General features: G+C 48.5%; 4 protein-coding genes across 5 annotated transcripts in view; 2 read left to right on the top strand and 2 right to left on the bottom strand.

Annotated features, from left to right (window-relative positions):
- Nucleotides 1-28132, bottom strand: part of PLEKHG4 (pleckstrin homology and RhoGEF domain containing G4) — a 52470-nt gene extending 24338 nt beyond the window's left edge. Inside the window, 3 exon segments of the mRNA XM_067470918.1 lie at nucleotides 1419-3228; nucleotides 4680-4877; nucleotides 28041-28132. Coding sequence (XP_067327019.1) covers nucleotides 1419-3228; nucleotides 4680-4877; nucleotides 28041-28055 — 2023 coding nt within the window. The 5' untranslated portion in view covers nucleotides 28056-28132.
- A 15095-nt stretch (nucleotides 28133-43227) lies between these two features.
- Nucleotides 43228-97722, top strand: FHOD1 (formin homology 2 domain containing 1). Of its 2 annotated transcripts, XM_067470892.1 has the most exons (24): nucleotides 43228-43486; nucleotides 61942-62048; nucleotides 63113-63177; nucleotides 72118-72185; nucleotides 73677-73782; nucleotides 74071-74165; nucleotides 74400-74511; nucleotides 76145-76239; nucleotides 76336-76479; nucleotides 78853-79049; nucleotides 79145-79276; nucleotides 79637-79660; nucleotides 81448-81504; nucleotides 84175-84290; nucleotides 85998-86782; nucleotides 88208-88360; nucleotides 88495-88677; nucleotides 88798-88917; nucleotides 90834-90995; nucleotides 91333-91523; nucleotides 92087-92279; nucleotides 93919-94081; nucleotides 94260-94472; nucleotides 97071-97722. In XM_067470892.1, exons 1-24 carry the CDS (start codon nucleotides 43268-43270, stop codon nucleotides 97151-97153), a joined length of 3783 nt encoding a protein of 1260 aa, XP_067326993.1. In that variant the 5' UTR covers nucleotides 43228-43267; the 3' UTR covers nucleotides 97154-97722. The 2 variants fall into 2 exon arrangements, with proteins under 2 accessions (XP_067326993.1, XP_067326994.1); XM_067470893.1 differs by lacking the exons at nucleotides 79637-79660; nucleotides 81448-81504 and having other exon boundaries at nucleotides 43229-43486.
- Nucleotides 97723-117027: 19305 nt separating this feature from the next.
- HSD11B2 (hydroxysteroid 11-beta dehydrogenase 2) lies at nucleotides 117028-134343 on the top strand. Its single transcript, XM_060788220.2, has 5 exons — nucleotides 117028-117232; nucleotides 129349-129561; nucleotides 132250-132435; nucleotides 132579-132716; nucleotides 133669-134343. The coding sequence occupies exons 1-5, from the start codon at nucleotides 117028-117030 to the stop codon at nucleotides 134019-134021; spliced, it is 1095 nt and encodes a 364-aa protein (XP_060644203.2). The 3' UTR covers nucleotides 134022-134343.
- A 1397-nt stretch (nucleotides 134344-135740) lies between these two features.
- Nucleotides 135741-143248, bottom strand: part of ATP6V0D1 (ATPase H+ transporting V0 subunit d1) — a 22392-nt gene continuing 14884 nt past the window's right edge. Inside the window, exons 3-8 of the mRNA XM_060788034.2 lie at nucleotides 139388-139566; nucleotides 139069-139148; nucleotides 138407-138484; nucleotides 138116-138292; nucleotides 137922-137999; nucleotides 135741-136635 (exon numbers count right to left, since the gene is read on the bottom strand). Coding sequence (XP_060644017.1) covers nucleotides 136474-136635; nucleotides 137922-137999; nucleotides 138116-138292; nucleotides 138407-138484; nucleotides 139069-139148; nucleotides 139388-139566 — 754 coding nt within the window. The 3' untranslated portion in view covers nucleotides 135741-136473. The remainder of the gene's footprint in view (nucleotides 136636-137921; nucleotides 138000-138115; nucleotides 138293-138406; nucleotides 138485-139068; nucleotides 139149-139387; nucleotides 139567-143248) is intronic.

Here is a 143248-nt window from a genome sequence, read left to right as displayed (position 1 = left end):
AAAGGGCGCTGGAAACCTTGTGTGGGAACTTGTGAAGCAACAAGCTCTAATAAGGAAACTGAGAAGAGGGGGAGATGGGCAGGAAAGGTGTATAAAAGGAAGTGGGCGTGGGAAAAAGTCCGTAGTGCCTTTCTTTGCTGCGGAGATACAAGCAATACATCAATTTCAAAGCAAAACCGGCTTGTGAGTGGTTATTTAATATTGCTAGATAGATCCTACAGTCTGACACTGGGTTCTTATGCAGACTTCTCTTGTCCACAGCTGCATGGTAAATAATAATAATAGACTCCTGCCGTGGGAAGAAGGCATGTAGCCAGGGGGGGGGGGTAGCTTGAGGGGCTTCAGTTCCCCCCCCCCCCCCCGAAATTCTCAGGGTGGTCCATGAGAAGTCCTTACTGGTACATTATTTAAACTGTTATGTTTACTCATATCATGATTTGATCACCTTGCTCAATATGCACGGAGGGAGTATTGGGGTAACGATACAAAAGGTTTGCTAGGGTGGGTCCTCAGCCCCTCCCCTTGAATCAAAGTCAGCCTCCCCCCCCCCCCCAAATAAAAATCCTGGCTATGGGCCTGGCCTACCGTAGACCATGCAACTGTGGACAAGAGGTCTCCACAGGGACCCCCAAACGCCGCAGCATTGCCCAGGCACGAATCAGGGGACACCAAAGGCACGGCAGGTGGACTCAACCAGAGCACCTGATGGACCAACTTGGACACAGACTATTATTGTAGAACACAGCAATGCTGGACCGCTCCCACAACAAAGAAGCCATTCTAATCCACAGGGAGCCCGTGGGAATTTCCACAGACAGGAGGAAACCGTGGAAATGAACACAATCTGGCGGCCAGTATTTGAAATACTCTAAAATCAGGACCGTACATAAGGAATCACACTCACAAACAGGAGAAGTCCAGAACTCAAACAACCAAGTGCCAGTTAACACTTCCCAAGCAGAGGGTGCCTCCAGGCAACAAAGGACAGGCTACCTCTATGCAGAGACCCTCACGAATTGACTTTGCAGCTTCCTGGCTACTGAATACTATTCAAGCTTGCTAATTGCAACATCCACACTTGCTTCAAATAGACATGGGTTATTTCTCCCACCCTGGACATTATTCCACAGAGGGTGCCTCCAGGCAACAGAGGCCAAGCCACTTCTATGCAGGCACCCTCACTGACTGACTTTGCAAACTTATCACTTATCGTGGGTGGTCCTGGAACGTAATACCGGCGATAAGTGAGGGGACACTGTAAATGGGCTGCTCCTGGCCCACCACAGGACCCTTGGAGAGGAAGCCAAGGAAACTCAGACCCCCCCCCCCCCCCCCCCCCCACACACACTGTATATATATAAAGGCACACAAACACAACCCCACCCTGCGGCCCAAACGCCTGCCCTGAGGGGCCCTACCTGTGGCCTGGTCCTCCTGGGCAACTCCTGGGGGCTCCTCCACTGCCATCGGTGGTGCCGAGGGGGCCGGGAGGGGGCTGGACCCCAGAAGGGGCCTCAAGCCCAGCTCCTCTTTGGAAGAAATAGCTGCGAGGAAGGCCTCTCTCTGGCCTTGCAAAGTGTCTGGTAGGAAGGCCTCTGTTTTGTTGGAGAGGCTGGAACAGTCCAGAGGGTGTGCCGGGGCCCCTTCCGCACTGAGGAGGCCTGAGAAGCCCAGCGGTTCTGTGCCCGGCAAAGTGGGGCAGCCGCTCTCTGGTTGCGTTGGTTCAGAGGGGCTAAATAGAAGGGCGCTGCGGTCATGGGGCGTTTGGCCATCCTCCTCCGCCTGTTCCTGCTCCTTCGTGCTGGCCCGCAGAGTCGGAGGAGGGTCTCTAGGGCTGTGCTGCTCTCGCAGGCCTTGCTTGGCCCCCTCTCCGGCCCCACAGCGTGGCCCCTCCAACCGGTCAGCTTCCCTCTTTTTCTCCTCCTCCATCTGTTCCAGATGAGGAACCAACTGGCAGGTCACCGCAGGCGGAGGCTCTTCGGCAAGGAGACCAGGTTCCAGCGTCCCATCCGGGTCGCCTTCTGGTAGGAACGACTTCATTGTGGGCGAGGGGCTTGAGTTGGCGTAACCAGAATTGTCATCGTTGTCCTCCTCCTCCTGGCAGCAGAGGTCAACAATTTGATGGTCTTCATGAGCCCCCCCACAAGGCTCCTCTACCAGGACCCCATCACTCAAAGGGCCCCCCCTCCCTCCCTGCTGATCCTCGGTGTCCCACCCTCTGACACAGCGTGCTCCCGGAGACCAGCCATTGTCCAGCACCTCGGTGGCCCTTCCCTCGCCTCGAGGGGGGATCTCGGTCGCGGGCAGCGTACCCTCGGACTCTTCCGCCTCCTGGAAGCGGCACATGGCAAACCGCCAGTCGAGCTCGTGCCCCGAGGGAAGGGTCTCCCCCTCCGTGGAGGGCAGAGGGGTGGGGGGCTCCCTCAGGGGCAACATGTCGCTTCCCGTTCCACCTTCATTCACCCAAGAGATCCTGGCATTGCCGGTCTGCGCCTCGGAGATCCTCAGCTGCCCGCTTGCCATTGGCAGCAGGTCCACGCTGACTCCATTGCTCAAGGAAGTGGTGCCGTCTGGACAAGACAGGGGCCAATCCCGGGCATCGGTTTCAGCACAGCGGCAAGTGAGAGGGGCTGGCTGGGCCCCGGATACTTCTGCCGACCAGGAGACCTCGGTCAATGCGGTGTATTCCCCTCCCGGGTCCTTCTCCTTGCCTGGAGTTGCTCTCCTCAAAGGCCCCACCGATGTGGGTAGGACCTCCTCCTCTTCGGGCGTCCCTGCCCCACGGAAGTCCCGGGATCCATTCCGAGACCACTCTTCTGAAAAGTCGGGTGAAGAAGGCCTCTCGGCCATGGCGGGGGCCTCGCCGGGGACGAACTCTGGCCGCACAATGCGGTCCCAAGGTAGCCGGACGGCCCCGCCCTCAGTGGCCAGGAGGCAGCTGCCCAACGCCGGCCCCCTCCGCTCCCGGTTGAGGCCCTCCAGCCATCCCGGGGTGAAGATGGACGTGTAGCACTCCTCCGGGACCACCAGCTCCTCCAGGTGCCGCCCGTCGGCCGAGAGGCACTTGACCACGATCCGTGGGGGGGACGTCGGGGAAGGGACCGCCTGCAGGTAGAAGTCCCCGGGCCTCAGCGCCCGCCGGTCAAGGGCACCCAGCTGGACGACCACCTTCTCCCCCAGGCAGAGCGGCCAACCCTCGTGGCGGAAGAGCCGGCCGCAGAATGGGGCCTGCAAGGTGAGAGAGAGAGAGAGAGAGAGAGGAACGGGTGAGATCTCGCACCAACCGACTGAACGACCTGAGAGGGGAGCGGTGATTGTCGCCGCCATCTGCGAGAATGAGCCATTGGGCCCGGCCTGTGGGAGGGGAGGGTGGAGTGGCCCGTTCCCTTCTCCGCGGCAATTTCTGCATCTGTTAATATGATCTTAGAGAGAGAGAGAGAGAGGAACGGGATGAGAGGCTCACACCGACCGACCAAAAGACTGCATTAAGATCACTACTGACCGAAAGGTCATGAGTTCAAAGCCAGCCCAAGTCAGAGTGAGCTTCCAACCAATTTGGGCAGCTTGCTGTCGACCGTTGCAACCCAAAAGACAGTTGCATCTGTCAAGTAGGAAAATTAGGTACCACCTATGTGTGGGGAGGCTAATTTAACTAATTTATGAGGCCATAAAAAAGACTCCAGCAAAAAGCATGCGGGGAATGTGGAAGTACTGCATCAGTGTCGCAGATGGACGATGAAAGCAGCCAGAAAGAGTTAAATAGCCTCTGACTGTCTGTCTATATGTGTTGTGTGTCTTTGGCACTGAATGTTTGCCATATATGTTTACATTGTAATCTTCCCTGAGTCCCCTGCGGGGTGAGAAGGGCGGAATATATAAATACTGTAAATAAAATAAATAAATAAATATTTAATTTCCTTTCTCTTAAAGTGAGACTTAAAAAAAGAGGAATTAAATCAAATGCAACGTTGACGCATTGTACAGCATTAAAATGGACAAATCTTATCAGTAGCACCAAAAATAATGTAAAACATGAAATGGGACTGGGCTGTGGCGCAGTTGGCTAGGAGTCAGCTGCATTAAGTCCCCATTGATTGAAAGTGTCAGAGGAAGGTCCCGACCATTTGTCTAGTGTGCTGTCGACCTTTGCAGCCTGAAAGACAGTTGCATCTGTCAGGGAGGAAATTTAGCTACCCCTTATGCGGGGAGGTTAATTTAACTAACTTACAATGCCATAAAAATCTCCAGCAGTGGGCAAAAGAATGAGGAAGTACTCCATCAAGTACTCGGTGTCACAAGTGGACAGTGAAGCAACGGCTCCCCAGGTGGCCGGAATATATGTTGTGTGTCTATGGCATTGAACGTTTGCCATATATGTGTACATTGTAATCCGCCCTGAGTCCCCTGCGGGGTGAGGAGAAGGGCAGAATAGAAATACTGTAAATAAATTATAAATAAATACGTTTCCTGCGGCAGGTGCAGGCACCGGCCAGCTTCGGCCCTCCTCCAGGTGCTTTGGGCTTCCTCAACTGTGGGAAGTGAAGTCCAAAACAACTGGAGGAGGGCCTAAGTTGGCTCATGCCGGCTTCAGCACTTAATTTCGGCAAAAGTGTGGACGTTTTGCACTCGGGTCAGTGAGGGTAAGGACAAGAGAGGTCTTGGAGGCGCCTTGTACTCACGCAGGCCTCTTGCTGGACGCACTGGAGGATGTGCTTGGCCGGGATGAGGAAGCCGGTGAGGTAGCGCAGCCCGTCTCCCCGGAAGGCGGCCTCCACTCCGTCGAAGACCTGGCCCAGGAGCGTGGCCGCCGTGGACTCAAAGGGCGGGAAGAGCGCCGAGAGCGTGCTCTGGATGCAGCCGTCCAGCGAGCGCAGGTCCTGCCGGGAGGAAGGGAAAGCGGGGCAGCGTGAGGCTAGGGACCCAACCGAGGCCGGCACCGGCTCCAGCAGCAGACAGCTTACGCGGCACAATCCTCCCCTGCCAGAGAGAGCCGGGCCCGGCCACTCCTCCTCCTCGTTTTGCAAAATGCTTATGACGCCGGTTGCTGTACGCGACACTCTTGGGAAGCAACAGAACGAAACCCACCTTCTTCCCGCCGCTCCCGGCCTTGGCCTTGAGCCTCAAGGGATGTGTGGTTCTGGAAGAGGGCCTTTCCAGCACTTCTCCTCCTTCCTACCTGCCTTAGGCTTCCCTGGCCCTCAAAGCACCTGGTGCGGCGGAAGCGCATGCGCACGCACACACCCCAGAAGTGCACACAACTTAATCCGAGCGAGCGAGGAGCATTTACATGTTGTTTTCGTTGCACTGTTTGCATTTAAACTGTATCTGGGACGCGGGCAATGCTCCTCCTGCACACACACAGGGGCGGCTCAACCCTTACGCAAAGTAAGCAGTCGCGGGAGAGTTGATATTGCCCAGGGGTGCTCGAGGGAAAATAGACCTGGACATATGCGAGTTGGGATGTATAGTTCACCAATGATGGAATTGAACCAAATTTGGCACACAGAATTCCCACAACCAACAGAAAATATATATCAATGATTGGTGGGGGGGGGTGCAAAAATACTGTTTGCTTACATTTGAAAATTACCTAGAGTCGGCTCTGCACACATGAGAGGAAGGGAGCCAGCCGTGGAGGCAAGGGCAGCATTTGCCCCACTGCCCTCCCTTGCTTTCGCACCTGTGGGGCAGGAGGCAGGGGCAAAAGGGGTCTCCTCCCCCCTCCCTCTCCTGGGGTTTCCTCTCCAGCACTCCCTCCCTCCCTCGCTCCCTCGGAGGCCGAAAGCCCCGGCCGTGCAGGCTCAGCACTTCTGCTGCAAGCCTCAACACATGCGCCGCCGCCTGACAACAATTAACTTGTCATCTCCCCACAAATGAATCCCGTCCCGGAGGGAGAACCTCCCACTTGGCCCAATGAGTTCCAGGCAGGGAGACTCCTCCCGTTCCTGGATGACAGGCTCCTTTCAGTGGGGATTCAAGGCCTCCAAAAGACCCTCTTCCGCTGGAACCATGGATGGGGAAGGGCTGGGTGAGGGGCAAAGGGGTCATGGGGGGGGGAAGAGACACCCCTGACCATTGCATGGTCTCAGGCCATGGCTACCCACCAGAGGGAGAACCTCCCACTTGGCCCAATGAGTTCCAGGCAGGGAGACTCCTTCCGTTCCTGGATGACAGGCTCCTTTCAGTGGGGATTCAAGGCCTCCAAAAGACCCTCTTCCGCTGGAACCATGGATGGGGAAGGGCTGGGTGAGGGGCAAAGGGGTCATTGGGGGGGGGGCAGAGACACCCCTGACCATTGCATGGTCTCAGGCCATGGCTACCCACCAGAGGGAGAACCTCCCACTTGGCCCAATGAGTTCCAGGCAGGGAGACTCCTCCCGTTCCTGGATGACAGGCTCCTTTCAGTGGGGATTCAAGGCCTCCAAAAGACCCTCTTCCGCTGGAACCATGGATGGGGAAGGGCTGGGTGAGGGGCAAAGGGGTCATTGGGGGGGGGGCAGAGACACCCCTGACCATTGCATGGTCTCAGGCCATGGCTACCCACCAGAGGGAGAACCTCCCACTTGGCCCAATGAGTTCCAGGCAGGGAGACTCCTCCCGTTCCTGGATGACAGGCTCCTTTCAGTGGGGATTCAAGACCTCCAATAGACCCTCTTCTACTGGAACCATGGATGGGGAAGGGCTGGGTGAGAGGCAAATGGGTCTTTGGGGGGCCAGAGACACCCCTGACCATTGCATGGTCTCAGGCCATGGCTACCCACCGGAGGGAGAACCTCCCACTTGGCCCAATGAGTTCCAGGCAGGGAGACTCCTCCCGTTCCTGGATGACAGGCTCCTTTCAGTGGGGATTCAAGGCCTCCAAAAGACCCTCTTCCGCTGGAACCATGGATGGGGAAGGGCTGGGTGAGGGGCAAAGGGGTCATTGGGGGGGGGGCAGAGACACCCCTGACCATTGCATGGTCTCAGGCCATGGCTACCCACCAGAGGGAGAACCTCCCACTTGGCCCAATGAGTTCCAGGCAGGGAGACTCCTCCCGTACCTGGATGACAGGCTCCTTTCAGTGGGGATTCAAGGCCTCCAAAAGATCCTCTTTCGCTGGAACCATGGATGGGGAAGGGCTGGGTGAGGGGCAAAGGGGTCTTTGGGGGGCCAGAGACACCCCTGACCATTGCATGGTCTCAGGCCATGACTACCCACCGGAGGGAGAACCTCCCACTTGGCCCAATGAGTTCCAGGCAGGGAGACTCCTCCCGTACCTGGATGACAGGCTCCTTTCAGTGGGGATTCAAGGCCTCCAAAAGATCCTCTTTCGCTGGAACCATGGATGGGGAAGGGCTGGGTGAGGGGCAAAGGGGTCTTTGGGGGGCCAGAGACACCCCTGACCATTGCATGGTCTCAGGCCATGACTACCCACCGGAGGGAGAACCTCCCACTTGGCCCAATGAGTTCCAGGCAGGGAGACTCCTCCCGTACCTGGATGACAGGCTCCTTTCAGTGGGGATTCAAGGCCTCTGAAAGACCCTCTTCCGCTGGAGACACAGGCCCAGAACCACAGGTGGGGAAGGGCTTGGGGGCCAGAGACATCCCTGACCATTGCATGGTCTCAAGCCATGGCTACCCACCAGGTGGAAGGACTCACAACATGGAGGAGCCTAAGCCGCTTTTGACTCTCCTTTGTGGAGAGAACAAGCAAAGTATAAATAAACATCATCATCATCATCATGACAATAATATATTATTTATATTCTATTATTATAATATTCGTAATATAATCATATTTTAATCCATACAAATAAAAATGTGATGAGAACGAGCAAAGTATAAATAAACATCATCATCATCATCAAGACCCAGGAGCCCCGTTGGTGGTGCAGTGGGTTAAACCGCAGAGCTGCGGAACTTGCTGACCAAAAGGTTGGTGATTCAAATCCAGAGAGCAGGGTGAACGGCTAGTATAATAATAATATAATTATCATAACAACAACAACAATATGACTCAGGAGCCTCCCTGGTGGCGCAGCGGGTTAAACCGCAGAGCTGCGGAACTTGCTGACCGAAAGGTTGGTGAATTCAAATCCAGAGAGCAGGGGACGGCTAGTATAACAACAACAACAACAACAACAACAACAACAACAAGACAACAACAAGACCCAGGAGCCCCTCTGGTGGCACAGCAGGTTAAACCGCAGAGTTGCAGAACTTGCTGACCAAAAGTTTGGTGATTCAAATCCAGAGAGCGGGGTGAGCTCCTGCTGTCAGCCCTAGCTTCTGCCAACCTAACATTTCGAAAACATGCGAATGTGAGTAAATAGGTACCGCTCTGGCAGGAATTTAACGGCACTCCATGCAGTCCTGGCAGTGGCCATATGTCCTTGGAGGCATCTGCGGACAACACTGGCTCTTTGGCTTAGAAACTGAGATGCGCACCAGAGTCCCAGAGCTGGACACAACTTAACGTCAAGGGGAAACCTTGACCTTTACTTTACTATGACCTGGGAAGCATGAGCTGCTTGAAGGAAAGGGAGGAAATGAATGAAATCAACTGAGAGAAAAAAAGGGAAAGTTTTCAAAGTAATGAACTCATAATAACCAAACTTTCTTCCACGGAAATTATGGCCGGAAGAAGCCCGGCCTCCAGGCCTCAGACCAAAAACTGCTGATGATATGACACTTGAGCCACTTCCTCATCTCGCTTGACCGCTGGCCTGTTGGCAAAGGAACATCCAGCCACTACCTCTTAAAATGCTTGCCATAGATGCAGGCGAAACATCAGGAGAGAATGCTTCTAGAACATGGCCATATAGCCCGAAAAAAATGACAACAACCCAGAACATCCAGCTGTTCTTACATAGAGTTGGAAGGGACCCCCAAGGGCCATCTAGTCTAACCCCTCTCTCTGCCAGGAAGGAGAAGCACCATCCAAGCCTTCCCGACAGACGGCCACCCAGCCTCTGTTTAAAAGCCTCCAAGGAAGAAGGCACTTCCACACGAGGAAGAACCCGTGGGTGTCTCCCACGTTCCCGAAGGTGCCAAGGCGGCTCCCGCATCAGAATTAGCCTCCCTGGCCTGGAATTGGCTCCCACGCAATCTCTGCTGCAGCAGATTGTTATCAGGACTGGCAACACATGCTGGCAGGTTGAGCGTGCAACAGTGGCGCAAAGTGCCACTCGGGTTGGAAGGAGTCGCCGATGCAAGTCCGAAAGGAAAGACACCGAAGGCAAAGCGAGGCCCGTTACCACAAAAGCAACGTCACCCTCTGGCATCGGCCAGGCAGGATGCAAAACTCCAGGCGGTGGGCAAGGAACCAAGCCACAGGAGACATCTGGGCATGGGCAGAGATCCCAGAGATCCGCAGTTTTTCCCCACACACACACACACACCCCAAATTGCTGCGCTGGATTTCAAAACACAACACAATACTGGGAATACATTCTGCCAAAGTGCAAAATGCAATCGCAGAAGTAGCAAAGGTGTTGATTTTTGCAACAATACTCTGTTGGGAATGTAATGCAATTTGAGGTACAAAGGAAGGCCGAAACTAAGACAAGTCAAACCCGCATTTTGGACTTTAGGAGAGCTGATTTCCGAAAAATGAAGGAAACACTGAGCAGCATTCCGTGGACACAGATACTAAAAGACAAGGGAGCTACGGATGGATGGGAATTTCTCAAGAGTGAAATACTCAAGGCACAATTGCAAATCGTGCCAACAAAGAGAAAAAATAGGACAAGTGCAAAGAAGCCAGAATGGATGTCCAAAGAACTTCTAACTGTGCTAAGACACAAAAGAGACATGCACAAGAAGTGGAAAAAGGGAGAAATCACAAAAGAAGAATTCAAACAAATAGCCAACACCTGTAGGGAAAAGGTCCGCAGGGCTAAAGCACAAAACGAGCTCAGGCTTGCCAGGGTTGTCAGTCGAAAAAGGAAGAACAAGGAGGCGATAGGGCCTCTTCGAGGAGAAGATGGGGCAATGCTGACAGGGGGTAATAAGGAAAAGGCAGAACTACTTAATGCCTTCTTTGCCTCGGTCTTCTCACAAAAAGAAAGTCATCTTCAACCTCAGCAAGATGGAGTGGGTGGGGGATTAGAGGACATCCAACCCCAAATTGGGAAACAAGTCGTCCAGGAATATCTGGCCGCTCTAAATGAGTTCAAGTCCCCTTCCAGGGCCAGATCAACTACACCCAAGAAGAGTATTGAAGGAATGAGCGGAAGTCATTTCGGAACCATTGGCAACCATCTTTGAGAGTTCTTGGAGAACGGGAGAAATTCCAGCAGATTGGAGGAGGGCCAATGTGGTCCCAATCTTCAAGAAGGGAAAAAAGGATGACGCAAACAAAGACCAATGTCCGGTCAGCCTCACGTCGATACCGGGCAAGATTCTGGAAAAGATTGTGAAGGAAGTGGTCTGCAAACACTTAGAAACAAATGCAGTCATCGCTAAGAGTCAACATGGATTTATCAAAAACAAGTCATGCCAGATTGGGACCACATTTGCTCAAATCTAGTGCTCACCTTTCCGGGCTGAACTGCCTTCCCAAAATGAGGATGCGCATTAGATTTGCATAATATCATCATCTTAATGCTGAGCCAAAGCCAAAGGGGACTGTTGGGAATGCAATGCCCCTTGCAAGAACGGGTATGGGATTTGCTCGAATCTAGCGCTCAGCTTTCTGGGCTGAATTGCCTTCCCAAAATTAGGGTGCGCATTAGATTTGCATAATATCGTCATCTTGACGCTGGGCCAAAGCCAAAGGGGAGGCTGCTGCAGGAGTTGCACCTGGAGCTCCTCCTTGAGGGATGCCATCTCCAACTAAATGGCCATCAATGCAATCACGCCATACTGGGATTTGTAGTTTTGCAAAGCATTCGTGTTCTTGGGCCGAGGAGGCTGAAGGCCTTGCAAAACTACACTGCCCACGACTTCATAGCATTGAATCAAGGCAATTTAAGTGCAATTATTATTATTATTATTATTATTATTATTATTAATACCCCACCACCATCTCCCCGAATAAAACTGCAGCATCGATGCACCCCAAGGTTTCCTTTTCTGTGGCCGGAAGCTTTGGCTCCCCAATATTTTTGTGTTTAGAGAAGGCTGCAACGGGCAGGTGACGAAGAGGGCACTTTTTCCATCTTGTCTTTACTAATAATGTAATGTAGTACATTGTATATACATATAATATTTATATATTGTAATGTAATACAATATAATACTACTACTAATAATGCTATATTATATTTATAATTATATATATACATTACATATAATATTACTAATAATATTGCAATATAATGGTATAGTGCAATATAGTAATATAACACTGATATTGTACTATGCTAATAATATAATATATTGTATATACATATAATATTTATAATATTATAATGTAATACACTACAATAATAATATATTATAATTATATATTTTATATTACATGTAATATTACTAATAATATTACAACATAATTGTATAGTACAAAACAGTAATATACAATACTGATATTGTACTATGCTAATAATATATTGTATATACATATAATATTGATGATATTATAATGTAATACAATATAATACTAGTAATAATAATACAATATTATATTTATAATTATATATTATATATTTCATGTAATATTACTAATAATATTGCAATATAACGGTATAGTGCAATATAGTAATATATAATACTGATATTGTACTATACTAATAATATAATATATTGTATATACATATAATATTGATGATATTGTAATGCAATACAATATAATAATAATATGATATTATAATTATATATTTCATGTAATATTGCTAATAATATTGCAATATAATGGGATAGTGCAATATAGTAATATAGAATACTGATATTGTACTATGCTAATAATATAATATATTGTGTATACATATAATATTTATATTATTATAATGTAATACAATATAATACTAGTCATAATAATACAATATTATATATAAATATATAATTACATTACATGTAATATTACTAATAATATTGAAATATAATGGGATAATGCAATATAGTAATATAATACTGATATTGTACTATACTAATACAATATTATATATTTCATGTAATATTACTAATAATATTACGATATAATGGTATAGTGCAATATAGTAATATAATACTGATATTGTACTATGCTAATAATATTATATATTGTATATACATATAATATTGATGATATTGTAATGCAATACAATATAATAATATGATATTATAATTATATATTATATATTTCATGTAATATTGCTAATAATATTACAATATGTTATAGTACAATATAGTTATATATAATACTGATATTGTACTATGCTAATAATATATTGTATATACATATAATATTTATAATATAATGTAATACAATATAGTACTAGTAATAATAATACAATATTATAACTATATATTTTTATTACATGTAGTATTACTAATGATATTACAATATAATGCTTTAGTGCAATATAGTAATATAGAATACTGATATTGTACTATGCTAATAATTTAATATATTGTGTGTGTGTATATATATATCTTGTAAGCCGCTCTGAGTCCCCTTCGGGGTGAGAAGGGCGGCATATTAATGCTGTAAATAAATAATAAACAAACAAACAAATAAATAAATACATTTTTGCTGCTGCACATTACGTTCGCCAACAAATACTCATTTGGGGTTTTGGAAATTGAGGTGCGCATTAGATTTGATGGCGCATGAGAATCCTAGAGTTGGAAGAGACCTCCTGGGCCACCATCCAGTCCAACCCCATTCTGCCAAGAAGCAGGAATATTGCCTTCAAAGCACCCCTGACAGATGGCCATCCAGCTTCTGCTTCAAAGCTTGCAAAGAAGGAGCCTCCACCACACTGCGTGGCAGAGAGTTCCACTGCTGAACATAGAATCCTAGAGTTGGAAGAGACCTCCTGGGCCATCCTCCAGTCCAACCCCTTTCTGCCAAGAAGCAGGAAAGCTGCATTCAAACCACCCCTGACAGATGGCCATCCAGCTTCTGCTTAAAAGCTTGCAAAGAAGGAGCCTCCACCACACTCCCTCCGGGGCAGAGAGTTCCACTGCTGAACATAGAATCCTAGAATCCTAGAGTGGGAAGAGACCTCCTGGGCCATCATCCAGTCCAACCCCATTCTGCCAAGAAGCAGGAAAGTTGCACTCAAAGCACCCCTGACAGATGGCCATCCAATCAAGTCAAGATGGGGACTGTGGCGTGACATTCGGCCATACTTGCTGAATCGAACACTATTTGTGGCTTAGTATTTGCACTAAAATGTGCGATGCAAGGCCAGAAAGTAATTATAGTTCTTTACAATATGTTCCGTCTACTTGATCTTTATGAAGCATATTGCATTTGTTTGCATTTGCACCATTGCCCAACCCCCCCCCCCCCCCCCCAAGTTAAGCCTACGCCTGGGGCATGCATGATGGGCCCGGGGCCAAGAAGAAAAGGGCAGGGGGCCCCAGCTATGCCCCCCAAGGGTGTGGGGGTATTATCACCATCTCACCTCCAACGGGCCGGACTCCTGTTTGGCCCGAATGGTTTGCACCCCCTGTGCCACTCCAAAGGCTGCGGCCCAGCAGAGCTCGGAAAGAGGCCTTGGGCGCTTCTCCCATTGCAAAGCCACAGCACTGCTTTCCCGCTCCAAACTGCAACTCCTGCTCCTGCGGGATTCTGGGATCTGCAGTTCTGGGAGGGGCCTTGAGGGTTCCCCAGCCTCGCTCCACTGGACAGAGCAGAGGCCTAAAGGCTTTGCATTGGTCTCCTCTGAATGGCATTCCTGGGCACACCTGAACAGGCTGCGCTCCGGCACCACGAGATGCAGAAATGGGGCCACCACATACAAGTCCACGACATGCGAGTAGAGCAGAGAAGAGCAAACCACAGACTGCTTACTGTGGTGCAATTCATTAGTAGCCAGCTGCATTAAATCACTACTGACCGAGAGGTCGTGTCTTCGAAACCAGCCCGGGTTGGAGTGAGCTCCCGACCATTAAGTCTAGCTTGCTGTTGACCTATACAGTCTGGCGATGATTTTATTTATTTATAACATTTATATTCCGCCCTTCTTCTCACCACGAAGAGGACTCAGGGTGCAGCGCAGCAAATCTACAGCAAACATTCAATGCCAGGACACAACTGGCCGAGAGGTCATGTGTTCGAAGCCAGCTCGGGTCGGAGCGAGCTCCCGACTATTAAGTCTAGTTTGCTGTTGACCTATACAGTTTGGTGATGATTTTTTTTATTTTTTTATTTAAAACATTGGCGCGAGCTCCTGACTATTAAGTCTAGCTTGCTGTTGACCTATACAGTCTGGCGATGATTTTTATTTATTTATTTATTTAAAACATCGGCGCGAGCTCCCGACCATTAAGTCTAGCTTGCTGTTGACCTATACAGTCTGGTGATGATTTTTATTTATTTATTTATTTAAAACATCGGAGCGAGCTCCCGACCATTAAGTCTAGCTTGCTGTTGACCTATACAGTCTGGTGATGATTTTTATTTATTTATTTAAAGCATCAGAGCGAGCTCCCGACCATTAAGTCTAGCTTGCTGTTGACCTATACAGTCTGGTGATGATTTTTATTTATTTATTTAAAGCATCAGAGCGAGCTCCCGACCATTAAGTCTAGCTTGCTGTTGACCTATACAGTCTGGTGATGATTTTTATTTATTTATTTATTTGAAACATCGGAGCGAGCCCCTGACCATTAAGTCTACCTTGCTGTTGACCTATACAGTCGGGTGATTATTTATTTATTTAAAACATCAGCGCGAGCTCCCGACTATTAAGTCTAGCTTGCTGTTGACCTATACAGTTTGGCGATGATTTTTTTAATGTATTTATTTATTTAAAACATTGGGGTGAGCTCCCGACTATTAAGTCTAGCTTACTGTTGACCTATACAGTCTGGTGATGATTTTTTATTTATTTATTTATTTAAACATCGGAGCGAGCTCCCGACCATTAAGTCTAGCTGACTGTTGACCTATACAGTCTGGTGATTATTTTTATTTATTTATTTATTTATTTAAAACATCGAAGCGAGCTCCCGACCATTAAGTCTAGCTTGCTGTTGACCTATACAGTCTGGTGATTATTTTTATTTATTTATTTATTTATTTAAAACATCGAAGCGAGCTCCCGACCATTAAGTCTAGCTTGCTGTTGACCTATACAGTCTGGTGATTATTTTTATTTATTTATTTATTTATTTAAACCATCAAAGCGAGCTCCCGACCATTAAGTCTAGCTGACTGTTGACCTATACAGTCTGGTGATGATTTTTATTTATTTATTTATTTATTTATTTATTTAAAACATCGGAGCGAGCTCCCGGCAATTAAGTCTAGCTTGCTGTTGACCTATACAGTCTGGTGGTGATGATTTTATTTATTTATAACATTTATATTCCGCCCTTCTTCTCACCCCAAAGAGGACTCATGGCAGAGCTCAGTATACCTACGGCAAACATTCAATGCCGGGACACAAATTCTTATATGCATACATAAACATTAAAAACATTTATCAAAATATTAAAATAATAATTATAATAAACTTTATTTATTACCCCACCACCATTCTCCCCGATGGGGATTCGGAGCGGCTGACATGGGGCCAAGCCCAAATAACTATTACAATAAAGAAAAGCCAAAAACACAAACCGAAAACGTGAACAATAAACAACAACATCATAGTTAGACAAAACACATGAATACATAACTATACATATACATATATATATGTATATATATAGAATATGCACAGCACAATATTAATAATACACCATTTAAAACCATCCTAGTCATCCATGATGATGCTGTTGACCTATGCATCATCATCATCATCATCATCCTCATCCTCATCCTCATCACCACTGCACTTGGTGTAAGTGCAGCATCTTTCCATGGGTGGATATTGACATTATTATTATTATCATTAGTTATAGCAACATCAAGCGACACATGGATGTTGTTGCCAAGCTCCCAACCATTCATAGTCTAGCTTGCTGTCGACCTATGCAGCCCAAAAGACAGTTGCATCTGTCAAGTAGGAAATTTTGGTACTGCTTTATGCTGGGAGGGTAATTCAACTAATTTACGACGCCATAAAGCCTCCCAGCAGCATGCAGAAAAATGAGGAATTTCTCCATCAAGGACTCGGTGTTACAAGTGGACGGTGAAGCAGCAGCTCCCCCTCTGGCTGGAATCAAGCATGCCCTCATGAAGCCAGAAAGCTGGAATGTTACATTGCCTCTGTGTCTGTCTATATATGTTATATGACTAAATGGTATTGAGTGTTTGCCATTTAATGGCAAGTCCTCTCTGGGGTGGGAAGGACCGAATATAAATGCTGTCAATAAATAAATAAATACTACAATGCGGCCTGAGCCCTGCCACATGCACCATGGAGGACCTTCTCACAGTGACGCCAGAGGCACTCCAAGTGGTCGAAGGACAATGAGAACAATGCACGGCTTTAAACCTTGCTTGTGGTTTTTGTCTATACATTATCACTGTGCTTCCAACACAATAAACAATCTGGGTGCCATTGCTCTTGGGATGGCCCTTGCTCCGGCTTGGTCAGAGAGAGACCCTGCGGTGGAGGTGGTGGTGGTCAAGGGGTGGCCCCGTCCAGGGTCCCCCCTTTTGGGGGGCCCTTCTCCTGCATGCACCCCTCCCTCCCCTCGGGGATCCCATAAAGGCGCCTTTGTGCAGAGATGGGCACCTGCCCAAAAAGGCGCCTGGGCCACCAAGAGGGAACATGCCCACGGGCCGCTTCCCATGATCTATTAATCATGCGCTGCAAAACATCACAGAGAGCGAGGGCGGGAGGGAAGGGGAGAAACCTCCATTTAAATAAAGGAAAGATGCCTGGGGGGGGGGGGGGTGAGTCACCCTCTCCTCCTGGAGGTTGAGGCATATTGGCCACTTCCCCCCCCCCCCCCCCCCCCCCAGTACTATGCCTTTGCAGGCTGTTTCATGCAGGGACGCCTCCATCGATTTCATGCATGAGAGCGAAAGAAGTGATCTGCTAAATCACAATAACAATAATAATAACAATAATAATAACACTTGCCCATTGCATTTGTGCATTGTGGCTGAACGGTGCATGGCAACAACATCCATGTGCCGCTTGATGTTGCTATAACTAATAATAATAATAATAATAATAATAATAATAATAATGTAAATATCCACCCACGGAGAGATGCTGCACTTACACCACACAAGTCCCAAGTGCAGTGATGATGATGATGATGATGATGATGATGATGATGATGATGATTGCACTTGGGACTTGCGTGGTGTTGCAGGGAGGTGCAGCCCCACCTCCCTGAAACAACACACTGCAAACGTGGAGAGGGGCTGCACTAACACCTCAATGCCCAAATGCATGGGCAAGAGCACATTATTATTATTATTATTATTATTATTATTATTATTACTATTATTATTAGCAACATCAAGCAACTCATGGACCTTGGTGCCGTGAAATGTACAGCCACAATGCCCAAATGCAATGCACAAATGCAATGGGCAAGAGCACATTATTATTATTATTATTATTGTTATTGTTAGCAACATCAGGCACATGGACCTTGTTGCCATGCAACGTACAGTCACAATGCACAAATACAATGCACAAATGCAATGGGCAAGTGCACATTATTATTATTATTAACAACATCAAGCAACACATGGACCTTGTTGCCATGCAATGTACAGCCACGATGCACAAATGCAATGGGCAAGTGCACATTATTATTATTATTATTATTATTATTATTATTATCATTATTATTAGCAATATCAAGCAACACATGGACCTTGGTGCCGTGAAATGTACAGCCACAATGCAGAAATGCAATGCACAAATGCAATGGGCAAGTGAACATTATTATTATTATTGTTGCCATGCAACGTACAGCCACAATGCACAAATGCAATGGTCAATAATAATAATAATAATAATAATAATGTAAATATCCAAACATTGAGAGATGCTACACGTCCAATAGCAACATAAAGCAATACATGGACATTGTTGATGTGCAATGTACAACCGCAATGCATTATTATTATTATTATTATTATTATTATTATTAATAATAATAATAATAATAATAATAGCAACATCAAGCAACACATGGACCTTGTTGCCATGCAATGGGCAATGTGTACCATGGCTGTTTGTGCACCATGGCAAGTAATCCTAAGCAGGGTCTGCCCTGGTTGATCCTTGGAAGGGAGACCGCCAAAGGGTCTGCTTCTCTCCTTCTGCTGCACAAATATTATTCTTTCTGCTCAAGGCAGGAACTGACTAATGGCTGGCCATGGAGGAATGTCCGGGACAACACAGGGAACAGATAAGTGAGTTGGGACCGGACCAGAGAGGGAACTGCAAATTAAAGGGGCCGCATGCATCAGCCCCGAAAGAGCAGCCAAGGAGCAAGAGCGAGGAGGGCAACCAGGTGAACATTCCTTGGCACCATGATGTGGCACCTCTGCAAACTCCTTCCTCTCTTGCAGCGTGACCTGGGTGCCATGAACCTTTTGGAAAGGGATTGCAGAGGAATCTGTCCGCAGATATTAAGCTGACGGTGCAGCAATTAGTGGGAGCCGGCGTGGGTTTCTCAAGACCAAATCCTGCCAAACTAATCCCATACCTTCCTTTCTTTCTTTTTTTTGCATTCAGTCATGGGTTCAGCCAAGGAGAGGAATGCTGCAGATGTGGTTGAGCTGGATTTCTGCAAAGCGTGCTCTCAAGCGCCCCACCACCAGATCGTCACTACTAGACTGATTCAATCAAACAGGATCAGACGGACCCATCATTGATTTATTTACTATTTATTTACTCTATTTCCACCCTGGTCTGTTTCACACAGGCTTGTTGCTCAGGGGATGTTGCCTGGATGTGTTGACCATCCTGTGGGAAGCTTCTCTCATGTGTATGTCAGCATGGGAAGCTGGATCTAACAGATGGGAGCTCACCCCGCGACTTGAGAAACTGCAGGTCGCTTCTACTGTGAGAGAATTGGCCAGTCTGCTGAGACGTTGCCCAGGGGACATTGCCCGGATGTGTTAACCATCCTGTGGGAAGCTTCTCTCTTGTCCCCGCATGGGAAGCTGGAGCTGACAGATGGGAGCTCACCCCACGACTTGAGAAACTGCAAGTCGCTTCTGGTGTGGGATAATTGGCCGCCTGCAGAGATGTTGCCCAGGTGATGTTGCCTGGATGTGTTAACCATCCTGTGGGAAGCTTCTCTCATGTGCCCACACGGGAAGCTGGAGCTGACAGATGGGAGCTCACCCCACGACTTGAGAAACTGCAGGTCGCTTCTGCTGTGAGAGAATTGGCCAGTCTGCTGAGACGTTGCCCAGGGGACATTGCCCGGATGTGTTAACCATCCTGTGGGAAGCTTCTCTCTTGTCCCCGCATGGGAAGCTGGAGCTGACAGATGGGAGCTCATCCCATGACTTGAGAAACTGCAAGTCGCTTCTGGTGTGAAAGAATTGGCCGTCTGCAGAGACGTTGCCCAGGGGACGTTGCCCGAATGTGTTGATCATCACGTGGGAAGCTTCTCTCATGTGTATGTCAGCATGGGAAGCTGGAGCTGACAGATGGGAGCTCACCCCACAACTTGAGAAATTACAAGTCGCTTCTGGTGTGAGAGAATTGGCCACCTGGAAAGACATTGCCCATGGGACGAAATTGAGAGGGATTGCCAACACGCTGGAATTGAGGAATCGGTGTTGTATGTCACCCTGTTCAGACTGTGATCGTGCCTGATGTTCATATTGATGTTCATGCTGGGAATGGGGATGATGTTCCTGATGATGGGCCTGGGGATGAGGGTTTGCTTGGGCATGAGTTAAGTTCAGAAGAGAGGCCTGAGCTGCCTCAGGAAGATTCACAAGTGCCTAGGGCTGTGTGATATATCGACAAATAATGTGTGCAGATCCCAGTCAGGTGGCCTTCTGCAGCTGGCAGGTGGTAATCTTGTCAGCGCTGATTGTGTTTAAGTGCAGGCCAAGGTCTTGAGGCACTGCACCCAGTGTGCCAATCACCACTGGGACCACCTTGACTGGATGAGGTGGGACGGCCATCCGTTGGGGGGTGCTTTGATCGTGCTTTTTCTACATGAAAGCAGAAGGGGGTTGGACTCTGGTTGTAGTTTCTCAAGTCGTGGGGTGAGCTCCCATCTGTCAGCTCCAGCTTCCCATGCTGACATACACACGAGAGAAGCTTCCCACAGGATGGTCTCTTCCGGTTCTACGATTGTATGATTCTCTGGTTGGCCAAGAGATGCAATGAAAGGCGTGCGAAAGAGAATGAGAGAAACACAGAGCGTGTGGGAGGGAGCGAAGGGACAACCAGGGACAACAAGGCGGCCCATTGACTCCAAGGGGGACCCGGAATGCGCGAGTGTGGGAGGGATGCGCGTGGGAGGGGGGGGCTTCCTGTGTGACCTTCCCTCCCTCCTTCTCTCCTTTGGACGCGCACCACGTTCTGCCCGCCTGCGTGGGACGCTCCGGCCACTCTCCACACAAAGGAAGTCTCCTTGCGGGGAGAGAAAGCGGGGCGCACATCAATAACCATAACACCCGCCTCAACTCGAGTCTCACGCACCATCAAATCTAATGCGCACCTCCATTTCCTAAACCCGGATGCCAAAACATAATATACGTGAGAGCACCAAAGTTTCCAGCAACCGAAAAGGAAACCTTGGGGTGCAGCATCCATGCTCTAGAACAGCGGTTCTCAACCTGAGGGTCGCGACCCCCAGAGGGGTCGATTGGCCGTTTCCGAGGGGTCGCGATGCCACCTCCTTTGGCTCAAGGCTATGGGGCCATGGGGTCCCCCAAAGGATGCCGGTGCCTCGTCAAACTACACATCCCAGCATTGTGTAACATTGAGGTCGGATGGCAATTCAAAGAGAGATGGTGTCCCTTAAGGAGGAGTTCCGGGAGCAGAGTCCCTTTGGCTTTGGCTCGGCACGAAGGTGACCGTATGATGCGAATCTAATGCGCACCCTGGTTTGAGGAATTCTGTTTTGCTCCCAAGAAGGTGAGCGTTAGATTCGAGGAAATACGGTAATAATAATAATAATAATAATAATGAGGAAGGCCCTCCGAAAAGGCCGAAGAGAGAGAGGCAGGTGAGAAACACCAAAGGAAGGACTCGCTCACAAAGCTCTCCAGTCTCCCTACCTGTGTGCATGAGGTCACCTGGCTTGCTTCCTCCACCTGAGGGCCCCCCTTCCCTCTCCATTTGGGCCTGCCCATCAGGGCTCCTCCGGACGGTGGAAGTGCAAAGACAATGCTCGGCAGCCGCGCACAGAGACGCGCCAACCGCTGACCTGGAAATACCTGTTGACACCTGGCGCCCCCAAGAGGGCGGACCTGCTCTCTGCAAGGATCCCATTCTGGGAGGAAGACAGCCTGGGAAGCCAATAGGGAGACACCACCGCCCTCGAAAAGGGATCCCTTCCTGCTTGGAAAACGACCCGCCTTTTCAATGTGTCCTATTTTGGAGAGACCCAGTTGAGAGCTCTCCAACAGTGGAACTCTCTGCCTGGTGGAAGCTCCTTCTTTGGAGGCTTTGAAACAGAGGCTGGGTGGTCATCTGTCGAGGGTGCTTTGATGGTGCTTTTCCTGCATAATGGCAAGAGGGTTGGACTGGATGGTCTTTGGAGTCCTTTCCAACTTATTATTATTGTTGTTGTTGTTATTATTATTATTATTATTATTAAGCAGGGGTTGGATGGCCATCTGTCAGGAAGGCTTTGATGGTGCTTTCCCTGCATAATGGCAGGAGAGGGTTGGACTAGATGGCCTTTGGGGTCTCTTCCAACTTATTATTATTATTATTATTATTATTATTATTATTATTATTAAACAGGGGTTGGAAGGCCATCTGTCAGGAAGGCTTTGGTGGTGCTTTTCCTACATAATGGCAGAAGAGGGTTGGACTGGATGGCCTTTGGGGTCTCCAGTCCAACCCTCAAATACTACTACTACTATTATTACTACTACTAATTATTATTATTATTAAGCAGAGGTTGGATGGCCATCTGTCAGGAAGGTTTTGATGGTGCTTTTCCTACATGGCAGAATGGATTGAACTGGAAGGCCTTTGGGGTCTCTTTCAACTACTACTACTACTAATTATTATTATTATTATTATTATTAAGCAGGGATTGGATGGCCATCTGTCAGGAAGGCTTTGATGGTGCTTTCCCTGCATAATGGCAGAAGAGGGTTGGACTGGATGGCCTTTGGAGTCCCTTCCAACTACTACTACTACTACTACTACTTATTATTATTATTATTATTAAGCAGGGATTGGATGGCCATCTGTCAGGAAGGCTTTGATGGTGCTTTCCCTGCATAATGGCAGAAGAGGGTTGGACTGGATGGCCTTTGGAGTCCCTTCCAACTACTACTACTACTACTACTTCTTATTATTATTATTATTATTATTATTATTAAGCAGGGATTGGATGGCCATCTGTCAGGGAGGCTTTGATGGTGCTTTTCCTACATAATGGCAGAAGAGGGTTGGACTGGATGGCCTTTGGAGTCCCTTCCAACTACTACTACTACTACTACTACTTATTATTATTATTATTATTAAGCAGGGATTGGATGGCCATCTGTCAGGAAGGCTTTGATGGTGCTTTCCCTGCATAATGGCAGAAGAGGGTTGGACTGGATGGCCTTTGGAGTCCCTTCCAACTACTACTACTACTACTACTACTACTTCTTCTTCTTCTTCTTCTTATTATTATTATTATTAAGCAGGGATTGGATGGCCATCTGTCAGGGAGGCTTTGATGGTGCTTTTCCTACATAATGGCAGAAGAGGGTTGGACTGGATGGCCTTTGGAGTCCCTTCCAACTACTACTACTACTACTTATTATTATTATTATTATTAAGCAGGGGTTGGATGGCTATCTGTCAGGAAGGCTTTGATTGTGCTTTTCCTACATAATGGCAGAAGAGGGTTGGACTGGATGGCCTTTGGAGTCCCTTCCAACTACTACTACTACTACTTATTATTATTATTATTATTATTATTATTATTATTAAGCAGGGATTGGATGGCCATCTGTCAGGAAGGCTTTGATGGTGCTTTTCCTACATAATGGCAGAAGAGGGTTGGACTGGATGGCCTTTGGAGTCCCTTCCAACTACTACTACTACTACTAATTATTATTATTATCATTATCATTAAGCAGGGGTTGGATGGCCATCTGACAGGAAGACTTTGATGGCGATTTTCCTAATTGGCGGAATGGATGGCCTTTGGACTGGATGGCCTTTGGGGTCACTTCCAGCTACTACTACTACTACTACTACTACTTATTATTATTATTATTATTATTATTATTATTATTAAGCAGGGGTTGGGTGGCCATCTGTCAGGAAGGCTTTGATGGTGCTTTTCCTGCAAAATGGCAGAAGAGGGTTGGACTGGATGGCCTTTGGAGTCCCTTCCAACTACTACTACTACTTATTATTCTTATTCCTATTCTTATTATTATTATTACTATTGTTTACCTGCACCTGCCTTTTACCTTCATCTTGGTCCCTCTGTTTTGAGAGTTGTGTTTTACCTGTTTGATCCATACTACCCCCTTCCTCCAGCTGCAAAGATCCACAGGCAAGACATGTATTACTATTATTACTATTAGTAGTAGTAGTAGTGCCAACACCAGAGGCCCTCCAAGGGGCCAGATACTGGTCAAAAGACATTTAATCAACCACCAAGCTTGCAAACGTTGTTTGTTTGCTAAAAAATGCAATACAACTGTTTGGTTTGCTCCCGACACGATAAATGAATAAAATATTAGTAGTAGTAGTACTATTGTTTAGATGCACATAACATCACAGCACAGCTGCATCTGAGGCCCAGGTGCCTGGGCTTCATCTCTAGAGGTATTGTTGCAGTTCAAAGAAGGGCTGCCTTCCTTCTGCAGCATCCTATGGATGGATGTTCTGTCCACATGAAGGCTTTTCCGGTGCTTTTGGGAGCTTCTTGGGATGCCTCCAAGCCAGGCCTGGGCCAACCTGGGCCCTCCCCCCCTCCAGGTGTTTTGGACTCCAACTCCCACCATTCCTAACAGCCTCAGACCTCTTCCTTTTATGCCTCGGTCGCTTAAGCGGCTGAGGAAGGTACTCCAAGCATCTCCAGAGGTTGTGAGGTCTACATCTATGCTTGCCATAGATGCAGGCAAAACGTCAGGAGAGAATGCTTCTAGCATATGACCATATAGTCCGAAAAACCTACAACAACCCAGTTATCATTACTCTTTATGAATACTATGAAGATGATGACCAGTACTAGAAACATTTAAAAAGGACCTTAAAACCCGGCTCTTCCTCTGCGCCTTTGGTGAGTAGGAGCACACCATGACCTTTTGCACCCCTCAATGCTTTTCTGTTACTGGAGGTCCTGCAACACCCATAATCACGCATGTTTCTTCTCCACAACTGTGATACCTGGTGTGTTGTGAGGTTATCGTTACTATTGTCTATTACTATTCATGGCCTGAATCACTGGGTTGTTGTAGGTTTTTTGGGCTGTCTGCATCTGTGGCAAGCATCACCAGAGGTTGTGAAGTCTACATCTATGCTTGCCATAGATGCAGGCAAAACATCAGGAGAGAATGCTTCTAGAATATGGCCATATAGCCCAAAAACCCGACAACAACCCAGTTATCATGACTCATGATTACTGTGATGATGCTGCTGACCAGTACTAGAAACATTTAAAAAGGACCTTAAAACCCGGCTCTTCCTCTGCGCCTTTGGTGAGTAGGAGCACACCATGACCTTTTGCACCCCTCAATGCTTTTCTGTTACTGGAGGTCCTGCAACACCCATAATCACTCGTGTTTCTTCTCCACAACTGTGATACCTGGTGTGTTGTGAGGCTGTCGTTACTATTGTCGAAGGCTTTCATGGCCGGAATCACTCGGTTGTTGTACATTTTTTGGGCTGTCTGCATCTGTGGCAAGCATCCCCAGAGGTTGTGAGGACTACATCTATGCTTGCCATAGATGCAGGCAAAACGTCAGGAGAGAATGCTTCTAGGACATGGCCATATAGGCCGAAAAACCTACAACAACCCAGTTGTCATTACGATTATGATTACTATGATGATGACGACCAGTACTAGAAACATTTAAAAAAGACCTTAAAACCCGATAAAACCCTGTACATGTGGCCCGCCCACTGTTATCGTTATCGTGACTGTGTTTATTAGAATGTTATTTTAAGTGCTTTTTTCTTATTGTTATTAATGTACTTTGATGATGTTGTTGTTATTTGTTGTTTATGTTTTGATTTCATTGCTGTGATATGTTGTCCGGGCTTGCCCTGTGTAAGCCGCTCCGAGTCCCCATCGGGGAGATGGTGGCGGGGTAGAAATAAAGATGATGATGATGATGATCATAGAATCCTAGAATCCTAGAGTTGGAAGAGACCTCCTGGGCCATCATCCAGTCCAAACCCATTCTGCCAAGAAGCAGGAATATTATATTCAAATCACCCCTGACAGATGGCCATCCAGCCTCTGCTTCAAAGCTTCCAAAGAAGGAGCCTCCACCGCACTCCGGGGCAGAGAGTTCCACTGCTGAACGGCTCTCACAGTCAGGAAGTTCTTCCTCATGTTCAGGTGGAATCTCCTCTCTTGTAGTTTGAAGCCATTGTTCCACAGGTCATCATCGGGTTTTAAGGTCCTTTTTAAATGTTTCTAGTACTGGTCATCGTCATCATAGTAATCATAATCATAATCATAATGATGATGATGATTATTATTATTATTATGTCTGGTTGCTGATGACATGATAAATAAATTATTATTATTATTATTATTATTATTATTATTATTATTATGACAACTCCTATTATTATGTGGATTCCCTGGTGGGGGGCAGAGGCGCCCCCTGTTGGTCTGCTCAGAGAACGGCCCCCTCCTCTCCTCCAGCAGGTAAGCAGGTATCTCCCAGGTGTCCTGGGGAGGGTCCGAGCCCCCTCCCTCCCTCCCCCCTCCTCCTGTGCTCTGGGGCCTGGGCACAGCCATTGAGCCCCCCCCCCCCCACACACACACAAATACACTTATTTTTCCTCCTGCTTGTGGATGCCAGCTGCCCCTCCCACGCAGACCGGCCATGCATTCCTGGCTCAATGGGGCCCTTATCTCAGCCTCTGTCTCTCTCCAGGCCCCCAAAGAGAAGAAAGAGAAGAAAGAGAACCCCCCCCCCCTTGCAGGGTCCTAACCCTCCCCCCGCCACCCTCTCCCCATAAGGACTGGGTCCAAAGCCAAGCCTGGCAGTGACCCTTCCTGACCCCCCCCCAAAGGGAGGGGGTGAGAGAGGAATAGAAAGACCCCCAAAAGAAGAAGAAGAGGAAGGAGGAGGAGGAGGAGGAGGGGAATCATAGAATGATAAACAGTTGGGAGAGGAGACCCCATGGGGCATCTAGTCCAACCCCCTTCGGCCAGGCAGGAGAAGCACCATCAGAGCACCCCCGAAAAGGAGGCCAAACAGCCATCCAGAAGAAGAGAAAAGAGAAGGAGGAGTAGAAGAAGAATAGGAGGAAAGGAAAGAAGGGGGGAAGGAGGAAGAAAAAGAAGAGGAGGAGGAGGAGGGAAGAAGAGAATAAGAGGAAGAAGAAGAAAAGGAAGAGGAGGAAGAAGATGGATGAGAAGAAAGGGGAGAAAAAGAAGAAAGGGAAGGACAGAAGAAGAGGAGGAGGAGGAGGAATAAGGAGAAGAAGGAGAGAAAGGGAATAAGAGGAAGGAAGAAGAAGAAAATGGAGAAAGAGAAGAGGAGGAAGGAAAAGAAGATGAAGGAGGAGAAGAAAGGGGAGGAGAAGAAGGAGAGAAGAAGAGGAGGAGGAAGGAGAAGAAGGAGAGAAAGAGAATAAGTGAAAGGAAGAAGAAAAGAAAGAGGAGGAAGAAGGAAAAGAAGACGGAGGAGGAGAAGGAAGGGAAAAAGCAGAGAAGAGGAATAGGAGGAAGAAGAAGAGGTGGAGGAGGAGGGAAGAAGAAAGAGAATAAGATAAAGGAAGAAGAAGAAAATGGAGAAAGAGAAGAGAAGGAGGAAGGAAAAGAAGACGGAGGAGGAAGAGAAAGGGGAGAAGAAGAAGAAAGGGAGGAAGGAGAGAAAGAAAGAGGAGGAGGAGGAGAGAAGGAGAAGGAGAAGAAGAGGAAGAGGAAAAGGATGAAGAAGGAAAAGAAAATGAAGGAGAAGAAGAAAGAGAAGAAGAAGAGGAGGAGGAGAGGAGGAGAAAAAGAGGAAGAAGAACAAGAAAAGGAAGAGGAGGAAGAAGGAAAGATGAAGGAGAAGAAAGAGGAGGAGAGAAAGAGGAGGAGAGAAGGAGAAAGAGAAGAAGAGGAAGAAGAAAAGAAAGAGGAGGAAGAAGGAAAAGAAGATGAAGGAGAAGGAGAAGAAGGAAGGGAAGAAGGAGAGAAAGAAAGAGGAGGAGAGGAGAAGAAGAGGAAGAAGAAAAGGAAAAGGATGAAGAAGGAAAAGAAGATGAAGGAGAAGAAGAAAGGGAAGAAGAGAAGAAGAAGAGGAGGAGGAGAGGAGGAGAGAAAGAGGAAGAGAGAAGGAGAAAGAGAAGAAGAGGAAGAAGAAGGAAAGAAAGAGGAAGAAGGAGAAGGAGAGAAAGAAAAGGAGAGAAGGAGAAAGAGAAGAGGAGGAAGAAGAAAAGAAAGAGGAAGAAGGAAAAGAAGATGAAGGAGAAGGAGAAGAAGGAAGGGAAGAAGCAAGAAGAAGAGGAGGAGGGGTAGAAGGCCGGGGGGAGCAGCGACGGGCCCCCTCTTCTTCCCCCAACCCCTAATTCTCTCCCTCCCTCCCTCCCGGTGCCCCCCCTCCTCCTCCTCCTCTTCTGCTGCCGGCGCTCTGCACGCGCCCAGAGGCCCCTCTCCTTCGCCCGCCCCCCCCCCCTCCCCTTTCTCCCTGGCTGCCCGGGGGAGGGAGGGAGGGACTCACCACCAAGTGGGCCATGGCCAGCGCGGATTCCTGCTTCTTGGGGGGTCCGGAGGGGCCGGAGCCTGCCCTCCCTCCTTCCCCCGAGGCGCCCTTCCCCCGGGGAGAGCCCGGCCCAGAGGGGAGGGGAGGGGGCGGGGCCTGCTCCGGGACACGCCCCAACCCCCGGCCACGCCCCCTCCCCGCAGGGATTCCCCGGGCAGACCCAAAAACACTCTGGAGCCAGGGGGGGAACTCCAGGCAAGAAAACATCAGGGCCAGCTCATCACCTCCCAACAAAGGATTGCCCCCCCCCCTCCCCAGGCAGTCAGAATCCAGACCTTGAAGCTGCAAGGCCATTCAAAGTGGCCAGTGGCAGCATTCCCCTCCCAACCCCTGAGGATGCCTGCCCATAGATGTGGGGGAAACGTCAGGAGAGAATGCTGCTTCTGGAACATATTGGCCAGGCAGCCCGGAAAACTCACAGCAACCCACTGTCAATATTATTTATTATTATTACATGAGCATTGCTACTCTCCTTATTGATACATTATTATTATTATTATTATTATTATTATATTACACATTATTATTATTGGGTTGTAGGTTTTTTCGGGCTTTATGTCCATGTTCTGGAGGCAATTTTTCTCCTGACGTTTCGCCTGCATCTATGGCAAGCATCCTCAGAGGTTGTGAGGTCTGTTGGAAACTAGGAAAAAGGTTTTATATATCTGTGGAATAATGACCAGGGTGGGGCAAAGAACTCTTGTCTGCTGGAGCTAGGTGGGAATGTGTCAACTGACCACCTTATTATTATTGTTATTATTATTATTATTATTATTATTCTGCATTATAGCATCCTATATTGTTATGCTTATGGTTCTTATGTTATACTATATTGTATTATACCACATTAATGTTATGATATACTATATTAAATTATAATAAATTATTATGATGTTATGTTGTTATTATTTTTTTTATTATATAACAGATGATTATTATTATTATTATTATTATTATTATGCTGCATTATAGCATCCTATATTGTTATGCTTATGGTTCTCATGTTATACTATATTGCATTATACCACATTATTATTATTATTATACACCAGATTATATTATACTACATTATTATTATTATTATGCATTATAACATCCTATATTGTTATGCTTATGGTTCTTATATTATACTATTTTGCATTATACCAAATTAATGTTATGATATACTACATTAAATTGTAATAAATTATTATTTTATTATTTTTATTATTATATACCAGATTATATTATGCTACATTATTATTATTATTATTATTATTATTATTATTATTCTGCATTATAGCATCCTATACTGTTATGCTTATGGTTCTTATGTTAGGTACTATATTGCATTATTATATATTTTGATATACTATATTAAATTATAATAATTTACTATGTTATTATTTTTATTATTATATACCAGATCATATTATACTACATTATTATTATTATTATTATTATTATTATTATTCTGCATTATAGCATCCTATATTGTTATGCTTATGGTTTTTATGTTATATTGTATCGCATTATTATATATTTTGATATACTATATTAAATTATAATAATGTATTATGTTATTATGTTATTATTTTTATTATTATAGAGCGGATTATTATTATTATTATGCATTATAGCATCCTATATTGTTATGCTTATGGTTCTCATGTTATACTATATTGCATTATACCACATTATTATTATTATTATACACCAGATTATATTATACTACATTATTATTATTATTATTATTATGCATTATAACATCCTATATTGTTATGCTTATGGTTCTCATGTTATACTATTTTGCATTATACCAAATTAATGTTATGATATACTACATTAAATTGTAATAAATTATTATTTTATTATTTTTATTATTATATACCAGATTATATTATGCTACATTATTATTATTATTATTATTATTATTCTGCATTATAGCATCCTATACTGTTATGCTTATGGTTCTTATGTTAGGTACTATATTGCATTATTATATATTTTGATATACTATATTAAATTATAATAATTTACTATGTTATTATTTTTATTATTATATACCAGATCATATTATACTACATTGTTGTTGTTGTTGTTGTTGTTCATTCGTTCAGTCGTCTCCGACTCTTCGTGACCTCATGGACCAGCCTACGCCAGAGCTCCCTGTCGGCCGTTACCACCCCCAGCTCCCTCAAGGTCAGTCCAGTCACTTCATTATTATTATTATTATTATTATTATTCTGCATTATAGCATCCTATATTGTTATGCTTATGGTTTTTATGTTATATTGTATTGCATTATTATATATTTTGATATACTATATTAAATTATAATAATGTATTATGTTATTATGTTATTATTTTTATTATTATAGAGCGGATTTTTATTATTATTATTATTATTATTATTATTATTCTGCATTATAGCATCCTATATTGTTATGCTTATGGTTCTCATGTGATACTTTATTGCATCATACCACATTAATGTTATGATATACTATATTAAATTATAATAAATTATTATGATGTTATGTTGTTATTATTTTCATTATTATATAACATATCATATAATACATTATTATTATTATTAAAGTTAATAAAGATTATTATTATTATTATTATTATTATTATTATTATTGAGGACCAACCCCCCTTTGCCTTTAAGGAAGCCCCCCCCCCGGTCCTCCTTGGCCTAATTTGGGGTGGGGGCGAGGGGGGGCTGCCTGTCCCCTCCTGAGCCGCTTAAAGGAATTAAGGGGGGGGGGGTCGGGCAGATGTCGTCTGTTTGCGGGAAGCTGGGCTTGGCTTGCTTCTTTTATGGGGGGGGGGGTTGTCCATCCAGACCCAAAAGACCCCCCCTCCCCCCATGCACACCCTTCTTACCTCAAGCCGACCCCTCCCTCCTTTTGAATGGAGGGGAAACCCCTCTGAAGGAGAGGGAGGGAGGGAAGGGCTTCTCCTTGGTGGGAGGGGGAACCGTTGGGCGCGAGAAGAAGCCCACCCCCCCCGCAGGGAAAGGAGTCCCGAGCCCCCCCCCCCCCACGGGAAAAAAGGGGAAGGTCCAGAACTGCCTTTCTTCTCTCTCTAAAAGAAAGAAAGAGAAGTCTCCATACTTCTGGGAAGCAGGAACAGGCTGTCCTCGAGTTACGAACAACCCCGGGCTACGAACAACAGGCTGTCCTCGTGTTACGAACAACACTCGAGTTACGAACAGCTTGAGCACAGCAAGGGGCTGCTCTTCTTCTTCCTCTCAAAGAAAGAAAGAGAAGTCTCCGTACTTCTGGGAAGAAGGGACAGGCTGTCCTCGAGTTACGAACAACCCTGGAGTTGACAAACAAAGGAAGCTCTTGGGCAAGGAGGTGGAGCCACAGCGCCCCCTGTGGCCAGAACCGAGCATGACGAAAGAGGAGACAAGGCCTCTATATACAGTGGGCAGCTCTTGTGGTCATTGAAGGACAGGGAGTGAGGGGCTCTTGGGGGTCTTGGGCTGGATGGTGAGCGCAAATGACGAGAAGTCACACCAAAGAGAAGTCTGGGCGAACTGTTGTTATTATTATTATTATTATGAAACAAGGGCTGGATGGCCATCTGTTTGGAGTGCTTTGGTTGTGCTTTTCCTTTCTGGCAGAAAGAAGGTGGATTGGACTGGATGGCCTTTGGGGTTCCTCCCAACTCTATGATTCCGTTATTGTTCTTAAGCTAGGGCTGGATGGCCATCTGTCAGAAGGGCTTTGATTGTGCTTTTTTTTGCATGTCTGAAGGAGGTTGGACTAGATGGCCTTTGGGGTCCCTTCCAACTGTATTTATTATTACTATTATTACCATTATTATTATTATTATGAAACAGGGGCTGGATGGCCATCTGGCAGGAGTGATTTGGTTGTGCTTTTCCTTTGTGGCAGAAAGAAGGGGGTTGGACTGGATGGCCTTTGGGGTTCCTTCCAACTTTATGATTCTGTTGTTGTTGTTGCTGGATGGCCACCTAGAATCATAGAATCCTAGAGTTGGAAGAGACCCCATGGGCCATCCAGTCCAACCCCATTCTGCCAAGAAGCAGGAATATTGCATTCAAATCACCCTGACAGATGGCCATCCAGCCCCTGTTTCAAAGCTTCCAAAGAAGGAGCCTCCACCACACTCCGGGGCAGAGAGTTCCACTGCTGAACAGCTCTCACAGTCAGGAAATCCTTCCTCATGTTCAGGTGGAATCTCCTCTCTTGTAGTTTGAAGCCATTGTTCCGTGTCCTAGTCTCCAGGGAAGCAGAAAACAAGCTTGCTCTCTCCTCCTCCCTATGGCTTCCTCTCACATACTGATCCATGGCCCTCATCATGTCTCCTCTCAGCCTTCTCTTCTTCAGGCTAAACATGCCCAGCAGCTCCTTAAGCCGCTCCTCATAGGGCTTGTTCTCCAGACCCTTGATCTGCTCCCTCCTCCCTGTGGCTTCCTCTCACATATTTATACATGGCTCTCATCATATCTCCTCTCAGCCTTCTCTTCTTCAGGCTAAACATGCCCAGTTCCCTAAGCCGCTCCTCATAGGGCTTGTTCTCCAGACCCTGGATCTGCTCCCTCCTCCTCCCTGTGGCTTCCCCTCACATATTGATCCATGGCCCTCATCATATCTCCTCTCAGCCTTCTCTTCTTCAGGCTAAACATGCCCAGCTCCTTAAGCCGCTCCTCATAGGGCTTGTTCTCCACACCCTTGATCATTTTAGTCGCCCTCCTCTGGAGGACTGTTGGTTGTGCTTTTGCCTGTCCGAGTAGGGATAGACTGAATGGCCCTTGGGTTCCCTTCCATCCCTTGGATTCTATCATTATCATTATCATTGGATTCTATCATTAGGGGGTCACGGGCATCCCTTGGCCGACACATGTCTGCGCTGAGAAGGTTGAGAGGAGACATGTTGACATATTTGGAAGGATGTCCAGAGGAAGAGGGAGGTGGGCTTCTTTTCTGCTGCCCTGGAGACTGGGACTCAAGGCTTTTGCCTGTTTGAGTGGGGTTGGACCGGATGGCCCTTGGGTTCCCTTCCATCTCTAGGATTCTATCGTTATTGTCATTATGATTAAGCAGAGGCCGGATGGCTATCTGTCGGGAAGGTTCTGATGGTGCCTTTGTTGCTTCTGGTGCCCAGTTGGAGCGTGGAGACCTTCCCTTCCTTCCCTTCCCTTCCCAGAGCCCGTGTTTCTCAACCTTGTCTCTGCCCCGGATTAAGGGCCGAGGGTCTTAGCGGTCATTAAGGCCCCCTGGCAGATGTAAGCGGGGAGGGGGGGGGGCATAGGGACACCCCTCCAGAGTCTCCTTAATTAAGCCCAAGGAGCCCCTGGTTAATTGGCAAGGCCTCCCCAAGAAAGGCCTCCCCAGCCCACCCCCCACCCTAGCCCCATACTCTAGATGGAGATATATAGACACAGAGAGATAAATATCATAGATTTGCAAGGGACGCCCCCAGCCCCCAAAAGGATGCACTTAACTAGGAGTCGTTTGTCGGTGTAATAGTTGTAACTTGAGGACATAAAATCTATGATATTATATCTATCTCATCTATGTATCGAAGCAGGCTGTCTCTGAGTTACAAACATCCGATGTGCAAGCGACTCCTAGTTAAGAATTTACACTTGGGAAATGTCCCTGCTCCAACTTACGTACAAACCCACCTTAAGAACACAGGCAAGGAAAAGCACAACAAAAGCACTCCTGATAGATGGCCACCTATCTCCTATTTAATAATAATAACAACAACAACACCAACAACAACAACAATAATAGAATATAGAGTTGGAAGGGACCCCAAGGGACACCCAGTCCAACCCACTTTGGACAGGCAAGAAAAGCGCAATCAAAGCCCTCCTGACAGATGGCCACCCATCTCCTATATAATAATAATAATAATAATAATAATAATAATAATAATAATAATAGAATATAGAGTTGGAAGAAACCCCAGAGTCATCCAGTCAAACCCACTTCGGACAGGCAAGAAAATCGCAATCAAAGCCCTCCTGATAGACAGCCACCCATCTCCTGCTTAATAATAATAATAATAATAATAATAATAATAATAATAATAGAATATAGAGTTGGAAGGAACCCCGTGGGTCATCCAGTCCAACCCCATTTGGGCAGGCAGGAAGACACCATCCAGTAACTCCCAACAGGTGGCCACCTAACCTTTGTTTTAAAGCCTCCAAGGAAGGAGCCTCTGAGGCAGAGAGTTCCACTGCTGAACAGTTCTTCCTAATCATGTCCAGTTGGAATTTCCTTTCCCAGGATTTGAACCCAGGGCTGCCTTGAGTCCCAGTCTCCAGGGCAGCAGAAAAGAAGCCCACCTCCCTCTTCCTCAGGGCATCCTTCCAAATATGTCAACATGTCTCCTCTCAACCTTCTCAGCGCAGACATATGTCCACCAAGGGATGCCCGTGACCCCCTCTTTCCGGCACCGAGAAGCAGCTGTGCTCTGTTTGGGGGCCCCTCCCTCCCTCCCTCCCTCCCTCTCTTCCTCCCTCCCTCCCTCCCTCTCTTCCTCCCTCCCTCCCTCCCTCCCTCTCTCTTCCATCCTTGTGATGCTGGTCATCGGCCAAGACTGGCGCCTGAGCGAGTGGCCAGAGGGCCAGTGGGCAGGAGAAGGGGGGGCCCTTGGGGCCACTGCGCCCTCCATTCCTATGGCTGGGAACGCACTTGAACTCAGGGAAGGAGTTTTAGGATCTGTTTTGATTACACTCTGTAGAGTTTTGTTCCTAACGTCATTTCCTAATTGGTTCTATCACCACAACACAGGGAAGTGCTGAACCTGACTCAGCACATAGAAGATGGCCTGTCAGTGGCTTATGAGACTGTGAACCACCACCTCCTCCTCCTGAGAAAAATGTATAGTATCACAAAGGACGACCACCTCACCCGCCTCATAGGAAACCTGCTACAAAACAGGAGCTTTTTGGTTGAGTTCCAGGGCCAGAGAAGCAGATGGCGGAAACAGAAGAATGGCCTGCCTCAGGGGAGCGTGCTTGCCCCATCCATGTTCAACATCTACACACATGACCAGCCACTGCCAGAAGGGACAGAGTTTCATCTATGCTGATGATCGTGCCATCACTGCTCAAGGAAACCTGCTACAAAACAGGAGCTTCTTTGTTGAGTTCCAGGGCCAGAGAAGCAGATGGCGGAAACAGAAGAACGGCCTGCCTCAGGGAAGCGTGCTTGCTCCATCCATGTTCAACATCTACACAAATGACCAGCCACTGCCAGAAGGGACAGAGAGCTTCATCTATGCTGATGATCGTGCCATCACCGCTCAAGCAGGGAGCTTTGAGATGGCTGAACAGAAACTCTCCGAAGCTCTAGGTGCCCTTACTGCCTATTACAGGGGAAACCAGCTGATCCCTAATCATATATCATATATATAATATCACAAAGGACGACCACCTCACCCACCTCATAGGAAACCTGCTACACAACAGGAGCTTTTTTATTGAGGTCCAGGGCCAGAGAAGCAGATGGCGGAAAGAGAAGAACGGCCTGCCTCAGGGGAGCGTGCTTGCCCCATCCATGTTCAACATCTACACACATGACCAGCCACTGCCAGAAGGGACAGAGTTTCATCTATGCTGATGATCGTGCCATCACTGCTCAAGGAAACCTGCTACAAAACAGGAGCTTCTTTGTTGAGTTCCAGGGCCAGAGAAGCAGATGGCGGAAACAGAAGAACGGCCTGCCTCAGGGAAGCGTGCTTGCTCCATCCATGTTCAACATCTACACAAATGACCAGCCACTGCCAGAAGGGACAGAGAGCTTCATCTATGCTGATGATCGTGCCATCACCGCTCAAGCAGGGAGCTTTGAGATGGCTGAACAGAAACTCTCCGAAGCTCTAGGTGCCCTTACTGCCTATTACAGGGGAAACCAGCTGATCCCTAATCATATATCATATATATAATATCACAAAGGACGACCACCTCACCCACCTCATAGGAAACCTGCTACACAACAGGAGCTTTTTTATTGAGGTCCAGGGCCAGAGAAGCAGATGGCGGAAAGAGAAGAACGGCCTGCCTCAGGGGAGCGTGCTTGCCCCATCCATGTTCAACATCTACACACATGACCAGCCACTGCCAGAAGGGACAGAGTTTCATCTATGCTGATGATCGTGCCATCACTGCTCAAGGAAACCTGCTACAAAACAGGAGCTTCTTTGTTGAGTTCCAGGGCCAGAGAAGCAGATGGCGGAAACAGAAGAACGGCCTGCCTCAGGGAAGCGTGCTTGCTCCATCCATCTTCAACATCTACACAAATGACCAGCCACTGCCAGAAGGGACAGAGAGTTTCATCATCTATGCTGATGATCATGCCATCACCGCTCAAGCAGGGAGCTTTGAGATGGTAGAACAGAAGCTTTCCGAAGCTGTAGGTGCTCTTACTACCTATGACAGGGAAAACCAGCTGATCCCCAACCCATCTAAAACACAGACATGTGCTTTCCATCTCAAGAACAGACAAGCATTTCAAAAGGTCCCTGTTCTGACTTGCGTGCAAATTCAACTTAGGAACAAACCTACAGATCCAATCTTGTTTGTAACTTGGGGACTGCCTGCATCAGGAACAGCTAAGAGCCCTCCCAGATAGGCTCTCTCTCTATCCCAGGATCTGATCCCAGGTTTTCTGTTTATCCCAGATTATTTGGCAATGCAGACTCCTATAATCCAGTTTAAAGCAGAAAACCTGGCATCAGATCTTGTGATTGAGAGAAGGGCCTGCCTGGAGGCTCCTAGGAGAGCAGATTGTAATAAGCCTAGTTAAGGACATAAGAGAAGGTCGTCGCTGTCTGCATCACTCCCCGCACACACACATACACACATGCCGGGCTTTCGGGAGACCCCTGTGGCACCCCAAAGGCCAAGCCAAGCTTTTGGGGAGGGTGGTCCAGGCATAAAGAAATGCGTTCAGCAATGAGAGGCTCCCAAAAGTTGCCGCTCTCCATCCCTGGGACTGGAAAGTGATGCAAGGGGGGGGGGGGCTTTGTGTCCTGCCCCTGCCGCCAATGCAAACAGATCAAGGAAGGGAAGGAGGAGAAGCCCCTCTTCCTGGACCCCTCCTCATATGCTTCCCTTGGGCTTTGGAGAGGAATCAATGGAGAGGAGAGGGGGTGAAGGAGAACCTTTTCCAGAGATCAATCTCTCTCCTCTCTCTCTCTCTTTCTCTCTCTCTCCATCCACCAAGCAAACCAACCAACCCAGAAGAGGAAGATGGACAGTTCCAGGTGAACGTGGTGGGCTTTTGTCCTGGTCTGCCCAGGCTGCCTGGGGCCCAGTTTGGCTTCCCTGACCCCTCTCAAGCCCAGGAGTGCACAAATGCATGCCACAACTGGGGCAGTGACCGCTTGGCCAGCCATGGAAGCCCACCAAGAGGCCCTCTGAGACCCCTTTCCTGGGGAAGAGTTACCTGGGAGGCCCTGGTCCTGAGTGGGGCCTGTTGCTCCGGACGGACGCCGCCTTGGAGACACTGCGGACGAGAATGGGGACAGGCAAAGAGGCAAAGAGGCGTCAATGGCCTGGCCAAGCGCGGCTGCCAAAACCCACTGGACCACAAGCCCTCCTCCTCCTCGGCCTGGCTCCTCCAAGCCTGCAATTAGGCAGCCATGGAAGGCCAAACCCTCCCCACGCCAAGGCCGGAGAAGGGAGAGGGGTCCCCAAGGCTCCCTGGTCATTGGGCCCTTGACCCCTGGATCTGGAGAGAAGGATGCAGCCCCCTCCCACCTGGGACCCCCATGATGGCTTTCGGACATCAACAGGATTCCTTTCCAGGCAAATGAATGCCTGCTCTTGTTGTTGTTGTTGTGAAGTTGAACATGACCTCCCATAAACGATAGTAACTTATAGTTTTGCTAAGGACAAGGACACCAGACTGGATAATAAGGGTTAAGCCTTGGTCAATTTGCCAAGGCACTCACAACAACAACAAGGACCCTTCCCATGTTAGAGAGTGTGTCAATTTAATCAATCAGTTGGAAGAGACTCCCAGGGGCCACCTAGTCCAACTCCTTTCTTTCTTTCTGCCAGGCAGGAGGACACCATCCGATCCCTCCCGGCAGATGACCACCTGGCTTCTGCTTAAAGGCCTCTTGCATATGATCTTTCCCTTGGGAATCCCTGTGGGGCAGGAGAAGTCCCAGGAGATGGGGGTCAAGATTGCATTCCCATCTCCTGGGACCTCTCCTGCCCCCCAGGGATTCCCAAGGGAAATATCATATGCAAGAGGCCTTTGAGCAGAGGCCAGGTGGTCATCTGCCGGGAGGGGTCAGATGGTGTCCTCCTGCCTGGCAGAACAAAGGGGTGGCCTCTGGGGGTCTCTTCCAGCTCTGTCCGCTCTTTGCAGTGGTTTCAGCGTTTCCTTGGCCTTCCTTCTGAAGTCAAACTAGACTTTAGGGGGGTCAACTCCAAGGGGAGAGGACCCTTAGTTCCCACCAAAGAGGGAACGCTACTTTGGCGAGCCTTCAGAGAAGCCTGATTGCAGATATTTTATTAATATTAATAATTGACATGAGACTCTTGCCAAAGTGAAGAAGAGGCATCGAGGTTTAATGAGCGATTCAGCTGAGACGGATGCAATGTGGTGATAGATCGCACACAAAGCATACCAGGACATTGATCAGAGGCATATTTATATATAGCAAAATACAGGTTTGAAAGTTTCAAAACTCCCTCCCTCTTGGGCTCCTTAGCCAATCAGGGAGAGGGAGGCGGGACGGAAGAGGGACATTGTGTCCAGAGAGGATGATGACCTTCCACTGTCCTGGATTTCCGGTGCCCGAGGGGTCAGCCAGCCAAGGAAACTAGTTTTTGTGTTCTTGTGATGGATCAATGATTAGGGATAGTCATTTGATTCAGGTTATCCCCAATTCCAGGATCAGATAAGGTAAAAGGTGAGGCTGGGAAGGATGTTTGTTGTGAAGGGAAACTTGGCAGAGGAGGAAATCACAGTCTGAGGACCCCCTCCTCAAGTCAAATAGTAGTAACTCCAGGTCCCATTGTTCAGACGTGAGTTCCAAGTCAATAGGTGTTTTTGTGATTCCTGATCAGCCTCCCAAAGGGCCAAAGAGTTCATGGTTGGGTCAGGCTTGGGAAGGAAATACATAGAAGGAAAGTATATAGACATTGTAGGAAATTCATATCCATCACCCCTTCTCCATCCCACCCACCAGGGAAATTGAATAAAGAAATTATTTTCAAGTAATGGGAGTCCATAGTTCATTTTGAGGGAAGTCCATGAGCGGGAAAGATGTCCTTGTGAGTCCAAAACGTTAGGCAAGCTCTTAAAGCCCCAAAAGGAAAGTCTGTTGATTCCCCACTGAGCCATTGGGTGGAATTCTGCCACGCTGGGGTCGAAGCTGGTCCTTGGGAAACTACAACTCTCATGAAGGGCAGAAGTCCCAAGATCCAGCTGTTCCCCAAAAGTCTTGTGGGGTCCTTGTTGTTGTCAGTGCCTTGGCAATGTGACCAAGACTTAACCCTTACTGTGCAGTCTGGTGCCCTTGCCCTTGGCAGAACTATAAGTCACTATCCCTTATTTGGAGGGGGGGGGGTGCTCGGCTTCACTTCCTCTTGCCCGGAGCCTCTTCCCTTGGGAGTCCCTGCTCTGGCCTTGCAGGCACTCCTCTTTCCCTCCATTTGGGAAGGCGGAGAGGAGAGCGGAGCCAGGACTGGCCCATGACTCAGGGCGGGATGAGTCAGGAGGGAGCGGGAAAGGCCCCTCATTAGCAAACCCCATCCGAGGAAGGCTTTTGTGGTCTCTCTCTCTCGGATGAGGCACTTCCTTCCAACCAACCGTGGAAAGAGGAGCCCTGCTTGCCTGTCTGCCTGCCTGCCTGCCAGGCAGAAAAAGCTGGACGCAGCAGTTCTGCCCTGCATGGGCCACCCCCTCCCCTCCCCTCCTTCCCAGCTTGTCAGCTATGCAACAAGAAGGGGGGGGGAGGTGGAATTGGGGCCATGGCCACCTTCCAATGACATCCTTGTGGGAGATCCCACCTGAATTTTCCTGGGAAAAACTTCCTGAGAGTTGTTCAACAGGGGAACTCTCTGCCTCTGAATCCGGCTGAGGCCAGCAGGGTGAGGCAGGGTGGCCACCTCTGCACAGCCGCCTTCCAACAAAATCCTTCTGGGAGAGGAGATCCCACCTGAACTTTCCTGGGAAGAACCACCTGAGAGTTGTTCAACAGGGGAACTCTCTGCATCTGAATCCGGCAGAGGCCCTTCCTTGCAGCCTTTGAAACAGGGGCTGGGTGGCCGTCTGTTAAGGGTGCTTTGAGTGTGCTTTTCCTGCATGGAAGAAGTTGGTTGGACTAGATGGCCCGTGGGCATGGGCGGCTCAACCCTTACGCAAAGTAAGCAGTCGCGGTAGAGTTGATGTTGCCCAGGGTGGGCGCTCTTGAGGCGCTCTTGGGGGAAAATAGACCTTGACATATGCGAGTTGTAGTTACTGGGATGTATAGTTCACCTACAATCAAAGAGCATTCTGAACTCCACCAATGATGGAACTGAACCAAATATGGCACACAGAACTCCCACCACGAACAGAAAATATAGATCAGTGATTGGTTGGGGGGGGGGGGGGCGCCAAAATACTGTTTGCTTACCGTTGAAAATTACCTAGGGCTGCCTCTGACTGGCCACCTTCCAATGACATCCTTCTGGGAGAGGAGATCCCACCTGAACTTTCCTGGGAAGAACTTCCTGAGAGTTGTTCAATAGGGGAACTCTCTGCATCTGAATCCCTTCCTTGCAGGCTTAGAAACAGAGGCTGAATGGCCATCTGTCAAGGGTGCTTTGATTGTGCTTTTCCTTCATTGAAGAAGGGGGTTGGACTAGATGGCCCGTGGGATCCCTTCCAAATCGAAGATTCTATAATAATAATAACAATTATGATTATGATTAAACAGAAACTGGATGGCCATCTGTCAGGAGAGCTTCAATTGTGCTTTTCTTATCTGGCAGAAGGGGGTTTGACTAGATAGCCTTTGGAGGTTTCTTCTGACTCTATTATTATTATTATTATTATTATTAGGATTCTATAATAACAATAACAATTATGATTATGATTAAGCAGAAACTGGATGGCCATCTGTCAGGAGAGCTTCAATTGTGGGATTATAATAATAATAATAATAATAAATCTTGTTTGCTGTGACATACTGTGTTTTGTGTCAGTAAAATAATAATTGTTATTATTATTAAGTAGGGGCTGGATGGTCATCTCTCGGGAGGGCTTTAGTGGTGCTTTACCTTTATGGCAGAAGGGGGTGGGATTGGATGGCCTTTGGGGGTTCCTTCCAACTCTGTGATTCTATTATTATTATTATTATTGTTATTATTATTATTATTATTATTATTATTAAAGCAGGGGCTGGATGGCCACCTGCCAGGATAGCTTTGATTGTCCTTTGCCTTTATGGCAGAAGGGGGTTGGACTGGATGTCCTTTAAGGTTCCCTTCCAACTCTAGGATGCTATAATTATTATTACTCTCAAGCATGGGCTGGGTGGCCATTTGCTGGGAGGGATTTGATTGTTCTTTACCTTTATAGGTGAAAACGGTTGGATTGGATGGTCTTTGGGGTCCTTTCCAACTGTAGGATGCCATAATAATAATAATAATAATAATAATAATAATAATTATAGTAATTATTATTAAGCAGGAGCTGGATGGCCATTTCCCAGGAGGGCTTTAATGGTGCTTTACCTTTATAGCAGAAGGAGGTTGGACTGGATGGCCTTTGGGGGTCCCTTCCGACTCCCGGATGCCATAATAATAACAATAACAATAACAACAACAATAATTGTTATTATTATGAAGCAGAGGCTGGATGGTCCTCTGTCAGGGGGGATCAGATTGTACTTTACCTTTAGGGCAGGATGAGGTTGGACTGGATGACCTTTAAAGTTCCCTTCTGACTCTAGGATGCTATAAAATTATTATTATTATTATTATTATTATTATTATTATTATTATTATTATTATGAAGCAGGGGCTGGATAGCCAGCCCTTTGTCGGGAGGGATCGGATTGTGCTTGACCTTTATGGCAGGAGTAGATTGGACTGGATGACCTTTAAGGTCTCCTGACTCTAGGATGCTATAATAATAATAATAATAACAACAACAACAACTAGCTGTACTCGGCTCGCGTTGCTGTGGCCCACCTTCTATCCTTCCTTCCCACAAACGAACATGACATTTTTATTGATATAGAAGACAGATTAAGCAGGGGCCGGAGGGCCATCTGTCCGGAGGGATCGGGTGGAGCTTTTCCTTTAGAGCAGAAAGAAAGGGGTTGGACTGGATGCCCTTTAAAGTTCCCTTCCAACTCTAGGGTGCTATCACTCTTATTATCCTCAAGCATGGGCTGGGTGGCCATCTGCTGGGAGGGATTTGATTCTTCTTTACCTTGATAGGTGCAAGCGGTTGGATTGGATGGTCTTTGGGGTCCTTTCCAACTCTAGGATGCCATAATAATAATAATAATAATAATAATAATTGAGGATAATAATTGAGGATAATAATTATTATTATTATTATTATCCTCATGCATGCGCTGGAGGGCCATCTGCTGGGAGGGATTTGATTGTTCTTGATCTTTATAGGTGAAAACAGTTGGATTGGGTGGTCTTTGGGGTCCTTTCCAACTCTAGGATGCCATAATAATAATAATAATAATAATCCTCAAGCATGCGCTGGAGGGCCATCTGCTGGGAGGGATTTGATTGTTCTTTGATAGGTGAAAGCAGTGGATTGGATGGTCTCTGGAGTCCTTTCCAACTCTAGGATGCCATAATAATAATAATAATAATAATAATAATAATAATAATAATTAGTATTATTATTATTAAGCAGGCGCTGGAGGGCCATCTGTCGGGAGGGATCGGGTGGAGCAGGAAGAAAGGGGTGGGACTGGATGGCCTTGGAGGTTCCCTTCCGATGGTATGACGAAGCGGAGGCTGGAGGGCTTTGGCGGGGAAGGCGGGGCCGGGCTGGGCGTTGTGCGGAGTCTCGGGGGCGGCGTCGGCTGTGGCAGGGGCGTGCCTGCCTGGCTTGCCTGCCTCCTTTTCCTGGCTGGCGGGGCGGAAGGGAGACAGAGACAGAGAGAGAGGGAGAGTGAGGGGCGTGGGGGGGGTCTTTCTTTCCTTCCTTCCTTCCAGCTAGGCGGGGGCCATGGGGCAGCCACAGCAGCAGCCGGAGGAAGAGGGCGAGGAGGCGGAGGCGTCGGTGTCCTGCCGGGTGCAGTTCCTGGAGGACGGGGAGCCCTTTTCCTCCGGGGGGGCCGCCTCCTTCCCGGAGCCCCGCCGCCCCCCCGTCCTGGCCCTCCACCCCGCCCGGACCCTCGCCCACCAGCTGCCCCTCCTCCACCGCCGCCTGCAGGCACCCCTCCCGGTAAGAAGCACAGCCGCCGCTCCTCTGCCCGGAGGGATCTGGACGGGCTTCTCTCCTGGAAGAAGCGGGGTGGGCTAGGTGGCCTTTGGGGGGGGGGGTCCCCTCTCTCCCACTCTAGCACTCTGTTATTATTGTTACTATCAAGCAGGGGCTGGGTGGACATCTGTCCGGACGGATTGAATTGTGCTTCCAAGGGATGGCCCCTGGGGCCCCTTCCAACTAGGATTCCACAGTTATTCTTAAGCAGGGGGTGAGTGGCCATCTGTAGGGAGGGCTTTGATGGTGCTGCACCGTTATGGCAGAAGGCAATTGGACTAGATGACCTTTAAGGTTCCCTTCCAACTCTAGGATTCGACAGTTATTTTTAAGCAGGGTGGCCATCTGTTGGGAGGGCTTTGATGGTGCTGTACCTATATGGCAGAAGGCAGTTGGACTAGATGACCTTTAAGGTTCCCTTCCAACTCTAGGATTCTAGTATTATTAGTATTCTACTTCTTTAGCAGAGGTTGGATGGCCATCTGTCAGGAGGGCTTTGAGGGTTGAATGGCCATCTGTCAGGAGGGTTTTGTCCCTTTATGGCAGGAATATGGGGGCTGGACTTGGTGGCCTTTGGGGTTCCCTTCCAACTCTATATTCCTTCATAGCCCTGGGGTCTCTTCCAACTCTGTGAAGCCATTGTTGTTGTTGTTGTTTTTTTTCAGCAAAGGCTGGGTGACCATCTGTCGGGAGGGTTTTGATGGTGCTGCACCTTTATGGCAGAAGGCAGTTGGACTAGATGACCTTTAAGGTTCCCTTCTGACTCTAGGATTCTAGTATTATTAGTATTCTACTTCTTCTTAAGCACGGGTTGGATGGCCATCTGTCAGGAGGGTTTTTATACCTTTATGGCAGCAATAAGGGAGTTGGACTGGGTGGCCTTTGGGGGTCCCTTCCAACTCTGTCATAAGCTCTAAGGTCTCTTCCAACTGTGAAGCCATTGCTGTTGTTGTTTTTCAGCAGAGGCTGGGTGACTGTCGGGAGGGCTTTGATGGTGCTGTACCTTTATGTCATGAAGAAGGGGGATGGACTGGGTGGCCTTTGGGGGTCCCTTCCAACTTTGTATTCTATAATAGCCACTGGGGTCTCTTACAACTCTGTGAAGCTGTTCTACTTGTTGTTGTTGTTTTTCAGCAGAGGCTGGGTGACCATCTGTTGGGAGGGCTTTGATGGTGCTGTACCTTTATGCCAGGAAGAAAGGGGCTGGACTGGGTGGCCTTTGGAGGTCCCTTCCAACTCTGTGCTTCTGTGGTCAGCACCTGTGGGCCCCAATGGGCTCCCTGTCCCATCCATTCCCTTGTGGGAGTTGGAGTCCAAAGCGGCCAGAGCGCCCAGTTTGGCCCCGTCCGGCCTTGGATTGGGCAAGGCGGTCCTTGGGAGTGTTGTGGTTTCCTTGGTGCCTTTGTTGACGTGTGGGGTGGCGTGTGACCAGAAGCTCCCCTTGTGGGCCCAGTCACTGGGATATTTTTCGCGGGTGACTCAGAGGGGCAAACACAGCCCGCCAGGGAGCAGACCCTTGGGGGCATTGGTCAGCTAGCAGGCCTTCGGGGGGGGGGGGGGGAGGAATGGCCGGGGAACTTGGCCTGAAGTAGCCCGGGGGTCTAGGCCAGTCCGTGGTGGGCCTCCCTTCCAAAGGGCTTCTGCAGGGGGAGCAGAGCATGGGTGCAGGAATGCACACACATGGCACATGGGGGCTCATGAATCAGCCCCATGGCTGCTGTGGATCCATCAGCAGGAAACAGCAGGGCTGTGGGCAGGAAGGGGGTGGGAGGGTGGGGGCACTTCTCATGGTTTGCAAGGGGTGCTTCGCCCGGCCCTCCTGATCGTCACCTCGTGCAGAGAAAAGCAGGGGATCAATAAACTTAATAAGACTATAATGATAATAATAGCATAATAATAATAATAATAATAATAATAATAATAATAATAAATAATCACCATTGTGTGGGGCTGGTGAGACGGTTTGCACCTGGGTGGGATCCCCAGCCACAGAGAGATCAAAGCGGAGTGTAAATAAACATACTACTACGATCAATAATAATAATAATAATAATAATCAATATATCATCATCCTCACTGTGTGGGACTGGTGGGACCCTCTGCACCTGGGTGGGATTCCCATCCACAGAGAGATCAAAGTGGAGTATAAATAAACATACTACTACTACTACTACCAATAATAATAATAATAATAATAATAATACAATATATCATCATCTTCACTGTGTGGGGCTGGTGAGACGGTCTGCACCCAGGTGGGATTCCCATCCACAGAGAGATCAAAGTGGAGTGTAAATAAACATACTACTACTAATAATAATAATAACAATAATAATAATATAACAATCGATCCTCATAATTATCACTGTGTGGGGCTGGTGGGACCCTCTGCACCTGAATGGGATTCCCATCCACAGAGAGTTCAAAGCAGGGGTATAAATAAACATACTATTACTGCTACTACCAATAATAATAATAATAATAATAACAATAATCTATCATCATCCTCATTGTATGGGGTTGGTGGGACCCTCTTCACCTGAATGGGATCCCCAGCCACAGAGAGATCAAAGCAGAGTATAAATAAACATACTACTATTACCAATAATAATAATAATCATAATCATTATCATCATCATCATCATCTGTCGTCATCATCCTCACTGTATGGGGCTGGTGGGACAGTCTGCACCTGGATGGAATCCCCAGCCACAGAGAAATCAAAGCAGGAGTATAAATAAACATACTACTACTACTACTACTACTACTACTACCAGTAATAATATGGATTGGCGATGTTGCAATCCCAGGCGACAGAAGGATTGCAGAGAAACAACTGGAAAAGCTGACACGATATGAGGATTTAAAGATCGAACTGCAAAGACTGAGGCACAAACCAGTCAAGAGGTCCCAGTGGTGATCAGCATACTGGGTGCAGTGCCTCAAGACCTTGGCCTGCACTTAAGCACAATTGGCACTGACAAAATTACCACCTGCCAGCTCCAAAAGACCACCTTACTCGGATCTGCATGAATTATTCGCCGATGCATCACACAGTCCTAGACACTTGGGAAGTGTCCAATGTGAGATCCAGAAGAGTGATCTTGTCTTCTGTGGACTCATCTTGTTGTGTTTCTAATAATAATAATAATAATAATAATAATAATAATAATAATAATAATAATGTCTGATGTGAGATCCAATTCAACAGCCAGCAGAGTGATCTTGTCTGCTGTGGACTCATCTTGTTGCGTTTCAAATACTACTACTACTACTACTACTAATAATAATAATAATAATAATAATAATAATAATAGACTCTTGGCAAGTGTCCAACGTGTGATCCAATTCAATAGCCAGCAGAGTGTCTGCTGTGGAATCATCTTGTTGTGTTTATCATCATCATCATCATCATCATCATCATCACACAGTCCTAGACACTTGGCAAGTGTTCGACTTGTGATTTTGTGGTACGAAATCCAGCATATAGATCTCGTTTGCTGTGAAGTACTGTGCTTTTGTATCAGTAAAATAATAATAATAATAACAACAACAACAACATATAATAATATAACCTAACCCTATAATCACTATTGTGTGGGGCTAATGAGACAGTCTGCAACTGTGTGGGATCCCCAGCTACAGAGGGGTCAAAGCATTATCTCCCTCGGCTTCTGGCTGCTGGAGCTCAGTGGGATTCCCAGTGCGGCCTTCCCAGTTGCATTTCTCAGGAGGGATGGAAGCAGGAAGCTGCCTCTCGGTCCATCTCAGGGCTTCGTGGTGCCCTCGGGGCCAGCGTCCGAGTCCCTGCCCAGCCATGCAATCCTGCCTGGAATTTTTTCGGGCGAGTCATGTTCCTCACTAAGAAACCCCATGATCGGTTCGCCATAGATCAGTTTCCAGGGCTAATCATAAGAATTGGAAGAGGCCCCCAAAGGCCATCCAGTCCAACCCCCTTCTGACCACGCAGGAAACGCACAATCAAAACCCTCCTAACAGATGGCCATCCAGCCTCTGTTTAAAGGTTTCCAAGGAAGGAGTTTCCACCAGACTCCAAGGCAGTCTTCTGTTGAACCGCTCTTCTGCCAATCCATAAGTTCTCCCTCTTCCGAATGTCCAATGGGATCTCCTTTCTTCCCTGCCATTTGAACCCATGTCTCCATTGCGTCCTGGTCTCCAGGGCGGCCGAAAGGAAGCCTTGCTCCCTCTTCCTCAGGGCATCCTTTTGCAGGGTTCTTGTAGGGTTTTTTTCGACTATATGACCATGTTCTAGAGCAGTGTTTCTCAACCTGGGGGTCGGGACCCCTGAGGGGGTCGCAGAGGGGTCGCCAAAGACCATAAGAAAACACAGTATTTTCTGATGGTCATGGGGATTCCATGTGGGAAGTTCGACCCAATTCTATCATTGGTGGAGTTCAGAATGTTCTTTGATTGTAATGAACTATGAATCCCAGGAACTACAACTCCCAAATGTCAAGATCTATTTTCCCCAGGCTCCACCAGTGTTCACATTTGGGCATATTGAGTATTTATGCCAAGTTTGGTCCAGATCCACCATTGCATGAGTCCACATTGCTCTCTGGATATACGTGAACTACAACTCCCAAACTCAAGGTCAATGCCCATCAAACCCTTCCAGTATTTTCCATTGGTCATGGGAGCCAAGTTTGCTTCAAATCCATTGCTGGTGGAGTTCAGAATGCTCTTTGATTCTAAGTGAACTATAAATCCCAGCAACTACAACTCCCAAATTACAAAATCAATCCTCCCCCAACCCCACTAGCATTCACATTTGGATGTATTGGGTATTTGAGCCCAGTTTGGTCCAGTGAATGAAAATGCATCCTGCAGATGAGATATTTACATTATGATTTATAACAGTAGTAAAATGACTGTTACGAAGTAGCAACGAAAACAATATTATGGTTGGGGGTCACCACATCATGAGGGACTGTACTCGGGGGTCATGGCATTCGGAAGGTTGAGAACCACTGTTCTAGAGGCATTCTCTCCTGACGTTTCGCCTGCATCTATGGCAAGCATCCTTGTGTATCTTGACACATGGCTCCTCTCACGTCTCCTTCTCTCAGCCTTCTCTGCTGAGGCTCAACAGACCCAGCTCTTTAAGCAGCTCCTCGGGGGATTCGTGGTCTCCAGACTGATCAGTTGATCATTCAGGGATTCAGACCCTGGTCTCCAGAGCGGAAAACACTGCTCCGCTTTGCTGGTTTCTCCTCATTGCAGTGAGAAACCTGGTCCAGCCTGGGCCTGGCTTGCATGCGCTGAACCAAAAGCTCACGGAAACGACTTTGAAGCCATAATTATTTCTCATGGCTGGTGGATCTGGGGAGGAAATCCCTTTAATTGGGAGGCCAGCGAGAGAGAGCCTCTTGGCACCTTTTCCAGGTTGTCAGGCTTGATGGAGCCTTTTCCGAAAATAGCCCGGGAGTGTTGGCCCGGGAGTGTTGCCGGAACAGAGAGTAGAGACATCACCATGAGAGAGAGAGAGAGAGAGAGAGCGGCCTTATCTCTCTCTGGCTGCATTCCTCCCTTCCTGGCCTTGGCTGCTTTTGCAAGAATGCTCCCTTTCCGGATGGCTTCTTCCCGGAAGACCATCGCATTGAGCACAAAGCATTCTTTCAGGGACTCCTTATCTTCTGCGAGATCTGAAATCCTTTGCAAAACTGACCTTTTCTGCAAAAACGAGGGAGTTGCCCGCCAGGTCTGTTGAGCAGAGACAATGGGCCTCCTGCCTACAAAGGCGATGCAGGAAAGATACACCTTGCTCCCAAACACCAACACACCAAAGCTGTAGATTGTGTAGTTTATTGAAGAAAAGGCAAAGTCAAAACATAGTATGAGGAATGCAAAGACACAGTTCCCAAGATCCAAAGGCAAAAACATGAAACATAATCCTTTAAGCAGTGGTCAAACAATAGTCCATGAAAAACAGTTGGACACAAGAACCCAAAATCCCGGACTCAGGAAGCCAGAAGCGTGCTGCTTAAGGCCAAGGTTAATCCATAGAAGTTTGCATGGAAAGAGCCACGTTGAACTGACAACGCCTGTGTGTCAGTGAGAAGGCTAAATACCCTATGAGGAGCGGCTTAAGGAGCTGGGCATGTTTAGCCTGAAGAACAGAAAGATGAGAGGAGACATGATAGCCATGTATAAATATGTGAGAGGAAGCCACAGGGAGGAGGAGGGAGCAAGCTTCCTTTCTGCTTCCCTGGAGACTAGGACCAATGGAACAATGGCTTCAAACTACAAGAGAGGAGATTCCATCTGAATATGAGGAAGAACTTCCTGACTGTGACAGCCATTCAGCAGTAGAACTCTCTGCCCCGGAGTGTGGTGGAGGCTCCTTCTTTGGAGGCTTTGAAACAGAGGCTGGATGGCCATCTGTCAGGGGTGATTTGAATGCAATATTCCTGCTTCTTGGCAGAATGGGGTTGGAATGGATGGCTCATGAGGTCTCTTCCAATGCTTTGATTCTCTGATTCTATGATTTTACCCTTTGTAGACATGAATGCATTGCGATGACCTATGGCACACTTGGTTTCTCGCTTGCTAGCCAAGCGAGAGCTTCTCCGGACCCTTAATTGCAGACGATCTTGCCTGCTCATTAATTCATTATCTTCAAGGCTCTCTAACTCCTTGGTCCAGCAGCTGGACTGGATCACCGTGAGAAGGCAAAGGATCCCCTTCTGCAGCCTTACCGTCAACCCTGTCTGAAGCATGAACAGAAATCTGTAACCCATCATCATCCTCATCATCATCTTGTAGGAACTCTGGCTCACAAAGACCACAGGGCTCAGCTTCAGACTCAGAGTCAAGCTGAGTAGTCACAACACCTCCTGCCTACAAAGGCGATGCAGGAAAGCTACACCTTGCATGCACAATGGGCTTTGCAGTGGTGCCTTATAATACCCTTCTCCTTCCATCTTTGTTACTTCTAAGGCATTCCTCTTGCAGGGTTTGCTTGCCAAGGTTGGGAAACTTGCACCCACGGCTTCCTCCGAGGCTGAGATGGTGTGCCGTACTCCAGCTCACCCAAGGGCTTTCTTCTCCTTCTTAATTAATGTGATTGTGCTTTTCCTGCATGGCTTGGGGTTGGACTAGATCAGTGGTTCTCAACCTTTCTAACACCGGGACCCCTAAATAGGGTTCCTCATGTTGTGGTGACCCCCAAATATGTTGTGGTCTCACGCTCTTGGATGGCGAGAGTGTGAGGCAGGCTTTACGCAAGGCTAGGCCTCGTGTAGAGGACCTCTCACCTGCACGCGCCCTCGCTGGATGACTAGAGTGCGAGGCAGGTGAGGCAGGCTTTGCACGAGCTTCAGACTCAGAGTCTCGCCCACGCCCTCGCGAACCCTCCAAAATGCCCAGGTGACCCCCCTGGGGGGTCGCGACCCCCAGGTTGAGAACCACAGGACTAGATGGCCCGGGGGTCTCTTCCAATTTGTTGTTGTTCATTCCTTCAGTCATTTCTGACTCTTCGTGACATCATGGACCAGCCCACGCCAGAGCTCCCTGTCGGTCGTCACCACCCCCAGCTCCTTCAAGGTCAATCCAGTCACTTCAAGGATCCCATCCATCCATCTTTGAGTCCCCCTCGGGGTGGGAAAAGCGGTATAGAAATACTGTAAACAAACAAACAAACAAATAAATCTTGCCCTTGGTCGGCCCCTCTTCCTTTTTCCTTCCATTTTCCCCAGCATAATTCTCTTCTCCAAGCTTTCTTTCTTCTCATGATGTGGCCAAAGTACTCCATCTTGGCCTCTTCCAACTATTATTCTATTATTCTTGTTTTTATTTATATCCTGCTTTTTTTCTCTCCATCAGGAGAACTCAAAGTCATTAACATTAAAAGCATCACCACACAAGTCTTATTATTATTATTATTATTATTATTTCCCAAGGGTTCACATTATACCATATCTCTGGGTCCCCTCGCTTGACCCATTCTGGCTGTGCTTGGATGGTGGGCTCGGCATCAAAGCACGCAGCGGCCAAAGTTAGAAGGCGTCCCTTGGGAGCCGCCTCTCCCGTGCCTTCTGGGACCATTCCGCCTGTTCCCTGGCTCCGTTGCGAGGCATGCGCTGCTCTTGGCAAGCCGGCCAGGCGGCCGTACATCTGTTCCGTGTGGTGGGGCCGCCCCGCCTGAAGATAAATATAAACTTTGCGCTATAAAAGAAGAAGAAGAGTTTCCCACAGCACCAGGAACTCACCAAGTCTCTCCCGGAAAGGCCTCGCTCTTGTCCTGAACATGGTTCCTCTTGGAGGGGTTCATGGCCTGCATTGACCCCTCTTTAACCACTGACCCTTTCATCAGCCACCCCCAAAATCTGGAATGACCTGCAGGAAGAGCTCAGCTTTGGGTCCCCTTTCAGGAAAGAAAAAGTGGGGTAGCTATATAAATAAAAATGTCATGTTCGTTTGTGGGATTAGCATAACTCAAAAACCACTGGGCGAATTGACACCAAATTTGGACACAAGACACCTGCTAACCTAAGGAGTGACCATCACTCAAAAAAAATTAATTTTGTCATTTGGGAGTTGTAGTTGCTGGGATTTATAGTTCACCTACAACCAAAGAGCAATCTGAACTCCACCAACAATGGAATTGAACCAAACTTGGCACACAGGACTCCCATGACCAACAGAGAGCACTAGAAGGGTTTGGTAGGCATTGACCTTGAATTTGGAGTTGTAGTTCACCTCCATCCAGAGAGCACTGTGGATTCAAACAATGATGGATCTGGACCAAACTTGGCATGAATACTCCATATGCCCAAATATGAACACAGATGGAGCTTGGGGAAAATAGACTTTGACATTTGGGAGGTGTAGGGTAAAGGTAAAGGTAGTCCCCTGACATTAAGTCCAGTCATGTCTGACTCTGGGGTTTGGTGCTCATCTCCATTTCTAAGCCAAAGAGCCAGCGTTGTCTGTAGACACCTCCAAGGTCATGTGGCCACTGGCATGACTGCATGGAGCGCTGTGACCTTCCCGCCGGAGCGGTACCTATTGATCTACTCACATTTGCATGTTTTCGAACTGCTAGGTTGGCAGAAGCTAGGGCTGACAGCGGAAGCTCACGCCGCTCCCCGGAATCGAACCTGCGACCTTTCGATCAACAATTTATTATTTATTTATTTATTTATTTATTTATTTATTATTTGCACTTGTTTATTTATTATTTGCACTTGTCAACAAGCTCAGCAGCTCAGTGCTTTAACCCACTGCGCCACCGGGGGCTCCGGTGTAGTTGGGAGGTGTAGTTACTGGGATTTATAGTTCACCTACAATCAAAGAGCATTCTGAACCCTATCAACAACCACACTTAACCCCCATGACCAACAGAAAATACTTAAGGCCACTCAGTCCAACTTCCTTCACCAGGGCAAGAAAACGTAATCAAAGCCCTCCTGACAAAGAGCCATCCAGCCAGAGATAGAGATATATATGATTCACACACACAGAGAGATATAGTATCCTAGATTTGGAAGGGTCCCCTAAAGAAGGGCAATGATGTGTTGCATGTTCCAGAGTGGGCAAACCAGACACTCTCGACATCAACAATGACAAAGACACAGCAAGAAATACTGTTGACCCACAAGCATCAAGGTGTCTTGTGTCCAAATTAGAAGCCAACGCTTTCTCATGACTTTATTTTCCAGCTCACGAGCCACAGCAACACGTGGCAGGGGACGGCTAGATGATTAATAATAATAATAATAATAATAATAATAATAATAATAATATGGGCCAACTCATAGCCGGCTGTTAGGAATTGTGGGAGTTGAAGGACCTGGAGGGAGGGCCAAAATGTGCCCGTGCCTGGTCTACAACAACAACAAAGGCTTCGGACAGACCTCTCTAGACCAGTGTTTCTCAACCTTCCTAATGCCTTGACCCCTTAGTACAGTTCCTCATGTTGTGATGACCCCCAACCATAACATTATTTTCGTTGCTACTTCACAAATGTCATTTTGCTCCTGTTATGAATCATCTTGTAAATATCCAATATGCAGGATGTTTTTTCATTCATTTGGCACAAATATTCAATACGCCCAAATTTGAATACTGGTGGGGTTGAGGGCAGGATTGATTTTGTCATTTGAGAGTTGTAGTTGCTGGAATTTATAGTTCACCTACAATATCAAAGAGCATTCTGAACTCCACCAGTGATGGCATTGAACCAAACTTTGGACACAGAGCTCCCATGGCCAACAGAAAATACTAGAAGGGTTTGGTGGGTATTGACCTTGGGTTTTGGAGTTGTAGTTTACCCACATCCAGAGAACACGGATGCATCTGGACCAAGATTGCATGAATACTCAATATTCATGCCAATACTGGTGGATATTGGTGGGGTTGGGGAAAATCGACCTTGACATTTGGGAGTTGTAGATGCTGGGATTTATAGTTCACCTATAATCAAAGCATTCTGAACTCCACCAATGATAGAATTGGGCCAAACTTTCCACATGGAACTCCCACGATCAACAGAAAATACTGTGTTTTATCATTGTCTTTGGCAACCCCTTTGACACCCCCTTGCGACCCCCCCCCCCGAGGTCCTGACCCCCAGGTTGAGAAACACTGCTCTAGATGATGATAGTGTTTCTCTCTCTCTCTCTTCCAAATGTCTGGCTCCCTACGTTGCCACACTTTGGGCCAGAAGGAGTTTCCAAATGCTTTGCAAGGGCAGTCCCATGCGGAGTGTGTTGCAACCAGGGAGGGAGCCGTGCGCCTCGAGTGCCAGACCCCTGGAGCCGGACCCCCAAGTGCCTGGCTGCCACGGCCAGGAGTAACTTGCAGTTTCTCAACTTGTTCCTGACACACACACACACACACACACACACACAGAAACTAGTGTGGGAGCAGACCCTGGGCCCCCAAATGCTCAGAGGGGCTAGGATCCCTTGGGACTCGCCTGCCTTCAGGCCAAGAATGCCTCAGAGGATGGAAGTGGGAGGAGGCCAAGCCCTGGCCCTGGGAAAGGAAGGAATGCCAATGGAGCAAGAGGGCTGCTGCCCAGGGCAGTGACCACTAGGGCGGTCAGCCACTGGCCTTGGTCTGGAGACCACATGGAGTGGATGGCCAGTTTCAAGTTCCTGGTGTCCCTGAGAAGGAGGATCTGGCCTGGCAGCCGCGTTGGTAAAGAGGGCCCGGCAGAGACTTGGAGTCCTCGTGGACAACAAGTTAAACTTGAGCCAGGAATGGGATGTGGTGGCAAAAAAAAGCCAATGGGATGTTGTCCTGCATCAAGAGGAGCCTTGTGTCTAGATCTAGGGAAGTCATGCTCCCCATGCTCTATTCTGCTTTGGTTGGACGACAACTGGAAGTATTGTGTCCAATTCTAGGCACCACAATTCAAGAGAGAGATATTGACTCTAAGCTGGGCAGAGGAGGGCGACTCAAAGGATCAAGGGTCTGGAGAACAAGCCCTATGAGGAGTGGCTTAAAGAACTGGGCATGTTTAGCCTGAAGAAGAGAAGGATGAGGGGAGATATGATGATGGCCATGTATAAATATGTGAGAGGAAGCCACAGGGAGGAGGAGGAGGGAGCAAGCTTCCTTTCTGCTTCCCTGGAGACTAGGACGCAATGGAACAAGGGCTTCAAACTACAAGAGAGGAGATTCCATCTGAAAATGAGGAAGAACTTCCTGACTGGGAGAGCCGTTCAGCAGTGGAACTCTCTGCCCCGGAGGGAGTGTGGTGGAGGCTCCTTCTTTGGAAGCTTTTAAGCAGAGGCTGGATGGCCATCTGTCAGGGGTGCTTTGAATGCAATATTCCTGCTTCTTGGCAGAATGGGGTTGGACTGGGTGATGGCCCAGGAGGTCGCTTCCCACTCTTGGATTCTAGGATTCTATAACTTCCTGACTGTGAGAGCCGTTCAGCAGTGGAACTCTCTGCCTTCTCTGGAGTGTGGTGGAGTCTCCTTCTTTGGAAGCTTTGAAACAGGCTGGATGGCCATCTGTCAGGGGTGATTTGAATGCAATATTCCTGCTTCTTGGCAGAATGGGGTTGGACTGGGTGATGGCCCACGAGGTCGCTTCCCACTCTAGGATTCTAGGATTCTATAACTTCCTGACTGTGAGAGCCGTTCAGCAGTGGAACTCTCTGCCCCGGAGGGAGTGTGGTGGAGGCTCCTTCTTTGGAAGCTTTTAAGCAGAGGCTGGATGGCCCTCTGTCAGGGGTGCTTTGAATGCAATATTCCTACTTCTTGGCAGAATGGGGTTGGACTGGGTGATGGCCCACGAGGTCGCTTCCCACTCTAGGATTCTAGGATTCTATAACTTCCTGACTGTGAGAGCCGTTCAGCAGTGGAACTCTCTGCCCCGGAGGGAGTGTGGTGGAGGCTCCTTCTTTGGAAGCTTTTAAGCAGAGGCTGGGTGGCCATCTGTCAGGGGTGCTTTGAATGCAATATTCCTGCTTCTTGGCAGAATGGGGGTGGACTGGATGATGACCCAGGAGGTCTCTTCCCACTCTAGGATTCTATGAGACTGGGCTGCCTGAAACTCCTAAGGAACCACCAACCAAATGGAAAACTGGTGGTGACTTTCTCCTGCTGGGTTCTAGAGAGTGTCCTAACCAATACAACTCCGCATGGTTTGGTGGTAGCTGCAGAGTGGCAGGCAGGCAGGTGCTCAAAGGGTCACCACTTCTAAAGAGAGAATAATTGGTTTCGCCTCTTTGGAAGGACTTTATAGGTCCTGCAACCTTAAAAAAGCTCAGAGCATTTTTGGGGATCCATCTCGCCCGGAATATTATTTTGTTTAATTATTGCCACTGGGCAGACAGTACAGGGTAACAAAGACAAGGACAAAGAGACTGAAGGATAGCTTTTAACAGAACTCCATTGAACTCCATGGTATTGATGTGGCATTAGGGGCTGTGCAGTGGTGGTTGGGGGTGTGGAGGGGTGGATGTGTTGTTTCGTGGTGTGTGCTGGGAAAGGCATGTCATTTCGCTATGCAATTATACGTTGACAAAGAAAGCTATGCTATTCTATTCTATGTGTTTGTGTATATACCCGGGGTTGCTGGAGTGCCATTGGGTTGGCTGCCTGCCCACCTTCTCCAGCTCTGAGAAGCAAGGCCTTCCTTACCATGTCTAATTATTGCCACTGGGCAGATTTTTTATTTATCGTGTCATCCGCAACCAGAACATTGTATTACATTTCTAAACAGAACAAAACAAACAAACACATAAAAAAAAAACACACACAAAATTTGCAAACTTGGTAGCTAATTAAATGTCCTTTGACCAGTATCTGGCCACTTGGAGTGCTTCTGGTGTTGCCGCAAGAAGGTCCTCCATTTTACATATGGCAGGGCTCAGGTTGCATTGAAGCAAGTGGTCAGTGGTTTGCTCCTCTCCACACTCGCATGTCGTGGACTCCACTTTGTGGCCCCATTTCTTGAGGTTGGCTCTGCATCTCGTGGTGCCAGAGCGCAGTCTGTTCAGCGCCTTCCAAGTCGCCCCGTCTTCTGTGTGCCCAGGGGGGAGTCTCTCATTGGGTATCAGCCATGGATTGAGCCTGCCACTTTTGGACTCTCGCTTGCTGAGGTGTTCCAGCGAGTGTCTCTGTAGATCTTAGAAAACTATTTCTAGATTTAAGTCGTTGACGTGCTGGCTGATACCCAAACAGGGGATGAGCTGGAGATGTCTCTGCTTTGGTCCTTTCACTATTGGCTGCTACTTCCCGGTGGATGTCAGGTGGTGCAATACTGGCTAAACAGTGTAATTTCTCCAGTGGTGTAGGGCGCAGACACCCCATTATAATGCGGCCTGTCTCATTAAGAGCCACATCCACTGTTTTAGCGTGGTGAGATGTGTTCCACACTGGGCATGCATACTCAGCAGCAGAGTAGCACAGCGCAAGGGCAGATGTCTTCACTGTGTCTGGTTGTGATCCCCAGGTTGTGCCAGTCAGCTTTCGTATGATATTGTTTCTAGCGCCCACTTTTTGCTTGATGTTCAGGCAGTGCTTCTTGTAGGTCAGAGTATGGTCCAAAGTGACTCCCAGGTATTTGGGTGCGCTGCAATGCTCCCGTGGGATTCCTTCCCAGGTCATAATCCTCAGAGCTCGGGATGCTTCTCTGTTCTTGAGGTGAAAGGCACATGTCTGTGTTTTAGATGGATTAGGGATCAGCTGGTTTTCCCTGAAATAGGCAGTAAGGGCACCTAGAGCTTTGGAGAGCTTCTGTTCAACCATCTCAAAGCTCCCTGCTTGAGCGGTGATGGCACGATCATCAGCATAGATGAAGCTCTCTGTCCCTTCTGGCAGTGGCTGGTCATTTGTGTATATGTTGAACATGGATGGAGCAAACACGCTCCCCTGAGGCAGGCCGTTCTTCTGTTTCTGCCCTCTGCTTCTCTGGCCCTGGAACTCAACCAAAAAACTCCTGTTTTGTAGCAGGCTTCCTATGAGGCGGGTGAGATGGTCGTCCTGTGTGATATTATATATATGATATATGATTAGGGATCAGCTGGTTTTCGCTGTAGTAGGCAGTTAGAGCACCTAGAGCTTCGGAGAGCTTCTGTTCTACCATCTCAAAGCTCCCTGCTTGGGTGGTGATGGCACGATCATCAGCATAGATGAAACTCTCTGTCCCTTCTGGCAGTGGCTGGTCATTTGTGTAGATGTTGAACATGGATGGAGCAAGCACGCTCCCCTGAGGCAGGCCGTTCTTCTGTTTCCGCCATCTGCTTCTCTGGACCTGGAACTCAACAGAAAAGCTCCTGTTTTGCAGCAGGTTTCCTATGAGGCAGGTGAGGTGGTTGTCCTGTGTGATATTATATATATGATATATGATTAGGGATCAGCTGGTTTTCCCTGTAATAAGGAGTTAGAGCACCTAGAGCTTCAGAGAGCTTCTGTTCTACCATCTCAAAGCTCCCTGCTTGGGTGGTGATGGCACGATCATCAGCATAGATGAAGCTCTCTGTCCCTTCTGGCCGTGGCTGGTCATTTGTGTCGATGTTGAACATGGATGGAGCAAGCACGCTCCCCTGAGGCAGGCCGTTCTTCTGTTTCCGCCCTCTGCTTCTCTGGCCCTGGAACTCAACAAAAAAGCTCTGGGCAGATGGCAGAGGGTGACAAAGGCAAGGACGAACAGACTGGATAGCTTTTATCTTAGAGTTGTGGCTATACTGATGTGGCTTTGGGGGCTGTACGGTGGTGGTTGGGGTCTGGAGAGGTGGGTGTGTTGTTTTGTTTACATGGGAAAGGCATGTAATTTCATTGTGCGGTAGTGCACTGACAAAGGTATTCTATTCTATCTCTTTTTTATCTCTTTTATTTCCATCACGTTTTCTTTTTGAGAGTAACAAGTATCCATGTTTTGCAACAAACAGAAGATGAAAGGTTGAACTGGAATACATTGAAACGCTAAGCACGACGCCTGTAACACTAAGTTCAATAGAGAGAAGTGAGATGTTACTTCCAATTTGTATCCTAACTCGGTCTTCTCTTTTAAAAAACAATATTAATACTGGGTTGTTGTAGGGTTTTTTTTTTGGGGGGGGGCTATATGGCCATGCTCTAGAGCAGTGGTTCTCAACCTTCCTCATGCCCCGACCCCTTAATACAGTTTTCATGTTGTGGTGACCCCTAGCCTTAACAGTTTTTAACCACAACACAGTTTTTAACCATAACCATAACATTATTTTTGTTGCCACTTCAGAACTGTAATTTTGCTACTGTTACGAACCGTAATGCAAATATCTGATATGCAGGATGTATTTTCATTCACTGGACCAAATTTGGTACAAATATCTGATGGACCCAAATTTGAATACTGGTGGGGTTGGGGGAGGTTGATGTTGTCATTTGGGAGCTGTAGTTGCTGGGATTTATAGTTCACCTACAATCTAGGAGCATTTTGAACTCTACCAAGGATGGAATTGAACTTGGCACACAGACCTTCCATGATCAACAGAAAATACTGGAAGGGTTTGGTGGGCATTTACCTTGAGTTTGGAAGTTGTAGTTCACCGACATCCAGAGAGCACTGTGGACTCAAACAATGATGGATCTGGACCTAACTTGGCACAAATGCTCAATATGCCCAAATGTAAACACTGGATGAGTTTGAGTGAAATAGACCTTACCATCTGGGAGTTATGGTTGCTGGGATGTATAGTTCACCTAGAATCAAAGAGCATCTTGAACCTAACCAACAATAAAATTGGGCCAAACTTCCCACACAGAATCCATTATCAACAGAAAATACTGTGTTTCTGATGGTCTTTGGTGACCCCTCTGACAGTCTCTCGCGACCCCCCCAGGGGTCCCGACCCCCAGGTTGAGAAACACTGCTCTAGAGGCATTCTTTCCTGACATTTCGCCTGCATCTATGGCAAGCATCCTCAGAGGTAGTGAGGTCTGTGGAGAGACCTCAAATTCTGGGAAACTTAGTTTGACACCCAACTGGCACTAAAGCTAAAATTTGAACAAAATTCGAGAACATGGGAAGGTTGAGACCACTTGGCATGGAATGACCCCTCTGGGCCTCCTCCCAAATGGCACATGCTATCAGTTCAGGCTGGACCTGATCACAAATAGAGATATTCCCATTTTCTATGGTCTGTTTCCCCAGGCGATTGCAGCTTGTTCTGTTCAGATCATTACTTTGAACAGTTCTTGTTCTTTGGTATTAATCTTGTGACTCCCTCGCACTCCCATTAATGTACATTCTACATTATAAATAGTTTTAAATACTTTTAAAAATACTTTTTCTAATTTTTTTCTATATTTTTTTCATTTTTTTTACTTTTGAACATTCCCACACAGTTTAGCAACTCTGTGTTTGTTTGTTTGTTTGTTTTGGGCTATAGGGCCATGTTCTAGAGGCATTCTCTCCTGACGTTTCACCTGCATCTATGGCAAGAGGTTGTGAGGTCTGCTGGAACTAGGAAAATGGGTTTATATATCTGTGGATCACTGGCATTTCTGACATTTCCTTTTTATGGTGCCGTAAAAATACCTCCCCGCTTAAGCGGTGCCTAATGTCTCTACTCACAGGTCATAGCTGTTTTCGAACTGCTTAGGTGGATAGTGAGCTGGGCTGAAGGTTGGGTGCTCACCTCAACCCAGCTTCGAACTGCCAACCTTTCAATTGGTAAGATTTATGGCATCTGGTGATTAGCCAGCTGTGCTAAAGCCCAGCACTCTCTTCTACCTTTGTCTCCCTGGCGTCATAGATCCAGAAAGGAGGAAACCATGAAAATGAACAAAATTTGGCTATCAGTATTTTGAAGAAAAAAAAACACTCTAAAATTACAACAGCAAAACAACAGAGAGGAAACAATCAGGGACAGCTAATCCCGTCTCAACAAAAGATTGCCCCAGGCACTAACAAGCCACACCAAACAACTGCCAGGCCATCAAATGCTAATCAAGGTGGTCAGTTGAAACATTCCCCCCTAGCTCCAACAGACAAGAGTCCTTTGTCCCACCCTGGTCATTATTCCACAGAGATATCAACCCCTTTTCCTAGTTCCAAGAGACCTCACTACCTCTGAGGATGCTTGCCATAGATGCAGGCGAAATGTCAGGAGAGTATGCCTCTAGAACATGGACATATAGCCGGGAAAAACCTACAACAACCCTGTCATAGATCCGTTTCCAGTTCTTCTTCAATGGAAATGAATTTTTCACAGCAGATTATTTACACTACATTTTATTATTATATTATTTACACAGCAGATTATTTACACTACGCGGACATTAAGATCGTCCGGGGAGTTCCTGCTCTCGGTTCCGCCTGCGTCACAGGCACGGTTGGCGGGAACGAGAGACAGGGCCTTGTCGGTGGTGGCCCCTCGGCTATGGAATGCCCTACCCATTGACATCAGACAGGCCCCTTCGCTGTTGGCGTTTCGGAAGAAGCTTAAAACCTGGCTCTTTGAGCAAGCGTTTGGTTATCAGCGCAATTGAACATAGGATGACGGTAAACTGAACATAGGAATGGCACAAGGATTATGAGACTGGATCTTGTTTGTGATCGAGGCATTATGTATGATTGTTGTGTATTTGCTACTGTGTATGATGTGTTTTAATTGTTATTGTTGTGTTAATTTACATTGTGTAAACCGCATTGAGTCGCCTAATTAGGTTGAGAAACGCGGTATAGAAATAAAGCAAATAAATAAATAAATAAATAAATAAATACACTAAAACTTTTCTTAAATTATTTATTATCAATATCTGCAAAGAAGGTTCAACAATTTTCATTCCGATTGTTGGTAGGTTCCTGTTTTTATCATGTTGTCATGATGCTGCTGCCTCTCGTTGTGTGTTTACATCTGATATGTTTTCCATCGATAACTCTTGGGGTCAAAATCCCTTAGTCTCACTGCGTAGTGACGGGCGCTTTGCTCTTCTTCTCGTGTTTTGCAGCTGGAGGATTGCGCCTTGCAAGTCCTGCCCTCCGGCCACTATCTGGACCTGGAGCAATCCCTCCTGGAGCAGAAGGACGAGCTGGAGGGGTTCTTCGAGGACATCAGGTGAGGAGGGAAATGGAGAACCCAAAACACGGTTGATAAGACAGGCCGTCCCCGAGTGACAAACTCCTGACTTACAAATGACTCCTAGTTACAAAAGGGTCTGAGACAACAGGAAGTGAGAGGCATCTCCTCATTGGAAGGAGGAAGGGAAAAGAAGTCATAAAATCTTAAGAGTCCCCCAAAGGTCATCCAGTCTGACCTCTTTCTTTCTGCCAGGCAGGGAAAGCACCATCAAAGCACCCCTGGCAGATGGCCAGCCAGCCTCTGCTTAATCATACTTGTCATTATATAATCATAGAGCTGGAAAGGAACCCCAAAGGTCATCCAATCCAATCCCCTTCTTTCTTTCTTTTTATTATGTAATTTTGATGATGTTGCTTGTTCCTTATGTTTTATTTTGATATAATATGTTGTCCAGGCTTGGCCCCATGTAAGCCACTCCGAGTCCCCATTGGGGAGATGGTGGTGCGGTATAAATAAATATTATTATTATTATTATCGTTATTATTATTATTATTATTATTATTATTATTATTATGACAAAACACAATCAAAGCCCTCCTGACAGATGGCTATCCAGCCCCTGTTTGATAATAATGATGATAATGATGATGATAGAATCCTAAAGTTAGAAGAGACTGCACGAGTTATCCCGTCCAACCCCCTTCTGCCATCATGCAGGCAGTGAGTTCCCCAGTTGATCAGCCCTTCTTACAATCCATACATTCTTCCTGATGTTCAGGTGGGATCTCCTTCCTTGTCACTTGAACCCATGGCTCCATTGAGTCCTAGTCTCCAGGGCAGCAGAAAGGAAGCCTTCTCCCTCTCCATTTCGACATCCTTTTGCACATGGCTCTCACTATGTCTTCTCTTTGGAGGCTAAACCAACCCAGCTCTTTCAGCCGCTCCTCTTCATTGGGATCCTTCATGGTCTCCAGGCCTTTGATCCTTGTGCACAGAGATGTGTTGGGGGTCTCCTGGGCTTCCTGGGGGGGATGGGACGGGGCTTCCAGGGAAGGTGGTGGAGGATGTGCTGATGCGCTGATGCGCTCCTCTCGTTGCAGCAAAGGCCGGCGGCCCATCCTGCTCCTGCGAACACAGCTCTCCGTCCGCGTCCAAGCCATCCTGGGTGAGTCCTGATCAAGTCCAGTCCAATTCATTGTGCTGCATTTAATTGTCCACTGCCTTGCTTGCTTGACCTCTGGCCCTGGAGAGTCAGGTTTGTGGCCTTGGTCGATGAGCCACTCCTTGTGGTTGTGGCCAGTGGCTTCTCCGCCGGGGCCCGGCTGCTCTCCTGTCTTGCTTTCATGAATTGGCTTGTCTCATGCCTGGTAGCCGTTGGCTTGTGTAAGATGCGTTGTGGTCAGCCACCTTGGGCTTTGCACTGGGACAGAGGTGAGATGTGGAAAGAAAGAAGGAAGCAAGGGCTCGCGCTTGCAAAGCCAATACGGATGCCTTTCCAGAGACGCTGAAGCGTATTCCCACGTGGTTCTTGCGCTGCCCTTCCTCCCTTGCTTTTGTCCACGATACAGGAGAGAACAGCTCCCTCTCACAAGTGGAAATTGCAGCTCAGGGATGCTGAGCAAAGGCATAGTGTTTGTCATACTTCACAGCAAAGCCTAACTTCCAACACCGACCCTATTTACTCAAATCTCATGCTCCCATTTTGAGGGTAAATGACCTCACCAAAATTAGGGTGTGCATTGCATTCACATTGCGTGGTCATCGTACTGCGGAGCCAAAGCCAAAGAGGAAGCTGCTTCAGGAGCTCCTCTTTGAAGGGACATCATCTCTCCTTTAATAGCAATGTCTCTGTGCTATGCAATGCTGGGATTTGTAGTTTGGTGAGGCTTCAGCCTCTAGCAGAGGAGGCTCAAGGCCTTGGAAAACTGTGATCCCTGACCTGTGATCCCAACCCTGACCCTATCATTATGATTGTTATTATGTCTGCTTTTCCTCTCCGTATGGAGACTTAAAGTGGCTAAACCTGGCCATGGCCATGACCCCTGAACCTGATCCTTAAACCCAACCCTGATCCTAACCCTAAACCTGACCCAGTCCAGACCCTGACCCTATTATGATTGTTATTATGTTTATTTACATCCCGCTAAACCTGGCCATGGCCATGACCCCTGGCCCTGAATGGAGACCCTAAACCAGTGACGGGAAACCTTTTGAGCTTGGTGTGTCAAAATTCGCTAAAAAATGAGCATAATTCAGGTGGGGTGCCACTTCGAGAAGAAAAAAAGACCGCTTGGAGGAGCGAGCAAGCAAGCAACCCATGGCCGGGGGTGGGGGGGGGTGGGGGGTGGGGTGGGTGGGGGGGAGCCCTTTGGGATTTGGCGCTATACACAAATCCCGACGCAGCCCTATACTTCTCTGTATGCAGCCGCATGTGGCTGTGTGTCATTGAAAATGGCTATGCGTGTCAGTGCTGACACGCGTGTCCTAGGTTCGCCATCATGGCCCTAAACAGAGATAGCAGAGGAGGCTCAAAACATTGGAAAACTACATTCCCCATGATTCCATACCACGGGCAGTTAAAGTGGATTCGTTCTGCAACATAGGCGCACTTCCTTTCCATTGCTGGAAGTTTTGGTGTTCAAACACCTTTGTTTTTAGAGGAGTTCCCAGCAGGCAGGAGGCAACTGTCATGGTCAAGTGACAAAGAGAGAGGACACTTCTCACCGTGATGCACAACACTTTATTTATTATTTATTTATTTAGCAGTTTTGTTTCCCGGTCTTCTCACCTCCGTTCGAGGGACTCAGGCTGGTTTCCAACATCAATATTACAGACAGGCATTAAAAACATCAAATTCTAAATCACACTAAAACATTAAGACGTTAAAATAGCAAAATACAGTCATATAAATTACAACGGTCAGTCATCATAAAAAAAAATCATTGATTCGTCATCATCCACCCATATCACGGGATCGTGGCTCATTCGTCGAATGCCAATTTCCAGAGCCAAGTTTTCACCTGTCTTCTGAACGTCAAGATAGAAGGGGCAGTTCTGATCTCCAGTGGAAGGGAGTTCCAGCGCCGAGGGGCCACCACCGAGAAGGCCCTGTCCCTCGTCCCCACCAGACGCGCTTGTGAGGCTTATTTGGTTTCAGGCTTTGGAAAATTGAGGTGCGCATTAGATTTGATGGTGCATTAGGCTCAAGTAAATAAATATGGTATTTATTTATTTACCCCTATCCCTGCAGGAGAGCTCCCTTTGCTCCTCAGCTGGGGGAAGGGGCATGGCCTGCCAGCCACCTCCTTCCTTCCTTCCTTCCTTCCTTCCTTCCTTCCTTCCTTCCTTCCTCCCTCCCTCCCTCCCTCCCTCTGTGCCTTTTTGGCTGGTTCCTCCGTGAACTGGCAAGGGCTTCTGCTGCTCCTGTGGTTGCCTCACTCCCGGCTTCCTTCTGACTCAGTGCTGGGCCTCCCCAGCCTTGTCTGCCTTGACGGCATTTCCGGAGCCCTGAGGGCAGATGCTTTTGCAAGACTCTTGCAAGAGGACGACAAGGCAGACCAGGTGCTGCTGCTGCTTCTGCGCCCAGGTTGTGGCCCAGAGGTAGAAGATTGGCAGCCAGATTACTAACAGGAGTGGGGTACAGGGAGCGTACTACTCCTCTGTTGCGCCAGCTCCACTGGCTGCCAATCGGCTTCTGAGCACAATTCAAAGTGCTGGTGTTGACCTATAAAGCCCTAAACAACTCCAGCCCAGTTTACTTGTCCGAACAGATTCTCCCCTACGAACCATCAAGGTTGTTAAGATCTTCTGGAGGGGCCCTGCTCCCCACCACTTTTGCAATCGCGTCTGGTGGGGACGAGAGACAGGACCACCTTGGTGGTGGCCACTCGGCTGTGGAACTCTCTCCCGATTGATCTCTCCCGATTGTCCCCTCTGTCCTGACTTTCAGAAAGATGGTAAAATCTTGGCTCTGTTGACCACAAGGTGGATGGTGGTGAATTTGTGATTTACCTTGATGTCTTGTCGAAGGCTTTCATGGCCGGGATCACTGGGTTGTAGGTGACGTTTCGCCTGCATCTATGGCAAGCATCCTCAGAGGTAGCGAGATCTGTTGGAACTAGGAAAATGGGTTTATATATCCATGGAATGACCAGGGTGGGACAAAGGACTCTTGTCTGCTGGAGCTAGGTGGGAATGAACCCAAGGCACTTCCAAGCCATTGAATGCTAATCAAGGTGATCAGCTGAAACATTCACAGCCAGCCCCAACAGACAAGAGTTCTTTGTCCCACCCTGCTCCTCATTCCACAGATATATAAACCCATTTTTCCTACTTCCAACAGACCTCACTACCTCTGAGGATGCTTGCCATAGATGCAGGCAAAACGTCAGGAGAAAAATTGCCTCCAGAACATGGCCATATAGCCCGGAAAAACCTACAACAACCCAATTGGCTTTATGTTATTCTTGATCTGTATTTTAATGTGTTTTAATGTATTAATGTACTATGACGTTATTATGCTTTAGTTTATTTGTATGTTGATTCTCTGTTGTTAGCCGGTCTGAGTCCCTCCTCGGAGGTCGAGAAGACCGGGTTATAAAAGCTCTAAATAAATAAAATAAATACTAAATAGAAGAGAGCCCTATGCACTTGGCAGTGTGCAGTTGGGCAAGGGCGAAGGAGTGCAAAGGGGCGCATGGCTTCCTTCCAGGCATCTGGGGGCTTCTCCGGTCCATTCATAATGCTGTGCAGACACTGAACTTTCAGGAGGAGGCACAGAAGGTTGCCATTGGGCTCACGTTATTATTTGAAACACCACAAAATGAGTCCACAGCGGACACTCTGCTGGCTGTTGAATTGGATCACACGTCGGACACTTCCCAAGTGCCTAGGACTGTGTGATGTATCGGCAAATAATCCGTGCAGATCCCAGTAAGTGGCCTTCTGCAGCTGGCAGATAGTAATTTTGTCAGCGCTGATTGTGTTTAAGTGAAGGCCAAGGTCTTTAGGCACTGCACCCAGTGTGCCGATCACCACTGGGTCCCCCTTGACTGGCTTGTGCCACATTCTTTGCAGTTCAATCTTGAAATCCTCATATCGTGTCAGCTTTTCCAGTTGTTTCTCTGCAATCCTGCTGTTTGTGGCACAAGTCCTAATGGATAATCTGAGCAACGGTGTTGTGCCTCTGCTTGTAGTCTGTCTGCACAATATCCTTGCAGCAGCTGAGGATGGGATCCATTGTTTCATCTGCTTCCTTGCAGAGTTGCTGATGTTGTTGTTGTTGTTGTTGTTGTTGTTGTTATTATTATTATTACCCCACTTTATCTCTCCCAAAGGAGGCTCAAAGCAGCTATCTATCTATCTATCTATCTATTATTATTATTATTATTATTATTATTATTATTATTATTATTTATACCCTGCTTATTTCTCCCGAAGGAGGCTCAAAGCGCTTAACATAAAAGCATCAGCATACAATTTAATGTACACAAATAGGCAAACATTAAAAATAATTCCGTCTAAAGAGTGTGATTCCCCCCCCCCCCCTGGCCCCTCCTTGAGACAAAAATGCTTGTTACGCAACCTTTGCCTGGCCCACATTTCCTTGCAAGCCTCCCAGCGCTGGCTTTCCCTGGATGAAGAGGGCAATTGTTCTGGCTCTGCGGGAAGAGGAGGCACTTGGGTGCGTCCGTCCGGGGAGCCACTGCCCGCCTGCCCGCCTGCCTTGATGTGCCCAAATGACCGCCTTGCGCTCCCTTGCAGAGAGGGGAAGGGGGCCACAGACAGACCCTTCCCTTTCAGCCCAACTCTAATGGGAAAGTCCCTATGGGGGTCCACCCAAGCTGAGAGAGAGGCTTCCAAAAGAATTGGTCATGGTCAGCACAACTGAAAAACAAGACCTGCCCAAAGGTCAAGTTCTCTTTTCCAAGCCTTGCAGACAGAGGCTTTGCAAATGTACACAATAATCACCCCCCTTTTTGGAAAAGTCTGCACCGGAGTGCCGGTATTCCCTGAAGCTGTATTATTCCCAAGCCTTAGAGGGAAACGGAAACGCCTGCCAGGGTCAGAATTCATGAGTGCAGAGAACGGGTTGATGCAACCGGAGGAGCATCGCAAGGCTCTGACAGATTCTAGTCCAGAGCACCAACACCTTGAATCCTGCAATGAGGTCAAGAAGCAGGGGGGGCTGTTTGCTGTGGGGAGGGGGGCAGGGAGAGGAAGAGGCTCTACCTGCATTGCAAGAATCCCTCCTTTGCATTGTGGGAACCCCTCTACTGCATTGCGGGAACCCCTTCATTGCATTGCGGGAACCCCTCCACTGCATCGCGAGAACCCTTCCACTGCATTATAGGAACCCCTCCATTGCATTGCAGGAATCCCTCCACTGCATTACAAAAATTCCTTCACTGCATTGCAGGAACCCCTTCGCTGCATTATGGGAACCCCTCCATTGCATTGCAGGAATCCCTCCACTGCATTACAAAAATTCCTTCACTGCATTGCAGGAACCCCTTCGCTGCATTATAGGAACCCCTCCATTGCATTGCAGGAATCCCTCCACTGCATTACAAAAATTCCTTCACTGCATTGCAGGAACCCCTTCGCTGCATTATAGGAACCCCTCCATTGCATTGCAGGAATCCCTCCACTGCATTACAAAAATTCCTTCACTGCATTGCAGGAACCCCTTCGCTGCATTATGGGAACCCCTCCATTGCATTGCAGGAATCCCTCCACTGCATTGCAGGGACTCCTCCACTGCATTGCGGGAACCCCTCAACTGCAAGAACTCCTCCACTTCATTGCGGAAACCCCTCCACTACATTATAGGAACCCCTCCATTGCATTGCAAGAACCCCTCCGCTGCATTGCAGGAATCTCTCCACTGCATTGCAAGAATCCCTCCGCTGCATTGCGGAAACCCCTCCACTGCATTATAGGAACCCCTCCGCTGCATTGCGGGAACCCTTCCACTGCCAGAACTCCTCCACTGCATTGCGGAACCCCCTCCACTGCATTATAGGAACCCCTCCATTGCATTGTGGGAATCCCTCCATTGCATCACGGGAACCCCTCCACTGCATTGCAAGAACTTCTCCACTGCATCACGGGAATCCTTCCACTGCATTGCAAGAACCCCTCCACTGCATTGTAGGAACCCCTCAATTGCATTGTAAGAACCCCTCTACTGCATTGCAGAAATCCCTTTGCTCTGCCAGTCTGTGCAAAGGCAACCTTCCTGTCTAAGAAGGTTACCGGGAAAGCACGTGCAGTGACCCATTCTGGGAGTGGGGCAGAAGGGGAGCAGGCCTTTTAGTAGTATTTGACTAGTTTTAATTTTTGTTTCGGTCCACATAGTTGAATAAATTTTCCCCCATGCATTATTTTACATGCAGGTCCATGTTGTCCCAACACACATGTGCACCTTTCCCACTAAGATCCTGTGGAATCAGAATAGTTGATGAGCCCGTCTGCATTCTCACCACTAGCAGTGCCAGCAAAAACCTGGTTGTCAAAACCTTGCCTTCCAAAATGCCCCCAACCCAAAATATTCCCTTTGGTTCAGGGGAATCTTTTGGGTCGGGGGCACAATCCCCTCCCTGCTGCCCCTTGAGTTCCAGGGTCATTTCAGGACTCTGCTCTTGGAAAACAACAACCAGGAAGGACGGGGATGAGAAAGGAGCTGCGACATGTTTTGAGGGCAGGGGGTTAATTTAAGCCTTGGGATGGCATGGCTGGGAATGTCCGGCTGCTGCTTAAAAATAGGACACGTTGGAGAAGCGGGCAGCGGAGGAAGGCCAAGCCAAGAAGGCTGCGCTCCTCCCGTCCCCGGGGCCGATCCCTCTTCCAGAACACAACAACTTCATTCTTGTTGTTCTGCATTGAAATTAAAGGCCACTCCCAACCACATTATAGATCTGCACACATTACAAAAAGTATGCTTGCTCCATCCATGTTCAACATCTACACAAATGACCAGCCACTGCCAGAAGGGACAGAAAGCTTCATCTATGCTGATGATCGTGCCATCACCGCTCAAGCAGAGAGCTTTGAGATGGTAGAACAGAAGCTCTCCGAAGCTCTAGGTGCTCTTACTGCCTATTACAGGGAAAACCAGCTGATCCCTAATCCATCTAAAACACAGACATGTGCCTTTCACCTCAAGAACAGAGAAGCATCCCAAGCTCTGAGGATTATTACCTGGGAAGGAAGGAATCCCACTGGAGCATTGCAGCGCACCCAAATCCCTGGGAGTCACTCTAGACCGTGCTCTTACCTACAAGAAGCACTGCCTGAACATCAAGCAAAAAGTGGGTGCTAGAAACATCATCATACGAAAGCTGCCTGGCACAACCTGGGGATCACAACCAGACACAGTGAAGACATCTGCCCTTGCGCTGTGCTACTCTGCTGCTGAGTACGCATGCCCAGTGTGGAACACATCTCACCACGCTCAAACAGTGGATGTGGCTCTTAATGGGACATGCCACATTATCACGGGGTGTCTGCGCCCTACACCACTGGAGAAATTACACTGCTTAGCCGGTATTGCACCACCTGACATCTGCCGGGAAGTGGCAGCCAATAGTGAAAGGACCAAGGCAGAGACATCTCCAGCTCATCCCCTGTTTGGGTATCAGCCAGCACGTCAACGACTTAAATCAAGAAATAGTTTCATAAGATCTACAGAGACACTCGCTGGAACATCTCAGCAAGTGAGAGTCCAAAAGTGGCAGGCTCAAACCTAGAACTGATACCCAATGAGAGACTCCCCCCTGGGCACACAGAGGACTGGGCGACTTGGAAGGCGCTGAACAGACTGCACTCTGGCACCACGAGATGCAGAGCCAACCTCAAGAAATGGGGCCACAAAGTGGAATCCACGGCATGCGAGTGTGGAGAAGAGCCAACCACTGACCACCTGCTGCAATGCAACCTGAGCCCTGCCACATGATGCACAAGGGAGGACCTCCTTGCAGCAACACCAGAGGCACTCCAAGGGTCCAGAGACTGGTCAAAGGACATTCAATCAACTACCAAACTCACACATTTTGTATTTTCTCTGTTTGTTTGCTTTGTTCTGTTAGAAATGTAATATGACACGAGAAATAAATAAATAAATTACAAAAGCAACACATGCAGGCCTGGGCCAACTTGGGCCCTCCAGGTGTTTTGGACTCCAACTCCCACCATTCCTAACAGCCGGTAGGCTGTTAGGAATGGTGGGAGTTGGAGTCCAAAACACCTGGAGGGCCCAAGTTGGCCCAGGCCTGTTGTAATCACCATTGCACAACCCTGAAATGCCACATCAGTATGAAATTGCACGTGTGAAGAATGGGGGCAGGATCCCTCCCCTGTCACGTGGTCTGAGGGTTGGGATCCCATGATCCCGCTCCAGGATCAAGCCGTGTGCGTGTTTGTTTGTTGTTCGGAGTGCTTCTCTGTGCAGGAAACAACCCTTTGGAGATATTTATGCCGCGATGCAGGAAACAGGAAGGCGGGCCGGAAACAGGCTGCAGCTTGGAAACGAACCAGCGAAGTTTGGTTGGGGGGGGGGGGGGTTCATGGCAGAACTGGGATGTGCGAGAAGACCCTCTTCTCATAAATATAATTAAAATGACAGTAACAGAGCAATAATAATAATAAATCCTAGATAGAAAAGGTCTTATTGCTCACTAGCTTACTCAGTCTCATCTTCTAAAAAAGGGTAAAAAGGTCCATGCAGCTACTTTTTGCCCAGAAAGAGGCAAAATGTGTCCTCACTGTAAGGAGGAAAAGGCAGAAGAGACAATGGCGGAGACTACACAGTGAGCTCAGGGCAAGGAAACGTAAAAGAGGAAGTTCCCTTACAGATTTCCATTGCTACATCTTCAAAGTGGGGGGGGGGGGGTCCCTAGGATTTCTTGTGTATGTCTGCTGACCATGTTGTTGTTGTTGTTGTTGTTGTTGTTGTTGTTGTTTTTGCTCAACTCTATTTTTACCCTTAATGTGTTCTTAGTTTGTTTAAATAGCATTTGTGTGGCTTTTTGCATGGCGGGTGAAGCCCCCAGCCCCCCCCCCCCTTGGTGACCCCCCCTCTTCCTGCCCCCCTTTTCTCTTTCAGACAAGCTCTACACGGCCAAAGGGCCGGAGCTGAGGCGCTCCCTCTTCTCCTTGAAGCAGCTCTTCCAGGTGAGTAGGCCTCTGAAACAAGAGCCACCTGGGCAGACCCAATGCAGACCCCCACTTGTTCCCCATTGGGCCCTTTCGACCTCTGAGACCTTAGAAGAGGGGCTGCAACTGCCCTGTCCCCCTTCCCTTCCCTTGTGGGATTCTGGTCTTGCTGCGGCCATCGGGGAGACAGGCAGTGCTGGTCATCTGCGCCCAGTGGCTCTCAATGGCCGACCAACTGGTCAAGAGGCCAGCACATCCTCCTTGGTGCCGGTGCCACTGTAGGGCAAGGGAAGGAGTGAGACCCTCCCCAAAAGTGAAGTGACCCTAACCTATGACCCCTGGACAGGATCCCTCAACCTGACCCCTAACCATGGTCATTATTCCTGATCCCTGGCCCTGATACTGAACCTGACCCCCAACCATGGCCTTGATCCCTGACCATGATCCTGACCATAGACATGATTCCTGACCTGTGACCACAAACCATGGCCACAATCCCTGACCATGATCCTGACAATAGACATGATTCTTGACCTGTGACCCCAACCCTGATCCTGACCCTAAACCTGACCTCTGATCCCAACCCTGACCCTATCATTATGATTAAGATTATGTTTATTTATATCCGGCTTTTTCTCTCCATATGAAGACTCAAAGTGGCTAGACTTGGCTGTGACCCCTGAACCTGATCCTTGAACCCAACCTTGATCCTAATCCTGACCCTATTATGATGATTATTATGTTTATTTACATCCCGCTAAACCTGGCCATGGCCATGACCCCTGGCCCTGAATGGGGACCCGAAACAGAAATCGCTATACGGAGGCCCTCATCCTGAGTATGGCCATGATCCCTGAACCCGACCCTGATCCCAACACTGAACCTGACCATGGCCATGACCCCAGCCCCAAACCTGACCCCTGATCCTAAACTTGATCCTGTCCCCTGACTCTAACTCGTGACCCCTGGACATGATCCCTCAACCTGACCCCTAACCATGGTCATTATTCCTGACCCCTGGCCCTGATACTGAACCTGACCCCCCACCATGGCCATGATCCCTGACCATGATTCTGACCCTAAAGCTGACCATAGCCATGATCCCTGACCTGTGACCCCAACCCTGATCTTGACCCTAAGCCTGACCTCTGATCCCAACCCTGACCCTATCATTATGATTGTTATTATGTTTATTTATATCCTGCTTTTTCTTTCCATGGCTAAACTTGGCCGTGACCCCTGAACCTGATCCTTGAACCCGACCCTGATCCTAATCCTGACCCTATGATGATGATTATTATGTTTATTTACCTCACGCTAAACCTGGCCATGGCCATGACCCCTGGCCCTGAACAGAGATCGCTATACGGAGACCCTCATCCTGAGTGTGGCCATGATCCCTGAACCTGACACCTGACCCGGATCCCCACGCTGAACCTGACCATGGCCATGACCCCAGCCCTAAACCTGACCCTGTCCCCTGACCCCGACCCTGACCTTCTGCCGCAGGAGGACAAGGACCTGGTGCCGGAGTTTGTGAGTCTGGGGGGGCTGACCTGCCTCATCACGGTGGGAGCTGAGGCCGACCAGAATTACCAGAACTACATCCTCCGAGGTGAGACGCCTGCATCTGGGGGGGGGGGGTAGGGGTCTCTTATTGAGGGGTTGCCCCAGTTAAACCCACAAAGAGGTTTGAGGGGGAGGGGGAAGGGTCTCCCCGCTTTGCCTTTGCAATGCCAAGAGGATCGAGTCATGCTGCTTCCCCAAAGCCAGCAATCCAGGGGAGGGGGAAACCCTTCCGAAGACACACAGTCAGGAGGAGGAGAAGGGTGTTGTTTCAGGGGGTTTCCTGCAAAAGTGGGGTGCCCCCTCCCTCCCCCTCACAGGACCGCTCTCCTTCCAGCGCTCAGCCAGATCATGCTGTTTGTGGACGGGATGATGGGAGTGATCGGCCACAACGCCACGGTGCAATGGCTCTACACGCTCTGTGGAAGCATGGTGAGTCCTCTTTCTTGCCTTGAGGTCCAATAGGATGGTGGCTTTTTCCTATTGGGTTGGTCCCTTTTTGGACAAGGTGGGCCTTCGTTGGCTTGGTGCACAACCCCAGGAAGAGGGCGGGACTTGTGGTGGGCGGGACTTTGTCCCAAGCTCCGCCTCCAAGGGAGGAGTCTGAGTCAAGGGGGGACCCCCCCTAGAGGGTCTGATGACAGCGCCCTTCTTCTCTCCTCCTAGTACCGCCTGGTGGTCAAGACTGCCCTGAAGCTGCTCCTTGTCTTCGTGGAGTACACCGAGTCGAATGCCCGGCTGCTGATCCAGGCCATCGCGGCTGCAGAGCAGGCCAGGGGTGAGTGACCGCTGGGGTAGGCTGTCACAGGGGAAGGTTAGCAGCATTGACCCTGTACGGAAGTGTTTATTATAAAGTGTTTATTATAATGTGTTTATATCTGTATTTGTGTTTTACATTGGTTGCCTATGGCCTAGCTGTGAGGGATAGGTTGCCATGGAGACAAGGCTGAAGAGGAGGTGGGCGGAGCTTAAAGAGAAAAAGGTTTGAAAGTGACAGTTAAGTTTCAGTCAGGAGGAAGAGACCCTGAGAAGAGGAGCAGAGTCAGTTAGGGACTCTGAGAGGGTAGCTCAGTCAGGAGGAAGAGACCCTGAGAAGAGGAGCAGAGTCAGATAGGACTCTGGGAGAATAGCAGAGTCAGATAGGACTCTGGGAGAGTAGCAGAGTCAGGAAGGGACTCTGAGAAGTGAAGCAGTGTAGACTCAGTTAGTTTTTAGTGTGTTCGTGAATATTTCTTCAGCAAGGGAGCTGAAGGGAAAAACTCTGTTAGGTTGCTTGAGTTAAAAGAGCTAACAGAGGGGTTTTAGGATCGCCAGTAGTGGAAGACTGGAGATCAGTGGTTTGATCCAGTATAGGACAAACAGTGAGAATATTCACAACAGGGAACACTGAAATAATAAAGCGCTTCACTAAAAGAAAGAGTTTATAAGTTGTAACATCAATAGCCTGAATGTATCTCAACCAAGCCATATTGTAACCATCAAGCATATGCCAAGCTCAACATCTTTATATTGCAACAATAAGCTTTGTTTAACAATAAACTTGTTCTCTTTGTTATTTTAAATCTGCCTCATCTCCATTGATTTTACGTTCGGTGCAGTCCACTCTACCAAAATCACCTCACAACGCAAATAGGGACAAACAGAGACTTTAATACCAGCGTCTCTATACATATTGGTGGCAGCTTAATTTAGCATTTTAGGAACTACCTTACAATATTTGGTGGTATTAATACTTCTTCGCATATTTTTGGTGGCGCCTGCAGGCTTTGTTTGCATTTCTCTCAGTCTAGCTGACCTTCGTAAACTTTGAGATTCTCCCTTGCTCTGCCAAATCTGCCCTCTCCTATCCTCATTAGAGAGGCCAGGTGTCAGATTCTCTGGAGAGCTACGACTGGGAGGAAATGGGAATGAAAGTTCACCGCTTGGCTCAAACATTCTCACGGGAATTTGGACTTTCACTTTCCAAGGCTGCAGGAGTTAAGGCTGCAGGAGTTTCACTACACAAACCGTCATCTTCTACATTGCCCTCAGAATCAACATCTGGAAATACAATCAGAGAATCAGGTTCAGGTTCACACACAGGCTGAACCCCAACAAGTTCACCAACAGAGATCTGGCTCTAGCAATTCCACGACGTTGCTCCCAGCAAACTGCTAGCTCCCGATTCCAGCTCTTTATGCCACTTTCCCAAGCACTCTCCCCTGTTGTTCCTCAGAGCCAAGCGATTAGATGCAATTTCCTGTGATGGATGATGGCACCAGTCCTTAATTGCAGCCTTGACAGCTTAACATGCCTGGTTCTGCATTCTGGAGCTTTCAGTCCTGGCCTGACTCGGACACTGGGCAAGGAAGACCTTCATCTTCCTCCTCACTACGAGCCCTGACACCGTCTTCTTTCTTTCTTCCTTGCAGGCAGCTTGCCGTGGTCCCCGCTTGTGGCCATCCTGGAGCCAGAGAGTGGCTCGGACTCAGAGCTTCAGGTCTTTGCCATGACCCTCATCAACAAGGTGGGTCTGGAGGGGGAGGGGCGTGTGTGCGGGGGTCGCAATGCGGGTGCAGAACCCCCCTCCTCCCTCCGCTGACTGTCCGTTGGTGTCACGCAGACCCTGGCCGCCTTCCCTGACCAGGACTCCTTCTACGACGTGACGGACTGCCTGGAGCAGCAGGGCATGGAGCGCATCATCGCCCAGCACATGGCCAGCAAGGGCACCGACCCGGGGCTCCGGCACCAGCTGGCCATCTACGAGGTGAGGCCACGCCCTCAGTTTGGGGGTGGGGTGGGCTCTGCTGCTGCTCCTCCACCCCCTCCGTCTTGCATTGTCCCCTGCCACTGAATAGCTTTATTGTCATTGTACGCTCTACAATGAAACTAAATGCCACCCCCAATACGCATTATAGATGTCGAAGTACAAAAATAAAATACCCATCCTCCCACATTATAATCACTATTACACAGTCCCTATTAATGCCAATTTATTGATGAACAGGTGGATAAAAGATCAGACAGGTGGGTTGGTAGATAAATAGATGGATGATAGAGAAAGACGCAGGTGAATAGAGAGAGAGAAAGAGAGAAATGTGTTGGTGATGGATGGATGGATAGATAGATAGACAGACAGATGAAGAGATAGAGAAAGAGAAATGTGTTGGTGATGGATGGATGATGGATGGATGGATAGAGAGAGAGAGAGAGAGAGAGGTGAATAGAGAGAGAAAGAAATGTGTTGGTGATGGATGGATGGATAAATAGAGACACAGGTGAAGAGATAGAGAAAGAGAGAAATGTGTTGGTGATGGATGGATGGATAAATGGATTGATTGGTAGATGGATGGATGGATAGATAGATAGATAGATTGATAGATAGATAGATAGATAGATAGATAGATAGAGAAAGACACAGATGAAGAGATAGAGAAAGAAATGTGTTGGTGATGGATTGATGGATGGATAGATAGATAGAGAAAGACACAGATGAAGAGATAGAGAAAGAAATATGTTGGTGATGGATGGATGGATGGATTGGTGGATAGATAGATAGATAGATAGATAGATAGATAGATAGAGAAAGACACAGGTGGATAGAAAGAGAGAAAGAGAGAAATGTGTTGGGGATGGATGGATTGGTGGATGGATTGGTGGATGGATGATTTTATTTATTATTTATTTATTTATTTATTTATTTATTTTATGCATTTGTTGACCGCCGTTCTCAGCCCTAGGGCGACTCACGGCGGTTTACAACATATAAAAACAGTTTACAACAGGGCATATCACAACAGCAATATAATATGATTGGATTGGTAGATGGATGGATGGATGGATAGATAGATAGAGAAAGACGCAGGTGGATAGAAAGAGAGAAAGAGAGAAATGTGTTGGGGATGGATGGATGGATTGGTAGATGGATGGATGGATGATTGGATTGGTAGATGGATGGATGGATGGATAGATAGATAGAGAAAGACGCAGGTGAATAGAGAGAGAGAAAGAGAGAAATGTGTTGGTGATGGATGGATGGATGGATTGGCAGACGGATGGATAGATAGATAGATAGATAAAGACAGATGGAGAGAAAGAGAGAAATGTATTGGTGAATGGATGGATAGAGAGGTGGGTCAATAAGTAGATGACAGAGGAAGACAGAGAAAGAAATAGATTGGTAAATAGCTCAGTAAAGAGAGAGAAAGAATATAATTATTTTTATTGTCATTGTATGTCGTACAACAAAATTAAATGCCACCCCCAATACGTATAATATATGTTGAATTACAAAAACAAAACACCCATCATCCCACATTCTAATCACTATTTCAGAGTCTCTCATGCCAATCTATTGATGAACGGGTGGATAAAGGGTCAGATAGGTGGGTTGGTGGATAAATAGATGGATGATAGAGAAAGACACAGGTGAAGAGATAGAGAAAGAGAGAAATGAGTTGGTAAATTGATGGATGGAGAGGTGGATCAATAAATAGATGATAGAGGAAGACAGAGAAAGAAATGGATAGTTAAGTGGGGAGGGAGGTAGAGAAAGAAAGAAAGAAAGGGAAATGTATTGTTGAATGGATAGGGAGAGAGACAGGTAGGTAGGTAGGTAGGTCGGTAGGTAGGTAAAGGTCGATGATAGAGAGAGAAATGTACAGGTGAATGGATGGAAGGATGGATGGATGAAGAAGAGGTGCAATAAGTCAAGGATATGAACCAATGGAGACCCGAGAACTTACAACTGGCCACCTTCTCCACTTGATCTCCATGGATAGCCAAAGGCTGGATTTCTGATCTATTCCTTCTGTGTCCTATTATAAGAAACCTTGGTCTTATTGATGTTGAGAGGCAAATGGTTATGGGGCCTGCACCGCAAGAGCAGCCAATTCATGGCATCCTGGTAAAGAGACTTGAGAGCAGGCATGGGCCAACTTTGCCTCTCCCTCCAGGTGTTTGGACTCCAACTCCCACAATTCCTCACCATCTACTAATTGTTAGGAATTGAGGGAGCTGGAGTCCCAAACACCTGGTGGGAGGGCCGAAGTGGGCCCCTGCCTGCTCTCGAGTGTGGACAAAGCGCTGGCCCTTGAGGAGAGGGTCCCATGGCAACCCCCTCCTCTTCCTCTCCTCGCAGAGCACCCTGCGGTACGAAGACGGCCTGGAGGATCCCCCCGAGGGCCCCCCCGGGAAGGAGCGCCGGAAGGGGGAGGAGGGCCGGCGGGGGCCGCGGCGCTCCCTTGGGTACACCTCGGCCTTGGCGGCATCGGCGGTGGAGAGCGGCAGCGCCCAGCATCCCCCCGTCGCAGCCAAAGTGGAGAAGGAGGAGATGCCGTGAGTCAAGGGAGGAGGGGGGCGCGGGCTCGGTGGGAAGGGGCCGAAGCCCCTCTCCGTCCAGCTCCACAGCCTTTCGCATTCCTTTCTCCCAGGACGACCCACAGCAGCGTGTCCTGCGTGTCCGGCCTGCAGCTCTCCTCCCTGTTGGTGGGACCAGTCGAAGGAGGAGGATGCAGCAGCGGAGGGGAGACCCCCACCAGCCTGGGCGAGAGGAGCGTCTTCAAGTAGGTCCTGCTCCCTTCCTCTTGCCAAACGAGGAATTGTGTGACCTTCCTTGACTCTGAGTGGTGGGAGCTGCAGTGGCCTCTGTGAAAGTGACAAGGGGGATGTCTAGAGGGGGAGGGGGAGGAGGAGCATACTCCCCCCACCCCCACCCCATGGGGTCCCTGCCCTTGCAAGAGCTTTCTTCCCCCCACCACCTTGTTGCCCTCTTATTTTCTCTGCAGATGGGCCCACGGCACTGAGCGGGGTGTTGAGGGTAGAGATGGGGGGTGGGTGGGTTGGTTGGTTTCTCTTCGGATCCCCTTCTGCAACCTCAGCCCTTCTGCTCTCTCTGTCTCTCTCCGCTGCCTGCCCTCTTGCAGACTCCACGAATCCGCCTCTGCTTGGTAAGTCACTGGTGTGGCATGTGGCGTGGTGTAGATTGGCATGGCTGTTTGTGTGTGTAGGTGTGTGAGGGGAGGGGGTCCTAGCCCTGCAGCCCTTTGCATTGCCAGATTAGGGGCAGGGGGCCCATTTTGGGGAGGGGACCCCCATCTGCATTGCACTGGGTGCTGTGTGTGCCGGGTGGGCACCTGCGGTTGTGCCACGTAATCAGCTGGGGTTCCTTTGTGGGGAGTGCAAAGCTTCTCTTTGGGGAGGGGTCTCTCAAGGGGGGATTCTGGGCCTTTTGCTGCTTCCATGGAGGTGTCTCCTGCTGCCCGAGCAGCAGACGGAGGAGGACACAGCCACGCCGCTGCTCCTGGTTGCTTTTCCTCCTCCGGACAGCCATTCACGCCATGCGCCTGACCCATTTCCTTCTTGAGCCCACTCCCAAGGTGGCAAACATTTGGGAACATGTGTCCCAAATGCACGTGGGTCTCTGAAGAGAAAGCCAGGCGTTGCTCTTTACTTTTGATTTAAATCCCTCCAAATCCTCTGTTCATGTCCAGCATTTATTTTTAAAGTTTTAACTACTACATTTGGCCCAGCCATAGGTTTTTAATTCTTGTGTGTTATGGTCGGCTTGTTTATTTTGTTTATTGCTTGTTATTTTATTACTGCTTGTTGTTTTTGATGTGTTGTTGGGCTTGGCCTCATGTAAGCTGCTCCAAGTCCCCTTTGGGGAGATGGTGGTGGGGTATAAATCAAGTTTTATTATTGTTATTATTATTAGTGCGCCAAATCAAAACCGGCACTAATAACAAAAAAGTTTACTCATGCAAGCGTGTGCAAAAATATCACAGAGGTACGGGTAATTTAGTTTCAGTATATCAAAGATAAAATCCAAAAGAAAAGAGACTAAAAGATAGATTCCATAACGTCCCCATAGGCCCAGGAAGCAACGCCATGCTCCATGCCCATGCCGGAAGGCAGGCAACGAGACTACACAACCAACAACTGGGATTGGACTGGACTGAACTGGGGGACGAAGGAGGTGTATAATGAAATGGAGAAGGAGGAAGAGAGCAAAGGCAGGACAGGCAGGCAAAGCATTTGTAGGGAAATCACGCTTAGGGCAAAATGTGGTTTATTCATATTGCGCAATAGGAAGACAGACAAACAGCATAACACACAAAATTGTCCGTGTCTACCTGGGACGAATGTCCAACATATATACCCTACTTGTTGACAACTTTCAAAGTTCCCCTTTTTCCTTATTTGGCACAGCATTAAACAAACATTTCCTTTAGCATAAACAATCCCCAGAATATCTTACCACAAGATTTCTGTCGTAGTAAACAACTCCGAGGTTGTGTCCCATATATGGCGATATTGCATTCATCTTCAAGTAATGGCCGACCACAGCCATTTCCCATGTAAGCTGTGTAACACTTGCTTCCCTTGTGAGGGAGGCAGGCTGCATCTTTGAATAGGATATGTGTTCCCTGACACCCGTAATGACAGACCAGCAAGATGGAGTCGCTTTGGTTCACCGTTCCTCTCACATTGAGGGCACTTGCGGGAGTGTTTGCTCCCCAACAGCCCCTCCCGCAAAGGCAAAGTTTGGGCAATTGCATAAACTTCCCCCATGTGTTTGTAATGGAACCAATTAGGAAAGGACATTTATAACCCAGGAACAGCAATGGTGTTGCGTCGCATAATGTTTTGGCGTGGAGCTTTTTGGACGGGAAGGGGGATGCATGGCGTTGTGTCTCCCCATTGCCCTGTGGGGCTAACTGACTCTTTCTCCCAGGCAAGAGGAGGGCGCCCCCGCCTTAGGGGGGGACAGGCCTGTCCTGAAGCGCTTTGAGTAAGTAGAGCCAGCCAGTGAGTGTGCGCTTCAGCCAAGCCTTGCTTGTAGATGGACGGCAGCGTGTGGCCGGAATGGGGCTTGTGGGCAAGGGAAGCCTGCCACCTGGTGACTGAAGCAGGCACTGCGGGACTAGTCCCAAAAGCAAGAGAATTTGCTCCCTGTCCCAGGCGCCTGGGCTTTGCAGTTCTGCGGTGGATGGAAATGCAAACTCAGGGTCCTTTGTGACTGTTGGCAATGTTCAGGCTGGAGGCCCCATAACCCCCTAGTATCTATATCAGGCATGGGCAAAATTTGTCCCTCCAGTTGAGATTAGTTTCACAATTCAGCAACAGATCAGTTGCACAACTTCAGCGCTTTCCAGTAGTTTCTTCCTGCACAGTATTTTCAGTCAACTGCTCCCACAGCCTGCAGTCACTCTGGAACTCTTTTACAGACACTTGAGCACATGCCCGGCCATTGTCAATTTTACCATTGTCTTTCCCCCAGTCTAGATGACATTACAAACTTACCACAGCGCACAGTTATATCTTGTCTTAGCAGACAGGTTCTTTTAATCAATTACATAGAGCCTTCGATGAACAGTATCACAGCACAAGGAGAGGGAGAGAATACACTGTACATGACTTCCTTATATACAATTCTATACAATTACACATAGCAATCTCTGATTGGTTCCCAACTCATTGACTTAACTCAGACCCAGGATTACATCATTCACAATCACCTGGACTAGGCCAGAACACATTCTCCAAATGATTCCCTATATACAGTTAATGCATGACTCAGCATTTCCAATAGAAGCCTATTAGCAGTGCATGACTCAGCTATATTACATTGCAATATATTGTAAAACCTGACAGATTATTATTCCTGGTCTGCGACGAACAGCATCACAGCACAAGAAGAGAGGATACACTGTACATGACTTCCTTATATACAATTCTATACAATTACACATAGCAATCTCTGATTGGTTCCCAACTCATTGACTTAACTCAGACCCAGGATTACATCCTTCACAATCACCTGGACTAGGCCAGAACACATTCCCCAAATGAAGTTCTATATACAGTTAATGCATGACTCAGCATTTCCAATAGAAGCCCATTAGCAGTGCATGACTCAGTTAAATTACATTACAATACATTGTAAAACCTGACAGTTTCGGACTGCATCTCCCACAATTCCTAACAGCCATTACAAAGTCCAAAAGTCCTTGAGGGATAACGCTTGCTCATGTTTATCTTCTAATCAAATGAGGAGAGTTACAATACAATAGTGTAATTCACAGAATGGCATTAATGAGGGGTGCAATAGAAAGAATGATCTGCATCATGGGTTTTGTGTCTTGGCCTGATCATATGACACCTACCACTGTCTCAAACAACGTCATGCAGGTGAAAATGCCTGTATGATCTCACTGACCCCCTCACCTCTGCCCTTCTTTCCTTAACTTTCTCAAAACGACATTCTAATAAAACTTACACTCGGGTGGTGCAGGTATTAAACCTTTCTCATCCCAAGACCACATGGAGCGGGGTCCCGGGCAGAGGCATCGGCTTCAGTTGGGAGCCCCCCCTCAACATCAACTGATCCTCTGGGGCCAGAGTGAAGAGAGGGGTCCAGGAAGATATTGTATTTATTTTATTTATTGTATTGTATATTACTTGCGAGCTGCTCTGAGTCCCCTTCGGGGTGAGAAGGGCGGCATATAAATGTCATAAATAAATAGTAATAAATAATAATTCTGTGAGTTGGGATCAAGTCTGACCCAAGGACTGGACGTTTGACCCAGTGCGGGTTTTTGCCCCCAGGGCCAGACCTGCCTTTGTGGTGGCCCCCCACCTTTGGGGTCAGGTGGGCCATGGACTCCCTCCCCCCAGTTCATTTCCTGATTATATGACACCCACCACTGTCTCAAACAACGTCATTCAGGCGGAAATGCCTGTAAAATCTCACTGACCCCTTCACTTCTGCCCTTCTTTCCTTAACTCGGGTGGTGCAGGTATTAAACCTTTCTCATCCCAAAGCCTTTCTCATTCAATAATCCTCAATCAGGATTATTGAAATGGAATGGAAAACGGAAATTAGAAGTATGAGTTAGCGATTGCTGACCATGTAAGAGGAGGAACTGGGTTTGTATTGTTTTATTGATTTTATTGATTTTATTGGTATAATGCTTGAACTAGTATGAATTGTGAATTGATGTAATTTTTGTGTCTTGATTGTTCTGTGCTGCAGGCATCAAATTGTGCCTTGCTTTTGTAAGCCGCCCTGAGTCCCCTTCGGGGTGAGAAGAAAGGCGGGGTAAAAGAACCCCAAATAAATAAATAAATAAGACCACATGGAGCGGGGTCCCGGGCAGAGGCCTCAGCTTCTGTGGGTTGGGATCAAGTCTGACCCAAGGACTGGACCAGTGTGGGTTTTGCCCCCAGAGCCAGACCTGCCTTGGTGGTGGCCCCCCACCTTTGGGGTCAGGTGGGCCATGGACTTCCTCCCCTTCCTCCAAAGCACCTGACGGGCAGAAGGGTTTTGGCTTTGGCTTCATGCTGTTGTTTTTGCGGAGTGGGGTGGGGGGCAGCCTCGTTGCGTGGAAGGGGAGGACCGGGCTTCCCTCCACAAAGCAAAGCAGGCTGTGATGGTCTCTCCTCCTTCTCCCCAACGCAGAGCCCGCTTCCTGGAAAACCTGGCTGCCTCCCAGAAGGAGAAGCTGATTGCCATCTCCCAGGGCCGGGCGGAAGTGCTGGCGGAGGCCGCTCCGGGCCCTGAGCAGCTCGGACCAGGTGAGGCCGTGCGGGTGGATCCTTTGCATCCTGGGCTCGCTCTTTGTTGCTGGAGATACCCATGTTCATAATGTTCGTTTTTATGCTGGGAGACCGTTATATCACACCAGAGAATTTACCTGTCTGTGTTAGAATGATTATAATAACATTATTATTATTATCACAACTCCACAACTCCAGGTATTCTTGGAAGACACGGATTATCTGGATCCGGCACAGTCTGGCTTTAGGCCGGGACATGGAACTGAAACAGCCTTGGTCGCCTTAGTGGATGATCTTTGCCGTGTGTCCCTGTTGGTTCTGCTGGACCTCTCTTTGGCCTTCGATACCATCAATCACGGTATCCTTCTGGGACGCCTCGCCGGAATGAGCCTTGGAGGTGTTGTTCTGCAGTGGCTCCGGTCATTCCTGGAGGGTCGGTCTCAGAAGGTGTTGTTGGGGGACACCTGTTCAACTCCACAACCATTGTTTTGTGGGGTTCCTCAGGGCTCAGTACTGTCCCCTATGTTGTTTAACATCTACATGAAGCCGCTGGGGGAGATCATCCAGAGTTTCGGGGTACGGTGTCATCTGTACGCAGATGACATCCAACTCTGTCCCTCCTTCCCACCTGCTACTAAGGAGGCTGTCGAAGTCCTGAACCGGTGCCTGGCCGCTGTGACGGTCTGGATGAGGGCGAACAAACTGAAATTAAATCCAGACAAGACAGAGGTACTCCTGGTCAGTCGCAAGGCCGAGCAGGGTATAGGGTTACAGCCTGTGCTGGATGGGGTCGCACTCCCCTTGAAGGCGCAGGTTCGCAGCTTGGGTGTGACCCTGGATTCATCGTTGAGCCTGGACCCCCAGGTTTCAGCGGTGACCAGGGGAGCATTTGCACAGCTCAGGCTCGTGCGCCAGCTGCGCCCGTACCTTGGGAAGTCTGACTTGGCCACGGTGGTACACGCTCTGGTCACATCCCGCCTCGACTACTGCAACGCTCTCTACACCTTTGAAGACTGCTTGGAAGCTTCAAATGGTCCAATGCTCGGCAGCCATGATACTAACAGGAGCGGCACTCAGGGAGCACACCACTCCTCTGTTGCGCCAACTCCACTGGCTGCCAGTTTGCTCCCGGGCACAATTCAAAGTGATGGTGTTAGCCTATAAAGCCCTAAACGGTTCTGGCCCTACTTACCTCTCCAAACGCATCTCCTCCTATGAACTGACTAGGACACTAAGATCATCTGGGGAGGCCCTGCTCTCGGTCCCACCTGCATCACAGGTGCGCTTGGCGGGGACGAGAGACAGGTCCTTCTCAGTGGTGGCCCCTCGGCTGTGGAACGCCCTGCCTGCAGATATCAGATTGGCCCCCTCCCTCCCCACTGCCGTTTCGGAGGAAAGTGAAGACCTGGCTGTTTGAACAAGCATTCGATTAAGCAGTGTAATTGAACATAGGAATACGGAATAATGGATGACGAGACTGGGTTCTGATTTTACTGTTGAGGCGATAATGATTGATATACGGATGTTTAATGATTTGTGTTAGAATTGTTTTTAATTGCCCTATACTTGTCTCGTGATGTTTTGTACTCATGTTGTTCACCGCTTTGAGTCGCCTGAGGGCTGAGAAAAGCGGGATAGAAATAAAGTAAATAAATAAATTAATAATAATAATAATTATAATTATTATTATTATTATGTCCGTAATGCCTCCCTCTCTGTCCTCAGGAAGGTGGAGCGAAGGGGCCAACGAGGAAGAGCCAAGGGCCCCGTCGGTAGCGGGCCCCTGCCATCCCCAAGAGGTCGAGGAGCTGTCCCCTGCCAGCCGTGGCCCCTCTCCGTTGAGCACCCCGTCTCCTCCTGAGAAGAAGAAGGGCCCCCCATGCCAGCACCAGCAGCATTCGCCTCCATGGGTGCAGCCCCCGCTCTTGCCCACAGAAGCGAACCGAGGGGCCCCTCCCGAAGAAGAGGTCACCCAGTTGCCGGCCGTCCGGGCGCTGAGGGCGCAGTTCAGCCTGGAGGCCGAGTCCAGCCTGCAGAGCCTGGAGCGGACCTTGCTGGGCCCCTCCGGGAAGGACGCTGGGGGTCCCTCTGGCCCTCCGCCACTCAAGATCCGGGACTTGGACTTCTCCGACTTGGGCGAAGAGGAAGACAAAGATGTCATAGAGGAAGAGGAGGAGGAGGGGCTGATCCCGTCCTGGGGGGCCACGGGGTTGGCCGGAATCCCACCCCCTCCGCCCCCTCCCCTCCCTGGCTGCCCCCCTCCCCCTCCTCCGCCTCCCCTCCTTCCCCCTGGCCCCCCACCTTTGGCCATCGGGCAGGACACTCCCTCTCCGGCCAAGAAGAAGATGGTCAAGCTCTTCTGGAAGGAGATCAAAGACCCCGAGGGCCAAGGCGGCGGAGGGCGTTTTGGGGCATCCACGCTGTGGGCCTCCCTGGAGGCGGTGGAGGTGGACGCGGCCAAATTGGGGCACCTCTTCGAGTCCAAGGCCAAGGAGTCGCTCGGCAGCAAGGTAAGGCCGGACCTTGACCCCCTCCCCCCTGGTCATCCCGTTAGAGTACAGAGATGTCTCCTTATGGAGAGAAAAAGGGGTGTAAATAAACATAATAAACATAATAATAATAATAATAATAATAATATGAGTCTCCTTATGGAGAGAAAAAGTGGAGTATAAATAAACAATAATAATAATAATAATAATAATAATAATAATATACAAGGCCTTATGGAGAGAAAAACTGGAGTATAAATAATAATAATAATGATGATGATGGTAATATACACGAGTCTCCTAATGGAGAGAAAAACTGGGGTATAAATTAATAATAATAATAATAATAATAATAATAATAATTCTACAAGTGGTCTACAAGTGCAGTAAATAAATAAATAAATAATAATAATAATAATAATAATGGTAATAATATATATGAGTTTCCTTATGGAGAGAAAAAGTGGGGTATAAATGAATAATAATAATAATAATAATAATATAATACAAGGCCTTATGGAGAGAGAAAGCGGGGTATAAATAAACATAATAATAATAATAATAATGGTAATGGTAATAATATATATGAGTGTCTTTATGGAAAGAAAAAGCGGGGTATAAATAACAACAACAACAATAATAATAGTAATAATATACAAGGCCTTATGGAGAGAAAAAGTGGTGTATAAATGAACAATAATAATAATATTTGAGTCTCCTTATGGAGAGAAAAGGGGGTGTAAATAAACGTAATAATAATGATAATGGTAATAATATATATGAGTCTTCTTGCAGAGAGAAAAAGCAGGGTATAAATAATAATAATAATAATAATAATAATAATAAACGATGCCTTATGGAGAGACAAAGCAGTATATAAATGAACATAATAATAATAATGGTAATACACATGAGTCTCCTTATGGCGAGAAAAAGCCAGGGTATAAATGAACATAATAATAATAATAATAATAATAATAATAATAATAATATACATTAGTCTCCTTATGGAGAGAAAAAGCGGGCTAAATAATAATAGTAATAATAGTAATATACAAGGCCTTATGGAGAGAAAAAGTGGGGTAAACATGAACAATAATAATAATGTTTGAGTCTCCTTATGGAGAGAAAAAGCAGGATATAAATGAACATAATAATAATAATAATAATAATAATAATAATAATATACAAGGCCTTATGGAGAGAAAAAGGGGTGTAAATAAACATAATAATAGTGATAATGGTAATAATATATATGAGTCTCCTTGCAGAGAGAAAAAGCAGGATATAAATAATAATAATAATAATAATAATAATAATAATAATAATAAATGAGGCCTTATGGAGAGACGAAGCAGGGTATAAATGAACCTAATAGTCATAATAATAATCATAACACGTGCCTGTATGTGTTTCCTTCCTTCCGTGTCTGGGGCTGCCCCCAAGAAAGCAGCGGATGGGAAGAAGCTGCTGGTGGTGCTGGACCCCAAGCGGAGCAACGCCATCAACATCGGGCTGACCGTCCTGCCGCCCGTCCACATCATCAAGCAGGCCATCCTCAACTTTGACGAGTTCGCCATTAACAAGGAAGGGATCGAGGTGAGACTTGGCCCCGGGGATCCCATGGGGACCCTGGAGAGAGAGTGGCGCTCCTCTCCCATCGTGATGCGTGGAAGCAACCCGTGGGGGAGCGCCTGGACGCGGGTCTCAGACGTGTCCTTGTTTCTCGCCAGAAAATCCTGACGATGGTCCCGACGGAGGAGGAGCGGCAGCGGATCCAGGAGGCGCAGCTGGGCAGCCCGGACCTCCCGCTGGGCTCGGCGGAGCAGTTCCTGCTGGCGCTCTCCTCCATCGCGGAGCTCCAGGCACGGCTCCAGCTCTGGGCCTTCAAGCTGGACTATGACACCATGGAGCAGGTCGGGGCCCCTCGGCAGAGATGCACAGAGCAGCAGGGGAAGAGGGGTGGGTGAAGAAGAGACCAAAATGTGTCGGGGAATCCAAGCTGTTGGGCTCAAAAATAACCCTCACCCTTGCAGGAGATTGCAGAGCCGCTGTTTGACCTGAAGCTTGGGATGGAGCAGCTGGCCCAGAACCGGACCTTCAAGTGCGTCCTTGCCACGCTCCTGGCCATGGGCAACTTCCTGAACGGATCCCAGGTGAGAAGGAGGGGAGCGAGGCTATGGGGATGGGGGTGACTGTGTTTTGGCCCCTGGCCCAAGCATGCCATAGGGATGCCTGGCCTCCTCACAATGTTCTAGAGCTAAAATTTAGGGGTCTTTGCCAGGAGGCAGAGACCAATTAGACTCCTCAAAGAGTTCTTTTTTCCCTGGTGAGACAGAGAAGCATCCCATATTTTTCCCTGATTTCCCAATGAAAAGTCTCACCAGTTGAAGAAAAGCCATCGAGGTTTAATGCGATTCAGCTGAAACCGGATGCAAAGCTGCAATCATTCGCCAAGCTAAGCATGAGGGGAATACACCAATGCAGTCATATTTATAGTAAATTCAAATTTGCAGAGTTCAAACTCCCCGCCCCAGCTTCCCTGTTGTTCCCTGCTGTGATTGGGTGATGGGCAGACACCTGGGAGGCAGCCCTCCCGCCCCCGGCACCTCTGGACCAATCAGGAAGCTCCAGTGGTCCGTAGGATCCAATGGGGAGACCTCTGCCACCTGGTGGTGACAACCAATCAGGAGAGATGGAGGCGGGATGATGGAATACAAAGGAATCTGGGAAGGAATCTTTAAACAAAGGAATGCCATGTGCTCTTGTGAGACAAAGGGTCAACATGTGTCCTGATCCTTCCTGGCTGTGAGACAGGAGAACAATGATGGCAGCCTGAGGTTAATGCTAAGTAAACAAAAGCAGAGGGGAAGATTTCCCCTTATCTTACAGAAACTTTTGTCAAACAATTCTTTACTCTAGTGGGCCATCTTCCGAGGCTAGAGATAAGAATCTCCTTCTTTTATCCATGCAAATGTGTCTTTGGTGGGAGGTTTCAGTCTTTTGTTTCTGAAGGCCAGGGGGTTCATATTTCTTTGGAGGGAGAAGGGGCAAAGGGTCAAGAATACAAAGAAACATAAAAACCATATAGAAATTATACACAGGGAAATCATATGCAGCTATCTTCCCATCCGGGACCCCAGAGAGAGATTAATAATACCAATTATAAAAAGCAGACGATATCAGGACACAGCATGAATTCATAAGTTGTCTTGAAGAAAGTTCATGGGTAGAGAGCGAGTCCTTGAAGAGAGTGAAGTCCAGGAATGTAGCAGAATTCAAAAAGCCACCAAAGGGAGTCTATGGAGTTCCACTGGGTCAAGACGCAAAGCCCTGCAGCGCTGGGATGGAAGCCGGTCCTTGGAAAACTACAGCTCTCTCTCGAGAGAGAGAGGCAGAGACCCCAAGGTCTAGCCATTCCCAAAGTTTCATGGGGTCCTCATTGTTGTTAAGGCCTTGACAAATTGACCAAGACTTAACCCCTATTGTGCAGTCTGGTACCTTTGTCCTTTGCAGAACTATAAGTCACCATCCCTTGTTAGCGGGGGGGGGGGGGGTCATGCTCGGCTTCAACAATAGGCTTAGAGAGGGGAAGGCATCAGGTAAACAAAGAGGACTTTGGGACAGGTTCTTTGCACCAGAAAAGGCAAAGAGGTGACAGGAGAGCTTGACATATCTGGAGGGTTTGTTGTCATTGTGTCCAGTTCAATCACTGGGTTTAAATGGCAAGAAAGGAGACTTGGATTGAATATTGGGAAGGTGTGGTGTGTCTTAGGAGCCATTGGCCAGTGAAAGATAGTCTTCCAAGATGTTTGATCAGAGCAGAAATGGGCATGTATTGGGGATGCTTTTGCTGCAGATCCTTGCAGTTAGCAAGCGGTTGGCCTACGCCAGGCATGGGCAAACTTTGGCCCTCCAGGCGCTTTGGGCTTGGTAGTTGTGGGAGTTGGAGTCCAAAACACCTGGAGAGTTGGCCAAAGTTGGCCCACGACTGCTCTAGAGGGGAGGTCCACTCCTTTCGTCTTTTGGGAGGGACCTGCGCATGTTCCCTGACCCGGCCCTCCTGCCACAGAGCCGCGGCTTCGAGCTGAGCTACCTGGCCAAGGTCTCGGAGGTGAAGGACACCGTCCACCGGCAGACGCTGCTGCACCACCTCTGCCACTTCGTGGTGGAGAAGTTCCCAGACTCCACGGACCTCTACTCGGAGATTCCCGCCATCACACGCTCAGCCAAGGTGAGGAGAGGGAGGCTGGGGGGGGGGGCTTTCTCCCAAGGGGGGAGGACAATCCCCATGGTCTTCCCATTCTCCCTCCCTCTGTTCCGCCTCCTTTAGGTTTTCTTTCATGTCAGGAGCGACTTGAGAAACTGCAAGTCACTTCCGGTGTGAGAGAATTGGCTGTCTGCAAGGACATTGCCCAGGGGATGTTGCCATGGGGATGTTGCCCAGGGGATGTTGCCCAGAGGATGTTGCCCAGATGTTTTACCACCCTGTGGGAGGCTGCTCTCATGTCCCCGCATGAGAAGCTGGAGCTGACAGATGGGAGCTCACCCTGCTCACCCCGCTTCTTTAGGTGGACTTTGAGGAGCTGGCAGAAGGGCTGCTGCAGCTGGAGCGGAGGTGCCGGGCTGCCTGGGAGAGCCTGAAGGCGGTGGCCAAGCATGACCTTAAGCCGGCCCTGAAGGCCAAGCTGACCGACTTCCTGCAGGCCTCCACACAGAAGATCGTCATCCTCAAGGTGGTGCACAGGCGCGTCCTCAACAGGTAGAGTGGGGTGTGTGTGTGTGTCAGGAGTCAATTTCTGACATCGCAAATTCCCTCCGTGACCTCCTGACTGAATCATCCTGGCTGAATCAATTCTCTCTCTGTGACATTTTGAAGCCAGCAGAGAGTGCTGGAAACCTTGTATGGGAACTTGTGAAGCAACAAAATCTAATGAGGAAACTGAGAAGAAGGGGGAGATGGGCAGCAAGGGTGTATAAAAGGAAGTGGTGGTGGGGAAAAGTCAGTAGTGTCTCTCTTTGCTGCAGAGATACAAGCAATATATTCATTTCCAAGCAAAACCGGCTTGTGAGTGGTCATTTAATATTGCTATATAAAACCTACAGTCTTACAGAGAGCGGGGGCTTGTCACACAATCCAAGAGTTGGAAGAGAGAGGATATTTAGTTCCCTTCTGCCATGCAGGAAAAGGGAAGAGGAGGGGAGGTCAAAGTGATTGCCTCTAATTGTCCCGGGAACACCTGAGTTGAAAAGGAGTGGGGCCATGATGCATAAGGGTCTCACCCAAGGGGTCTTCCTCCTCCTCATCCTATTCTGATTCTATAGGTTCCGCTCCTTCCTGCGCTTCCTGGGCTATGACCGGCGCTCAGCGCAGGAGCTGCGGGCCACCGACTTCTGCCGGACGCTGCGGGAGTTTGCGCTGGAGTTCCGGACGTGTCGTGAGCGGGTCCTGCAGCAGCGCAAGAAGCGGGCGGCGCATCGCGAGCGGAGCAAGACTCGCGGGAGGATGATCACCGAGGTTGGCCGGCATCCATGTGCCCATTGGGGAAAGTGGTGGTGTTGTTGGGAGTGGGGGGCGTTGGCTCTATTGCGATTAGCGCCAGAAAAACAATCCATCCCTCACAGGACTAAACAACAACAACAACAACTGGGTTGTTGTAGGTTTTTTCGAGCTATATGGCCATGATCTAGAGCAGTGGTTCTCAACCTTGCTGATGGCGTGACCCCTTAATGCAGTTCCCTATGTTGTGGTGACCCCCAACCATAATATTGTTTTCGTTGCTACTTGATACCTGTCATTTTACTACTGTCATAAATTATAATGTAAATATCCGCTATGCAGCATGGATTTTCATTCACTGGACTAAATTGAGCACAAATACCCAATATGCCCAAATGTGAATGCTAGTGGGGTTGGGGGGAGGATTGATTTTGTCATTTGGGAGTTGTAGTTGCTGGGATTTATAGTTCACCTACAATCAAAGAGCATTCTGAACTCCACCAGCGATGGTTTTAAACCGAACTTGGCACACAGAACTCCCATGGCCAACAGAAAACACTGGAAGGGTTTGGTGGGGATTGACCTTGAGTTTGGGAGTTATAGTTCACCTATATTCAGAGGAGTGCTGTGGATTCATGCAACGATGAATCTGGACCAAACTTGGCACAAATACTCAATATGCCCAAATGTGAACACTGGTGGAGTCTGGGGAAAATAGACTTTGTCATTTGGGAGATGTAGTTGTTGGGATTTATAGTTCATCTAGAATCAAAGAGCATTCTGAACTCCACCAATGATAGAATTGAACCAAACTTGGCAAACAGAATCCCAATGACCAACAGAAAATACTATGTTTTCTGATGGCCTTTGGTGACCCTTGACACCCCCTCATGACCCCCTCAGGGGTCCCGACCCCCAGGTTGAGAAACACTGGTCTAGAGGCATTCTCTCCTGATGTTTCTCCTACATCTATGGCAAGCATCCTCAGAGTTAGTGAGGTCTGTGATGCTTGCCATAGATGCAGGCGAAACGTCAGGAGAGAATGCCTCTAGACCAGTGGTTCTCAACCTGGGGTCCCCAGATGTTTTTGGCCTACAACTCCCAGAAATCCTAACAGCTGATAAACTGGCTGAGGTTTCTGGGAGTTGTAGGCCAAAAACATCTGGGGACCCCAGGTTGAGAACCACTGCTCTAGACCATGGCCATATAGCCCGAAAAAACCTACAACAACCCAGTAATTCCGGCCATGAGAGCCTTCAACAAAACAAACAACAACAACAATTTTGTTCTTATATTCCGCCACCATCTCCCCGAAGGGACTCGGGACGGCTTACAGACAACACCCTGAGTCCCCCCCGGGGTGAGAAGGGCGGGGTAGAAGTAAGTGAAATAAAACACAAAGTGCCTAAAAACAAACATTAAAATGAAGCACAATATAAAACACAATAAAATACATATGCATATAAAAACATCCACTCAGACTCAATAAAAGTTACCGGAGTGACGGTAAACTGCTGTAAAGATGGCCAGGCTGTAAACAATTGGAATGGAATAAGTGCCGGCTGTTAGGAATTGTGGGAGTCCCACAAGGGCCAAAGTTGTGTACATACGTGCCAGTGCCCTTCCGTCATGGCTGCTGCTTCTTCCTCTCTCGCAGATGGAGAGGTTCTCCGTTGCCCACAAGGCCGACGAAGAGGGCCCCCCGCCCGCCGTGCTCTCCGCCCGCCTCCAGCAGAAGGACGAAGCCGGGCACCAGAGCATGGCCAGCATCCTCATCGCCCCCTCGGAGCCCTCCGCACGCCGGTCCCGGGGCAGCAGAGGTCAGCCGGGGGGGGGGGGGGGGGGATCATTTCCCAGGTTTCGGTCATTGCATGGTGTCTTCAGCCTTGGCAGACCCCAGTCATACAATGTCAATCTACCCATCCCAGACAATCATGGTGGTGTGTACCTCTGGGGTGGTGCTGATGAGGCCGCTCTCTTTGCCTTTCCCCCTTCCAGGGTTTTCCAAGCAGAGCTCCCCCAGCGCGGCCCCTGCCCGGCCTCAGGAGGGGGAGGAGGAGCCCCCCCAGCGCATGCCCCCCGTTGGCTCCCCTTCAGAGGAAGAGGAGGAGGAGATCATGGATCGGCTGGTCAAGTCCGTCACACAGAGCAGCCCTCCACGGCCGGGTGCTGGGAAGGAGCGCAAGCGGTCAAGGCTCAACCGCAAGTCCCGTAAGTTCCCCTTCCTTTGTGTGTGTGTGAGTGTTGGGGGGGGAGGGGGAGCCAATCTGGGAACCCAATAATAATATATGGAAATTATCAATCATAATATATAGAAATGCCAATAATAATATACAGAAATAACAACATTGTAATTATAAGACTGTAGGATCTAGATAGCAATATTAAATAACCACTCACAAGCCGGTTTTGCTTTGAAATGGATATATTGCTTGTATCTCCGCTGCAAAGAAAGACACGACTGACTTTTCCCCACCACTACTTCCTTTTATACACCTTTCCTGCCCATTTCCCCCTCTTCTCGGTTTCCTTATTAGAACTTGTTGCTTCATAAGTTCCAATACAAGGTTTCCAGCGCCCTCAAAATGTCACAGAGTCAGCCAGGATGATTCAGCCAGGATGATTCAGTCAGGATGTCACGGAGGGAATTTGCAATGTCTTCATGCCATCAGAAATTGACTCTTGACAGTAATGCAATAACACTAATATTTTATATATAATATCAATAATGTTATAATATTATATATTATATATATTACAATTTATGATATAGAGGAGCCCCCGGTGGCGCAGTGGGTTAAAGCGCTGAGCTGCTGAGCTTGTTGATCGAAAGGTCGCAGGTTCGATTCCGGGGAGCGGCGTGAGCTTCTGCTGTCAGCCCTAGCTTCTGCCAACCTAGCAGTTCGAAAACATGCAAATGTGAGTAGATCAATAGGTACCGTTCTGGCGGGAAGGTAACGGTGCTCCATGCAGTCATACTGGCCACATGACCTTGGAGGTATCTATGGACAACGCTGGCTCTTTGGCTTAGAAATGGAGACGAGCACCACACCCCAGAGTCAGACATGACTGGACTTAATGTCAGGAGAATACCTTTACCTATGATATAGTCCAATATAATCCTATTAATATAATATACTGGTAGTGTATTGTATTATATATATATATATATATATATATATATATATATATATATATGTGTGTGTGTGTGTGTGTGTGTGTGTGTGTGTGTTTGTGTGTGTGTGTGTGTGTGTGTGTGTGTGTGTGTGTAGTGGTATAATAATATAGTACAATATATTAGTATATAATAATATACTAATTGTATATTGCATATTACATGTAATATTACTAATAAGGCAGTCTAATGATATAGTATAATATAGCAATATATAATACTAATATTGTGCTATGCTATTAATATAATATATAGTATATACATATAATATTGATAATAATATTATAATGTAATACAATATAGTATTGATAGAATCCTAGAGTTGGAAGAGACCCCCTCCTGGGCCATCCTCCAGTCCAACCCCATTCTGCCGAAAAGCAGGAATATTGCATTCAAATCACCCCTGACAGATGGCCATCCAGCCTCTGCTTCAAAGCCTCCAAAGAAGGAGCCTCCACCACGCTCCGGGGCAGAGAGTTCCACTGCTGAACGGCTCTCACAGTCAGGAAGTTCGTCCTTATGACAATAATACAGTAGATTGGTGTGAGTTTTGCAGGCTGCCTGGCCATGTTCCAGAAGCATTCTCTTCTGATGTTTCGCCCGCATCTATAGCAGGCATACTCAGAGGTTGATGGGTCTGTTGGAAACTAGGAAAATGGGGGTTGGAGTGATATCCAGGTTGGGCGAAAGAACTCTTGTCTGGTTGAGGCAGGTGTGAATGTTGTTATTGGTCACCTTGATTAGCACTGAATGGCCTTGCAGCTTCAAAGCCTGGCTGTTGCTGCCTGGGGGAATCCTTTGTTGGTAGGTGTTAGCTGGCCCTGATTGCTTCATGTCAGGAATTGCCTTGTTGTTTGAAACAACCAATCAGGTCAGAAACAATAAATAAAAACAATCACAACATAAAAAATAATAATAACAAATCCAAAAAGTAACCAAAAGTTATAAAAAAATTAATGACTTAGAATAGATAAACAAAATGTAACACATCACAAACATTTGTCACAGGTTTGTTTACGTGGCAAATGTTTGTGATATGTTACACTTTGTTTATCTAATTCATTAATTTTAATAACTTTGGGTTACTTTTTGGATTCGTTACTATTATTTCTTATGTTGTGATTGTTTTTATTTATTGTTTCTGACTTGATTGGTTGTTTCAAACAACAAGGGAATGGGTTGTTGTAGGTTTTCTCAGGCTATATGGCCATGTTCTAGAGGCATCTTCTCCTGACGTTTCACCTGCATCTATGCAGGTGAAACGTCAGGAGAAGATGCCTCTAGAACATGGCCATATAGCCCGAAAAAACCTACAACAACCCAGTGATTCCGGCAATGAAAGCATTCAACAATACAACAGGGAAATGCCTGACATGAAACAACCAGGGCCAGCTAACACCTCCCAACAAAGGTTCCCCCAGACAGCAACAGCCAGGCTTTGAAGCTGCAAGGCCATTCAGTGCTAATCAGGGTATATTTAATATTGTACGTTTCTATGCTGTTGTAAACCACCTTGAGTCGGCTGGCGAAAGGCAAGGTATTCGGCCGCCTGTCCCGGTGGGACTTCTGCCCGTGCAAGTTCCCTCAGCGACCTCTTCCTCGCCCTCTTCCTTTTCTCTTTCCTCTTCCTCCAGTGAGGCGGACCCTGAAGAACGGCCTCAGCGATGAGCTGGTGCAAGCCTTGGGCTTGGCGAAGGCAGCCGGGGTTGCAGTTTGAAGACGAGGAGGAGGAGGAGGATGCGGCGGTGACCGTGACGGCGCAGAGGAAGACCTGCTCTTCCCAAAGCCAGAAGGAAGAAGAGGAAGAAGAGGAGGCCCTGTGTTCAGAGGAGGGAGATGGTCTGAAGAAGGCATGGGCCAACTTCGGCCCTCCCTCCGGGTGTTTTGGACTACAACTCCCACAATTCCTAACAGCCTTATGGAAGTTGTATTCCAAAACAGACCAGTGAGAGGCGCAGCTCTTTGGATGCATGGACTGGACTGGCATTGCACGGAATGGGCAGCCTTGGCCCGCCTTGGGTGCCTTTGTTTTCTCCGTTGCGCTTTCCCTGGTTCCAAACAGTATTATTATGCGTGTGAGTTTGCGCGTCTTCAGCATTTGCACATTTTTTTTCCGTCCGTCCGCCCCTCAGGAACTGGGGGCAGAAGGGAGGGGGGCGCCTTAACCACTATCTTCCCTCCCCCCTCCCCATTCCGTCCTGTGGTATTTCTTTGGCCTCAAACACATTGTCCCTCCTGGACTACGAAACGAGAGGTGCAAAAATATAGAATGTTACAGCAACACAAGCTGCTTGCGTTTGTTTTGTGAGTGTGGCTTTGACACCATTCCTCCAAGGCTGGATCAGGGTTGAGCTCATGGGGGGGGGGGGGGGCGTTGGAGAGAATCTTAAAGAGTTGGAGGGGGACCCCGAAGACCATCTAGTCCAATGGTTCTCAACCTTCCTAATGCCACGACCCCTTAATACAGTTCCTCATGTTGTGTTGACCCCCAACCATAAAATTATTTCCATTGCTACTGTAATTTTGCAACTGTTATGTATAGTCATGTGAATATCTGATATGCAGCATGTATTTTCATTCACTGGACCAAATTTGGCACACATGCCCGATATGCCCAAATTTGAATACTGGTGGGGTTGGGGGTGATTGATTTTGTCATTTGGGAGTTGTAGTTGCTGGGATTTATAGTTCTCCTAAAATCAAAGAGCATTCTGAACTCCACCAATGATGGAATTGAACCAAACTTGGCACACAGAACTCCCTTGACCAAGAGAAGGGTTTGGTGGGCACCGACCTTGAGTTCTGGAGTTGTAGTTCGCCTACATCCTGAGAGCACTGTGGACTCAAACAATGATGTATCTGGACCAAACTTGGCACAAATACTCAATATGCCCAAATGTGAACACCAGTAGAGTTTAGCAGAAATAGACCTTGATATTTGGGAGTTGTAGTTGCTGGGATGTATAGTTCACCTACAATCAAAGAATATTCTGAAAGTCACCAACGATAGAATTGGGCCAGACTTCCCACACAGAACCCCCATGACCAACAGAAAATACTGTGCTTTCTGATGGTCTTTGGTGACCCCTCTGACACACCCCTGTGACTCCCCTCGGGGTCCCGACCCCCAGGTTGAGAACCACTGATCTAGTCCGCCCTAATTCTGCCTCTCGGGCACTCCGAAATCCCTTGGAAGGCTTTCCTGCTTCTCCACACATGGCCTGCAGGGGGCGACAAAGGCTTAGCTCTCAGCCCTGGAGCTCCTGCTGTAGAAATAATAATACTAATCAATTATTATTGTATTCCCGAAGGCTTTCATGGCCGGAATCACTGGGTTGTTGTAGGTTTTTCCGGGCTATATGGCCATGTTCTGGAGGCAATTTTTCTCCTGACGTTTCACCTGCATCTATGGCAAGCATCCTCAGAGGTTGTGAGGTCTGTTGGAAGTAGGAAAAATCGGTTTATATATCTGTGGAAAGACCAGGGTGGGACAAAGGACTCTTGTCTGCTGGAGCTAGGGATGAATGTTTCAGCTGATCACCTTGATTAGCATTCAATGGCTTGGAAGTGCCCAGAGGGGATCTTTTGTTGAGAGTGATTCCCCCCGGGCACTTCCAAGCCATTGAATGCTAATACGTAAGAGGAATAATAATAATAATAAACTTTATTTATACCTTGCCACCATCTCCCTGATGGGGACTTGGAGCAGCTTACATGCGGCCAGAGGCGGCCCTAGGTAATTTTCAACAGTAAGCAAACAGTATTTTGCCCCTTTCCCCCCCCCCCCCCCCCAAATATATATTTTCTGTTCGTGGTGGGAGTTCTGTGTGCCATATTTGGTTCAGTTCCATCCTTGGTGGAGTTCAGAATGCTCTTTGATTGTAGGTGAACTATACATCCCAGTAACTACAACTCGCATATGTCAAGGTCTATTTCCCCCCAAGAGCGCCTCAAGAGCGTCCCTGGGCAACATCAACTATACTGCAAATGCTTACTTTGCGTAAGGGTTGCGCCGCCCCTGCGTGTGTGACACTCTACATCAGGGGTCCTCAAACTTTTTAAACCGGGGGCCAGTTCACTGTCACTCAGACCGATGGAGGGCCGGACTATAGTTTTTTTTAAAAAAAAATCAATTAAAAAATTCCTCTGCACATTACACATATGTTATTTTGCTGTGTGGAAGGGCCCTTCGAGGGGAGGGGGTTCTTTCTATCCCTCTTTACGCAGTAATTCCAGGAGCAGAGAATGGGAAATCTTCCTATTTCCAGTCTGAACAAAATCTGGCTACCAGTATTAAAAAAAAAAACTCTAAAATTATAACTGTAAATAAAGAACAACACTCAAACACATGGGAACTCCAGACAAGAAACAATCAGGGCCAGCTAATCCCCTCTCAACAAAGGGTTCTCCCTAAACACTGTCAGGCTATGAAATGGTCATCAAGGTGGCCAATTGAAACATTCCTACCTACCTCCAACAGACAAGAGTTCTTTCTCCCACCCTGGATCTTCCACAATTTTCCTAGTTCAAGGTTTTCCTCTGACATGAAGTCCAGTCGTGTCTGACTCTGGGGTGTGGGGCTCATCTGCATTTCTAAGTCGAAGAGCCGGCGTTGTCCGTAGACACCTCCAAGGTCATGTGGCCGGCATGACTGCATGGAGCACCGGGGCAGCCTCCCTTGGCTGGCTCACGCTGCCCATCGGGCCTGACAGATAGCGTCAGGTCTGTGGGGGGTGGGCGCTCCTCCTCCGCGGGCCAGATAAGTGCCCTTGGCGAGCCGGAAGTGGCCCGCAGGCCGTAGTTTGGGGACCCCTGCTCTACATCTACACCGCATCCCTCCTGTCCTGGTGTCGATGGCAAAGGGCGATTGTGAGCAGTGTGGCAGTGTTTTCGAGGAGGAGCAGCGCTTGGCCTTCTTCCTGCTGGTTTGGCTTCATCTCCACCGGCGGCATTTCAGGTTTTGTGGCAACGTCTGCCACACTCACGCCTCTGTGCTTCCCGGTTCACAGCAAAGCCACTGTTTTGGGTTGATCCAGACAGAGAGCGGCTTCTCTTTGCAACACAAAACACACACAAAGCAGAACTCTCAGAGCTGACACTATATCTGACTGGAGACCGTTCTCTGCACACTCCTGCGCACCCCCAAAGCCCTGCGGCTCCAAGAGCACCGCGTGTTTTCCCCTTTAGAAGACACAAACATCAACACGTCCAGTGTTGTGACATTGGGAAAGCCTGCAAATAGAACCCGGCCGTGTTATGCCCACATTGCAAGACTTGGGACAGAGGGAGGGAGGGAGGGGGGTTGTTTGTCCGCAAGCTGACATTGACCGATGGGGAACCTTCGGGAGAGAGAAGGCGCCGGGCCCACAGAGTGCATTTTTGTGCATGACCCCCACACTTTGTCCCGGCTTTGACATGCTTCCCTGTGGCTCTGCATGCGCACAGGTGTGTGTGGCGCACCAAAACATAAGCAGGTGCTGTGTTTGCCAACACAAGGAGAAGGCCTCCGTTGGTACACTCACTCCCCAAGTCACGAGCAAGGCCCCTTCTACGCTGCCCTGTCATCCAGGCGATCAAAGGAGATAATCCACATTATATGACAGTGTAGACCAGGCCTGGGCCAACTTCAGCCCTCCAGGTGTTTGGACTCCAACTCCCACAATTCTAGCTTTTATTGTCATTGGGTACTTTACTTAGGTGATCCCTCGCTGGCCGAGTAGGATAGTCTTCCAGGATCAGTATTCTGGTGGGTCCGTGGGTGGCTGTGGAGCCCTATTCTTGACCTGCATCTTCTCCCTTCCGCAGTGAGGACATCGGTTTCCAGGTGGAAGGCGGTCTCGGTCAGGATTGGCTTGATGCACCTTCCTCTTGGCACGTTTTTCTGTTTCGCCCTCTATTCATTCCTCTTCAAATTCTGCAGCACTGCTGGTCACAGCTGACCTCCAGCTGGAGTGCTCAAGGGCCAGGGCTTCCCAGTTCTCAGTGTCTTTGGCAGATTTTTTAAGGTTGGCTTTGAGCCCATCTTTAAATCTCTTTCCATTTTTGAGTTCGGAGTAGAGCTTTGGGAGATGGTGGTCGGGCATCCAGACAACATGGCCGGTCTAGCGGAGTTGATGACGGAGGACCATGGCTTCAATGCTGGTGGTCTTTGCTTCTTCTTCCAGCACGCTGACGTTTGTCCGCTTGTCTTCCCAAGAAATTTGCAGGATTTTCCGGAGGCAGCGCTGATGGAATCGTTCCAGGAGTTGCATGTGACGTCTGTAGACAGTCCACATTTCGCAGGCATAGACCAAGGTTGGGAGGACAATAGCTTTATCATCAAGCCCCTTGGTCTCCCTACGGATGTCCCGGTCCTCAAACACTCTCTGCTTCATTCGGGAAAATGCTGCACTTGCAGAGCTCAGGTGGTGTTGAATTTCAGTGTCAATGTCAACTTTTGTGGAGGCTGCCAAGGGAGCGGAAATGGTCCACATTTCCTAATCTTACCCCATTAAGCTGTATCTCTGGCATTGGAGAGGGGTTGGTTGGTGTCTGCTGGAACAGTACTTTGTTTTTCCCAATGTTCAATGACAGGCCGAGCTTCTCATATGCTTCTGCAAAGGTGTTTAGAGTGGCTTGTAGATCTTCTGAATGCGCACAGACAACGTTGTCATCAGCACACTGGAGTTCTATGACAGATGTTGTAACCTTGGTTTTGGCTTTCAGTCTACTGAGGGATTGGCTGATGTCTGCTGGAACAGCACTTTGGTTTTCTCGATGTTCAATGACAGGCCGAGCTTCTCGTATGCTTCTGCGAAGGTGTTTAGAGTGGCTTGTGGGTCTTCTGAATGCGCACAGACAACGTTATCATCAGTATATTAGAGTTCTATAACAGATGTTGTGACGAGGGATTGGCTGGTGACTGCTGGAAAAGGACTTTGGTTTTCTCGATGTTCAATGACAGGCCGAGCTTCTCGTATGCTTCTGCAAAGGTGTTTAGAGTGGCTTGTAGGTCTTCTTCTGAATGCGCACAGACGATGTTGTCATCAGCATACTGGAGTTCTATAACAGATGTTGTTGTGACCTTGGTTTCGGCTCTCAGTCTACTGAGGGATTGGCTAATGTCTGCTGGGAGAGCACTTTGGTTTTCTCGATGTTCAACGACACGCCGAGCTTCGTGTATGCTTCTGCGAAGGTGTTTAGATAGAATGGCTTGTAGTTCTTCTTCTGAATGCGCACAGACGACATTGTCATTGGTTATCATGCAATGGAATCAAATGCCGTCCCCAATACGCTTTAGTATATATGTACAAATGACAGAAAACAAACCACCCGCCCTACTAAACACATTTGACTCACTTTTGCACAACCCCTGATGCCGTATTAACGTGAAGGCCTAGACATGACACATGTCGAACTACACACACAAAGCACCCATCCCTCTAATCGCATTCAGATAGCTTTTTGCACATCAGCGTGAAACAACAGAGTTCAGTAGAGTCTGGGATCAAAGCTCTCTCTCTCTCTCTCTCTCTCTCTCTCAGGCTACGTTTTCCAGGCCCCACTCTGGCATTCAGGTGTTGACCTTGTGGGGGGGGGGGGGGGCAAGGTGAAGCAGGTTCATTCTCCGCTGCCCGCCCCCCGCCCCCGGTAGTTGCCATAAGCGACAAAGCAAGAAGGAGGGCAAGAATGGGAGCAATGCAACGCTGGGCCTGGCAGACTCCGGGCTGCTCCTTGCCCCACGGCAATTGGGGGGGGGGGGGGGAGAGGAGAGACTTGGAGGAATGTCTGCTTGACTGCATGCGGGTTGAGGGGAGGGGGGCAGGGAGGGAGGGAGGGAGGGCCTGGACCAACTTCAGCCCTCGCAGTGTTTTGGACTCCTATGATTCCTAATGATGGGAATTGGAGTCCAAAACACCAGGAGGGCCGAAGTTGGCCCAGGTGTGGAATGTGCACAGTCTCACCCACTGCCTCTCCCAGAACCCTTTCCTGCTCTTTTCTATGGCGCACAATGAAGAGAGCGGAATTGATCAGCAACTGGACACACAGGAGGGGATTGGGGGACTGACTCAACAGGATAGAAGTTGCAGTTCACCGTGCATCAAGGCAAAGCCGAGGATCCTTCCAAATCTAGGATACTATAGTCCCCGAGTTACAAACATCCAACCTACAAACGACTCCTAGTTAAGAACAGGGCTGGACTAGATGGCCTTTGGGGGTCCCTTCCAAATCTAGGAAACTATAGTCCCCGAGTTACAAACATCCAACTTACATACAAACGACTCCTAGTTAAGAACAGGTGAGACAACATGAAGTGAGAGGAATCTCCCTCTTGGAAGGAAGGAAGAAGGGAGGAAGAAGGGAGGGAGTGAAGGAAGGACAGAAGAAAGGAAGTATGGATGGAAGGAAGGAAGGAAGGAAGGAAGGAAGGGAGGGAGGGAGGGAAGGAAGGAAGGAAGGAAGGAAGGAAAGAAGGAGGGAAGGAAAGAAGGAAGGAAGGAAGGATGGAGGGAAGGAAAGAAGGATGGATGGATGGATGGAAGGAAGGAAGGATGGGAGGGAGGGAAGGAAGGAAGCAAGGAAGGAAGGATTGATGGATAGATGGAAGGGAGGGAGGAAGGAAGGAAGAAGGGAGGAAGAAGGGAGGGAGTGAAGGAAGGACGGAAGAAAGAAAGGGAGGGAGGGAGGGAGGGAGGGAGGAAGGAAGGAAGGAAGGAAGGAAGGAAGGAAAGAAGGAAGGAAGGGAGGGAGGGAGGGAGGGAAGGAAGGATGGATGGAAGGTAGGAAAGAAGGATGGATGGATGGAAGGAAGGAAGGAAGGAAGGAAGGGAGGGAGGGAGGGAGGGAAGGAAGGAAGGATTGATTGATGGATAGATGGAAGGGAGGAAGGGAGGGAGGAAGGGAGGAAGGAAGGAAGGAAGGAAGGAAGGAAGGAAGGAAGGAAGGAAATCCACTCCTGGAAGAGTTGTTATTATCCTTGGGAATAAGGATAATAACAAGAACCGCAAGAAGCCAAATTTTCCAAAATCCAATGATCAAGAGACAGAATGTGATGGAAAACTTCTGAACGGGAGCAGAGGGAGGAAAGGAAACCCCACTTGGGGGGGGGGGGGGGAGGTTGCCTTTCCCTATGGGATCCAAAGCTCCAAATCTTGTTCGTAATGTGGGGACTGCCTGTATATTGTATTGGTTTTGGGAGCTGCTTTGAGTCTCTTTTGTAGAGCAAGTAGGATACAAGAAACAACAACAGTAAGTGTGCCTAGAAAACCCTCCCTGTGGGAAGTCCACCTTGACTGGAAACAACCATCTTTTCTTGGTCAAGAGCGGCCTCTTGCAAGTCTTCCTGCCCAGGTTCCAAGAGCACCTGCCCAGGTGTGTTCTCCGCCATGGCAGGCCTTCCTGAGCCGAGGGCCGTTGCTCCGCAAAGGGAAGCGTGTTTTGGCTGCAGGGCTGTTCTGTCTTTTCCTTCAACTGTGTTTTCCGGGCACGTTCCGTTTAGATATTTGACAATCTTTTCAAAAAGGTGTGTGTGTGTGTGCACGCGCAGGGAGAGAGGCAGGTGGAGACGCACGTCTCACGGGTTCCAGACTCACACCTGTTCCCAGGAGGGACTTCCTGGCCTTGGGTTTGCATGTCTACGGTCAGGAAACGGTTCTTTGGCCCAACAGATCATGGATGTTGGGATGGCCACCTTCTCCTCCTCTTCCTTCCTCTCCTCCTTCTTCATATCCATACGTTTTATGGATTTTAATTTATTTTAAAAATGCTAATCATATTTAAATTCTGTTGTAATGTTTATATATTAGTAGATTTTAAATTGTACTGGAAGGACTTCAATGGAAGCCGCTTTGAGCCTCTGTGCGCAGAGAAGAAGTGGGAATTAGAAAGGAGATTCCACCTGAACATGAGGAAGAACTTCCTGACTGTGAGAGCCGTTCAGCAGTGGAACTCTCTGCCTTCCCTGGAGGGAGTGTGGTGGAGGCTCCTTCCTTGGAGGGTTTTAAGCAGAGGCTGGGTGGCCATCTGTCAGGGGTGATTTGAATGCAATATTTCTGCTTCTTGGCAGAATGGGGTTGGACTGGATGGCCAAGGAGGTCTCTTCCAACTCTTTGATTCCATGACTTGGGTGTGCCTCTGGTATTGCTGCAAGAAGGTCCTCCCTTGTGCATCATGTGGCAGGGCTCAAACCACATTGCAGCAGGTGGTCAGTGGTTGGCTCTCCTCCACACTCGCATGTGGTAGATTCCACTTTGAGCCTCATTTCTGAAGGTTGGCTCTGCACCTCGTGGTGTCCGAGCGCAGCCTGTCCATCGCCTGAGGGAGTTCGTGGAGTGGAAGGACAGCGGAGGAGCAAGCGGCAAGGCCGTGTCCTTGGGGGTGGGGGGGGCGGGGGGGGGGCGTCCTTGCCGGGGCCGCTTTGGCCTTGAGCACAAGGTCGGGAACAGGCCTTTCCAAGCTGAGCGCCCATTCAGGGTCCCTCCCAGTGACTCCGGTTCAGGAACGAGCTCTTAGGAGTTGTTGGAAGTCCAAAACACCAGGTTTGGCCATGCCTGGAGTAGATGGACAAAACCATACGGATTCCTCTCAACACACACACACAGATCGCAAGTCTCTTATTCGTAGTGCAAAAACAAAGGACCATTTTAACCATCTCAAACTTACCAGGATTTCAATGGGAAGCCTGGGCCTGCTCTGGGCTAATTAATGAGAGAGGCGTGTTAACGAGGGTTCTGGCTGTTGAGGTGGGCCTTCAAGGCCTTGCAAGATTAGCCTCAAGGTTCAGGGCAAGGGAAGGGTCACAAGAGGAATAATTAATAATAATAATAATAATAATAATAATAATAATGGCCCTTGGAGGGTCGTATCCAGTTTGGGGAGAGCTGGGCTGGAGGGAGGAGAAGGAAGGGAAGGAAGAAGGGATGGAAGAAGGGATGGAAGAAGGAAGGAAGGAAAGGAGAGAGCAAGGAAGGATGGAAGCCAGGGAGGAAAGAATGAAGGGAGCGAGGAAGGGAGAGAGGAAGGAATGCTTTTAAGGTTAGCCACTTTGAGTCTCCTTATGGAGAGAAAAAGTGGGATATAAATAAACATAAGGAAGGGGAAAGGGGAGAAAGGGAAGAACGAAGGAAGGAAGGAAGGGAAAGAGGGGAGAGAAGGAAGGAAAAAAGAAAGAAAGAAGGAAGGAAGAATGAAAGGAAAGGAAGAAAGGAAAAAGGAGGGGGAAGGGAAGAAGGAAGGGAAAGAGATGAGAAGAAGAAAGGAAAGGAAAGGAAAGGAAAGGAGGGAGGGAGGGAGGGAGGGAGGGAGGGAGGAAGGAAGGAAGGAAGGAAGGAGGGGAAGGAGGAAGGAAAGGAAAGGAAAGGAAAGGAGGGAGGGAGGGAGGGAGGGAGGAAGGAAGGAAGGAAGGAAGGAAGGAAGGAAGGAAGAAAGGGAGGGAGGAAGAGAGGAAGGAAGGAAAGAAGGAAGGAAGGAAGGAAGGAAGAAAGGGAGGGAGGAAAGAAGGGAAGAAGAGAGGAAGGAAGGAAAGAAGGAAGGGAGGGAGGGCAGAAAGAAAGAAGGAAGGAAGGAAGGAAGGAAGGAAGGAAGGAAGGAAGGAAGGGAGGGTAGAAAGAAAGAAGGAAGGAAGGAAAGGAAAGGAAGAAGGAAAGAAGAAAGGGAAATGGGGAAGGAAGGAAGGAAGAAAAAGGGGAAGGAGGAAGGGAAGAAGGAAGGAAAGGAATGAAAGAAGGAACGGTGGAAGGGAAGAAAGAAGAAAGGGAAAGGGGAAGAAAGGAAGGAAGGAGGAAGGAAGGAAAGGAAAAAGGAAGGAGGGAAAAGGGAGAAAGGGAGGGAAGAAGGAAGGAAAGAAGAAGGAAAAGGAAGGGAAGGAAGAAGGAAGGAAGGGAAAAGGGGAGGGAGGAAGGGAAGGAGGAAGGGAAGGGAAGAGGAAGGGAGAGAGGGAGGAAAAGGGGAAATAGGAAGGGAAGGAGGAGGAAAAGGAAGGGAAGGAGGAAGGGAGGAAGGAAAGGCCCCTTTTGGAAACGAGGGGGAGGGGCTGGAGGCAGCCCCCTCCCCTTTAAAAAGCGGGCCTTCCTTCCCTGACTTTGGTCCCGCCCCCTCGGAGGGAGGGAGGGAGAGGCGTGGCTGTTACCTGCAGCCCACCTGCGGCGCCGCCTTGGCCTGGCTTGCCCACCTGCCAGGAGCGCGCGTGTCGGAGCGGGGCGCCTGGGCTCTTGGGGGGCGGGGAGGGGGCGGGGGGCTTGCCTTGGCTCTCCAGGGAGGGAGGGAGGGAGGGACGCCCCCCCCCTTTTCGCGCCACGCAGACGCTCCCGGGAAATACACCTGCGCGCACCTGGCGGCCACGTGACCAGAAGGCCAGGTGAAGCCAGGCAGGTGGATTCCTGCGCGTACCCAGGAGGGGCGGCTCCCCACCACAGCAGGAAGACGGAAGGAAGGAAGGAAGGAAGGAAGGAAGGAAGGAAGGAAGGAAGGAAGGAAGGAAGGAAGGAGAGAAGGAAGGAAGGAAGGAAGGAAGGAAAGAAGAGAGGAAGGAAGGAAGGGAGGGAGAAAGAAGGGAAAAAGAGAGATAGGAAGGAAGGAAGGAAGGAAGGAAGGAAGGAAGGGAGGGAGGGAGGGAGGGAGGGAGGGAGGGAGGGCAGAAAGAAGGAAGGAAGGAAGGTAAGGAGGGAGGGAGGAGAAAAGGAAAGAAAGAAGGAAGGAAAGAAGGAGGGAAGGACAGAAAAAAAGAATGAGGGAAGGAAAGAAAGAAGGAAGGAAGGAAGGAAGGAAGGGAGGGAGGGAGGGCAGAAAGAAGGAAGGAAGGAAGGAAGGTAAGGAGGGAGGGAGGAGAAAAGGAAAGAAAGAAGGAAGGAAAGAAGGAGGGAAGGACAGAAAAAAAGAATGAGGGAAGGAAAGAAAGAAGGAAGGAAGGAAGGAAGGAAGGAAGGGAGGGAGGGAGGGCAGAAAGAAGGAAGGAAGGAAGGAAGGTAAGGAGGGAGGGAGGAGAAAAGGAAAGAAAGAAGGAAGGAAAGAAGGAGGGAAGGACAGAAAAAAAGAATGAGGGAAGGAAAGAAAGAAGGAAGGAAGGAAGGAAGGAAGGAAGGAAGGAAGGGTGCCCCTGAGGCCAGCCAGGCACCGACCCCCTGATTATTATTATTATTATTGTTGTTGTTGTTGTTGTTGTTGTTACCCTATGTCACACTCTCTGAGTTTTGCTCCTGGGTTCTCCGTGTCACTTCCTAATGGGTTCTATCCTTAAAAACATAGGGAAAGTTGATTAAACTTATAATAATAATAATAATAATAATACTTTGTTTATACCCCGCCACCCCCTCCCCAAGGGGACTCGGGGGCGGCTTACTTCCCAGACTTTGTCTTTGTGGGAGGGACACCCTCCTGCGAGAGAAGACTACATTGTATTGTTAGATTATTATTATATTATATTACTGTTATATGATGATATTTAGTATTATTATTATTATCATATTATTATATATTACAATATATATCAGAGCCCCCCCCCCCCCGGTGGCACAGCAGGTTAAACCGCTGAGCTGCTGAACTTGCTGACAAGAAGGTCGGCAGTTCAAATCCAGGGAATGGGGTGAGCTCCCTCTGTTAGCCCCAGCTTCTGCCAACCTAGCTGTTCGAAAGCATGCGAATGTGAGTAGATCAATAGGTACTGCTCCAGCAGGAAGGTAAGGGCGGGCACTCCATGGGATAGGGATGAAAGTGCATTTGTAGGAAAGGAGCCCAAGAGGGAGGAACCCTGGGATGTAGCCATTTGCGGGGGGGGGGGGATGCTTTATTCGGCTAAGGCAACCAGATGGGTCGAGTGGTCATTCTCCAAAATGACCACAAGGGAAGAACCAGGTGTTGAGGTCTGTCTTAAAACTACCAAGGGTGGGGGCTTGCCTGATCTCCTTAGGCAGAGAATTCCAAAAGCGGGGGGCCACAGCGGAAAAGGCCCCCCGCTTTTTGGATGAATCTCTCCACCAATTCCACCTAGTTTGTGGCAAAAAGGAAGTTTCCGGAGTGGAACAACTCCTTCCAAAGCCAGGGCCGCACAAGTAAACAGGAAGGACACTTTCAAGCCAGGAACTGAACTGCCCCCCCCCCCTTTCAAATTTCATAACATACTATTACATACTATGACTGCGCTCCATGCAGTCATGCTTATGGCCACATGACCTTGGAGGTGTCTATGGACAACGCCGGCTCTTCGGCTTAGAAATGGAGATGAGCACCAGAGTCCCGGAGTTGGACACAACTAGACGCAATGCCAAGAGGACAACCTTTACCTTATCATCATCATCATCATCATCATCATCATCATCATTCCAGGCCAGTGGTTCTCAACCTTCCTAATGCCGCGACCCCTTAGTCTGGTTCCTCATGTGGTGTTGACCCCCAACCATAACGTTATTTTTGTTGCTACTTCATTACTGTAATTTTGCTACTGTTATGAATTGTAACGTAAATATCCGACATGCAGAATGTTTTTTCATTCACTGGACCCAAATTTGGCACAAATACCCAATATGCCCAAATTTGAATACTGGTGGGATTGATTTTGTCATTTGGGAGTTGTAGTTGCTGGGATTTATAGTTCACCTACAATCCAAACTCCACCAACAATGGAATTGAACCAAACTTGGCATACTAAAAATCCCATGACCAACAGAAAATACTGGAAGGATTTGGTGGGCATTGACCTTGAGTTTGGGAGTTGTAGTTCACTTACATACTGTGGAATCAAAACAATGATCAATCTGAGCACTGTGGACTCAAAACAATGATCAATCTGGACCAAACTTGGCACAAATATTCTATATGCCCAGATATGAACACTGGTGGAGTTTGGGGGAAAATAGACCTTGACATTTGGGAGTTGTAGTTGCTGGGATTTCTAGTTCACCTACAATCAAAGAGAATTCTGAGCCCCACCAGCGATAGAATTGGGCCAATACTTCCACACAGAGCTCCCATGCCCAACAGAAAGTACTGTGTTTTCTAATGGTCTTTGGTGACCCCTCTGACACCCCTTCGCAACCCCTCAGGGGTCCCGACCCCCAGGTTGAGAAACGCTGTTCTAGGCCGAAGCAAAGTGGGCTGCGCGGGTCTCCTTTGTGAAGCCCGAAACTGAACCTGAAAGCCATGATGATGATGATGGTGGTGGTGGTTTCCCCTCCAACTGCCCTTGTTCTTTGCAAGTTTGGTTTGGTTTAGTTTCATCCAGTTTCTGCCCCCAAATGCTGCTCAGCCAGGCCTGGCGATCCTTATCTGGACCCCATTAATTCCCCCCCCCCCCACCACCATTAATGGCTAATCCCAAATGAGAGAGAGAGAGATCCCATCAGATAGAAAGAAGAAAGGAAGGAAGGAGAGAGGAGGGCCTCGTGAGCCTCTTAAGCTAGGTTCACATATTATTATTATTATTATTATTATTATTATTATTATTATTATTATAAATAATAATAATAATAATAATAATAATAATAATACTGACCCCTTCTAGACTGCCATATAGCCCCAGATTATCAAATCAGATAATAATAATAATACTTTATTTGTACCCGGCTACCATCTCCCCAAGGGACTCGGTGCAGCTTACATGAGGCCGAGCCCACAACACATCAATAATAAAAGCAATAACAAACAAACAAACAATACAAAACAATTAAAATAAATCTCAAAGCAATTAAACTAAATCTGGGCACCACAATTCAAGAGAGATGTTGGCTCTAAGCTGGAATGTGTCCAGAGGAGGGCGACTCAAATGATCAAGGGTCTGGAGAACAAGCCCTATGAGGAGCGGCTTAAAGAACTGGGCATGTTCAGCCTGAAGGATGAGAAGAGATATGATAGCCATGTATAAATATGTGAGAGGAAGCCACAGGGAGGAGGAGGGAGCAAGCTTGTTTTCTGCTTCCCTGGAGACTAGGATAAGGAGCAATGGCTTCAAACTACAAGAGAGGAGATTCCACCTGAACATGAGGAAGAACTTCCTGACTGTGAGAGCCGTTCAGCAGTGGAACTCTCTGCCCCGGAGGGAGTGTGGTGGAGGCTCCTTCTTTGGAAGCTTTTAAGCAGAGGCTGGATGGCCATCTGTCAGGGGTGCTTTGAATGCAATATTCCTGCTTCTTGGCAGAATGGGGTTGGACTGGATGGCCCATGAGGTCTCTTCCAACTCTAGGATTCTAGGATTCCATGAATAGACACCTCCAAGGTCATGTGGCCATAGGCATGACTACATGGAGTGCTGTGACTTTCCCACCAGAGCGGTACCTATTGATCTACTCACATTTGCATGCTTTCAAACTGCTAGGTTGGCAGAAGCTAGGGCTGACAGCGGAAGCTCGCGGCACTCCTCGGAATCGAACCTGCGACCTTTCAGTCAACAAGCGCAGCAGCTCAGCGCTTTAACCCACTGCGACACCGGGGGCTCCTTGACCCCTTCTAGAGTGCCATTGAACCCAGATTATCAGATCACACAATCCAGATTAGTATCTGCTTTGGACTGGGTTGGATGAGTCTCCTGCACGGCCATATAATCCAGTTCAAAGCGGACCGTCCGGATGTTATATGGCCGTGTGGAAGGGGCCTGAGTCAAGGTCAAGGTCGGAGAAGCCACTTCCTCCTCTCCACCCAGCCACCCCCCCCTCCCGCCTTGCAACTCGTAAATCTGAACCTGCCCTTTTGGGGGTGGGACGGAACCTGCAGTCTTACCTGTGTCTGCATCTTACCTGTGCCTGTGTGAGGGATTCTTCTGCGTGGCCCCTCTTGGCCCTGGATGTGGACCTGCCTCCAGGAAGGAAGGGGAAGGGGAGAAGGAAAAAGGGAAGGAAGGAACGTCATGGCAGGCTTTGTTTATATTCCAGTCTCTCTCCCCGAGGGGACTCAGAGCAGATTACAGGGCACATCTATATACATAAAAATGTCATGTTCAGTTTGTGGGATGAACAGAACTCAAACACCACTGGACGAACGGACAACAAATTTGGACACAAGGCACCTAACACCCCAATGTATCTCCTTCACTCATAAAAACACTGAAAAACACAGCAGAAGGGACTTAGAAAGCCCCCAAAAAGCTAAATGACGGAAAGCTAAATGGGAATATAGGAAAAAAAGGAAGAAAGAGGGAGGGGAGAAAAGAAAGAAAGAAAAGAAAAGAAAAGAAAGAGGGAGGGAGGGAAAGAAAGAGGGAACGGGAGAAGGAAGCATGGAAGCAAAGAGAGAAGGGAGGAAGGAAAGCGGTAGAGAAGGAAGAAAGGAGAGAAAGAGGGAGGGAAAGAAAAGGGGGAAGGAAAGTTAGAGAAGGAAGGAAGGAGAAAAAGAAAGAAAAAAGGGAAAGAAGGAAGAAAAGAGGGAGCAAAGGAAGGGGGAAGGTGTAGAAAAAGAGGGAGGGAAGGAAGGAAGGAAGAAGAGAAAGAGGGAGGAAAGAAAAAGGGGAAGGAAGGAAAGTTAGAGAAGGAAGGAAGGAGAAAAAGAAAAAAAGGGAAAGAAGGAAGAAAAGAGGGAGCAAAGGAAGGGGGAAGGTGTAGAAAAAGAGGGAGGGAAGGAAAGAAGGAAAGGGAGAAGGAAGGAAGGAAGGAAGGAAGGAAGGAAGGAAGGAAGGAAGGAGAGAAAGAGGGAGGAAAGAAAAAGGGGAAGGAAGGAAAGTTAGAGAAGGAAGGAGAAAAGGAAAAAAAGGGAAAGAGGGAGCGAAGGAAGAGGAGAAGATGTAGAGAAAGAGGGAGGGAAGGAAAGAAGGAAAGAGAGAAGGAAGAAAAGAGAGACAGAAGAAGAGAAAGAAAAAGGGGGAAGGAAGGAAGAAGAGAAGGAAAGACAGGAAGGAAGGAAGGAAGGAAGGAAGGAAGGAAGGAAGGAAGGAAGGAAGGAGAGAAAGAGGGAAGGTTGGCCACAGCAACGCGTGGCGGGTACAGCTAGTAGAATCAAAGAATCCTAGAATCCTTGAGTGGGAAGAGACCTCCTGGGCCATCACCCAGTCCAACCCGATTCTGCCAAGAAGCAGGAATATTGCATTCAAATCACCCCTGACAGATGGCCATCCAGCCTCTGCTTAAAAGCTTCCAAAGAAGGAGCCTCCACCACACTCCCTCCGGGACAGAGAGTTCCACTGCTGAACGGCTCTCACAGTCAGGAAGTTCTTCCTCATGTTCAGATGGAATCTCCTCTTTTGTCTCATCTATGGCAAACATTCAGTGCCGTCATACAACTGACAACAAAGGCAGACAGTACACAAACAGGGGCAAGGCTTCCCTCTTTTTTCATTTCCGGCATTGGGAGGCTGTGCTCAACACGGCCATGGGGAGGGGCTCTTGTTCCATTTTCCACGCCAAGGAGCCTGTTGTCAATGGAGGTCTTCCTGGTTGAATTGCTGGCATGTCTTCGGGGGCGCCTTTTACCTCCCAGCCAAAGCGGCACCTATTGATCTACTCACATTGTTGTTTTCAAACTGCTAGGTAGGCAGAAGCTGGGGCCAATGGCGGGAGCTCACTTCCGGTCAGCAAGATCTTCTGAAGCTGGTGGTTTAACCCACTGTGCAAGGTAAGGAAGGAAAGGTGGAAAGAAGGAAAAAGGAAGGAGGGAAGGAATGAAGGAAAGAAGTGAGGAATAAAAGTAATAATAATAATAATAATAATAATAATTTTTGTTGTGTCAGGAGCGACTTGAGAAACTGCAAGTCGCTTCTGGTGTGAGAGAATTGGCCATCTGCAAGGATGTTGCCCAGGGGACAATGCCTGGATGTTTTGATGTTATTATCATCCTTGTGGGAGGCTTCTCTCATGTCTCCTTCGCATGAGGAGCTGGAGCTGATAGAGGGAGCTCACCCACGCTCTCCCCGCATTCGAATCTGCCCAGTGCACCACCAGGGGCTCCTAATAATAATAATAATAATAATAATGAGCTTTATTTGTATCCGGCCAGCCTCTCCCAGCAGAAGGGACTCGGGTGGCTCACAAAAGCACGTGGCCGTGCAGTAAACTATACAAGATACAGTAAAAAATACATAAACAGTCATAAAGCGAATTACGATGTCAATTTATATAAAACAAGTATATACAAAACGGCACCTAAACTCCCCCCCCCCCAATGTAAATAAGAGACTCAATAAAAGGCAGCCGTGGGTGTGGGTTTGTAAAAGGCCAAATGAATATAATTCCCAGAAAGTGACGGAGAGACACAGTTCCCGGGGGGGGGGGGGGGGGGGGCCTTCCACGCATGCACGCACACACGTGGCCACAGCACCCAGCACCCCCAGGCAGGAAGAGCATCCTTCCAGATCTGCTTTGAACTGGGTGACTGGAGTCCACACTGCCAGGCGTTCCAGTTCAAAGCAGATCCCGAGGGGCTTTATTCACCTGCCCCCCCCCCCCTCAAGTTTTAGCTTTGGAAGGTTCCATCCTGTTGGAAGGTCAGTCAGAAGAAGCGCCAAGGTCACAAGGCTGCCCAAAAAACAATGGAGGGGGGGGGGCTGATTTCTTTGTGGAGGGGAAGGAAGGAAGGAAGGAAGGAAGGAAGGAAAAAGGAAGTAAGGAAAAAGGAAGGAGGGAAAGAGAAGGAAAGGAGGAAGGGAAAGAAATAAAGAAGGAGAAGGAAGGGAGGAAAGAAAGAAAGAAAAAGGAAGGAGAAGGGAGGGAGGGAGGAAAGAAGAAAGAAAAGTAAAAGGAAGGAAGCAAGGAAGGAGAAGAAGGGAGGTAAGGAAGGAAAGGTGGAAGGAAGTAAAAAAAGGAGGGAAGGAAGGAAGAAGGAAGGAAGGAAAAAGGAAGGAAAGAAGGAGAAGGAAAGAAGGAGGGAGGGAAATAAAGAAAGATTTGGGGGGGCTGATTTCTTTGTGGAGGGAAAGGAAGGAAGGAAGGAAAAAGGAAGGAGGGAAGAAGAAGGGAAAGTGAAGGAAAGGAGGGAGGGAGGAAAAGAGATAAAGAAGAAGGAGGAAGGGAGGAAGGAAAGAAAAAGGAAGGAGAAGGGAGGGAGGGAGGAAAGAAGAAAGAAAACTAAAAGGAAGGAAGCAAGGAAGGAGAGAAGAAGGGAGGTAAGGAAGGAAAGATGGAAAAAAGTAAAAAAAGGAGGGAAGGAAGGAAGAAGGAAGGAAGGAGAAAGGAAGGAAAGAAGGAGAAGGAAAGAAGGAGGGAGGGAAATAAAAAAGATTTGGGGGGGCTGATTTCTTTGTGGAGGGAAAGGAAGGAAGGAAGGAAGGAAGGAAGGAGGGAGGGAGGGAGGGAGGGAGGGAGGGAAGAAATAAAGAAGGAGAAGGAAGGGAGGAAAGAAAGAAAGAAAAAGGAAGGAGAAGGGAGGGAGGAAGGAAAGAAGAAAGAAAAGTAAAAGGAAGGAAGCAAGGAAGCAGAAGAAGGAAGGAAAGATGGAAGGAAGTAAAAAAAGGACAGGAAAAAGAAGGGAGAAAGGAGAAGGAAGAAAATAGGAGGGAAAGAAGGAGAAGGAAAGGGGGGGGAGAAAGAAAAAGGAAGGAGAAGGGAGAGAGGGAGGAAAGAAGAAAGAAAACTAAAAGGAAGGAAGCAAGGAAGGAGAAGAAGGGAGGTAAGGAAGAAAAGATGGAAGGAAGTAAAAAAGGACAGAAAAAAGAAGGGAGGAAGGAGAAGGAAGAACATAGGAGGGAAAGAAGGAGAAGGAAACGAGGGAGGGGGGAAAGAAAGAAAGAAAGAAAGAAAGAGGAGGGAGGGAGGGAGGAAAGAAAGGAGAAAGAAAAGTAAAAGGAAGGAAGCAAGGAAGAAGAAGGGAGGTAAGGAAAGAAAGATGGAAGGAAGTAAAAAAGAACGGAAAGAAAGAAGGAAGGAAGGAGAAGGAAGGAAAAGGAGGGAAAGAAGGAGAAGGAAAGAAGGGAGGGAGGGAAATAAAGAAAAAGAAGGAGAAGGGGGAGGAAGGAAAGAAGAAAGGAAAGTAGAAGGAAGGAAAGCAAAAGGAAGGAGAAGGGAGGTACGGAAGACGGAAGTAAAAAAGAAAGGAAGGAAGGAAAAGGAAGGCAAAAGGAAGGAAAGAAGGAGAAGGAAAGGAGGAAGGAAAGAAGAAAAAAGGAAGGAGAAGGGCGGTAAGGAAGGAAAGATGGAAGGAATAAAAAAGGAGGGAGGGAAAGAGGGAAGGAAGGAAGGAAGGAAAGGAGGAAGGGAAATAAAGAAAGGAGAAGAGAGGGGGGGAGGAAAGAAGAAAGAAAAGTAAAAGAAAGGAAAGCAAAAGGAAGAAGGGACGGAAGGAAGGAAAGATGGAAAGAAGTAAAAAAGAAGAAGAGAAAGAAGCAAGGATGGAAGGATCAAGGAAGTAAAAGAAAGGAAGGGGAAAGTGGATGAAAGAAGGAAGGAAGGAAAAAGGAAAGAGAGAAGGAGAATGGTAGAAAGGAGGAAAAGAAGGAAGGAGAAGGAAGGGAAAAGAAAGAAAAAGGAAGGGCCAAGGTGAGTCGTGGGGCTGGCCGCAGGTGATGCCCGGGGCGGGGCGGGGCGTGGCGGGTCCCTCTGCGGGGGGGCACCCGGGCCCCGCCCCCGCCCTGCCTTCCCTTGATAAGGAGCTGGGCGGCCGAGAGAGAGAGAGAGAGAGAGGGAGGGAGGCAGGGAGGGAGGCGCGCCTGGCTGGTTGCCCTCGGGGAGACCCTTCCTCTCTTTGCCCTGAGAGCGGGGTCCCGGCATGGAGGGCGCCTCCTGGTGGGCGTCTGCAGCTGCAGCTGCCCCCGCGGCGTGGGGCGGGGGGTGGGGGTGGTCGTGGGGGGCGCCGCTGGTGCTGCTGCCCGCCCTGCTGCTGGGTCTGCCCTTCCTGCTCCTCCTCCTGCTTGGCTGCTTCTCTTCCTCCCGCCCGGGGCTGCCCGCCAAGGGGAGGGCCGTCCTCCTCACCGGTGAGTAGGAGTAGGGCCTCCAGGGAGGGGGGGGGGGCACCTGGACAGAGTTGGGGACCAAAACACCCCCCAGGGAGGGAGGGAGGGAGGGAGGCCTGGCCTAAGAGAATGCCAGCTTCCTGCCTGGCCAGCAGAGGGTCCGGCTGGATGACCTTTCGGGTCCCCTCCAACTCTATGCGCCTAATAATCATAAATAATAATAGGATTTTCATCTTCCCACCTGGAAAAAAAAGGGGGTCCGGCTGGATGACCTTTACAGTCCCTTCCAATTCTGTGAGTCTAATAATAATAATAATAATAATAATAACAACAACAATAATAATAATAGATAATGATGGATAATATTATAATAGTAATGCCTTCTTCCCAACTGGCAAAAAAAGGGGTCAGGCTGGATGACCTTTAGGGTCCCCCCTCCAACTTTATATGCCTAATAACCTTGAATAATGATAGAAATCCCATCTTCCTTCCTGGAAAAAAAAGGGGTCGGGCTGGATGACCTTTAGGGTCCCCTCCAACTCTGTGAGTCAAATAATAATAATAATAATAGTAATAGATAATGATGGATAATATTATAATAGTAATGCCTTCTTCCCACCTGGCAATAAAGGGGTCAGGCTGGATGACCTTTAGGTTTGTCCCCCCCCCCAACTCTATACATCTAAGAATCCTGAATAATGATAGGAATCCCATCTTCCCGCCTGGCAAAAAAGGGTCAGGCTGGATGACCTTTAGGGTTCCCTCCAACTCTATGCATCTAATAATAATAATAGATAATTCTACAATAATACAATAGTAATGCCATCTTCCTGCCTGGCAAAACTGGGATCGGGCTGGATGATCTTTAGGGCCCCTTCCAACTCTGTGAGTCTAATAATAATAATAATAATAATAATAGATAATGATGGGTAATATTATAATTGTAATGCCTTCTTCCCACCTGGTAAAAAGGGGTCTGGCTGGATGACCTTTAGGGTCCCTCCCAGCTCTGTGAGTCAAATACAAATAATAGTAATAGTAAGAATAATAGATAATGATGGATAATATTATAATAGTAATGCCTTCCTCCCAACTGGCAAAAAAAGGGGTCAGGCTGGATGATCTTTAGGGTCTCCTCCAACTCTATGCGCCTAATAATAACAACAGATAATTCTATAATAATACAATAGTAATGCCATCTTCCTGCCTGGCAAAACTGGGATCGGGCTGGATGACCTTTAGGGCCCCTTCCAACTCTGTGAGTTGAATAATAATAATAATAGATAGCAGGATTGAAGAGAAACAACTGCAGAAGCTGTCACGACATGAGAATTTAAAGATAGAACTGCAAAGACTCTGGCACAAGCCAGTCAAGGTGGTCCCAGTGGTGATTGGCACACTGGGCGCAGTGCCTCAAGACCTTGGCCTGCACTTAAGCACAATCAGCGCTGATAAAATTACCACCTGCCAGCTGCAGAAGGCCTCCCTACTTGGATCTGCACGTATTATTCACTGATACATCACATCATCCTTGACACTTGGGAAGGGTCCAACGTGCGATCCAAGACCACAGCCAGCAGAGTGACCTTGTTTGCTGTGGACTCATCTGGTTGCCTTTCAAATAATAATAATAGGTAGTGATAGATAATACTATAACAGTAATGCTACCTTCTTACCTGGCAAAAGGGGTCAGACTGGATGACCTTCAGAGTCTCTTCCAACTCTTTGCATCTAATCATAATAATAGATTATTCTATAATAATACAATAGTAATGCCATCTTCCTGCCTGGCAATAAAGGGGATCAGGCTGGATGACCTTTAGGGTCCCTTCCAACTCTGTGAGTCAAATACAAATAATAGTAATAATATCTATAATGATGGATAATATTATAATAGTAATGCCATCTTCCTACCTGACAAAAAGGGGTCAGGCTGGATGACCTTTAGGATCCCTTCCAACTCTATGAATCTAATAATAATAATAATAATAATAATAATAATAATAATCTTACCACCTGGCAAAAAAAGGAGTCAGGCTGGATGACCTTTAGGGTCCCTTCCAACTCTATGAGTCTAATAATAATAATAATAATAATAATAATAATAGTTAATTTTATAATAATATATGATAATGTTAACTAATTCTACAGTAGGATGTCCATCTTCCTGCCTGGCCAAACAAGGGGTCAGAATGGATGACCTTTAGGGTTCCTTCCAACTCTAGGAGTCTCCTTCCTTCTCTGGGGGCTTCTAAGCAGAGGCTGGATATGGCCATCTGTAGGGAGGGATTGCATGGGTCATCCTAGCAGAAGGGGGTCTGACTGGATGACCTGTAGGATCCCTTCCAACTCTGTCAAATAATAATAATAATAATAATAATAATAATAATAATAATAATGGATAATATTATAATAGTAATACCATCTTCCTGCCTGTCAAAAAGGGGGTCAGGCTGGATGACCTTTAGGGTCCCTTCCAACTATATGAGTCCAACAACAACAACAACAACAACAACAACGATAGATCATCTATCTATAGAAAAATGCTCCTGCCGTCATGAGTATACATAATACTCATAATAATACAATAGGAATCCCATCTTCCTGCCTGGCCAAAACAAAAGGGTCAGACTGGATGCCCTTTGGGATCCCTTCCAATAATAAGAAATAGTTCTGTAATAATTTATGGTAATGCTGGATAATAATGGTCAAAAAAAGGGTCAGACTGGATGCCTTTTGGGGTCCCTTCCAACTCTATGCATCTAATCATAATAATAGATAATAGGTAATTCTATAATAATACAATAGGAATTGCATCAAATAATAATAATAATAATAATAATAATAATAATAATAATAATAATAGATACTGATGGATAATATAACAATAATGCTATCTTCCTGCCTGGCAAAAAGGGGCTCCGACTGGATGACCTTTAGGGTCCCTTCCAAAAAAAGAGATAATTCTATAATAATTTATGGTAATGATGGATAATAATGCAATAGGCATTCCATCTTCCTGCCTGGCCAAAACAAAAGGGTCAGACTGGATGCCCTTTGAGTCCCTTCCAATAATAATGAGATAGTTCTGTAATAATTTATGGTAATGCTGGATAATAATGGCCAAAAAAAAAAAAAGGGTCAAACTGGATGCCCTTTGGGGTCCCTTCCAGCTCTAGTGGAATATAGACTGCTTGGGAGTCTCCTTCCTTCTCTGTAGGCTTCTGAGCAGAGGCTGGATATGGCCATCTGTGGGGAGGGATTGCATGGGGTCATCCCGGTAGGAGGGGGTCCAACTGGATGACCTTTCGTTGAGTGTAATATTAATAGTAGTAGATAATGAGGGATAATAATACAATTTATTTATTTATTTAAAACATTGATATTCCGCCCTTCTCATTCTGGAGAGGACTCAGGGCGGAGCAGCACAGCGTATAGAAGGCAAACATTCAATTCCGGGACAAGAATTCATTATATGCGTACACAAACATTAAAAACATTTATCTCAATATGAAAATACACTGTTTAAAACCAATAGGAATTCCAATCCCAAGGGGGTTTGATTGGATGACCTTCAGGAACCATTCCAACTCAACGAGACCCATAATCATAATAGATCATTCTATAATAATATATGATAATGATGCATAATACTACAATAGAAATTCCACCTTTCTACCTGGCAAAAAGGGGGCTGGACTGGATGACCTTTAGGGTCCCTTCCAACTGTATGAGTCCAACAACAACAACAACAATAGATCATCTATCTATATAGAAATGCTCCTGCCATCGTGAGTATACATAATATTCATAATACTACAATAGCAATTCCTCCTTCCTGCCTGGCAAAAAGGGGGTCAGGCTGGATGACCTTTAGGGTCCCTTCCAATTCTATGAGTCCAACAACAACAACAATAGATCATCTATCTATATATAAAAATGCTCCTGCCGTCAGGAGTATACATAATACTGATAATATTACATAATACTACAATAGGAATTCCACCTTCCTGCCAGGCAAAATGGGGGTCAGACTGGATGACCTTTAGGGTCCCTTCCAACTCTATGAGTCCAATAATAATAATAATAATAATAATAATAATACAACAGGAATCCCATCTTCCTGCCAGGCAAAAAGGGGGTCAGACTGGATGACCTTTAGGGTCCCTTCCAACTCTGAGTCCAATAATAATAATAATAATAATAATAATAATAATAATAATAGATAATTCTATAATAATACAATAGGAATCCCATTTTCCTGCCTGGCAAAACGGGGGTCGGACTGGATGACCTTTAGGGTCCCTTTGAGTTTAATAACATATTCATTAGATTCATAGACTTGGAGGAGACTTTAGGGCAGGTACGGGCCAACTTGGGTCGTCCAGGTGTTTTGGACTCCAGCTCCCAGAATTCCTAACAGCCTACCGGAGGGCCAGAGCCGACCCTAGGTAATTTTCAAGGGTAAGCAAACAGTATTTTGTCACACACACACCCCAACCAATCACTGTTTGTCGTGGGAGTTCTGTGTGCCATATTGGGTTCAATTCAATCGTTGATGGAGTTCGGAATGCTCTTTGATTGTAGGTGAACTATACATCCCAGTAACCTAAACTCCCATATGTCAAGGTCTATTTCCCCCCAAGAGTGCCTCAAGAGCGCCCCTAACATCAAGTATACTGCGAATGCTTACTTTGCGTATGGGTTGAACCGCCCCTGTGTTTGTGTGTGTATGTGGGGGGGGGGGGGGGAGGGGGTGTTACAGAGTCCTTCTCCCACCCCATCTGCCCAGTTATGGGTCCTTAATGGTCTTTTGGGGTGGGGATGACATGGCTGAGGTCTCAACCTGGAGACCCTTGCCCACCTTGGAGGGCGAGCGAATGCTTACTTTGCGTATGGGTTGAGCCATCCCTGTGTTTGTGTGTGTGTGTGTGGGGGGGGGGGGGGTGGTTACAGGATCCTTCTCCCACCCCATCTGCCCAGTTGTGGGTCCTTGATGGCCTTGGTGGTCTTTTGGGGTGGGGGCGACCTGGCTGAGGTCTCAACCTGGAGACCCTTGCCCACCTTGGAGGGCGAGCGAATGCTTACTTTGCGTATGGGTTGAGCCATCCCTGTGTTTGTGTGTGTGTGTGTGGGGGGGGGGTGGTTACAGGATCCTTCTCCCACCCCATCTGCCCAGTTGTGGGTCCTTGATGGCCTTGGTGGTCTTTTGGGGTGGGGGCGACCTGGCTGAGGTCTCAACCTGGAGACCCTTGCCCACCTTGGAGGGCGAGCGAATGCTTACTTTGCGTATGGGTTGAGCCACCCCTGTGTTTGTGTGTGTGTGTGTGGGGGGGGGGTGGTTACAGGATCCTTCTCCCACCCCATCTGCCCAGTTGTGGGTCCTTGATGGCCTTGGTGGTCTTTTGGGGTGGGGGCGACCTGGCTGAGGTCTCAACCTGGAGACCCTTGCCCACCTTGGAGGGCGAGCGAATGCTTACTTTGCGTATGGGTTGAGCCACCCCTGTGTTTGTGTGTGTGTGTGTGGGGGGGGGGGTGGTTACAGGATCCTTCTCCCACCCCATCTGCCCAGTTGTGGGTCCTTGATGGCCTTGGTGGTCTTTTGGGGTGGGGGCGACCTGGCTGAGGTCTCAACCTGGAGACCCTTGCCCACCTTGGAGGGCGAGCGAATGCTTACTTTGCGTATGGGTTGAGCCATCCCTGTGTTTGTGTGTGTGTGTGTGTGTGTGGGGGGGGGTGGTTACAGGATCCTTCTCCCACCCCATCTGCCCAGTTGTGGGTCCTTGATGGCCTTGGTGGTCTTTTGGGGTGGGGGCGACCTGGCTGAGGTCTCAACCTGGAGACCCTTGCCCACCTTGGAGGGCGAGCGAATGCTTACTTTGCGTATGGGTTGAGCCATCCCTGTGTTTGTGTGTGTGTGTGTGTGTGGGGGGGGGGGGGGGGTGGTTACAGGATCCTTCTCCCACCCCATCTGCCCAGTTGTGGGTCCTTGATGGCCTTGGTGGTCTTTTGGGGTGGGGGCGACCTGGCTGAGGTCTCAACCTGGAGACCCTTGCCCACCTTGGAGGGCGAGCGAATGCTTACTTTGCGTATGGGTTGAGCCACCCCTGTGTTTGTGTGTGTGTGTGTGGGGGGGTGGTTACAGGATCCTTCTCCCACCCCATCTGCCCAGTTGTGGGTCCTTGATGGCCTTGGTGGTCTTTTGGGGTGGGGGCGACCTGGCTGAGGTCTCAACCTGGAGACCCTTGCCCACCTTGGAGGGCGAGCGAATGCTTACTTTGCGTATGGGTTGAGCCACCCCTGTGTTTGTGTGTGTGTGTGTGTGGGGGGGGTGGTTACAGGATCCTTCTCCCACCCCATCTGCCCAGTTGTGGGTCCTTGATGGCCTTGGTGGTCTTTTGGGGTGGGGGCGACCTGGCTGAGGTCTCAACCTGGAGACCCTTGCCCACCTTGGAGGGCGAGCGAATGCTTACTTTGCGTATGGGTTGAGCCACCCCTGTGTTTGTGTGTGTGTGTGTGTGGGGGGGGGGGTGGTTACAGGATCCTTCTCCCACCCCAAATGCCCAGTTGTGGGTCCTTGATGGCCTTGGTGGTCTTTTGGGGTGGGGGCGACCTGGCTGAGGTCTCAACCTGGAGACCCTTGCCCACCTTGGAGGGCGAGCGAATGCTTACTTTGCGTATGGGTTGAGCCACCCCTGTGTTTGTGTGTGTGTGTGGGGGGGGGGGGGTGGTTACAGGATCCTTCTCCCACCCCATCTGCCCAGTTGTGGGTCCTTGATGGCCTTGGTGGTCTTTTGGGGTGGGGGCGACCTGGCTGAGGTCTCAACCTGGAGACCCTTGCCCACCTTGGAGGGCGTGCAAATGCTTACTTTGCGTATGGGTTGAGCCACCCCTGTGTTTGTGTGTGTGTGTGGGGGGGGGGTGGTTACAGGATCCTTCTCCCACCCCATCTGCCCAGTTGTGGGTCCTTGATGGCCTTGGTGGTCTTTTGGGGTGGGGGCGACCTGGCTGAGGTCTCAACCTGGAGACCCTTGCCCACCTTGGAGGGCGAGCGAATGCTTACTTTGCGTATGGGTTGAGCCACCCCTGTGTTTGTGTGTGTGTGTGTGGGGGGGGGTGGTTACAGGATCCTTCTCCCACCCCAAATGCCCAGTTGTGGGTCCTTGATGGCCTTGGTGGTCTTTTGGGGTGGGGGGCGACCTGGCTGAGGTCTCAACCTGGAGACAAGAGCGCCTCAAGAGCGCCCCTGGGCAATATCAACTCTACCGCAAAGGCTTATTTCGCGTATGGCTTGAGCCGCCCCTGTGGGATTTGGAATACTCTTTGATTGTAGGTGAACTATACATCCCAGTAACTACAACTTCCATATGTCAAGGTCTATTTCCCCCCAAGAGCGCCTCAATAGCACCCCTGGGCAAAAGCAACTGTGCCGCGACTGCTTACTTTGCGTAAGGGTTGCACCGCCCCTGCGGAGGGCCGAGGTGTGCCCATGCCATCCTGGGAGGGTCCTGCTTGGCCTCGTCCTGCCCGGCCTGAGCCTGTCCTGAGGGGCAAAGGCTGCCCCATCGATCCTTGTTCTGCTTTTCTGCCTTCCAGGAAACGTTGGCATCAAAAGAGAACAAGCCCAGAACGTTCCCTGTCCAACCCATCCCCCTACCTTCACACAAGCACAATCAGTGGCTGATGGATGGCCTGGCTTCCCTCCCTTTGGCCACCTGAGGCCCGGCGTCCGGCCGGCCATCCATCCATCCATCCATCCATCCAGGGCAGCTGCGCCCGGAGGTGGATGGATGGATGTCTCTGCGTCCCTGAACGGATTTCAGGGCCAGGTCTTGACAGAAAGGGAGAGCGATGGGGTCTTTCCGGGGCCGGAACATGCGTTCCCGCAGCAATGTTCTCTTCTCTGCCGGGAAGTTCATGGCGAGGGTCAGGGTCCCCCACGCTCCCGGCAAGGTCCCTGGGCCTCTGCCTTGGCCATCAAAACATCATCATAGTCATACTGGTGATGGTGATGATGATGATCAAAGCAATAATAATAATAAACATTGGAAAAACACCACAAACTCACATATTAAAACGTATTTCATAGTAGTAGTAGTAATAATACGATAATGGTAGCGATGGTGATAATAATAATAGTGATAATAACAAGGATGATAGTGACAATAATAATGGTGATAATAAATGATGATGATGATGATGATCAAAGCAATAATAATAATAATAATAATAAACATTGGAAAAACACCACAAACTCACATATTAAAACATATTTCATAGTAGTAGTAATGGTAGTGATGGTGATAATAATAGTGATAATAACAAGGATGATAGTGACGATAACAATTGTGATAATAAATGATGATGATGATGATCAAAGCTGGAAAAACACCACAAGCACACAAATTAAAACATATTTCATAGTAGTAGTAATAATACGATAATGGTAGTGATGGTGATAATAATAATAGTGATAATAACAAGGATGATAGTGACAATAATAATTGTAATAATAATGATGATCAAAGCAATAATAATGATAATAATAAACATTGGAAAAACACCACAAACTCATATATTAAAACGTATTTCGTAGTAGTAGTAATGATACGATAATGGTAGTGATGGTGATAATAATAATAGTGATAATAACAAGGATGATAGTGACGATAATAATTGTAATAATAAATAATGATGATGATGATCAAAGCAATAATAATAATAATAATAATAATAAACATTGGAAAAACACCACAAACTCATATATTAAAACGTATTTCGTAGTAGTAGTAATGATACGATAATGGTAGTGATGGTGATAATAATAATAGTGATAATAACAAGGATGATAGTGACGATAATAATTGTAATAATAAATAATGATGATGATGATCAAAGCAATAATAATAATAATAATAATAATAATAAACATTGGAAAAACACCACAAACTCATATATTAAAACGTATTTCGTAGTAGTAGTAATGATACGATAATGGTAGTGATGGTGATAATAATAATAGTGATAATAACAAGGATGATAGTGACGATAGTAATTGATGATGATGATGATGATCAAAGCAATAATAATAAACATTGGAAAAACACCATAAACTCACATATTAAAACGTATTTCATAGTAGTAGTAGTAATAATACGATAATGGTAGCAATGGTGATAATAATAGTGATAATAACAAGGATGATAGTGACGATAACAATTGTGATAATAAATAATGATGATGATGATGATCAAAGCAATAATAATAAACTTTGGAAAAACACCACAAACTCACATATTGAAACGTATTTCGTAGTAGTAGTAATGATACGATAATGGTAGTGATGGTGATAATTATAATAATAATTTGTTTATTTATTTATTTATTATTTAAACTTATATGCCGCCACTCCCCTGGGGCTCTGAGCGGCTTACAAGAATAGTGATAGTGATAGTGATAATAACAAGGATGATAGTGGCGATAATAATTGTAATAATAAATAATGATGATGATGATCAAAGCCATAATAATAATAATAATAATAATAATAATAATAATAATAAACAACATTGGAAGAACAGCACAAACACACATATTAAAACGTATTTCATAGTAGTAGTAATAATACGATAATGGTAGTGATGGGCTTGCCTTCTGGAAGCCGGCCAGAGCAGCTTCCCTCCGGCCATTTGGCCAATGGGCTTCTTTCTCCCTGCCCCCCATTGTCCCCCCATGTGGAAGGAAGGCGCTCTGTGGGGAGGTGGGCTGCAGAGACCCCATGCAGAATGGGGTTGGACTGGGCGGCCCACCAGGTCTCTTCCAACTCTAGGACTCTGACAGGGAAACAGGTGTCCCTTTGGCCCAGTTGGCCAGTGGATGGACACTGACGCTTGGCTCTGGACCTGGCCCCTAATGTGACCAACTGACCGACTGACCACAGGCCTCCTGCCCTGCCTGATGGGGATGCCTTGTCCTCCTTTGAGAGAGATGGGGGGGGGGGGCTCCTTGCATGCATCACAACCCCCCCCCCTCTCCCTCCCTCCCCAGTCTCTGGCTGTGCTCGGTCCCAACAGTTAATGGTTAATGTGGCCATAAACCCGCAGGGGTTTGTTTGCAATCTCTGGGAAAAAGAGCTATCAGTTGGGCCATCAGCTGCCCAGAACAGCCTGTACCCAGGGGAGGGAGGGGGGGAGGGAGGGAGGGGAAGGAGGGAGGGGACGGGCGGGGAAAAGGACGAGGGAGGGCCCGCTTCCTTATTATAGTCTTGTCCTTATTGTTATGTTGCGTTGATCCTCTGCTTTGCGATGCAGCTTTTCTCTCTTCCCAACCTTGAGTCAACGGTGGCTCTCTGGGGATGGGTCTCGCCCTCCAAAGTGGGCAAGGGTCTCCAGGTTGAGACCTCACCCCAAAAGACCACCAAGGTCATCAAAGACCCACAACTGGGCAGATGGAGTGGGAGAAGGACCCTGTAACACCCCCCCTCCCACACACACACACACACAAACACAGGGGCGGTTCCACCCATACGCAAAGTAAGCACTCGCGGTATACTTGATGTTGCCCAGGGGCGCTCTTGAGACACTCTTGGGGGAAAATGGCAAGGGTCTCCAGGTTGAGACCTCAGCCAGGTCGCCCCCACCCCAAAAGACCACCAAGGCCATCAAGGACCCACAACTAGGCAGATGGGGTGGGAGAAGGATCCTGTAACACCCCCCCACCCACCCCCACCCCCACACACACAAACACACACACACGGGCGGCTCAACCCACACGCAAAGTAAGCATTCGCTCGCCCTCCAAGGTGGGCAAGGGTCTCCAGGTTGAGACCTCAGCCAGGTCGCCCCCATCCCAAAAGACCACCAAGGACCCACAACTGGGCAGATGGGGTGGGAGAAGGATCATGTAACACCCCCCCCCCCCCCACACACACACAGGGGCAGTTCAACCCATACGCAAAGTAAGCACTCGCTCGACCTCCAAGGTGGGCAAGGGTCTCCAGGTTGAGACCTCAGGCAGGTCGCCCCCACCCCAAAAGACCACCAAGGTCATCAAGGAACCCCAACTGGGCAGATGGGGTGGGAGAAGGACCCTGTAACAACCCCCCTACACACACACACACACACACACACACACACACACACACACACAGAGGGGCGGCTCAACCCATACGCAAAGTAAGCATTCGCAGTATACTTGATGTTGCCCAGGGGTGCTCTTGAGGCGCTCTTGGGGGAAAATGGCAAGGGTCTCCAAGTTTAGACCTCAGCCAGGTCGCCCCCACCCCAAAGGACCACCAAGGCCATCAAGGACCCACAACTGGGCAGATGGGGTGGGAGAAGGATCCTGTAACCACACACACACACACAAACACAGGGGCAGCTCAACCATTACGCAAAGTAAGCATTTGCGGAATACTTGATGTTGCCCAGGGTTGCTCTTGAGGCGCTCTTGGGGGAAAAGAGACCTTGACTTATGCGAGTTGTAGTTACTGGGATGTATAGTTCACCTACAATCAATGAGCATTCTGAACTCCACCAGTGATGGAACTGAACCAAATGTGGCACACAGAACTCACACGACGAACAGAAAATATAGATCAGTGAATATATATCGGGGGGGGGGGGGGTGCCAAAATACTGTTTGCTTACCGTTGAAAATTACCTAGGGCCACCTCTGCACACACACACACACTTGATTCCACTGGAACATTAGGAAGGACTTCCTGAAGCCCACACCTGGGCAGGTCGGCAGCGGCTGTTTGAGGAGCCGCCCTTCCTGCCAGATAAGCCCGTGCTTGACTTCCCTTTCGCCCAGTGGTTCTTAACCTGTGGGCCGCGGACCACCACGAGGACCAAAATCTGATCCACAAGCCTCCTTCCTCTATATTTGTTTTATTTCTGTTCCTTTTGCCCCACCTGCCACTCCTTTCCCGTCGTTGACCGTCCAATGCAATGGACTGAATCAGCACCCCAAATAACCCAACCGTATATCTAAAGTTGACCAAAACCTCATTCCTAACCCTTTCGGTACTAATGTTGGGGAGTGGTCCCTGGTCAAAGGAGAAGGGGTGCAGGTGGGCGAGGAGGGCAAGGGTCTCAACTCCCCCCCCTCCTCGTTTTGTGCCCCCCTCTCTCCAGGCTGCGACTCCGGCTTCGGCAAGGCGGCCGCCCGGCACTTGGACGCGCTGGGCCTGCGTGTCTTCGCCACGGTGCTGGACCTGGAGAGCCCGGGTGCCGAGGAGCTGCGCCGCTCCTGCTCCCCGCGACTGACCCTCCTGCAGATGGACCTCACCCGCCAGGACGACATCCAGCGGGCAGTGGGCTTCGTCCGGGCACAGACGGCCGGCACCGGTGGGCCTCGAGGGGGGTTGGGATCATTCTAATTAGTATTAAGTAGAGGCTGAACGGCATCTGTCGGGGGTGCTTCAATTGTACTTTTCCCGCATGGCAGAATAAAGGGAGCTGGGCTGAATGATTGTATTATCATTACTATTAAGCAGCGGCTGGATGGCCCTCTGCCAGGGTCGCTTTGATTGTGCTTTTCCTGCATGGCAGAATAAAGCGGGTGGGATTGGAGGAGTCTTCTATTATTATTATTATTATTGACACAAAAGCACAGTATGTCACAGCAAACGAGATATATATGCTGGATTTCGTATCACAAAGTCACAAGTCAAACACTTCCCAAGTGTCTAGAACTGTGTGATGATGATATTATTATTACTACTACCACTACTACTACTACTACTACAAAGGCTGGATGGCCCTCTGTCAGGGTGGCTTTGATTGTGCTCTTCCTGCATGGCAGAATAAAGCGGATGGGTCTGCGGTTTCTGCTATTTATTATTATTATTATTATTATTATTATTATTATTATTCTGACACAAAACACAGTTTGTCACAGCAAACGAGATATATATGCTAGATTTCGTATCACAAAATCACAAGCTGAACACTTCCCAAGTGTCTAGGACTGTGTGATGATGATATTATTATTATTATTATTATTATTATTATTATTATTCTGACGCAAAAACACAGTATGTCACAGCAAATGGAATCTATATGCTGGATTTTGAATGACAAAATCACAAGTCAAACACTTCCCAAGTGTTATTACTACTACTACTACTATTACTACTACTATTACAAAGGCTAGATGGCCACATGTTGGGGTGCTTTGATTGTGCTTTCCCTGCATAGCAGAATAAGCGGATGGGTCTGGGGTTTCTGTTCTTGTTGTTATTATTGTTATTATTCTGACACAAAAACACAGTATGTCACAGCAAACGAGATATATATATGCTGGATTTCGTATCACAAGATCACAAGTCAAACACTTCCCAAGTGTCTAGGACTGTGTGATATTATTATTATTATTATTATTACTACTACTACTACTACTACTACTACTATTACAAAGGCTGGATGGCCCTCTGTCAGGGTTGCTTTGATTGTGCTTTTCCTGCATGGCAGAATAAAGCAGATGGGTCTGGGATTTCTGCTATTATTATTATTATTATTATTATTATTATTATTATTATTATTCTGACACAAAAACACAGTATGTCACAGCAAACGAGATACATATGCTGGATTTCGTATTACAAAATCACAAGTCGAACACTTCCCAAGTGTCTAGGACCAGGGGGTCCTCAAACTACGGCCCGCGGGCCGGATGCGGCCCTCCAAGGTCATATACCTGGCCCTCGCTCAGGGTCAACTCAAGTCTGAAATGACTTGAAAGCACACAACAACAACAACAACAACAACAACAAAAACAAAAACAATCCTATATCGTCAGCCAAAAACAGACCCATACTTCCCACTTAAATATTAATAAGCTTATATTTGTTAAAATTGTTCTTTGTTTTAATTATTGTATTGTTTTTAAGTGCTTTTTGCACTCCAAATAAGATATATGCAGTATGCATAGGAATTCGTTCATGTTTTTTTCAAATTATAATCCAGCCCTACAACGGTTTAAGGAATTGTGACCTGGCCCTCTGTTTATAAAGAGTGAAATACTCAAGGCGCAATTGCAAACTGTGCCAACAAAGAGAAAAAATAGGACAAGTGCAAAGAAGCCAGAATGGATGTCCAAAGAACTTCTAACTGTGCTAAAACACAAAAGAGACATGCACAAGAAGTGGGAAAAGGGAGAAATCACCAAAGAAGAATTCAAACAAATAGCTAACTCCTGTAGGGAAAAGGTCCGCAAGGCTAAAGAACAAAATGAGCTCAGGCTTGCCAGGGACATTAAAAACAATAAAAAGAGCTTCTTTTCTTATGTCATTGGAAAAAGGAAAAACAAGGAGGCGATAGGGCCTCTTCGAGGAGATGGGGCAATGCTGACAGGGGGTGATAGGGAAAAGGCAGAACTACTTAATGAGCTGGGCATGTTTAGCCTGAAGAAGAGAAGGCTGAGAGATGATAGCGATGTATAAATATGTGAGAGGAAGCCACAGGGAAGAAGAGGGAGCAAGCTTGTTTTCTGCTTCCTTGGAGACTGGGACGTAATGGAACAATGCCTTCAAACTACAAGAGAGGAGATTCCATCTGAACACGAGGAAGAACTTCCTGACTGTGAGAGCCGTTCAGCAGTGGAACTCTCTGCCCCGGAGGGAGTGTAGTGGAAGCTCCTTCTTTGGAGGCTTTTAAACAGAGGCTGGATGGCCATCTATCAGGGGTGCTTTGAATGCAATATTCCTGCTTCTTGGCAGAATGGGGTTGGACTGGATGGTGGCCCAGGAGGTCTCTTCCAACTCTTGGATTCTATGATTCTACCCTTTGCTGACATGAATGCATTGCAATGACCTATGGCACACTTGGCTTCTCGCTTGCTTGCCTATGATTCTATGAGGACTCCTGGTCTAGGACTGTGTGATGATATTATTATTACTACTACTACTACTACTATTACTACAAAGGCTGGATGGCCCCATGTCGGGGGTGCTTTGCCTGTGCTTTGTCCTGCACGGCAGGAGGGTGTCCCTTGCTGCCCCCGAGTGACCCCTCTCCCCCCCCCCCCCCCGGCAGGGCTGTGGGGCCTGGTCAACAACGCCGGCTTCAACGACACCATTGCGGACGCAGAGCTGACCCCGCTAGAGCAGTTCCGCTACTGCATGGAGGTCAACTTCTTTGGCACCCTGGCCTTGACCAAGGGACTCCTGCCGCTGCTGCGCGCCTCGCGGGGGAGGATCGTCACCGTCAGCAGCCCAGCAGGTACCAAGCGGGGGGGATCAGGGGTGGGATCGGGGGGTTCCTGTCCCCCAAAGAGGACCCCACTCTTGCATGGCAGCACGTCCTGCGTCAGGAATGGTCCATGGTCCAGGCAGCCTCCCTTTCCTCTCCTCTCCTCCTTGCAGGGAGCATGCCCTACCCGTGCCTGGGCAGCTACGGGGCTTCCAAGGCGGCCCTCAGCCTCCTCATGGACACGTTCCGCTGCGAACTGGCCCCCTGGGGGGTCCGCGTCAGCCTCATCTTCCCCGGATACTTCAAGACAGGTAAGCCGAGGCCGGACAGACCACCTGCGCCTGTGCTCTTCAGGGGCGCAGCGGAGCATCCCTCCTTTCAGTGGACCCAGTGAGGGTCATGGGGCCATCAGGGGTCAACACACAAAGAGGCAGGAGATGGGGAGGGGCTGCTTTCGCCTGGCCCTCACATGGGGTCTCTGAGTTTGGGGTGGGGTGGGGCACCCATGGCTGCAATCCCTTCTCCTCCCCTGCCCTTTGGCCCCCTGCCACCTGCATGCATGTGCACTGCAGCACACGGCTTCACATGTCAACCATCTCCATCTCAGTTGGAAGGGGCCCTGAGCCACCCACCCCGTGGTGATGAGCATGTGTGTATGAGTGTGTGCATGTGTATATGTATATGTGTGTATTTGTATTTAAAGGACCCCTTGCAGCCCCCATTCCTCCCCCCCACACACACACACACACCTTGACTCCTGGGCAGGAAGTGGAGCAAAGGAAGTGTGGTGGACGCTCCTTCTTTGCAGGCTTCGAAACAGAGCTGGCCACCTGTTGAGGGTGCTTTGATTGCGCTCTTCCTGCACAAAGGCAGAAGGGGGTGGGTGGGCTGGGTGGCCACTGGCGTCCCTTTCTTCCACGAACCCAATAGTGCCTGAGGCTGGGTGGCCATCTGTCAGGAGGGCTTGGATAGTGCTTTTGCTTTATGGCAGAAGTCTTACAATTCTAGGGCAGTCACGGGCCCACTTTGGCCCTCCGTCCAGGTGTTTTGGACTCCCAACTTCCACAATTCCTAAGAGCTTGATAGAAATTCAGGCATGGGCCAACTTTGGCCCTCCTTCCAGGTGTTTAGCCTGTTAGGAATTGTGGGAGTCCAAAGCACCTGGACGGAAGGCCGAAGTGGGCCCGTAACGGTTCTAGGTAGGGGGCTGCATCGCACTGGGGGCAAGGCTGACCCGCTCTTATCCTCGTCCTTCTTCTCCAGGCAGCTCCTGCAGCCCCGAGTACTGGACCAAGCGGAAGCAGGAGCTGCTGTCCAGCCTGGGTCCGGAGCTGCTGGAGGCCTACGGGGCGGAGTACCTGGAGGAGATCAACCGGCAGTTCCTGGCCTTCATGCGGGTGGCCGTGGAGGACCTGAGCGCCGTGGTGGACAGCATCGCGGACGGGCTGCTCTCGGCGCGGCCGCTGGGCAAGTACTACCCCGGGCGGGGCCTGGGCCTCATGTACTTCATCCACCACTACCTGCCGCCCGCCGCCCGCGACCTCTTCCTCAAGACCTTCTTCATCAACCCCGCCTTGCCACGGGGGCTGCGGTCCACGGACCCCCCTAAGCCGTGACCCCTCCGTGCACGTGACATACCTCTCTCGTTGCTATCGCTGCTGCCTGCCCGCTGGCCAGAGACTGACCTCTTCGAAGGCCAATGATCCAGGGAAGCGTCTCTGCCACTTCTGCTCTTCTCCCCCTCACGCAAGCACACGCAAGGCCCCCGCACACGCACACGCCTCGCCGGAGCCGAGCCAAGGCAGCCGGGCTGCTGCTGCTGCTACTAATTCCTGAGGGACCGAGAAAGGCCTGCGGAGCCAGAGCCTGCCAACCTCTCCCCAAAGAGCTGGAAATAAATTTTGTACGAAACGAACGGTTGCCGGCTGTTGGGGAGACACGCTCCGGCGGTGCCGTTTCCGTCTGGGTCTCTTCCAAATCTTGAACGCAGGTACGGGCCCTACAGGTGTTTTGGACTCCAAACAACTCCGAATCGAATTCCGAACCGAATTCCGAATCGCTGAATCGATTTCCGAATCACCGAACCAAATTCTGAATCACCGAACCGAATTCCGAACCGCCGGTCAGCCTCAGGCCCTTTCCTTTTCCCCCTCAGCCGCTTAAGCGGCTGAGGGGGAAAAGGAAGTGGCCTGAGGCTGACCGGCGGTTCGGAATTCTGGGAGTTGGAGTCCAAAACACCCGGAGGGCCGTGCTTCTTGCAATGCACCCTCTTGGTGAGGACAGCTATGTAGGGCTCAGCTGCCCCATGGGGATGAATGGGAGGAGGGGTCTTCTGCAAGGCATCCCCTCCATCACAACACTCCCGGTCAAGAGGTCCCTGCAGGTTTCAAAGGGGGGGGGGGTCCTCTCACAGAGACGAGACAGGCTGGGCTTACGGTCAATGGTCAAGGGGTCCCTGCAGGTTTCAAAGGGGGGGGGTCCTCTCACAGAGACGAGACAGGCTGGGCTTACGGTCAATGGTCAAGGGGTCCCTGCAGGTTTCAAAGGGGGGGGGGTCCTCTCACAGAGACGAGACAGGCCCGGCTTACGGTCAATGGTCAAGGGGTCCCTGCAGGTTTCAAAGGGGGGGGTCCTCTCACAGAGACGAGACAGGCCCGGCTTACGGTCAATGGTCAAGGGGTCCCTGCAGGTTTCAAAGGGGGGGGTCCTCTCACAGAGACGAGACAGGCCCGGCTTACGGTCAATGGTCAAGGGGTCCCTGCAGGTTTCAAAGGGGGGGGGTCCTCTCACAGAGACGAGACAGGCCCGGCTTACGGTCGATGGTCAAGGGGTCCCTGCAGGTTTCAAAGGGGGGGGTCCTCTCACAGAGACGAGATAGGCCGGGCTTACGGTCGATGGTCAAGGGGTCCCTGCAGGTTTCAAAGGGGGGGGTCCTCTCACAGAGACGAGATAGGCCGGGCTTACGGTCGATGGTCAAGGGGTCCCTGCAGGTTTCAAAGGGGGGGGGTCCTCTCACAGAGATGAGATAGGCCGGGCTTACGGTCGATGGTCAAGGGGTCCCTGCAGGTTTCGGGGGGGGGGTGCTTTCACAGAGACGAGACAGGTTGGGCTTACGGTCGATGGTCAAGGGGTCCCTGCAGGTTTCAAAGGGGGGGGTCCTCTCACAGAGATGAGATAGGCCGGGCTTACGGTCGATGGTCAAGGGGTCCCTGCAGGTTTCAAAGGGGGGGGGGTCCTCTCACAGAGACGAGACAGGCCGGGCTTACGGTCGATGGTCAAGGGGTCCCTGCAGGTTTCAAAGGGGGGGGTCCTCTCATAGACGAGACAGGCCGGGCTTATGGTCAATTGTTTATTATCACAGCTTGAGAGGAAGATGAACAGCAAAGGAAACACTTGGGGGGGGGGTCTCCTCAGGACCGGCAGTGCCCCCCACTCCCATTGGAGGAGGAAGAGGGGGCAGGTGGGGATGCTGTGGGGCTTGAGAGCCACGGAAGGAAGGTCTCTCCTCTGCACAAGAAGTAAGGAGGGACAATATTGGGGGTGGGGGGTTCGACCCAGCTCTGCAGCACAGAAGGACCCCCCAATGCACCCCCCTCCCCTTATTCCAGATGCAGAAGAGGCAAACCAAGGAGGGAGGCCATAAGAAGCAAGTAGGGACAATATTGGGGGTGGGGTGGGGTGGGGTGGGGGGTTCGACCCAGCTCTACAGCACAGAAGGACCCCCCAATGCACCCCCTCCCCTTATTCCAGATGCAGAAGAAGCAAACCAGTGTCAAACCAGTTTAAGTTTGGTCCTCCCTCCCGCAATCATCTGCATGCCACAAGACAATCCCCCCCCCCACAAGTCCTCAGGCAGCATTATTTCAAGGGTGGCGCCTGAGCCGTATTGCGACCCTTGCCGTCAACCCCCCCGCGGGGCCTCCTTCGTCCATCACCCCGACTCTGAGGAATACTGAACAACTGAGTCCGACCTACACGGAGCACACGCACAGTGAACACGTTACGAGTCTGAAGGGAGAGCAATAAGGGGGGGGGTCATGGGGGAGTGCAGGCAAGGAGATCCGGGGCTCAGAAGATGGGGATGTAGTTGTCGATCTTGGCCCGGTGGCGCTGGGCGATGCACTCGGCGATCCAGACGATGTTGCGGCACTCCTGCTCCTTCAGCTTCACGAAGGCGTAGAAGACGCCAAAGTGGAACTGGTTCAGGAAGGCCAGCTTGTTTAGCTTCACCTGCAGTGAGAGAGAGAGAGAGAAGCCCTTTCCCTATTAAATCATCATCATAATGTGTTTATTTATTTATCGTGTAAGGAGCAAGCCAAACAGTTGTATTGCATTTTTTAACAAACAAACAAACAAAACACAAAGTTTGCAAGTTTGGTAGTTGATTATATATAATGGTAAAGGAAGCCCAGCTTGATTAGCTTCACCTGAAGTGAGAGAGAGAGAGAGGGAGAGAGAGGGAGAAGCTCTTTCCCTATTTAATAATAATAATGATGATAATAATAATAATAATAATATAATAAAGGAAGGACAGCTTGTTTAGCTTCACCTGAAGTGAGCGAGAGAGAGAGAGAGAGAGAGAAGCCCTTTCCCCATTAAATAATAATAATAATAATAATAATAATAATAATAATAATAATATATTTATTTATTTATCGTGTCAGGAGCAAGCCAAACCGTTGTATTGCATTTTTAAACAAACAAACAAAACACAAAGTTTGCAAGCTTGGTAGTTGATTATATAATAATAATAAAGGAAGCCCAACTTATTTAGCTTCAACTGAAGTGAGACAGACAGAGAGAGAGAAGCCCTTTCCCTATATAACAACAACAACAACATATTTATTTATTTATTTATTTATCGTGTCAGGAGCAAGCCAAACAGCTGTATTGCATTTTTTAGCAAACAAACAAAACACAAAAGTTTGCAAGCTTGGTAGTTGATTATATGTAATAATAAAGGAAGGCCAGGTTGTTTAGCTTCACCTGAAGTGAGAGAGAGAGAGAGAGAGGGAGAAGCCCTTTCCCTATTAAATAATAATAATAATAATAATAATAACAACAACAATATATTTATTTATTTATTTATTGTGTCAGGAGCAAGCCAAACAGTTGTATTGAATTTTTTAACAAACAAACAAAACACAAAATAAATAAACAGAGTAACAATATAAAATCAGAACACAAAAACACAGAGACTTGATCCCAGTGGAAACGGCCAATTGCCAAGATTAAAATGTAAAAACACTGGGCGAGAGGGCAATGCAAGGTCTCAGGAGAGGGGATCCGGGGGAAAAGGTGGGGTTAGTTGCACCCACAGGGAAAGTAAAGTGCTTCTAAGGGCATTTCATACAGAGTTGGGTCAGGGATTATTGCACATTCTTGGTCCGTATGGCCTCCCTGCTCGGGCAGAGGAGAGGCCTTCCTTCCGTGGCCCTCAAGCCCACCCCCCAAAAGCCCCTCCTCCGCAGGGGGAGGGCCACTTGAAAGGGCCGCTCGCTCGCTCGCTCTCTCACCTCGTGCTCAAAGAAGCGGTCCTCCAGGGTCTTGTCTCCAGGGTTGCTCCCGGCCCCCTCAAAGAGCAGCTTGTATTCCTGTTGGAGGAGGGGGAGGGGGAGGTCAGGGAGGGGGGTCACGCCAAGGGCCCTTCTGCTCCTCCTCCCTCAAACCCAAGAGGAAGGAGGAGGAGGGGGGGAGCGCCCTCACTCACCGGGTAGTAGTCAGCCACGGCCTTGACCTGCTCGTAGTCGTCTGCCCGGGCCAGCTGGGCCAGTCCCTCCGGGTAGAGCTTCCCGCAGTGCGGAAAGAGCTTGGCCCGGTCCTCCTTGGACAGCTCCGTCCCAAACGAGTTGATGGTGATGATGAAGGCCCTCCGGTCCGCCTCAAACTGGGCACAAACAGGGGGGGGGGGGGGTCAGCCTCACTGGGGGTGGGGGAGGGTGCAGAGAAGAGAAGGGCAGGGGTCTCCCTCCATCCCCCCCCCTCGCAGCCCCGCCCCTACCTCCAGGATGGGGCACATGGCGTCCGCCGTGGTGCCCCCCAGGGCCTTGCAGAACTTGTAGAAGGACTCCAGGTAGGCCTAAGGCGGGGAGAGAGGCAGGGTCATCAGGGACACTCCCGGCTTTGGCCTCCAGGTACCGTCTCTAATCATGGCTGATGGGAGATGCAGTCCCACGACCTATTGACCTTAAATGGTTGGCTCAATTTGACCCCCCCACACCCCCACCCAACCCCCCAGGCACTAATGGGCCTCAGAGCAGAGTTGGGTCCTCCTACATTCTCCCTCCACAAAGCAGAACCGAGCCGGACCTGGACTAACGGGCAGAAGCAACAGACCGTGAATGTGACTCCGGGGCCCCCCACAAGGAGCCTCCGCCATCCCAACCTGGGCTCCAGGTACCATCTCCAATCATGGCTGATGAGAAATGCAGTCCCATGACCTATTGACCTTGGATGGTTGGCTCAATTTGACCCCACCCCACCCATCCAACCCCCAGGCACTAATGGGTCTCAGACCAGAGTTGGGTCCTCCCTCGTTCTGCCTCCGCAAAGCAGAACCGAGCAGGACCCGGACTGACGGGCAGAAGCAACAGGCCGTGAATTTGACTCCAGGGTCCCTCCGCCCTCCCATCGCAAGACCCTCCCTCCTCTATGGGCGCCCACCTTGTACAGCGTGTTCCGGATGATCTCAATGTTCATCTCGTCCAGGTCTTGCTCGGAGATGCAGTCTTGGAAGAAGGCGGCTGGAAGGGAGGGAGGGGTCAAGGGGTGGCCCTGCAGAAGGGGGTTCTTCCCACTCTGTGGTCTATGCTTCTGGGGAGACCCTCCCTCTCCCCCGCCCCAAAGGAGGTGATGGTGATGATGAAGGCCTTTCGGTCCGCCTCAAACTGGGCACAAAGGGGTGGGGGTGGGGTCAGCCTCACTGGGGGTGGGGGAGGGCGCAGACACCCCTCTTTCACCGAGACACCCCTCGTTCGCTCACCGAGAGGGGTGTCCACCAGGATGGCGTTGTAGAGCTCGGCGGGCGTCTGGGCGATGTTGACGGCCTCCATCTGCTCAAAGCTGCCCAGCGGGTGGCACTTGGGCACCAGCTCCGCGATGGAGCGCTGGTGGAGGGTCCCCGTGATCAGGAGGATGACGTTGTCAATCATGTAGCTGTACCTGCAAGACCCAGGAGCCATTCCAGGACAGGTGTGGCGCATGCCCAAGACTTCCCATGCTCCCCCCTCCCCAAATAATGGCAGGGGGACACCCAATGGGCCAGGGTGCCCGGGGACTCTGGCTGAGCCCCTCCCTCCCCTATCCCAGCCCCCTCGGGGTCAAGCCAGGTAAGAGGCAAATAACACACAAGGGCGGAGGAGGTGGACAGCCCACGCTCGCTCTCTCGCTTCTTCTTCTTCGTGGAAGAGGAAGTTGTAAACAGCGCCAGCCAGCCAGCCAGCTGGGGTGACATTTGTTTGACTGCTGTTCCTCCCGGGCATAAACGCCGCCATAAAAAGGGATTCCAAACACTCTGGAGGCGGAGGCAGCCCCCGCGGGGCACCCACAGCCAGGCGGATCAGGTCTGAACCAGGCAGCGGTGCCTCAGAGCCAGCCAGCCAGGGAGGGAGGGAGGGAGGGAGGGGGGGACCGGCTCGAGGCCCAGGAGCCTCCGCGGCAGGAGCAGCAGAAAGCTCCTCTGAGTCTCCTTGGGCAGAGAAAAGCCGGATATGCATAAACATAGTAATAATAATAATGTCTGCTTGGCTTCAGGAAGGCCCCCTCCCAATCCCCTTTGGGGGAGGCCCTCTTTTCACCTCTACCAATCTCACAAGCTCGTCTTGTGGGCACAAGGGAGAGAGCCTTCTCCTCTGTGGCTCCCCGACTCTGGAACTCACTACCTGGAGAGATCAGGAAAGCCCCTTCGCTAGAGATGTTCGAAAAGGACCTTAAAACCCGGCTCTTCCGTTGCGCCTTTGGCAAGTAGGGGCACAACATGACATCATTGCTCCCCTCAACTCTCTTCCCTCTGGAATACATGCCCCTCCAAATGGGAAGTTTAGCTTCATAACTCTTGTGTGTCTTTATGAGCTCCCTGCAAATAATCTGCTCCTATTGTTATCTCATTAGAGTCTTTTAATCGTTTTATCCTGCACATGTGGCCCACGCTTTGGTATTGTGATTGTGTTTATTGGAATATTATTTTGCTATTGTGTCACTTTTTTCCTGTAATGGTGGTGGGGTAAAAATAACAATAATAATAATAATAATAATAATAATAATATTCCTCTTACGTATCCCCTTCCCTGTCACTTGGACCCATGGCTCCACGGATGCCCACTCGCCTCAACGCAGGGCCCTCCAGAGTGCAGGGGCTCCTCCGCTTACATCAGTGGTTCTCAACCTGGGGGTCGGGACCCCTGGAGGGGTCGCGAGGGGGTATCAGAGGGGTCACCAAAGACCATCACAGACAGTATTTTCTGTTGGTCATGGGAGTTCTGTGTGGGAAGTTTGGCCTAATTCTATCATTGGTGGGCTTCTGAATGCTCTTTGGTTGTAGGTGAACTATAAATCCCAGCAACTACAACTCCCAAACGTCAGGGTATATGTTCCTTGAACTTCACCAGAGTTCACATTGGGGCATATTGAGTATCCGGACCAAGTTTGATCCAGATCCATCATTGTTTGAGTCCACAGTGCTCTCTGGGTGTAGGCAAACTACAGCTTCCAAACTCAAGGTCAATGCCCACCAAACCCTTCCAGTATTTTCTGTTGGTCATGGGAGTTCTGTGTGCCAGGTTTGGTCTAAATTCATCGTTGGTAGAGTTCAGAATGCTCTTTGAGTATAGGTGAACTATAAATCCCAGCAACTACAACTCCCAAATGACAATAAGAATACATCCTGCATACCAGATATTTACATAACGATTCATAACAGTAGCAAAATTACAATTATGAAGTAGCAATGAAAATAATTTAATGGCTGGGGGTCACCACAGCATGAGGAACTGTATTAAGGGGTCGCGGCATTAGGAAGGCGGAGAACCATTGGCTTGCACCTCATCCTGCAGGCCTGTTTCCACATGAAGGCTCTCTGGCTCCCTCTCCTGCTGGACAGGTGGTGCCGCCTTGACCGGGCCTACCACAGTCTCTTGTTGTCAACAATGAGTTCTAGTCTCTCCCCAAACTAACTGCTTGACTGATGTCTCGCATGAGTTTCCATCAAATTGCAGGGAAGGCACCTTGGGGTTCGAGATCGGACTCTGCTTGTTTTCCCTTACGCACCTGTTGTAATGGCTAGGCTCAATCCGCAACTGTTTCCTCCTCTTTGGATCCACTCTGTCTGGTCATTGCAGGGAGCCCTCCCCTCCCTTGTCTCCGGCAGGGGCGGCTCAACCATTACGCAAAGTAAGCCTTTGCGGTAGAGTTGATTTTGCCCAGGGGCGCTCTTGAGGCGCTCTTGGGGGGAAACAGACCTTGACATAGGCGAGTTGTAGTTACTGGGATGTCTAGGTAAAGGTAGTCCCCTGACATTAAGTCCAGTCATGTCTGACTCTGGGGTGTGGTGCTCATCTCCATTTCTAAGCCGAAGAGCCAGCGTTGTCCGTAGACACCTCCAAGGTCATGTGGCCAGCATGACCACATGGAGCGCCGTTACCTTCCCGCCAGAGCGGTACCTATTGATCTACTCACATTTGCATGTTTTTGAACTGCTAGGTTGGCAGAAGCTAGGGCTGACAGCAGAAGCTCATGCCGCTCCCCGGAATTGAACCTGCGACCTTTCAGTCAACAATCTCATCAGTTCAGCGCTTTAACCCACTGCACCACCGGGGGCCCCACTGGGATGTATAGTTCACCTACAATCAAAGAGCATTCTGAACTCCACCAATGATGGAATTGAACCAAATATGGCACACAGAACTCCCACGATGAACAGAAAATATAGATCAGTGATTGGTTTTTTTTGGGGGGGGGGGCACCAAATTACTGTTTGCTTACTGTTGAAAATTACCTAGGGCCGCCTCTGGCCTCTGGACAGATGAGTCAGGAGAAGACAAAGAGATGGAGGGAAAGAACCCCCCCGTCTCCTCCTCCTCCTCCTCCTCCGCTGCTCATCACAACCTCTTTTGCCTCCAGTTACACTATAAAAGGTAAAGGTTCCCTCGACATTAAGTCCAGTCATGTCTGACTCTGGGGTGTGGTGCTCATCTCCATTTCTAGACCGAAGAGCTGGCGTTGTCTGTAGACACCTCCAAGGTCATGTGGCCAGCATGACTGCATTAAGCACCATTACCTTCCCACTGGAGCAGTACCTATTGATCTACTTGTATTTGCATGTTTTGGAACTGCTAGATTGGCAGAAGCTGGGGCTAACAGCAGGAGCTCACCCCGCTCCACGGATTCAAACCACTAACCTTTCCGTCAGCAAGTTCAGCAGCTCAGTGATTCAATCCTCTGCACCACTGAGTGTTACACTATGTAACATGATTTCTGTCCCTGGGTTATAAATGTCATTATTTCCTAATTGGCGCTATCATTAAAAACTTAAACTGCCAAAACTTTGCATTTGCGGGAGGGACATCCTCCAGCATGTCTCGTGATATTATTATTATTATTACTACTACTACTAGCTGTACCCTGCCACGCGTTACTGTGGCCCTCAGAAAACAGAGGAATTCCAGTTGAAGCCATAGACGGAAGGGACAGATGGAAGGGACATTGATAGGTGGAGCGGAAGGTAGGTGGATAGAACACAGGTAGGAAAGTAGGTAGGTAGGTAGGTAGGTGGAGTGATGGATGGATGGAAGGATGGGCAGACAGACAGACAGACAGACATCTTTACAGTCAAAGGGGGTTAGATTGG

This window comes from Anolis sagrei, chromosome 8 (genome assembly GCF_037176765.1).
Source record: "Anolis sagrei isolate rAnoSag1 chromosome 8, rAnoSag1.mat, whole genome shotgun sequence".
NCBI classification, from domain to species: Eukaryota; Metazoa; Chordata; class Lepidosauria; order Squamata; family Dactyloidae; genus Anolis; species Anolis sagrei.
The sequence above is the reverse complement of the archived record's forward strand: the minus strand, read 5'-3'. Positions and strand labels throughout refer to the sequence as shown.

Excerpts from the sequence above, each read along its gene's own strand:
- FHOD1 (XM_067470892.1), top strand. The coding sequence starts at position 43,268 with ATGGGGCAGCCACAGCAGCAGCCGGAGGAAGAGGGCGAGGAGGCGGAG. Across the intron at positions 76,240-76,335 it reads CCATGACCCTCATCAACAAG|ACCCTGGCCGCCTTCCCTGA; the intron begins GTGGGTCTGGAG and ends GGTGTCACGCAG. Across the intron at positions 81,505-84,174 it reads CCTGTCCTGAAGCGCTTTGA|AGCCCGCTTCCTGGAAAACC; the intron begins GTAAGTAGAGCC and ends TCCCCAACGCAG.
- HSD11B2 (XM_060788220.2), top strand. The coding sequence starts at position 117,028 with ATGGAGGGCGCCTCCTGGTGGGCGTCTGCAGCTGCAGCTGCCCCCGCG. Across the intron at positions 132,436-132,578 it reads CACCGTCAGCAGCCCAGCAG|GGAGCATGCCCTACCCGTGC; the intron begins GTACCAAGCGGG and ends TCCTCCTTGCAG. Across the intron at positions 132,717-133,668 it reads CCCCGGATACTTCAAGACAG|GCAGCTCCTGCAGCCCCGAG; the intron begins GTAAGCCGAGGC and ends CTTCTTCTCCAG.